The sequence below is a fragment of the Caretta caretta genome, chromosome 2 (assembly GCF_965140235.1).
Source record: "Caretta caretta isolate rCarCar2 chromosome 2, rCarCar1.hap1, whole genome shotgun sequence".
Classification (NCBI taxonomy): domain Eukaryota; kingdom Metazoa; phylum Chordata; order Testudines; family Cheloniidae; genus Caretta; species Caretta caretta.
Genome location: NC_134207.1, coordinates 141,063,750 through 141,185,645, shown reverse-complemented (window position 1 = coordinate 141,185,645; position 121,896 = coordinate 141,063,750). Strand labels below are relative to the sequence as shown.

Genomic DNA, 121,896 nt, shown 5'->3' with positions numbered 1-121,896 from the left:
GAAATTCACAATCTTATTTCATTTACAAAAGGATCGTATAGCCAGACTATACTTTTTGTTGGTCTGCAGATGTACGTGAATGCATACAGGGTGAAGTTCATTTCTCTGTGTAGAGGATCCTCACCAAGTGACGCACAGCCCTTGTGCAGGGTCTCTGCACAGGGGTAAATCTTACTCACAGTGAACTAAATTATCCCATTTAGAAAATACCACTGGTTTTTCTATTTCAGTTTACAATAATCAGCCACTCAGAGAATAATCATGACTTTATTTAGCATGGTTTTAAAGAGTATTTTTAAAGCTCTCCTCTCACTACTTTTTCATGCTATTTGATTTTAACCCTAAATGCACCACCAAAGCCCTGAGCGGTCCAGAGCTCCCAGGGTTTGCCAGATGAGTGACTTCACTGTTGGTCCAAGTGGCCACATTCCCTGAAGTGAAGTTCTATAATCCTGCAGGGTACTAAAGCCTGTAGTGTATTTATATTCCTTTAAAAATTCAAGTACATATTACAAAATACAGGCTACGTGTTTTTAAAATTTTTTCATGGGTGTATAGAGATTAGATGTGGGAGGCAATTGATAGGGGTACTGATTTTGATAGAGCTAGTGATTTTAAACTGTGCAAGCATAAAAAGATTTATACACATGGCCAGACCTAACCTTGACTAATCAGATTATGTTAGTTAAAATGGTATATCTCATCTGTATCATCATCTGCTTGCCTATGGTAAAAGACTAGCAAAAACATCAGACATGGTATATAACAGACCATGCATGATGATGTTATCCACATTTACAGTTACAGATAGTCCATATTTTAGAACAGTAACCATATACTGTATTTAAGTTAAAGGAATTTACCCTTCTATTCTGGGCCCAATTCTGTGAGATGCTGAGTTCCGTCAACTCTCTCAGTGGGAAGTAAGGGAGCTCACTTCTTCACAGTATTGGACTGCTTGCACCTCATTGATTTACTACACAGCGTTATGCCTTATTACTCACTTTATTTAGAAAGGCTTCACAGGGTCCTGAAGTCTCACAAATTCAACAGCTGAGCTGAGGAATGACATTGCATAGAACAGGCTTCCCCCTATTTTGACATCTTCCTCCCACCTAAAGCTACAGCACTTCATATGTGCAACGTCTACATGGAAGAGGTGGTGTAAGTGGAACATGTATCATGAAGGATCAACTAGATTCCTCCCCCCACACCTTATTTGAGCATGGGTTCTGGTCAATTCTTCTCTGCCATGGCTAAATTCAAAGGAGAGAATCTAAAGCATAAAAACTTTAGTAACATTCTTTTTTATATTCTAGATTACAAATATAGTCCAGATTGCAAGATTCTATAAAAATCAGACTCCCATGTATTACAAACCTCCCAAACAAATACAAAAAACATCCTCCCCACATCAAATAAACCAAACACAAAATCTTATATGATCCCCAACAGGTTTAACATTAAAGCTACCTCTGCTATTGGCTATGGCAATCCTGCATCTAAATCCATTCATCAGATTAATTATTTATGTTCAAGTTTGGTCTTGGCAATAACAGATATATTACAATGCTAAGCAAAAATGAACTGGAAAAACTGAGTAATGCTCTTGATCAGCAAACACACAACAGCGAAGCAGCATGTTTTCCATCTGGAGTAACAGAATCTAATGAAGTCTCCATTTTTATTAAACCATGGAGAATTAAGGCAAAAGCAACATATATCATTTTTAAAGGCCAGTTTTATTGATTTGGTAGCGTGAATCCTAAAAACTCTAATCTCTTCTTTCTACAATGTATTCACTGATGCAGTTTGGCTGGCTTTTTGACAGAGGGCTCACTTGCGAGGCTGGTGGATGTGCTGATTGACGTGTTGTGGATGAGGAAGCTTTTCCACAGAGGGATGAGGTTTTTGGTGAGCCACCTGAGCGGCAGCTGGAGGGAAGTCTTTATCACCCTGTTAAAGAACACACCAGTAAAAACACAAACATGGAAAAAACATGCCAACCAGTTCAAACTGATAGTATTTTTTTTTATTAAAGCATAAAGAGCATATGAAAAACATTGTGGGTCCCTCTAATTCCTTTCTTCCTTTGCACACACACTGCATGCACTCTATGTTGGCATATTTAACAGGGATTTTGTCAACTTAAAAAAAATCACACTTCTGTCTGAAAATTTTCACCTACTGTTGTTCCAAGGAGCACCTAAAATGACTGTATCTTACAGACTGGAGAGAGAACATTTTTCTGTTTTTGGTTTCTGCAGTGTCAGCACTTTGTGTAAAGTCAGGCTATTTCTACACTACAATCTATGTCGGGAAAATGTACGTCGCTCAGGGGTGTGAATAGAACGCCCCCTAAGCGACATAAGTTACACTGACATAAGTGCTTATCTGTTGGCGGGAGAGTTTCTTCCGCTGACATAGCTACTTCCACTCATTGAGATGATTTTACGTTGATGGGAGAGCTCTCTCACATCGGCACATGGCGTCTTCACCAGATGCGCTGCAGTGGCGCAGCTGTACGTGTAGACATGGCCTCAGTTTCACTGGTTCATTATGCTCAGTTTCCTTATTTGTGACAATTTTTTCACACAGCAGCAAGGGAGGGGAAAACATTTTAAAAACAGGAGAAAGGAGTTTGTTAAACCACACAAATAAACAGAATTCCACCAGGGGAGCTGCATACCCAAACTGCTTTTAACTCAAAAGTATAAACCTGGCTTAGATTTCAAGATCAGAATGTCCCTTTTAAAGAAGCATTGGTCCCACCTGTGCCATCATCACCTAACACCTACTCTGCAAAACCAGGTCAATTGCAGTAGTATGTATTTGCTGTAAAATCAGCAAGGAATCAGGCAGCTGCTTATTTCTGTCTGTGAAGTCATCCCTGTCAACCCTTCAAAAAGCAATGGAGGACAATCATTAGCATCCAAAGGGGCAGGGACTAGAGAGGGAGTATCACCATATCCCCGTCTAAACGCTGGGGAAGAATCTAATTTTCTTATGTTTAGGCCAGAAACACTTTAACTTCTGCTTACTGGCAGACTGACAATGTTGTAAGAAGTGATTTTATACAAAACAGAAATCCTATGTCTGCTTTACTTTCCCTCCATTTTACCCTAATGTCCCCTCTATATCTTGTCAAGTTTGCCTTTGCTGTTTCAGTGCCATATTGTTCATTAGAGAGATAAGGTGGGAGAGGTGATATATTTTATTGGACCTATTTCTATTGCTGAAAGACAAACTTTCGAGCTACAGAGAGCTTCTCTTCAGGTCTGGAAAAGGTACTCAGTGTCACAACTAAATACACGGTGAAACAGAATGCTTAACAGAAGTAAACACATTCTAAGAAGGAGAGCTCTGTGTGGCTTGAAAGCTAGTCTCTTTCACCAACAGAAGTTGGTCCAATAAAAGATATAACTCACCCACCTAGTCTATTCTATGACACCATTCAAGATGAAGTGGCCTATTCACACCTCTTCAGTCATAGGACAAAAAAGGGGAAGTTTGTGAGTTACATATTGTTATAACAAGCCATGAATCCAGTGTTTTTAGTTAGACTGTGATATTTAGTGTCTAGCAAAGTTATGAATTTGTCTTTTGAAAGTGTTGTGCAGATTTCCCTTAGGACAAAGACTGAGAGGTCAGATATGAAATAACATTTAGTGAAAGGGTTGGCCCATGAGTGATATGGTGTTTGTCTTTTATCACTTTTCTATGTGACTTCATTTGAGAGCATAGTAATTGTCTGGTTTCACCCACATAGTTGTTGGGATATTTAGTGCGCTGGATGAGGTACACCACAAGGTGCAATAGGCATATGTAGGAGCCATGGATCTTGAAAGGTGTGTTGTGGGAGGTACTGGTCAATGTAGCAGTGGAAATAGGTAGGTAGGTTTTGCATCTGTTGATCTGACAGGGTCCGGTGCTGCTTTGTGTTGGTGTGTCTTGGTTGTCGGGCTCTTGCTTCTGATGAGCTTACTGAGATCAGGGGATTGTTTGAAGGCCAGAAGAAGGGGTTTGGGAAATATTTCTTTCAGGTCCCCATTGAGTATCGGCTGTAATTGTTTATTGATACCTTATATGGGTTACAGTGTTGGGTGGCAGGTGACAACTACTGGTGTGGGGTTGATGGGTTTTTTTTTCCTGTATTGAAGTGGGTTCTCTTGTGGAATTTGGATGGCCTGTTCCATGACGTGATCTACTTCTCTGGTGGAGTGTCCTTGTTTGACAAAGTTAGTTTTTAGTGTGTTAAGGTGTGTATCTTGCAGTTTCTCCTCTGAGCATATTCTGTGGAATCCGAGGGCCTGACTGTACATAACAGATTTCTTGGTGTGTTTGGGTTGGTAACTGGATCTCTGAAAATGGGTGTGGTGATCCATGGGTTTCTTGTATATAGTTGTCTGAAGGGTTTCACTGTTGAAGCTGATCATCGTGTCCAGGAAGTTGAGGCTGGTGTGGGAGTGTTCTAAAGAGAATTTAATGGACAGGTGGTGGTTGCTGAAGTTGTGGTGGAAATCTATGAGGGAGTTTAGGTTATCTGTCCAGAGGATGAAAATATCATCAATGTATCTCAGGTATATCACTGGTTTTGTGGTGCATTTGTCCAGAAATTCTTCCTCATGGGGGTGCATGAACAGGTTGGCATATTGGGAGCCATTCTAGTACCCACAGCTGTTTCCATGGCTTGGACAAAGTGTTTGTTGTTGCACGTAAAATTGTTATGGGCGACGATGAAATGGATGAGTTTGGTGATGTGTTTTGGCTGGATATCTGAGTGTTGTCCTTTGTCTTGTAGATTCAAGGCAGGCAGCGATGCCATCATTGTGAGGGATGTTGGTGTAGAGGGAGTTGATATCCTTGGTGTCAAGGATAGTGTTCTGAGGGAGGCTGTAATGTTGCAGAGTTTGTGGAGGAAGTTGTTTGTGTCATGGAGGAAGCTGTCCCTTTGTGTGGTGAGTGGTTTGAGGATGGTTTCTATGAGTCCTGATATTTCTTCAATAAAAGTGCCATGCCCAGATATGATGGGTCTGCCTGGGTTCCTCTGTTTATGTATCTTGGGAAGCACGTAGAAGGTCTCTGGGGGGGCAGTTCATGGGGGATGAGGTTGTAGAGATTTTCTTGGAGTTGTTTGGGGAAGTTATCCTTAAATTCCTGGATGAACTGTGGTGTGTGTGGGGGGGTCTTTGAGTTCTTTATAGTAGGTGGTGTCAGAGAGTTGGCAGTTGGTCTCACTGATATAGTCATCACAGCTGAAGATTAGAATGGTGCACCTTTTATCTGCTGGTTTGATCACTATCTGATGGGTGGATTTCAGGGACAGTGTCTTCTCAGCAGTGGAGAGACTGTGGTGAATGGGATGTTTAAGGATTTCAGTCAATTTTTTTCCTGAAGCTATCCATGTAATCATCAAGCGTGTTGTTTTTGTCTACTGTTAGGTGTCCAGTCAGATGATTCTATGTGGGTGAAACCAGACAACAACTGAGCTCTCACATGAATTCTCACAGAAAAATGATAAAAGACAAAAACACTGTATCACCTGTGGGTGAACACTTTTCACAAAACAATCACACGATATCTGACCTCTCAGTCTTCATCCTCAAAGGAAACCTGCACAATACCTGCAGAAGATGAGTCTGGGAATTTAAATTCATAACTCTTCTAGACACTAAAACTCATGGTCTTAATAAAGACACTGGATTTATGGCTTATTACAACAATCTGTAACTCACTAACCTCCCCCTTTTTTGGCCAAAGACTAGGGAGGTGCTCTCAGGCCACTTCACCTTGAATGGTCTCTTAGAATATGTGTTAACTACTTATGCTAAACAATCTGCTCCAACTTGTATTTAGTTGTGACACTCTGAGTACCTTTCCTAGACCTGAAGTGCTCTGTGTAGTTCGAAATCTTGTCTCTTTCACCAACAGAAGTTGATCCAATGAAAGATATGACCTCACCCACCTTGTCTCTCTAAGATCCTGGGACCAACACAGCTACAACAACTTGCAAACATTAGGCTAACTATAACTTTCACCATTAAATTGCTTCATTTAATCCCTCTCCGCACTAAATCTTTCTCTTCTTTGAAGATATTTTCTTCTCTGAAGTGATATTTTCCCCTCTTTTTTCTCCTCCGCTGTCATTGATTTTTTTTTTTTTGTGTACCCTCTCCTACACCCCTCTCCCATATGCTTGAGATGGCAGGCTGAATGCAGGTATTGTTAACACACTAAATGTGACTGGTGAGTGTTTTAGAAGGCAACCAGTTGCCAAAGTGGGTCTATCACTGTTCTCCAGAAATGTTTCTCTGCCATGAAGAGAACCCTCTGTTTCCGACTGAAGGATGTGGTTGCCAAAGTGGCTCCTAGTTCAAACACTGGGTTTGTTTGCTGGTGGTGAACTGACAAAGTTTGAGGATAAATTTCAGAGTAGCAGCCATGTTAGTCTGTATTCGCAAAAAGAAAAGGAGTACTTGTGGCACCTTAGAGACTAACAAATTTATTTGCGCATACGCTTTCGTGAGCTACAGCTCACTTCATCAGATAAAGGCAGCCACAGTAGAGCCTGGAGGTGCAGTACTGCCTGCCCGAGCTATGGAGTGCAGACCACTGGCTGCAAGCATGCTGCAGGTCACCATAGTAACCTACCAAGGAGTGAAGTGTTTCCTATAGAGCAAGATACAAGCTAGAGGAAGGAAAAGTTCCAAGGTAACTAAGGAAAGGGCTTCCCTTCTATTTTCTCTAGGCCTGGACCTTGTAAAGTCCAGGTCCCTTTTTTTTTATGCTCAGCAACGTGAAGGATGTTTGTATGTCACCAAGGCAAAATGTCACCATTTTAGAGCTAACAAAGTGAGACTAAAGCTTCTAAATTGTACTGCAAATGTCTTTGGCTGTAAAAAACAAACGAACAAACAAACCCCCCAAAACATCTCAGGATGAAATCCTCAAAGGCACAGTAATGCTGAGCTTTATGCGGGGGAAGACCAGCACAACTATATTGGTGAAATACACACCCAGTCTCATTCTGAGGCCAGCAAGTCTCTGCTACTCCAGCTCAAGGGCTTGAGCAAATGGCAGCAGCCTCTTCTTGGCATGTCAGATCTTGTGGCTATATCACTTCCCCAGTGTGGATCTATGGCCTACCCCAATTACCACCATCAGGTTGGGTCGGCATGGAAACCTTTCACAGTTCACAGGGAGTGTGGGCTTCGCCTCTCCACTGGCACCCACTACAGTTCCAATACAGGACTTAAGTCTTGCAGAGGACATTGTAGTGGCCGGGCACATACAAGGGTGCAAATTTTTCCTAACTGATTCTGACAAGACTATTCACAGCAGCTTGACCACTGATTAAATGGTCCTCTGTCTCCAGCCCCACAAAATAAATTAAACTTACCAACTGAACACTGCAGTCTAGTAAGGGTGTGGGGTCTGGGTCAAACAAAACATAACTGTAACGAATTTATTTACACTCATTTAACTCACGCTTAGCTTAGTTTCACCTCACCAATTGGTGGTAATATGATTGACACAAGTTTGGGTAATTCATTTTGAGTATATAGGGAGGTTACGTTACATTCCATACACTGACAATTATAGTGAGCTTGGGCATGAATTATTATTAAACTCATGGCAAATTAATGTTAATCACATCATGTTGATATTCATGCCTTAGCTCTATTATAATTATAGGAAGCAACTAAAACACATATTTATCATTTTTGAGCACTGACAGTCGTTACCCCCCACAAGGAGCTTAGTCTACTACAAAATAGAAAAAAAGTTTGTCCACAAGAAACTAGACTATGAAACACTTACATCAGTATGCCCAAAAGTAATCCATTGACTTTAATGGACTATTTACATGAACAGGTGCTCACATTTGTGAGTAAGGGTTGCACATGTAGTCCAAATATGTGCACTGCGATGGAGCTAATAATGTTAATGTAGGCAATTGCACGGTTAAGCTCAGCTTTTCAGAATTCTCATTACTTGATTACATTTATGCATCTCCCCAGTATAATTTTAATGAGACACTTATGTCTGAGATGCAATAAGGATGTAAGTGCTTCTATCATATCACACACACACACAGAGTTAGATCATGCAGTTGGATCTGTGTGGCTGGACCCTTATGTTTGTGTGGTGCCCATTTGAGTTCAGCAGGTGTCTACCCACATGGATCAAGCTACTGGAGATGGCCCGTATTGTAACAAGTTTTGAAAAAAGTGGACGCAGTAGCATCAAGGATACAGGACAAAGCCCAATAGCTTCACATTTTTAAACTCACAAACTGATGAAGTGAGCTGTAGCTCACGAAAGCTTATGCCCAAATAAATTGGTTAGTCTCTAAGGTGCCACTAGTACTCCTTTTCTTTTTGCGAATACAGCCTAACATGGCTGCTACTCTGAAACTGAAACAGTAGAAACAATTTCAAAATAGCTATTCACCCAAAACATAATAAAATAAAAAATACTCAAGGAGGCTTAAATAAAATATAAATATAAACCCCAATCAAGTCAAATATGACAGGGAAGGGAAAAGATCAAAATTAAGAATCTTTCTCTAATCAGTGATGAAGTGAAAAGGCCTCTTAATCAAATGACTGAAAAGAAATTAACATGTAAACTCACTCTTGCAATGACACCGGAGATGAACACCGTTGGTTTAGGTGGGCTGAAAAATAAGAAAGATTATAGTTATTTAATTGATTTGTTCAACTTTACTCACCCTCGAGGAAAAAAGAACACAGGTACAGCAGAAGTAAGACTTTGTTAACCTAATGTAAGATGACTCTGGATATTCTTGGCAATTAATGGATGCTTAAAATAGAAAAGACAAATTCTCCCTTCAACCTTGTTTTGCTACACTAATTAGCCCAGGGGTCTCAAACTCAAATGATCACGAAGGCCACATGAGGACTAGTACATTGGCCTGAGGGCTGCATCACTGACACCCCCCCACCCGCTGCCCCCGCCCCCAGTCCACCCCTTCCATGAGGCCCCGCCCCTGCCCTGCCTCGCCTCTTCCTACCCCTTCCCTGCCCCCATTCCAACCCCTTCCTGCAGTGAAAGGGACAGCAACCTGTCAGTAAATGCACAATCATATCCTATTTCTTCTTTAGCAGAAAATAAGGAAACCTAGACATAGATATAAACTATTGGGTTACAGGATAATGTTCATGCTCAAATAAATTGGTTAGTCTCTAAGGTGCCACAAGTACTCCTTTTCTTTTTGCGAATACAGACTAACACGGCTGTTACTCTGAAACCTGTCATTAAATCCACTGATTCTCCGGTCCATTTCTGCTAGACCTCTTTGTCCCCCAAAGATCTTTGAAAATCAAGATCCTCAGCTTTCTCTTTGAAGATCTGATTAACTATGACATGTGCCAATGCAGATTTCGAAGGATAAGAAAAGGACATGGTACACTGAATCAGTAGTTCTCTCACTCTAATTCACAGGACAACTTTATGAGAGATCGTCTTACAGATGCACCTTCCATCCCGAACCCTACTGCCTCGTTCTCAGAATGTTTAATTCTGTGAACCATTAGACCAGTCCCAGACACTACAGTTTTAGAACCACTGCACTGAGACATTTACTGTGTTTGCAGTAGTTCAACATACACTACTGTTACTGAGTAACACCTGCTAAAAATAGGGGTTGAGGGATGTGAGCATGTCAGCAGACCCCAAGAAAAGAGCAGGCTATCATTGCTACAGTTGTAACACACTTTCAAGTGCTTTAAATTCTATTGGTGTTTTATGCTAAGTACAACCTACATTTCTAGTATTTTATAACCTGTGATGGTTGCTTTGAGGATATAGTTAATCTGATGAAAATCGGTTTGACAGATGTTGTTTTGAAGATGCAACATTACTTTCTCTAGGCTTTAGTAAACAAAAAAGTGAAAAAAACTACTATTATTACTAAAATAAAATTCTTATACATGCTTTTACTATTTTATATTTGATAGACACATTTATTTAAGTTTAAATAAAAGGTAAAGTAGGTCTTATTTAAGGAATACAAGGCTAAATTTGCAAGGATTGTTTAAAGTTCATGAAAATACTTTCATAAGGAATTCTAGTTTTATTATAACGTGGAGAAAAAGCCCACATTTAAGATTTGAATGTACAAAGCACTTATTCCAATTTTATATGTGCAGTACTGTCAAAAATTGCACCGTTTAAACATCACAAATGTTACTATGTTCATTTGCACTGAAAGTATCCAAGTAAGATAGAGAGTTCTATTATTTCACAGTACTGAAGCTTAAACAAAGTGTTTACTGACATTACAAGAAAATCATAGAGAAGATAGAATACTTGAAAATTAAACTAGATGAAATAAGGTATTATGAATACTAAAAGCTTATGTCTTCATTCTGCAGTGGTTTTAAATCTGTGAGTTCAAGTCTCACAGATATACTGTAAAGAATGACCATATGCTAGGGTTAAAAATTAATAATATGGAAGTCCCTAGAGAACGCATAATATTACATTATTTTAAAGGGAGAGACTGCATAGTTCAGTATCTGAACCCTGTTGTACACATTGACAATGCTCATTGTCTTTATGGAGTTAATTAGTTGGGAGACAGGAGCATGAAGAAAAAAATGCAATAAACAGAAAACAAATAAAGGAATAAATTGCTAACTTCCAATGTGGCAGAACTTCAACTTTCCATACTAGGATCAGTGTTGTTTCATATCTTTATCCGTGCTGTAGAAAAGGGGATAAACTGTGAGATGGTAAAATTCAGCAGCTAACACAATTACTTTGGGAAGTCAAGATTAGAAAAAAATTGTGAGAAATTCGCCACTGACCTCACAGAGCTAGATGATGGAGAAGCACAGTGATAGATGAAATTCAGCGCAGACTAACGCAAAGCCTTGCACACCAGAAGGAATCATTTGAACTACTCATATATTGTGCACTGGTAGTTGGAAAACCAAACAAAAATGTTAGGATGAATAAAGAAGGGAATAGAAACAACACTGAAAATGTTAATTATAACCCTTGTTTAGAATATTGCATTCAATCCTGGCCACTCCATAAGGAGACAGACAGATGAAATAGAAAGCGTACAGAGACGGGCAAGGGAAAGGATCAGAAGCATGGAGGGCTTTCCATGTTAGCGATTGAGGCAGCACATTTAAAACTGATGAAAGGAAATACTTTTTAAAGAGCGCATAATTAATCTACAGCTCTCACTGCAACAAGGTATTATTGAGGCAAGGAGTTTAGTATGATTCAGAAGCAGAATTAGACATTTATATGACTTGAATGCATCCATAATCACATCAGTTAGGATAAAAAAAATGTAAAAAGTCTATGAACCCTCATGCTCTAGGGCACAAATTAACCTCTTAACTAGGAGGCTAGAAAGAAACTTCCTCTGTGGTCAGGTAGGTTACACTTTCACATGTCATTGTCCTTCCTGGGTTCAACTGAAACACTATTTTCTAGTATACTTGAACCATCTAAAACCACGCAGTACTATGTGTCTGAGTAGAAGCAGAGTTCTCAAAAGATTTCCAGTCTGCCAACATTGAATCAAGTTGTCAGACCTCAAGGAGGACACTTGGAGAGAAATATAAGCACACACCTTTTTACTGGACTAAGAGAGTTTGAGACAAATGGGAAAATGATAAATATTTTACTAAACAAGAGAGTGCTCTCTCCTGAACAGGGATGATTGGCACACAGGTGTTCTTCCCTTAGAGAAGGGAGGTAGAGCCAAACCTACAAAGGGACTTAGGTACCTAAACCCCAGTTTTAGGTCTTGAAATCCAATTTCTAGGCTCCTTGGTGATCTGCTCAGCTGCGCCTAACCCAGTAGGTGCCAAAACTCGGTACCTAAGTTCCTGCTGTGAAAATTCCCTAGACACCTACATTTCTGAGTCTGGGCATGCACACTGCTGCCTCCCTCTGTGAGCAGTCCCAACTCCACACAAAAGAGCAGGAGACAGATGACCTCCCTCATAACCTATCATCCAATGGTTTGGGTGCTCAGCTGGGACAAGGCAGACCCAGGTTTTATTGCCACTTCTGTCTGATGAGGTGGGACTTGAAAAGGGAAAGATCAACTACATTTCTTGGGTGAATGCCCTAACCACTGGGCTATGAGATATTCTGATGTGGGTCTTTCTCAAACCATCCTGTTGAAGCTGGTCCACTTTAAATAATTGTATAAGTGTACAAAACTCGCTGTATAACCTCCAGTCTAGTGGTCAGAATGCATACCTGAGAGATGGCAGATTCCCTGTTCAAATCCCTTCTCTTCATCAAGCAGAAAAGGGACTTGAACTAGGCTCTCACTCACACTCTAGGTGAGTTTCCTAACCACTCTGGTGCAGGTTATGAGCGGGGGCACTGGGCCATCTTGTGTGGAGTTAGGCACCTGCATAACTCATTCTTACAAGAAACAGCTTAGTCACCTGACTCCAGGACAGGGTTCCTGGCTTGGATTGCAAGCAGACGTAGGCACCTCCCTGCATCCCAGACTTAAGGGCTGAACTACATGAGAGGGGCAGGGCGTCTCCCACGGGTAGGGCCCTACCAAATTAAGGGTCCATTTTGGTCAATTTCACAGTCATAGGATTTTGTAAATAGTAATTTCCATGATTTCAGCTATTTAAATCTGAAATTTCACAGTGTCGTAATTGTAGGAGTCCTACAATTGGGGTGGGGTCACAAGGTTCTAGGGGGCGGGGGTTGCAGTACTGCTACCCTTAATTCTGCGCTGCTGCTGCTGGCGGCGGCGGTGCTGCCTTTAGAGCTGGGCAGCTGGACAGCAGCGGCTGTGGATCAGGAGCCCAGCTCTGAAGGCAAAGCCGCCGCCAGCAGCAGTGCAGAAGGCTGGCATGGTGTTGTATTGCTACCCTTATTTCTGTGCTGCTGCCTGAAGGGCTGGGCCCTCAGTCAGTAGCTGCTGCCCTCCAGCCGCCCAGGTCTGAAGGTAGCAGCAGCGCAGAAGAATGGCATGGTATGGCATTGCCACCTTCCTTTTTGCGCTGCTGCTGGTGAGGCATCGCCTTCAGAGCTGGGCGCCCAGCCAACAGGTGCCGCTCTCCAGCCACCCAGGTCTGAAGGCAGTGGAGAAGTAAGGGTGGCAATACTGCGACCCCCCTTACAACTCCCTTTTGGCTCAGGACCCCCAATTTTAGACCAATTTCATTGGTCTCCTGAGTGAAATCTGTATAGTAAAGGGTAAAATCACACAAAAGACCAGCTTTCATGGTCCGTAATGCATTTTTCATGGCCTAGCTGACGTGGCTCCTGGCTTTTCGGGATCTCATTCTCAGGCCCCTCTCTCCCCATGCACTGTACAGGGAGCCAAGGCACCCAACTCAGGCTTTGTAGAAAAAAAGAAAAGGCAACCAAAAAAGCAAAAAAACCCCAAGAAACAAGACAACATGCAAAGCATCTGATTTGTGTTTCTATTCTGTTTAGGTCCAATAAAGAATAGAGACAACTGTACATTATTTTTTATTATTGAGTCTGCAAATAAACCACTACATAAATGAATTACAACACCATCCTGGCCACTATGGATGTAGAAGCCCTCTACACCAACATTCTACACAAAGATGGACTACAAGCCGTCAAGAACACTATCCCCGATAATGTCACGGCTAACCTGGTGGCTGAACTTTGTGACTTTGTCCTTACCCATAACTGTTTTATATTTGGGGACAATGTATACCTTCAGATCAGCGGCACTGCTATGGATACCCGCATGGCCCCACAGTAGGCCAACATTTTTATGGCTGATTTAGAACAATGCTTTCTCAGCTCTCGTCCCCTAATGCCCCTACTCTACTTGCGCTATATTGATGACATCTTCATCATCTGGACCCATGGAAAAGAAGCCCTTGAGGAATTCCACCATGATTTCAACAATTTCCATCCCACCATCAACCTCAGCCTGGTCCAGTCCACACAAGAGATCCACTTCCTGGACACTACAGTGCTAATAAATGATGGTCACATAAACACCACCCTATACCGGAAACCTACTGACCGCTATTCCTACCTACATGCCTCCAGCTTTCACCGTGACCATACCACACAATCCATCGTCTATAGCCAAGTTCTGCGATACAACCGCATTTGCTCCAACCCCTCAGACAGAGACAGACACCTACAAGATCTCTATCAAGCATTCTTACAACTACAATACCCACCTGCAGAAGTGAAGAAACAGATTGATAGAGCCAGAAGAGTTCCCAGAAGTCACCTACTACAGGACAGGCCTAACAAAGAAAATAACAGAATGCCACTAGCCGTCACCTTCAGCCCCCAACTAAAACCCCTCCAACGCATTATTAAGGATCTACAACCTATCCTGAAGGATGACCCAACACTCTCACAAATCTTGGGAGACAGGCCACTCCTTGCCTACAGAGAGCCCCCCAACCTGAAGCAAATACTCACCACCAACCACGTACCACACAACAGAACCACTAACCCAGGAACCTATCCTTGCAACAAAGCCCGTTGCCAACTGTGCCCACATATCTATTCAGGGGACACCATCACAGGGCCTAATAACATCAGCCACACTATCAGAGGCTCGTTCACCTGCACATCCACCAATGTGATATATGCCATCATGTGCCAGCAATGCCCCTCTGCCATGTACATTGGTCAAACTGGACAGTCTCTACGTAAAAGAGTAAATGGACACAAATCAGATGTCAAGAATTATAACATTCATAAACCAGTCGGAGAACACTTCAATCTCTCTGGTCACGCGATTACGGACATGAAAGTCGCTATTTTACAACAAAAAAACTTCAAATCCAGACTCCAGCGAGAAACTGCTGAATTGGAATTCATTTGCAAATTGGATACAATTAACTTAGGCTTGAATAGAGACTGGAAGTGGCTTAGTCATTATGCAAGGTAGCCTATTTCCCCTTGTTTTTTCCTCCCCTTCCCCCCCCCCCCCCCCCCCCGACGTTCTTGTTAAACCCTGGATTTGTGCTGGAAATGGCCCACCTTGATTATCATACACAATGTAAGGAGAGTGGTCACTTTGGATAAGCTATTACCAGCAGGAGAGTGAGTTTGTGTGTGTGTGTGTGGGGGGGTGGGTGAGAAAACCTGGATTTGTGTTGGAAATAGCCCACCTTGATTATCATACACATTGTAAGGAGAGTGGTCACTTTAGATAAGCTATTACCAGCAGGAGAGTGAGTTTGTGTGTGTGTGTGTGGGGGGAGGGTGAGAAAACCTGGATTTGTGCTGGAAATGGCCCAACTTGATTATCATACACATTGTAAGGAGAGTGATCACTTTAGATAAGCTATTACCAGCAGGAGAGTGGTGTGAGAGGAGGTATTTTTTCATGCTTTGTGTGTATATAATAAGATCTTCTAAACTTTCCACAGTATGCATCCAATGAAGTGAGCAGTAGCTCATGAAAGCTTATGCTCAAATAAATTGGTTAGTCTCTAACGTGCCACAAGTACTCCTTTTCTTTTTGCGAATACAGACTAACAGGGCTGTTACTCTGAAACCAATGATTTGGACATGTATATGTGCATATTTATATGTTTTTCCAAGGTTAATTAAGTATTTTAGGAAAAATTGTCAAAATGGCCACCAGGAAGAGTTGGTGGCTGCACCGAGGCCATCAACAAATTTGTTGTGAGAAACCCTAAGGTTCTCTAAACCTTCCAGCCCGGAGTTCAGCTGTGATCACTGATTTCAGTGGGCAAAACTTCAGACCTCAATCCTGCCCTTAGCCTTCTGGAATTAAAAAAAATAAATAAAACAAAACAACAACTGATGAGCTTAAGCCATCCAGCTTAGCCTTCAAAGTTATTTGGGAATTTGTATGTCATTGCTACAAAACAAGAGTTAACTGTTTTCAATTTTAGTTTAGTGCCATTTTGAAGGTCTCCTATATACAACTTCAAAGAGATGTTTGAGTGTACCTGGTTGCCTTTGATTCTGACATTGTCTATGAAAATAAATTGAGATGATTAAACACACACTGAGATGATTAAAAACACATTTCCCAGCAAACTAAGTAAGAATAACAACAAGCACACTGCTCATCAGTTGGCCTGAAAGACTTTCTGATTTGCTTATAATATATTTGGGTTATTAATTTTCAGGACACAAAAGTAATAATTAGCCTGGCTGGCTACCAGAGGGAAATATTCTGCTTGATTGCACACAGACATTCCGTATCTGAGATTCTACCACATGCTATGCTGTCGAGGTTGTTTGTATGCCAACCAAAACCATGTTTTGAAACCTGCAAGATGATCCACAAGATGGCACTGTTGAACCTCCCAGTCTTGTGTACTATAACAACAAGACAACCTGAGACAAATTCAGGAACTTTGGCAAATATTAAAAGCTAAGTTTAAAAAAAAGTTGCAGATAATGCTTCCACTAACAAAAAACAGGCAGCACAGAGTACATACGTATGTACGTACACACACGCACGCACGCACGTTATACTATCTGTGGGAAACAACTTCATTGTTCCATGTACCGGTCTGAATTTGAATAAATCCCATATGAAAGCTTCAACCCTTCCAAATTGTCTCCCTTTTCTGTACAGCAAATGAATGCAATTTCACAAGTCTTAAGAAGTAGTCAGATATCCTATATATACATATATTAACAATAACTAGTTTTGTTATTCATATACAAATAAATGGGGTGTTCTAATTTAATTAAATTAAATTTAATAGCAACTGACTGATATTCGTCTTGCTGATATGCAGTATCAGCCTATTGGGGTGCATAGCCTGGATACAAATTTTTAAAGACGTTCTCTCTTTCATGTACCTTTCTTAATGCTCTGTATCCATAGGAGAAAACCATTTTAGGGAATATTCCCCTCCACCCCCCACTTCCCACACATTGTTTAGCGAGCACTAACATTGGAGTATATGGAACTATAAACAGAGTTTGTTAAGCCTTTGTTTTGTGAACAGAAGGAATTAAGTATTTCGCCTTTTCTATAGATCCATGGTATTTGTATATAGTCCAGCTGCTGCTTCATCAATTAGGGCTCAGCCTGGTCATTCTAACATACAAGTGATTCCCCAGGGAATTCAGTGATGAAGTTTTCACAGGCAACAGCTGTAATATGTGTTTTGTTATGTACATTTAATGTCTGTAGCCACTTATGTGCAAAAACTGACAAATGTTTTAAACATGCTAAAAGTAAATTTTATTTAAAAGGTGACAACATTCAAAGGAAAATCTAATTTATGGAAGTAAAATGCTTATCAGCCAGAGAACTAGCCACAGATATTGGAACAGATAGGGCAGCTGGGTACCAGTGAGATTCTCGGTCAGTACCAACCGCGCCATTATCTACTCAGATTCCTACTTGAACCTCACCCTCTGACCAGTAGGCATTTGATAAGTTTACATCTTATACCCTCCTACTCCTCTGAGCAATGGAATGTGAAGTTCTTCCTTTTCACTCTATATCCTTGCCTCAAATATTGGAGATTCCTGACTGTTATGAAGAGAAGTCTGCACTAGTTTAACTTTCTAACATCCTCCATGTTTTGTATAGTTGCCTGTCTGTGCATAGCTCCAATGCATACCTCTGCTGTTGCTCAAAGCTTTCTACAGCAACTGTGGAGTGAAACCAACACAAATGTAAAATAACTATGTTCTTGTAAATTCCACTGTACTACTGTTAGCTCTGGGAAGCAGTAAAGGCATTGAGCTGTCTGCAGACTCAGGAAGACAGACTTACATTAGTTCACATTCAAAAGGTATCTCTGAAACCCATACATGCCCAGAATTTAATTTTTGTGGCTTATACTGCACCCTACTCTCCAGAGAAAGTTTCCGACTTGTCAGTGGATTTTCTGGAGGGGTAAAGGTTTAATGACTTTTTCTTCCTTTCTTCCTTAATATATTAAAGATTGTCTTACAGTTTTCCCTCCATAAAGCATGCATGTTCATGCTTGTTTTCCCATATGAAACATCAGGTTCTGGCTTCCCTCTCTTTCCTTACGGTCTTTGCCAAGATGTTAGCAGGATTTTCATAGTGCATACAGCTGCACTCTGGGCTGCAATGCCTGTTTCCATTAACAGAGGTGTCAAGGGCTGATAAGCCTTACTACCTGAAATTCCTTGTATGTCAAATGCAGAAAACACACAGAACATTCATTTTACACATAAGTCTGTATTTATAGATCATTAAGGAACCAAAAAGCCAAATTCAAAAATATTCTTTTACTTTATTATTCACCTTTAACAGAGTTGATCAGCCAAAAATATTTTAATGTAACAAAGGACGTGGCACAGAGTCTTTAAAAAGAGATTCTGATAACATCAGGACTTTGTTTAAGTGACTGTTTCTCAACACAAGCTAGTTTTCAATTTCTACTTGGAGTAGAAGAGCTCAGATCGACAATGGAAAGCAGAAACCTTCCTCTCTCCTTCCATCACCCAGGCTGCAGCTGCAAGAGGTAGATTCCTTTCCCAACCAGAAATATCTAATATTCCTAACAGCATAACACTGGGTCACTTTCATCTTTTCTACTACTCCCCTGGGTTTAATATATAGGGCCAAAATTTGGTATTAAAATCAACTGCAAAACTTCCACTGATTCCAGTGGGACAAGGATTTGGCATTTAGAAAGCATAACATTAAAAATATAAATGGAAATACCAGAAGAATAGACATCTGCAGTAATGAGATTTAAAATATGAACATTCGGAGGATTTTAATAGAAGTCTTCAGAGAATAAGCTTCTAACTGTGGTGAAAAAGTTTCTAGCCCCTTAAATGTTTATGAAAGCTGTGACAATAGATAAGGTATAGCTCTCCTGCCGAGTCTGAGGATAGTGAGGCAACACCACTTATTTACTTCAATAGGTATTAAAATCACTTCAATGTCAATAACGTTAGTCTTTTTACTGCTAATTGCTGCAACAAAAACTTGCTAAATTTTCTAGTGAAGTTTAGCTGCGTTATATGTCATATTCCAGCATTATGTTTATTTGAATGGATGTTACTTGTTCCAGAGGCGACACTTTAATATATACAATGGAACTTTGTACCCTTAGGGCATTTGGTTTTCTTGAGTTCACTCTCTTACCCATCTCTCTTAGGCCCCTTGCTGACATTGCTAGCAGATTACATGTTACTGACCCATTTACAGGCTCTTATGTTCACTCTTCTCTTCCTACTTGGAGCAAGCAGATGAGTTCCTTTCAGGAGTGCAAGTCAGTAATGTTTCCCAGTCCAAGCAGTCAAAATCTAATTTAACCTCAGATAAACAACAGGAGTATTTATTAGTAGTTTACAGAAGAGAGGGAACAGAAATAAAAAGGATCATGTATATGAAACGTCTGAAAGGGAGAAGTAATGGAACAGTCCTCACAGGATACTTATATTTAAATTCCAGATAAAATTATAGATTTTACCTCATCGCCCACATGGTAGTACAGTCTTTCTTGACTACGGAGCAACCTGAAGTGGTGTTTCTGAGGTGTCAGCTGTGATATGTCCCCAGCAAGAATATGTAGTCAGCCTAAACACTGGCTTAGTTCTAGTACATCTAGCCTTTGATGGGGAAATATAACAAATACATAGTAGCATTTGATTTAAGATGTCCTTCATATCCTAAGCTTTGAAATCAGGGACAATCTACAAATGCATTGTTCTCTTTTTCCTGTTTCCCAGCATCCAGTGAGTTTAGATTAGCAATAGTTCTTTTAAGAAGCTATCCTGGTTTCCTTGTTTAGCTCAAAAGGACTTCCCTTTCATCTGATGTGCAATTAGGCATATAAACTCTGTTCCATACATTTTAATAGTTCTATTTTCTAATGGTCTAAGCCATCACTTTTATAGAATGTCATTAATATGCAAATGCAGAGATCCCTCCTGGTACAGTAGATCATTTGTACTCAGCACAGTTTATTTGTGGAATGGAGTCCCAGTACATCAAAGAGTAATTGAGCTATAGAACATTAAGAATCATAAATATAGATAGTAAAGCGATTAAAAATGGAAATATTACTTGTCGCAATAAGTTAATATATAGCAATAAAGCACACAGGCTGTGTGAATTCACAAAGGTGCTGGTGTATGGCTCCACTAATCTGTGAGCAAGCCTACACAATCTGGCATTATTTACTGATGGCAGAATAGGGCTTGAGAATTTACATTTCACTTTTTGAAAAAACAATTATAAACATAATGAATCCTTCCACTATGATAATCCTTAAAATGTTAAATATGCTTTCCCTATTTTTTAGTATGTTTGATTAAACTATGTGTCTTTCCCTATTAGGGTAAGAAGAACTGTCAGGAATTCTAGCTCAGTGGTCCCCAAACTGTGGGGCATGCCCCCGTATGGGGACACAGAGGAAAGTTCAGGGGGCGTGCAGTAGGACTCGGGCTAGCCCCCACAGGGGGTAGGGAGGGAGCGCCATGCTTCCAGCCCTGCTCCTCCCTTAACCCTGTTCAGCCTCCAGTCCTGCTCTGCCTCTAGGTCCAACTCCACTCCCAATCCCGCTCTGCCCCCATCCCCACCTCCACTCCGCCCCCTGCCCAGCAATGCCCTCATTCTCTCTCCACTCCCAGACCAGCTCCGCCTCTAGCCCCAGATATTTCCCCCATCCCCAGTTCTGCCTCCAGTGTTAGGATATAGATATTCAGGCCTGCCTGTAAAGGCCTGTACTTTAAGAATTTAGGTGTATGGATATAGATATTCAGGCCTGCCTGTAAAGGCCTGTACTTTAAGAATTTAGGTGTATTCTTATCACTTGGCTAGTTAGAGGTATAAAAGAAAGAATCAAAATCACTGTCTGCCAATGTAAGGTCCTTCTCTTACTGTGACAGTCTGGGGCCCTGTTCTTAGGCTAAGGCCTTTGGCTAAGCAGCAGAGGCAGCCATAAGCTGGGAAGCGAACGGTCACATCCTCACATTCCAAACTAGTCACATTGAAATAAGGTGCTATTGGGCTGTTAGGCACTATCAGGACAGGATTGTATTCCTATCACCTCCAGAGAAAGGGAAGTGCCTAGAAAATGTAAAAGGAAACTTAGTTTGATAGCATCTTGTCTGGCAAGAACTCACTTATCAATACTGGGATGTGAAATCCTCACTTCTGTATTGTCTTGCCATTATAGTTCCCACTTTGCTATTGTTTGTCTGTATAATCTCTGTCTGGTTCTGTGATTGTTCCTGTCTGCTGTATAATTAATTTTGCTGGGTGTAAACCAATTAAGGTGGTGGGATATAATTGGTTACATAATCATGTTACAATATGTTAGGATTGGTTAGTTAAATTTTAGTAGAATGATTGGTTAAGGTATAGCTAAGAATATTACTATATAAATTAGGGGCAAACAGGAAGTAAGTTGGGATTCGGAAATAAGGAAAAGGAACTTGTATTTAAGCTTGCTGGAAGTTCACCCCAATAAACATCGAATTGTTTGCACCTTCGGACTTCGGGTATTGTTGCTCTCTGTTCATGTGAGAAGGACCAGGGAAGTGGGAGAGTGAAGGAATAAGCTCTCTAACATCCAGCTCTGCCTTCAGCCCAAGCTCGGCTGCTGAGGAAGTCTTGGCTGTGCAGTAATGGGGTGAGGGGTGCGCACCGACAGATTCCATTAATGGTAAGAGGAGTGGGGTGCAACCGGAAAAGTTTGCACACCACTGCCCTAGCTCAAAAGCCTCTTTAGAGGTGCTATTTATAGTAAGAACTCAGTATTAAACAGTTTCAGTTTAGTTTTAGCTTTTGAAAAACCAAGTGGCTGGAGGTCTTATACTACTTCTGAAAGGGGAGCTCAACACTTTGAAGGGGGTGACAAGGGAAACTGAAAAAAATACATTTTTAAAAACTCATCCTCCTCTCTGCCCTCCCCTGCTCCCCACTAGCTGCTTCTAATATCCTTCTCCTTTAACTGCCTTCCTACGTACACTCCTACCCATCCCATTTAACAATAGGCACAAGGTGTTTTGCTCTTCCAGTGACATTACACCAGCTCTGCCCACTTGAAGTTGGTGTATTATCATCAAAAGGTCCATTTGGCCAATGAGAATGAGGCTTTAGACAATCAGTGTTCCCAGTCAGACTACTTAGTATTCCTGAATAACCATCCTTGTAACTTGCAGAATCATCAACCGGTATTAAAATTTCAGATTATGCGTTTGGTATCAGGAGCAGCCTAAGTTTCACTGCAGGTTAGAAAATGCACAACTGAATGTGAGATGGCAGGCGCTTGCTGGTATAGCAGAGGTTTTTGCCTAGTGAAATCATATGGTCTTAGAAAACAACTACCAAAATCCTTTGCAAAAATCCTGTCTATGTGGGATCACACCTTTCTTCCTCCATCCATTTTTATTTTTTTGAGGGGAGACAAAATCTGAGTTGGGAGACTGGACAAATCTGTATAGACACTGCCAATATTCCCTGCACATTGGTATTGCCCTTGGATAAAAGCAATCCCAATATTATGGGATATTGAGAGAAGAGGCAAATGGCTAACACAAACGGATAAGGAAGAGAGTATCCTGAGAGAACGTGACAAATTCTAGGGTCACAGATGAGAGAAATTACACCTGTGGAAGGAAAAGGAAACCATCATCTCTGAGAAAAGGTTTGTGCTCCCTAAATGACCTATTTTACAATATATAAAATAAATCTTAAAAAGGAACGGATGAAATAAATTGCTTGTTCATTTAACCAAATCAGACATTATTACATGGATTAAGATGAAACAAATTTTAAAACAATTAGTAGCAAAGCTCAACATAAAGCCACCATAACATTTACAAAATGGTGAGAAAATCTAGCCCCCTTTTAAGACTGAACAAATCTTATGTTAGGACACTACAGGCATATAGGACAATACAAAAATGATATACAAGAGCTTTTATATTTTTTCCACTTGGATTCACCAGTAATTATAATCCTTCTTCCATATTCTTTTTGAGCTGTCATTTTTGGATCTGGTATTTAGGAATCATTCTACCAGCAGGCAAGTTGGCCAAATCAAATATACAGCTAATGAATGGATAGATAAGTTATCTTCACCAGCAAAGGGGAAAAAAGACCAGGTGTAAAGAGGACACTCCTAATTTAATAAAAGACTGAAACCATTTTCTGATTTTCACCCTCTATTTTCATGGCACAATTTTATATTAACCAATATGGCATTCCTATTATTCACAGTACATTCAAAGGAGAAGGCAGACCTCTTGTGTATACTGGCTCTGAATACTCGCTGTTATGACATTAGAATTGACAGAAGGGTATTGGCTTCCTGTCATATTTATTTAAAATCTTTATAGAAAAGAAGCCCATGGAGATGTACTCTAGGCACCCAGATGACAGCAACACTATCGCTGCAACACAACAGCCATCTGCAAACTAAGGTTTAATTTCATTTTTATCTATCGGGGGGCTCTCCTCAAGTCACACACAAATGCAGGGAATGAGGGGAATTTACACAAATTTTACAGGCAAATGTTTAGTTCTGTGTTTCCTTTGATTACTGTAACATTTCAAGTAAGTGTGCCATTTTTAGGATGCCCCAGCATTAGCTGAAAAAAGTAAAAATTCATATTTTAAATTACGAGTCACTGGGGATGAAAACTTTTTCTAAAGCACAGCTGGAAAGTGCAAGGGGCTTTGGTGACACAATGGTACACAGAGGAAAACTAGGGGTTTAGAAAATCCACAGGGAAATCTATAGTTTAATGGCTAATTCAGTCTTGAAGCTTTATCTCTGAGTGAAAATGGGAAGAGTTAGCTATGTCTCTTGTACCATCACTCCTCTTTTCCCAGGGCCACAACGGGCTCTCTGTGGGCTCAGTTTCTTTAGTTTCCCTGGTAAAGGCAATATAACCCCAGGTTGTACTGCTTTTCTGTAGCTCTGCCTCTGCAGTGGAACACATGCCTTTAAAGTAGGCCCTAGTAGCACAGCTTCAATGAAGTAATGCAACCAGGGAGTGGAAGGTGGGAGAAGGGTAAGAGACCCAGATCTGGTGGCCTCCTTCAGATTCCCTATGATCTGTGTGGTCTTGGAGCATATTTCACAGGATGACAAACTCTCATTACCCCCAACAAAACAAAGTGAGAAATTCCATGAGGGACTTTCTGTGTGGTTATCTTCCCCTTTAATCCTTTCCCACAGGAGGGGGAAAAGTGACCCCCAAATTACGTAATACAGCTATTCAGGGTGGGAGGCCTTGATCTATTGATTTTTTAAATTCACCTGACCATATTACCACCTCTGGAAGGTGAAACTATGTACAACACCAGAGGCATTAATTCCTACCAGCAACATTCAGTTTTTGCCTAATCAAGGACAAGTGTGTTTGCAAAGCACTTGTGAGGTAAGCATTTGACCTGGCTGCCTACCTACAATGAATGGCTTTTGGATGACTGAGCTAGTTATACATAATTACACCATTCAAATATCCACCATAAATTATGGAAGCCATTGGTATGTGTGTGTCTATCTGTCTGTCTCATTGTTGGATTTTTCTGTTTCTTCCACTCATTGTTATTGTTGGCACTTGTCCATTTATTTATATGCATTTCCTTCTCCATCCTTTTTGTGTCAGAATCCTCGGAGGGACCAATGAAGTTTCCAGTTTTCCATTTCCACTACTCTCAATAGTGTCATATCTCAATGACAAGCAAGTTCTCTTGATCCCACTGACACACACTTCTACTAGGTCTGAAAAGTGGGAGAAAACTAGTAGGGAACAATGCACGTGCTTTCTCCCTCCTGGGGCTGAGGGTGGTTTTACATCATGCTGTCAACTTATTCTGTGCTGGGGAGTGAAAGGCCAACGCTCATTTCGCTTTGCTGCTGCTGGCACCACTGGGGACGTAGTGTGTGCAGATGTACCATTCAAAACTTCTGCTACAGGATTCTCCCACATGGCTTCATTTAAAAATGTGAGGCGGCATTGAAAGACACAAAATTCCTCTAATCCCTAGCCAGATTTAACTCTTCGGCAGATACCAAGAGTGCCTACATCAGCTATACGGCACAGGACCACTCATTAAATATCCAACACCACAAGTATATATGCTTACAGCCAGAACAGCAGCAACATATATCCAACATTAGTTTTGCCACAAACTTGCAAATGAGGATTTCAGTGTGCCTTGGACCTCTAGAGTGTTGTCTAGCCAACTCATAAAGAGATGTGAAGAAACATTCGATTACTTTATTTAAAGGTTTGAGAAACTAAACACGTTGGCTCTTCATTTGCATTCATAACACACTGGGCTTTAAGCGTGTGTCTGAACCTGTAGAAGAATCATCTACCAGGTCTTAGATTACATTAAGATTGCTGTATCCTAAATGTGTAGCTTCAGCTTCTGCAGAGTCCACTATCAACATTTTTATAGCTTCAGGTAGTGACTGACAAGAGCAATAACCTGCAGAAATTGTACGATGAGCTGAATGACACCTTTGTTTGTGATTGTGCTGCTAAACCGTTATGGAATTTGTTCAGTTTCACACAGCAAATTCTGCGTATTACTTAACCCATCTGTACTTTGTGTCAAAGACATCACAAAGCATGGAAATTGTTTTACATGTAAAACACAATGTATTGGTTCATCCACAAACATATTGCAGGACGGTTAGAGCAGGATACCAGGAAAGGGTCACTCCTGGGTTCTATTCACAGCTGTGTCACTGACTTGCTCTGTGATCCTAGACATTTAATGTGTCTGTTTACCCATCGTAAAATGGGTGAGCTAGTACTTTACATCTTACAGTATCCCTATAAGGTATACATTAATGCTCGTAAAGAGCTTTGGGTTCCATAGATAGAAATTGCTATAGACATGCAAAGTCTTGTTAGTGCAATCTTGAGGTCCTCAGTTTGTTCTCATTCCTTACAGCAATTTGCCTGATCAAATAAGCGAGTAAGATCAAAGGCCCAATCATGACCTTGAAATCTGTGCAAAGGGAGAACTCTCCCGCATCTCTCCCACCCAGAAAGGAAGGTCAGCTATATATACAGCAGCCTTCTCCTCCCTCGTCAGGCCCCATGAAGAGTTTTGAGATCTGTGCAGGGGTAGAGGGCTAAGAGGGAGCAGGCAAGGTGAGATGAACCCTCTCTCCATGTTAGGGAATTCCCCTTTAAGGGTGGTATTGCTGGGGAAGTCCAGGCACTGCAACTCCACTAAAGGACACCAAAGTGCCAGCCTACAGAGGGCTTCCGCATGGACCCACAGAAACCCAAGAGCCACACAGATTGCTGGTGATCTACAAGGTTTATAGGCCAGACTCCCACTTTCTCACCTCTCACAGCAGAAGAACATACTTCAGGAGGAAACTCTGCAAGAGGAACGTCAGGGAGTTTCCTGCCCCCTACCTGGTATTAACACATAGGGGCAGAATACAGCCCTGAGTAAAGGCCTCAGGATTTGACACTATGTGATTGTGCAGATGTCCAACTGAACTGTACAGCAGTTGCCTCCTAAATTAGCTCCTGGGACTCTACAGAGAGTTCAGGGATTGGCAGGAGGTTTATTCTTTCCTTCTCATTAGCCAATGAAGATCCAGAATCCTCCACTCTGATTTTGTTGAATATCATCTCACTGCAATTCTCAGGACATGAGGCAGCTTCGCCGGCAGGTATTCCCTTATATTTAGGTATGATGCCCTTGGCTCCAGGACGGAGTGATTTGAATCACCTGATTTAGAAAAATATAGGTCAAGTCTTTGTAAAACTGATTTTTAAATTTGTGCTACTGCAACATTAGTATTAAATTTATTGTGAAGAAAATTACAAATGCTATTTTTTAAGTGCCATTATTGGTAAGTATATCAATTGACACTTTTACGAAACTGCAATAGGCAAAAAAACAATATTGAAAATGAAGGCCCTGACCCTGCAACTACTAAAGCAGAAATATAATTTTATTTATATGAGTAATCTATTGATTTTAACAGGATTTCTCATGTGCTTAAAGTTAAGCATGTGCATAAATGTTTGCAGCATCAGGGGGCTAAAATTGTATTGTTTATTAAAAACACCTAGCATTAAAACTGTTACTTCAAAAAACATACTGCTTCAGAGTTAAACAGTAATTTAGACTTTCACTACATTAATAAACTTTCTGTGAAACTTTTTTTATACACAGGCCATCATTTTCAAAAACAGGAGTGTATACCAACTACAGCTGGTCAAAAACAGTTCCGGGTCAATCAATTTTTGTGGAACTGCAGACCAGGTTCCCACAGAACCCTTCTTGCCAGGCAGGCTTCCATCAGAACTCTCTGCCTCCTCTGTCAGCTTTCCTGGCAGGCTGCTGTGGAGCTTGGGCTTCCAGCTCCAGGGCAGACCTACAATTTGGATGGAGAGTGAATTTGTGTGGGGGGGTGGAGGGTGAGAAAACCTGGATTTGTGCTGGAAATGGTCCAACTTGATGATCACTTTAGATAAGCTATTACCAGCAGGACAGTGGGGTGGGAGGAGGTATTGTTTCATATTCTCTGTGTGTATATAAAGTCTGCTGCAGTTTCCACGGTATGCATCCAATGAAGTGAGCTGTAGCTCACGAAAGCTCATGCTCAAAAAAATTGGTTAGTCTCTAAGGTGCCACAAGTACTCCTTTTCTTTTTGCGAAGACAGACTAACACGGCTGTTACTCTGAAACCTCGCTTAACATTGTAGTTATGCTCCTGAAAAATGCTACTTTAAGCAAAACGATGTTAAGCAAATCCAATCTCCCCCTAAGAATTAATGTAAATGGGAGGGCGGTGGGGGGTGTTAGATCCCAGGGAACTTTTTTTCGCCAGACACAAGACTATTAAATATATATATATATATATACACACACACACAGTATAAGTTTTAAACAAACAATTGAATACTGTACACAGCAATGATGATTGTGAAGCTTGGTTACGGTGTGGAGTACGGTGGTGGAGTCAGAGGCTGGGATATTTCCCAGGGAATGCCTTACAGCTAAATGATGAACTAGCACTTGGCTGAGCCCTCAAGGGTTACATTAAAGGTTAATGTAGCCTCACACTCTACAAGGCAACACAAATGGAGGGAGAAGACACCATGGCAGAAAGAGACAGAGACACACACCGTGTGTGTGTGAGAGAGAGAGAAACAGAGACACACATTGTGTGTGTGTGTGTGTGTATATATGTGTGTGTGAGAGAGAGAGAGAGACACACACACCGTGTGTGAAAGAGAGAGAGAGAGAGACGTGCATTTCCCCTTTAAGTACGCTAACCCCACTCTAAGTACACTGCCTTTTTAAGTAGATCAGCAAGTTGAGACAGCAGCTGCTGCCAGCAAGCTCCCTACTCCTGAGCCCTGTCTTGTACCCCCCTCGCTCTGTGGAGATGGGGTAAAGGAGCAGGGGGCAGGAGCGGGGGGAGGGGGACACCCTGACATTTGCACCGCTCTTCCCCCCCTTCTGCACAGCAAGAAGGAGGCTCCCGGGAGCAGCTCCAAGGCAGAGGGCAGGAGCAGCACAGGGCAGTGTGGGGAGGGACAGCTGAACTGCCCGACAATTAATAGTCTGCTGGGCAGCTGCTGCACAGGGAACTTAGTGGGGCTGCAGGTCCACCCTGGTTCCAAGCCCCCATCAGCTAGCTCCTACGGGCTGCTCTTTCTGCAAGCAGTGGACAAAGCAGGCGGCTGTCAAACAATGTTAAAAGGGAACGTTGCACAACTTTAAACAAGCATGTTTTCTAATTGATCAGCAATGTAACAATGAAAAAACGTTAACTGGGACAACGTTAAGCGAGGAGTTACTTTATAGGGTTGGGTGGCAGTAAAACTGACAAGAATCATGTCTATTTCACCCAGCAGCTGCCTGGATTCCAGAGAGCATATGTTGTTTCCAAAACACCATGTTTCAGTGTGTATGGTTTTGGTCCAAATAAAAACAAAACCAAATTTTGAAATGTAAAAATTTCCCATGAACTAGAAATTCCAATTTTTGCTTAGGTCTACTTGTCTCTTCTGAGGCACCTAAAGGTGGGAGTTTCCAAAGCATCTACATGATTTCAGAGTACAAGCCCCATTGCTTTCAAACTGCAAACACTTTTGGAGGAGTGAAGTTTGATTGAAACATACCTGCTTTCTTCACTTGTGATAGCTTTGTTTATTGGAAAGTAGTGTTGGTTGCAAATACTACATAGGAGTATTTAACATTTTTACATTTCAGTTTCTATTATTTGCACAGCGTGGAGGTTACTGAGCCCTGGTCTACAATGGGGGGGACCGATTTAAGATACGCAACTTCAGCTACGTGAATAACGTAGCTGAAGTTGACATACTTAGATCGACTTACTGTGGTGTCTTCACCGCAGTGAGTCGACTGCTGCCGCTCCCCCGTCGACTCTGCCTGCGTCTCTCGCGGCGCTAGAGTATAGGAGTCGACGGGAAAGCGCTTGGGGGTCAATTTATCGTGTCTAGTCTAGATGCGATAAATTGATCCCTGTTGGATCGATCACTGCACGCTGATCTGGCGGGTAGTAAAGACATATCCTGAGAAAGTGGGCTGGTCTTTCAGCATATCTGAAAATGTGAAGTACGAAACTTATTAGAAAAAACCTTTATGCAACACCTGAAATTCTACAAAAAATTAGGAAACTAAAAAGAAATGTCCAGAACATCCACTTTAACAATAAGACCATAAAATGGGAAGAAAGTAAAGAATGAGCAGCATGTAAATAAAAACTCCAATTTAAATTTAAAAAAAGACAAGCAATTTTAAGGTTTTTTTAATATTATGTTTATCCACCTTCCTTGTCTTAAAACTTGTTTATTTTAAGAATAGCAAAACTGCTATCAAAATTAACAGAGAAAAATTCATAAAAAAGACATATACACAGAAAGCAATTGCAATGCCAGATCAGACTCATGGCTCATCTAGTTTAGTGTCCTGTCATTGAGCTTGATCCTGTTAGATGCTGAGTGAGCACCCTAGCTCTGATCCAGTGAAGTACATAGGTGCTTAACTTTAAACCAGTGAGTAGTCTCATTGAAGTCATTGTGACTACTCATGTGCTGAAAGATAATCATGTGCTTAACTGTTTTACTGGATCAAGGCCAGAATGCAAGTCCCTTGCAGGACTGAGCTTTTTTGAAAGTAGTCTGTTCACATGGTTCAGAGAAAGATGTAAGGACCTCTACAATGGGCAATTATGGAATAGCCAACACACAGGAAAAGTTTCTTCCAAATCATGTCAGATAGTAGTTGCCTTATGCCACGAAGCATGAGGGTCTACACCTTTTCTTATAAAATATTATTCTATCTAATATAACTGGATTTTCTCATATAGATGTCTAGTCCTCTTATGAACTTGAGAACTATGCTCCTCTCCTCAATAGTATCTTCTGGCAGTGACTTACACGACCTAACCGTGTAAGTAAGACATCATTCCTTTTTATTAGTAACAAGTCTGTTGCCTTTCAATTTCATAGACTATCCTCTTGTTCTTGTATTCTGAGGAAGGGTAAACAGCAGTATTCAATCTGTTTTCTCGGCATCATTTATTGTTTAGTATAGCTTTATGATGACCCACTGGCTTACCTTCTCTCTCACCTCTTAGAGTGAAAAGACTGGGACTCTCAGACATCTCTCCATGTCTCTATTCATCTGCTTGCCCATCTCTAAACCATTTCTAGTTCTTTTTTATTTTAAAATGCAATCTATAACACCGGTAACACTTTTCATTCATGATATTGGTGCTCAGCTTCCCTTTGTGTTTCTCTCACCAACATATCCTATAAGCAATGAAAGGATTCTTCTGTACCCCAGAAGTACTCTTGACTGTATTTATTCATTTCTATAATAGACCCTTGAGGGTGAAGTACAAAGTGTGAATGAGAGGTCATCCATGTATAAACTGGCTATTTTTTGACAAGATATGTGTGGTTACTCCCCACATTTACTCCCGACTGAGTTTGCTGAGCAATGAAAAAAATCTCTGAAAATTGCAGAAGTGTTACTTAATAAAAATGAACAAGGCAAAGTTGGACCTAAAATGGCATCTCAATTTTAAAAGGGAAGAGGAAATAACAGTCCAAATTGCTGCAGCAGAATATCTGAATAGTTCAGAAGCAGAAATTCTCAGATATAGGGGAATCAGGTATTCCAGCGAGTTTTGGGATATAGCACCAGCCATCAAACAGACAATGTACTGTGTCTTTAAAAAGTGATGTCAAACTATCAAAGCCATCATTTCCCAATATGAGAGCTACAAGAGCTGATTCCAAAGCTGCTTCTGATGGGAAAAAATGGCAGTGTTTGCTGTCATTTAGTGATTCCAATTTTAACAGAGTAAAAGGGTCTCTCTCACACACACGTGGTCCCTCAGTGGAAAACACCAGAACAGATTAAAATGAAAACTGAGCACAGCTATAAGAAAATCAGTGGCATTACATCTACTGAAAACTGGGGGTTAACCATACAGTCTTGTCATTCATCAGTATTCCCTTAAGAGCTATCATCTTGATTAGGAGAATGTTTTTCTTGGCAAAATAAAAGTTATGCTCCATCTCAGGAGAAAAAAAAAAAGGAAAAATTTTCTTTATTCACTCAGACACATTCTAATTGGTGTCAAATGTTTGTGAGAAAAAAATTAAGGGCACATAGTGAGATTGCTCAAGCGAATTAATTCCAATGCTTGGGAGCTGTATAGGTTCAAAACAGGATCACAGAATTTGGTTTAAATCACTACAAGATTTTTTTGTTAATAAACATGTCCTCTACTCTATAAAGATGATCAAGAAGGAATAGAAGCAAGGGCTGGTTGTTTCTAGTCTATTGACAACAACAGTGATTGTGTAAATTGGACTATCTGATCACTGAATGTTTTTGAAGTGAATGTAGTATTGGCGTAAGTTGCAGGCATGACAACCCAAGGAACTAAAGTCCTCTATTTATCCATGGAATAGGCATCAGAAGTGTAGGCCACCTCAAACAGCATTGCTGTCGCTTATCAACCCTGACTTGGACTCAAGAACCTTCTCTGGAGTGACAGGGAAATTCCTTTGACTCCCAGGCTAAGACTTCAATTGCAGTTTGGACAAACAGTCATTAGACCACAGGTACCACCACCACAGTCATTATGCCTCTGGATGGATTTGAACTGGATATCTTGAGTCAAATGACTCTTTATCCCTCCTGCAAAGCTATTCAGACCTGAGGGCTGGAAATTTGGGGTTTTAGCCTTGTAACTGCATGTCCACCACTATTTACACAGTTCATAATCAAATCAGTCCTCAAGGAATCTACAATCTATTTTGCAGGGTGGGAAGAAAAAAGCTGTCAAAGTCACAAACTTTCAGAAAAGTTGTAAATAGTTTATTTGTATTTTCTTTAAAGCATTTGGCAGACTACTGAGGAAACAGCTCATTATGAAATGACTACATAATTATAAAGCCTAAAGTTACAAGATTCTTATTTTAAATGGACTGGATTTACACAGCAAGTCCTCATGGCACTCAAATTTAAGATGTTTCCTTCTTTCCTTTTTGTTTTGAAACAAAGAAAATTTTTACTCCATATGGGCTTTGTATCACGAGCATCAAGAAATTAAAATGCTGCTGTAAATGTGGTACTGAATTATCAAAACTATGTGTGGTTGTTTCTTCCTTCAAAAGACACTGTCTTTTTCATTTAAAATTTGACAAATTGGTTTACTATTTTTTTTAGTTTAGTAGAACTGCATCTTTACAGTGCAGAATAAAGGACTAAAGAAGTTAAAACTGTTAAAGTATAAATTATTTTATGCTGTATTCATGCTGCAGTAATAAAAATGGATAATTACTGCACTATGAACCCTTGACGTGATGACAGCACCCACATTCATCTGTGCTTTTGTGCTTTACAATACACAAATATGTATTAGCATTTATTTTTCTTCTCTGACAAAATGAAATAGCAATTCTCTACAGCAGTGGGTCTCAAAACTGTGGGTTGGGACCCCAAAGTGGGTCATAACCCTGTTTTAATGGAGTCACCAGAACTAGCTTAGACTTGCTGGGGCCCGGGGCCAAAGCCAAAGCCCGAGGGCTTCAGCCCTGGGCAGCAGGGCTCAGGTTACAGGGCCCCTGCCTGGCGTGGAAGCCCCTGGGCTTTGGGCCCCTGGCCTGCAGAGATGTGGCTTTGGCTTTCCGCCCCGCCACCTTGAAGTGGTAGGGCTTGGGCGGGCTCAGGCTTCAGTCCCAGCTCCTGGGGTCGTATAGTAATTTTTGTTGTCAGAAGGGGGTTGCGGTGCAATGAAGTTTGAGAACCCGTGCTCTATAGTACATAAGAACACAAGAGCTGCCACACGAGGTCAGATCCTTAGTCTCTTTTTTAAGCTGAAAAGCCCTAATCTTTTTTAATCTCTCCTTGTATGGAAGCCGTTCCATATCGTTGATCAACTTTGTTGCCCTTCTTCCAAACCTGTACCAGTTCCACTATATCCTTTTAGAGATGACACGACCAGAACTGGACATACTATTCAAGGTGTGGGTGCACTCTGGATTTTTACAGTGGCATTATGGTACTTTATATCTTATTTTCTATCCCGTTCCTAACATAATGTTAGCCTTTTTGACCCCTTTTACACATTAAAAATGGGGAACTGTGATATAAGAAGACTGAGCGCATATGGAAGTACTGAAAGTGTGACAGTCTTTCTGAATAATTACAACAAATCAAATGGACAAGACAGTAAAGAACTCCATCAAGGTAGATACTGAATATGGCTTTCAGATAGCACCTTTTCTTGTCCCCAAGAGCTGTATGTCATAGGCATGTGTGAAAAGAACTTAAAGAATAAGGGTCCAACTTTTCACCCACTGAAGTCAACAGAAGTTTTTCCATTGACTTGAGTAGGAACTGAATTATGCCCTTAAGCAATATAGAGTACTACGTGAAATTAGCTGGAAGACTGATGTCAAGTTGGAATAAGAATGATTACACTCAAAACAAGTACTTGATTTTAAGCCTTATTTTTCTTTTAGAGAAGAGCAAGAGGAAAAAAGAAAAGACAAGTAAAAGAAGGGAGCACAAGGAGGCAGTGGCAGACTTTGTTTACTGAGAAATTGCATGCTCTTATTCATACAAATAATAAAATGCCCAGTTTTATGGCTTGATACTCAAATCTTTTGCAATGTACTTCTGTTTACCACTACTCCATTTTAGAGTACATATGATAAGGGTCTCTGTGCCAGTTTAGGGACAGAAGAAAATGCTATAAACAAATGCTTCTCTGAGATTTACAGACTTACTATAATACACAAAAATCTCCAAATCCGAAGTATAACAAAATGGCATCCAAATGAATAAACCAAGCCAAAAATCTTCATTATCTAAACATTCTGCAACTCTGGAGGCTCTTCCAAAGTTGTGTGTATGAATATGTACTTGAAATGGATGCCAAAGAACCAGATGCTACTATTTTTATTTTTAATAAAAATTGCCATGAACTAAGAGGGAGTAGAAGGGACTTGCAACTGATACTTTGGGCTTCTAAAGGGATCTGTTAATTCATGTAGCTCTTTTTGCTTCCTTCTTGTTAGATTTACTCTGTCCTAATTTGACTGAGACTTGACCTATACTAGCATTTTATATCAGTATAACTGTTGCTCAGGCGTGTGGAAAATCCACACCTCTCAGTGATGCATTTACACTGACCTTACTCCTGGTGTAGACAGTGCTGCGTAGACAGAAGGGCTTCTGTTGTCGACGTAGCTACTGCTTCTTGGGCAGGTGGATTAACTACTCCAATGGAAGAAGCCCTCCCCTCGGCATAAGCAGCATCTTCACTGACACGCAATAGCAACTAAAGCAGCTGTACCACAGCAGCATTTTAAGTGCTAACAAGCCCTGAGTTGTAAACACTGAATTTGGACTTTGAAGTAGGGGACCACAGAGTGAAAATGCAGATTAAAAACCTTGTTTACTTCTGTATTGATTGATTGCTGACCAGAAAGGGGAGAACTCTCTGTGGCTGCTTCAGGCCACCAGTACTAGAAACAAGAATAAATAATATTGGAATTACTTAAGGATTTGAAAAAAATTAGTATTGTGGGGATAATACTGAACATAGTGGTTAAAAATGAAAAACTGGCATTTAGTATTGCGATTGATTGTCCTCTTCATTAGGTGGTTATTTAAGTTTTAAGTTATTTAAGTTATTTAAGTTTTAAGTTTTAAGCACTATGAGCCTGAATGTGATTACATTTACACCGGTGTAGATAAGATAGCTCCATTAAAGTTAGTCATGTTATTTTAGTGTATAACTAATGTGAGATCAGAATCAGGCCATCTGTGTTCTGTTCTCCAATGTACTTTGAATGTAAGTATTACCACATATAGTGATTCCTTCAGTTTTATTATATGGGGCCAGGGGTGAGGGGACTACTCCATACGTAAGGCCTGCACTAATCCTGCACTCCTCACTCAGGCAAAATTTCTGTTCTCTTCAACGCGGGTTCTGCCTGGGCGAGGAGCATAGGATTAGGCCTTAAACTAGACATCTTTGAGGATGTTTATGAAGGCGTGGGTCTCCAATTTTAAATGCTACTCACACAGGAACAGTAAAAATACACACAACTATACTAAGACCAGAGTGTTTTTCCTATATTCTATAAATTTGAACGTTTGTCACTCCTTCCCATCCCCAGCCTAAGGCTTTCTTTCTGAATAGAAATAAAATGTTCCAAATCTTGCAATGGAGGGCTTACTTTTTCATACTGTACAGCTCAGATTCATGGTATACATCTCAAGAGCTATGGTTGGCTGGAGCAGTTTTATGCTATATTTCCAATATTTTAAAGAAACCCATTGCTGAGTGCATGTGCCTCCTGGCATACTTTAAGTGCTGATAATGTACTCGATGCTGTACAAAACATACCCTCATCCATGCCAGTCAGCCTGGATTGAAAGCACCATTAAACAAGGTTACAAGTTTTTGTGTGGAGATGGGTTAGGGGCAACACCCTGATTATTTTGGTTACAGTAGACTTTGTATGCTCAAGTTCAGAAAGTACTCCTTAATTATACCCATTGAGAATTCAACACCCCCTTGAAAGCACTTCACACTACCACCTGGGAGCAGATTTTATACCCAGTGAGACTTAGAAGATAGAAGATTCTAGAAGATTCTATAGATATGGATGATGAGCAGGAGACAATCCAAGAAGTTTTTGGAAAGGGTAGGGGACAACTTCCTGGTGCAAGTGCTGAAGGAACCAACTAGGGGCAGAGCTCTTCTTGACCTACTGCTCACAAACCGGGAAGAATTAGTAGGGGAAGCTAAAGTGGATGGGAACCTGGGAGGCAGTGACCATGAGATGGTCAAGTTCAGGATCCTGACACAGGGAAGAAAGGAGAGCAGCAGAATACAGACCCTGGACTTCAGAAAAGCAGACTTTGACTCCCTCAGGAAACTGATGGTCAGGATCCCCTGGGAGAATAACATGAGGGGGAAAGGAGTATAGGAGAGCTGGCTGTATTTTAAAGAATCTTTATTGAGGTTACAGGGACAAACCATCCCGATGTGTAGAAAGAATAGTAAATATGGCAGGCGGCCAGTTTGGCTTAACAGTGAAATCCTTGCTGATCTTGAACACAAAAAAGAAGCTTACAAGAAGTAGAAGATTGGACATATGACCAGGGAAGAGTATAAAAATATTGCTCGGGGATGCAGGAGTGAAATCAGGAAGGCCAAATCTCACCTGGAGTTGCAGCTAGCAAGAGATGTTAAGAGTAACAAGAAGGGTTTCTTCAGGTATGCTAGCAACAAGAAGAACGTCAAGGAAAGTGTGGGCCCCTTACTGAATGAGGGAGGCAACCTAGTGACAGAGGATGTGGAAAAAGCTAAAGTCCTCAATGCTTTTTTTGCCTCTGTCTTCACGAACAAGACCAGCTCCCAGACTGCTGCACTGGGCAGCACAGCATGGGGAGGAGGTGACCAGCCCTCTGTGGAGAAAGAAGTGGTTCGGGACTATTTAGAAAAGCTGGACGAGCACAAGTCCATGCGGCCGGATGCGCTGCATCCTAGAGTGCTAAAGGAGTTGGCAGATGTGATTGCAGAGCCATTGGCCATTATCTTTGAAAACTCATGGCAATCCGGGGAAGTCCCAGACGACTGGAAAAAGGCTAATGTAGTGCCCATCTTTAAAAAAGGGAAGGAGGAGGATCCTGGGAACTACAGGCCAGTCAGCCTCACCTCAGTCCCTGGAAAAATCATGGAGCAGGTCCTCAAGGAATCAATTCTGAAGCACTTTGTTCAATATCTTCATTAATGATCTGGAGGATGGTGTGGATTGCACCCTCAGCAAGTTTGTAGATGACACTAAACTGGGAGGAGAGGTAGATACGCTGGAGGGTAGGGATAGGATACAGAGGGCCCTAGTCAAATTAGAGGATTGGGCCAAAATAAATCTGATGAGGTTCAACAAGGACAAGGGCAGAGTCCTGCACTTAGGACGGAAGAACCCCATGCACCGCTACAGACTAGGGACCGAATGGCTCGGCAGCAGTTCTGCAGAAAAGGACCTAGGGGTTACAGTGGACGAGAAGCTGGATATGAATTGTTGCCAAGAAGGCCAATGGCATTTTGGGATGTATACGTAGGGGCACTGCCAGCAGATTGAGGGATGTGATCATTCCCCTCTATTCAACATTGGTGAGGTCTCATCTGGGGTACTGTGTCCAGTTTTGGGCCCCACACTACAAGAAGGTTGTGGAAAAATTGTAAAACGTCCAGCGGAGGGCAACAAAAATGATTAGGGGACTGGAACACATGACTTACGAGGAGATGCTGAGGGAACTGGGATTGTTTAGTCTTCGGAAGAGAAGAATGAGGAGGGATTTGATAGCTGCTTTCAACTACCTGAAAGGGGGTTCCAAAGAGGATGGATCTAGACTGTTCTTAGTGGTAGCTGATGACAGAACAAGGAGTAATGGTCTCAAGTTGCAGTGGGGGAGGTTTAGGTTGGATATTAGGAAAAACTTTTTCACTAGGAGGGTGGTGAAACACTGGAATGCGTACCTAGGGAGGTGGTGGAATCCTCTTCCTTAGATATTTTTAAGGTCAGGCTTGACAAAGCCCTGGCTGGGATGATTTAGTTGGGGATTGGTCCTGCTTTGAGCAGGGGGTTGGACTAGATGACCTCCTGAGGTCCCTTCCAACCCTGATATTCTATGATTCTGTGATGCTCTTCAGAAGTTCTTGTTCTGACATTGCAGTTGTTATGGAAATGAGCCCGGATGAGCCTGCAGTGAACTACTTCTGCAGTAGTTTCAGATCCTTCTAAGATGGGCTGAAAAACATCTTTAGTCCATTAAAGGAGTTTATAGAGCTGGAAACACATATAAGAACCAGCCAGTGGTACACTAAACAATTTATCATCTGGATCTGCTGTAAGTGTGGTTTCCAGGCCAAATCCTCAGCTGGTGTGAGTGAGCACAGCTCTGCTGGTATCAGTTGTCTACTAGATGGAGATCTGGCCCTCTGTTGTTAGGCCTCTTCAACCTACCAGGGACATTAGGAGATCGTGACAAACTGAAGGGAAAATTCAGTAGTAGACATTAGTGTTTTCCACTCTCTAGAGTCACAAACTATTGTATATGTTATTAATAGCTTCCCTGAAGAAAAGGATAAATCTAATCCGTCTGACACACCCCTGACACACTGTGGTTTACAGTTCCTTAAAGAAGGCTCTCTAGGCTTGGTTTCTGAAAGGTAGACCTAAAAAGAAATTAAAGACATACTCTTGAATTAGAAAATTACCCCCCACCAATAATATCTGTCATAGGAAACAAACCAGTCCTAAGATGTTTTCTTTCTACAGGTTTAATACTACTTCAGGTGAGAGAAAAGTCATGCCTCATGCACCTTCAAATTAACAGTCAGTGGTAATTGGAACTGTAAAGTTCCACTTGATCCTGATTTTTTTGTAATGTGTGAGTGCTTAAGAAATCATTCCTAGAATCTGAGTGTGGCATGAACAGCAATACATGTGTAAACATTTTAACTATTGGCACTAGATTAAATTGTCCATTATCTCAATGCGTAGCATAAATTGGGTATGATTAAATCTTTTATGGCTTCTGTATATTTGGGGCACGAGTATGTATTTGGATTGAGCTTGAAAAATAAGACTGAGTAAAGTGTACAGAGGAAAAGAATAAAAAAATATGTCTAAAGCACGGGGAAGAGAATGAAATTGAGTTAAGTGGCCCAGATTAATAAAGTCTCTTAAAGATGGTTTGAAGAAAAGGAAATTCAACTGAAAAAGTTAAGATAAAAGGAAATGGGGAGTTGCACCGTTAATTGATGATTCATCACTTGCCAAATTCATTATGTATCTGAGAGAAAAAAAGACATTGTAACTTTTCAAATACAGAAAAGGAAGGAAATGCAGTGTGTGCTGAAAAACAATTGCTACAGTTGAAGTATATGAAAGGAGGATTTTGTGTATTTGCCTTTTTCTTTCAATGCAGGATTCAGAAAATGAAAATAAATTGAAATACCACGTTGGATTATTAACATAGCCTCTAGTTCTACTTTGAGGCTAGTCAATATTTGGATAGAGGGCAAGAAGCAAATGTTTGTTAATTTAAAAGTTTAATCTTGGTTCTTGACATCCTGAAATTATTCTTTCATTTTATGTCCCTATAATTCAAAGGAAGATGTGATGTTTCACTGGATAGAAGCCCCCGCCCCTCCGAAAACCCAATACAGGATGTGGTTTTGGTAATTCACTATTTGGCACTCCACCCTCTTGATTTTTTTTCACACTCACTAATGAGCCATTCTGTGACACTTAACGGGTATCCAGGATTGTGCAGCCCCTTTCACTACCCCTTTCCCTTAGCATGAGATAGCCTTGTCTGTCGCTGCAAGAGATCAGCTACAGGCAGCAGAAGTATCTGCCTCTTAGAATATGCAAGCTCCGCTGTCCCTCTTTTGGGTTAGTGATGGGCACACTCCAGCCTCTGAGTCCTCCAAACATCCTTCTAGAATACCCAGCCCCTGATCCATTGAATACTTCCAGAATTCACAGATCGGCTACTGCCAACAAAATAGTACAAACCAGCTTATCGCTTCCACTGCTCTGCTTAACACAAGCATTTAGATACACTTATAGTGAAAAGAGAATAAATTTATTTAGCAAAGAATAGGTATTTGAGAAGAAGCAAATACAGTAGCTCATCACTTAAAGTTGTCCTGGTTAACATTGTTTCTTTGTTAGGTTGCTGATCAATTAGAGAACATTCTCATTTAAAGTTGCACAATGCTCCCTTATAACGTCATTTGGCAGGCGCCTGCTTTGTCCACTGCTTGCAGAAAGAGCAGCCCGTTGGAGCTAGGTGGTGGGGACCAGTGTGGACCAGCAGCCCCTGTATCAGGTCCCCGCTCCTCTAAGTTCTTCGAGAGCTGTCCCTGTGGGTGCGCCACTCTAGGCGACTTCGCTCGGAGATTTTTACAGCAGTACTCGTACCGGTCACGCACGCGCAGAGCTTGCCCCCCTGCTCTAAGTGTACCTTAACAGTGCGCGACTGCTCTCCTCAGTTCCTTCTCTACCATCCCCGGCCTGAGACGGAGCTCAGCAGACTCGTTAGAAAACTTTTTCTCCCTTTTAGATAGCGTGTTACCAGTAGTGTGTGTTTTTTTCTCTTTAAAAAAAAAATTTTTTAAAAATTCTCGTAGTTCCCGCCAGTGCAGCCGCTTCCAACATGCCTGGCTCCCCAGGTTTTAAGCGCTGTACTAATTGTAGGGATGCCGTCCCTCTGTCAGATGGCCATTCAAAATGCATAAAATGTTTGGGGGAGTCCCACATCCCCCAAAAATGTGCCCACTGCAGCAAACTTAAGTCTAGGGCATGAAAGGACAGGGAGTTGAGGCTAAAGCTGCTCCTGCTGCAAAAATCCTTAGGATCAGCTTCAGACCTAGGTGCTGATTCTTGCTCTGCTCCACACCACAGCCACCCTGCCTCTAAGAAGATGAAGAAAACTTCAAAAAAAAAAATCACCTTCTGTCACCCGCAAAGCGAACTTCGCCGGAGAAGACTTCTCCCGGCACGTCTACCGCCTCCCTCCCAGCGCTCCCCTGGCTGAGCAGTTTTGACACGCGGGGTGAAACCCGCCTGCGGCTGCGGCAGTAACACAAGGCTCCAGTGCTGAGGCTTCAGGCTTCCAGGTGCCTGCCTCTCAGGTGGCATCTTTCAGCACTGTGGTGGAAGTGGTGCTGACACATGTGGATGGATGGGCCTGACCCCCCGCAGGCTATCACCGCTCTCCTGGCACCGGCAGCGACACCCACTGAGCTGGCTGGCAGCCAAACAACTTTAAAGACACCGGTACAAGGAACTTTTTGTCGCAGCAGAATCCTCTCGCACAGCCCTCGCCACACAGAGGAGCTTCAGCACTCCAATTTATGCAGTCAAGTGACCTGCTTGTGTTACCCATTCTGCAGTCGCCCGTACTGAATGCCTACTTCTCGCCAAATGCTCAGCCAGCGTCCGAACAGCCTTCCTCCAGTGAGGAGGACGCTGGTCTCCAGGAGGATTTTTCACCATATGAAGTCTCTCATCCTCAGACCCCAATTAATAGAGGTCATAGAAACATCACCTCATTCTACTCTCAGGATTGTGCCCCGTGGTGTGTAAACCCCTGGATGGCACCACCTATGCCCTTCCCACCACAGTGGCAATATTGGGCTCCGTAGGCATCCTATCCTCGAGACCACACTTGCTATGCCACCTCAACCAGGCCCGAAACCGGCCCAACACCACAAGCTCGCAAACCTGCCACTGATGCCAGTCACCAGACAGCACCATCACAAGTGCAGAATCAGGCACGATCTGTCTCTAACCCAGTAGACCCAGTTGTTATGCCTGATGAAGCCCTGCTTCCTCTTTCCTCATCATCTTCAGATGACTTTTCAAAATTTCAAGACCTTTTCAAAAGAATGGCCAGTGAATTAAGAATTAATCTGGAGGAGGTTCCTGAACAACAGCATGAGTTCCAAACCCCCACCAGCTAGCTCCAACGGGCTGCTCTTTCTGCAAGCAGTGGACAAAGAGGCAGCTGTCGAACAACATTATAAGGGAGCATTGCACAACTTTAAATGAGCATGTTCTCTAATTGATCAGCAACGAAACAACGTTAACCAGGACGACTTTAAGTGAGTTACTGTATACAGACTAACAAATGGTATGATGAAGGTAAGTGGGTTGGTCCTATTTATCCTTTTTCCCAATACAGGAATGAGACACTTAATTAAATTGAAAGACTACCCACTTAAAAAATGATAAAAAGGAAACACCGTGTGACTCATGACGGATGAAGGAAGCAAAGATGTCTCCAGAATTGGTGGCAGAAATCTCATACAAAGTCTGACTGACTGTGTACAACATTTTTAAGACCATATGTCATGGCAGTGTTGGAAGCAAAGGTTTCTTCATTTCCACCATGGTGTCTGCAGTCTGACACAACAGAACTGTTCTGAGTAGCTGACAGCCATGTTGAATCCTTACTGCCTCTTTTGTTGACTGAGTTGAATTTTTCTGTTGAAGTTTTTTTTTTCTTTTTTCTTTTTGTAGTAGTAGCACAGTCACCAGGTGAAAAGCACCTTTGGGTCTTCCTGGTTTCTTTAAGCACACTCACTAGTTCTCAGCTTACCCCAACAATCCCCTCTTTTCTAGGGTCTTTGAGATATTAGGTGTCCTTTGATTCCAGACTTAGATTTGGGAAGAGTAAAACAGCCTAGAGTGGATAGAGCCAGGTAGGTAACATTTGCCCACAATTGATGGCCCAGCCATTGTTATCTTAATTCCTTTGAAGTTGTGAACCTGAGAGGGTGTCTTACCTGTGTCATTGTTTTACCTCTCCTGGGTTTTTTAACAACCCATTTTTCAGCCTCCTTTTATTTAGCCCAATGTATTCAGGCATGCAATACAAAATTGAACAGGGAAACTGAGTGGCACAAACATTTATGAAAAGTAATATTTTCCCAGTTTGTCAGTCTCCAGGTCTGACCCAGCCAGAACAGTGAAACAAATAACTTAGTGACTAGACTAGGTTTTGAATGACAGTTAGCTGGCTGTGACTCAGTCCAGATGAGAATGTTGGTGGGCTGAGGAAAAAGCAGCCAGAAGAGTTGCCGGGACTTGTACCTGCGTGCCTCATTCAGGGAGTGTGACCATTTATAAAACAGGTCTGTGTATTGGTGGTATTAGATTCTGAGCTTCTCCTGGTTGCGGCTGAAGCCAAGAGTGTTTTTATTCCCCCTGCGTCTGGCAAGACAAGTGTTTCCTTTCTCCCCAATGAAAGGGCATTGCCACAAATATCCATGCCTTTATCACCACAAGATTAGATTGCTGTACCATGTTCCCCACGGGGTTACACCCATAGGCATGCATACAGGGTGTGCCGGGTGTGCCCAGGCACACCCTAAAGCAGGGGGTCAGCAACCTATGGCACACGTGCCAAAGACGGCACGCTGCTGCCTGCCGGGGTCCTGGCTGCCGGCCCTGCTCAGCCCGCTGCCAAACCCAGGCCGGCAGTGGGCTGAGCGGGGCCGACATCTGGGACCCCTGGCAGGCAGCAGCGTGCCATTAAAAATCCTGCCCACCCCAGCCCGCTCTTCTCCCCGCCGCACCCTTCCCCCTTCCCTGCAGGGGCAGGGTGAAGAAGTTTGGTCCTGCCAGCTTCTGCAGGGCAGGCAAGCTCCCCCCCCACATCCCCTGCCTCTTCCCCCAGCATGCTGGGTTCCTGCCCCTCCTCTCCTCTCCCTCCCTGCCGCCGATCCGCTGATGGCCTTTGTAAGGGAGGGGGAGAAGCAGAGCCAGGAGGCGGAGAAGAGGTGGGGACGGGGCATATCCCCACCAGCCCCCTGCCGTGAGGTGCTCTGGGCAGGGGGCTGGGAGCACCCCCACGACCCTAGCCCACACTCCCAGCCCTCTGCCCTGCACCCCCCCCACACACACTCAGCCCTCTGCCCTGACTCCTGAACCCCCCTCACCCAGCCTCCCCACACCCCAAGCCCTGATTCTTGCACCCCCCACATTCCCACCCCCACCCCTCGCACCAAACGGGAGCTCCTGTACCCCCCCCATTCCCACCTGCACCCCTCGCACCAAATGGGAGCTCCCCAGGCAAGCACTCCACACCCAAACTCCAACTCTGAGCCCCCTCCCTCATTTTAGCTCCTGGCCAGACCCTACACCCCAACCCTCAGCCTGCTCCTTCACCCCCAGCCCTGTGCTCAGTGCACTCCCACTCTCAGCTCAGTGCAGAGAGAGAGAGGAAGAGAATGAGCTAGAACCAGGGAGAAGGTAGGTACTCTATGTGGGCAGGGCTGGGAGCCCAGACTGGCAGCGGCCTGAGCTGGGCCGGCAACCGGGACCCTGGCCGGCGGCATAAAATGAGCATTTTAATTTAATTTTAAATGAAGCTTCTTAAACATTTTGAAAACCTTGTTTACTTTACATACAACAATAGTTTAGTTATATAATCTATAGACTTACAGAGAGAGAGCTTCTAAAAAACATTAAAATGTATTACTGGCACGCAAAACCTTAAATTAAAGTGAATAAATGAAGACTCAGCACACCACTTCTGAAAGGTTGCCGACCCCTGCCCTAATGTCTCAAAAAAAAAAAAAAAAAAAAGAGTGGCTTTGCGTTTTAATTTAATCGTATGATTCCCTCTTTTAGTTTTAAAGTATGGATTGTTGTATTATGCAATAAGTGCCGAACTGCGTAGTATAGATGTTGTAGAAATGTATAGAAAGCCCACGTTCACTCGCAGCATGAGTCCCCACTACTGCGGTACCGCATTACCATTGGTCCTCCCCTCCCCCTCTGACTACTATTCTAGAAAATTCTTTGACCTATATAAGCAGATGCATCAGGCGTGCCCAGCGCAGTGTCTACAGTGTTTGTAATCTTTGTCGCGTGTGCTCTACTGAAATAGCATAACAAGCCCATGGCTTTATGTTTTAATTCAATCGTATGATACCCCCTTTTAATTTTAAAATACGGATCCGTTCGTTGTTTAGAAAAGGAGTAGACAAACTGAATTATAATGAATGTGCTGATAGTAGTGCAAATACCTCGGACTCCTCAGTTAAGAACTTATATGAAGATAATGCCACCACCAGTTCCAGCGCGTGCAATAAACTGAGTAATGACCAACAGAAACAGACTTTGTTTCTTAGTTCAGGTCAGTGTAGTTCCTATTCAAAGCCATCAAACATTCCATCTGATGACCAGTCTGTGATATTCCAAAAAATGGATTAGAACACCAGTCTCAGTGATCTAGAGGTCCTTATCAGCCTAGATTGAGCATGTTTCCTAGAAGTAAAATAGGGAACAAACAAAGAAGTTTTCAGTCCGATTGGTATGAACAGTATAGGTGGTTAGAATATAGCCCATCAAAGGTCGCAGCATTTTGCTTTTACTGCCATTTCTTCTCCTCTAATGATGCAGCAAACAAAGGTCACACTGATCCAGCATTTATTGATAAGGGATTCAGAAACTGGCATAGGGCTAACGAATGTTTTAAAAACCACCAATTGTCAAAATCTTATGTGTTGAGCTGTTCTTCATGGTCCAGTTTTAATGAAGGGAAATCTATTCATGTATTGTTGGATGAGGGCAAGCAGGCTAATCTCTCTAAACAAGAAGAACAGTGCCATAACCGAAATGTAATGGAGCGACTGATTGAGATTGTTCTCTATTTGGCGAAAGGTGGGAGACCATTCAGGGGTCACAAAGAAAAAGCTGACAGTTTTGAGAAATGTTTATTTCTAAATCTTGTCAATATGCTCCAAAAATATGATCCCATAATGGCAAAGCATGTGTGACAATCTCTTCGAAATGCTACCTGAGTAATCGCATCCAAAATGATTTAATTGTAGCCTTGCAAAACGTTGTATAACAAAAGATTGTGTCTTCACTAAATGGAAAAATGGTCTTAATAATTGCTGATGACATCCATTGTGGTGCGGTATTTTGACAATGAAAAACAGTCCAGTTGAACATTTTGTGTCTGTTCAGAGACTATTAACAGTTGATGCTCAGTCTATTTTTGACCAGCTAAATGATGTCCTTGGCATTCTTAAAATTGACTGGTCATCAGTGACGTCTGTCTGTTTTGATGGCGCATCTACTATGTCTGGATGTACTACAGGAGTTCAAATGGAATGTAAAGAAAGAATCAGTGAAATTCTCTATGTACGCTGCTATGCGCATTGCTTGAATCTCGTCCTAGTAGACGCATGCTCTTCAAGTAAACAAAACAGAACTGTCTTTGATTTTTTTAGGGTTATTCAGACTCTTTATGCCTTCATGGAGGGCAGTCCTGTGCGACATGCAGTAATGGGGAAGATTTCACAAGAAGTAGGAAAACCTTGAAGTCCCTGTCAAACACAAGATGGGCATCCAGAGCAGAAGCAGTGGCTATTGTAAAACAAAACTACTCCATCATTTTACAAGCTTTACAAGAGATTATCGAAACAACTCACCTTACTGATGTTAAAATAAAAGCCAGGGGCCTTATCCATGAACTAAATTCACTCAAGTTCATCTTTGCCCTTCCCGTGATGCACCCTATTCTCCAGATGGTGGTAAAAGTGAGTAAGGCTCTTCAAACTCCAGATCTTAATTTACTTACTGCAATGACAGGGGTGAAAAGTTTGTGTAACTCTTTGACTGCGATGAGAAGTGGCCCAGAATATTTTCAATCTATTTTCAATGACAGTGTGAAAATGTGTGTAAAGAATGATATATCGATTCCTTCAGTTAAGAAGAGAAAAACGTCCACTTGTATTGATAGGTTTCAGAGGAACAGCTGTGTTAGTCTGTATTCGCAAAAAGAAAACGCATTTGAGTCCCAGCATCACTTTCATACAGAAGAGGAGCAGGGGAGCATAATTTCATTTTACCCACTCCTAGACTCAATGATTACTGGCATTGACCAGCGATTTGAACAGGAGACTTGTAAAATTGTGACTGCAATGGGAAAACTGCTGAGCTTAGACATTGGCAGGTACGTTATGAGAATTATGGCCAACAAATTTAAAGAGTCCTTGGATGAGTTGGAAGCTGAAGTCAGGTTGCTTCGTGTCGTCATAAAAATAAAGGGAAGGGTAACCACCTTTCTGTATACAGTGCTATAAAATCCCTCCTGGCCAGAGGCAAAATCCTTTCACCTGTAAAGGGTTAAGAAGCTAAGGGAACCTCGCTGGCACCTGACCCAAAATAACCAAAGAGGGGACAAGATACTTTCAAATCTGGAGGTGGGGGGAAAAAGGCTTTTGTCTGTCTGTGTGATACCTTTGCTGGGAGCAGATCAAGGATGCAAGCCCTCCAACTCCTGTAAAGTTAGTAAGTAATCTAGCTAGAAAATGCTTTAGGTTTTCTTTGTTTTGGCTTGTGAAATTTGCTGTGCTGGAGGAAATGTGTATTCCTGTTTTTGTGTCTTTTTGTAACTTAAGGTTTTGCCTAGAGGGATTCTCTGTGTTTTGAATCTGACTGCCTGTGAGATTATCTTCCATTCTTATTTTACAGAGTGTTTCTTTTATCTTTGTTTTGTTCTTCTAATAAATTTCTGTTTTTTAAGAATCTGATTGGGTTCTGGGGGTCTTAAAAATCCAAGGCTGGTTTGTGCTCATCTTGTTTGTTCTCAAGCCTCCCCAGGAAATGGGGTGTAATGGCGTGGGGGGATATTTTGGGGGAAGACGTCTCCAAGTGGTCTCTTCCCGAATTCTTCCTTAAAGCGCTTGGTGGTGGCAGTGTACCAGGTTTTAACTTAAGCTGGTTCCCAAGGCAAGAAAGAAATCTGTGCCTTGGGGAAGTTTTAACCTAAGGTGGTAAGAATAAGCTTAGGGGGTCTTTCATGTGGGTGCCCACACCTGAACACTAGAGTTCAGAGTGGGGAAGGAAACTTGACAAGGGTTATGACGGATCTGTTCCTAAAGGTAGCACTATGAACACCACCAGAGAGTGGCTTGATTGGCTAAAGGAATCGGATCGGTCTTCCATGTTCCAGGCCTTTTACAAATCTATTCAATGCTTTCCAGTCTTACCTGTTACAAGCTGTTCATGTGAAAGAGCCTTTTCAAAACTAGCACATGTAAAAAACAAACTAAGTAGTACAATGTCCCAACAGCGTCTTGACTCACTCATGGGGGGGGGAGGGGTAGCTCAGTGGTTTGAGCATTGGCCTGCTAAATCCAGGGTTGTGAGTTCAATCCTTGAGGGGGCTATTTAGGGATCTGGGGAAAAAATTGGGGATTGGTCCTGCTTTGAGCAGGGAGTTGGACTAGATGACCTCCTGAGGTCCCTTCCAACCCTGATAGTCTATGATTTTGTACATTGAACAAAATTGGCTTTGTCAGTTAATTACAATGATGTGATTGAGGAATTTAAGTCCATAACACCTGGTGAGCGACATCTCATTCTCTAGGACAGGAAGATGAAGAAACCTTAATCTGTTTTGGTCAATTTGGATTAGCTCATTATCTGGTTAAAGATAAAGATCATGAAAATTGACTGCATCTTTGTATATGCCTGGTTATCACGACAGCAAAAATTTGGTATTTTGTGTCTCATTTTTTAAGTAAAGTTTTAGTTGTTAATTAAAAAAATTGTTTAGTTAAGTTTTAGTTTCTTTACTTTGTTTGATGAATAAAAATAATGTCCTTTATGGCTGAATATTCAATAAATGTTCACCTTTTAAAAAAAAAATAATTGCCTGGGTGCACACCCTAATGAAAAGTGCTGCGCACGCCTATGGTTACACCTTGAGACCATTCGGAGGCTGAACCTAGTGCAGGGTGCTAAGTGGAGTTGTGTATTGGGAGCCCGATTACACCAGTGCTCTGTGATCTGCGTTAGCTTCTAATAAGGTTCCACGTGGAATTCCATGTTTTGTTTCTAGCCTGTAAAGCCCTAACTGGTTTTGGACATTTGATTATCTGATATACTGCCAAACTTGACAGCAGCAGAGGCATCTGAGGTGGAGATCCCTCAATATAAATGAGGGAGCTGCCAGAAGGGCACTCTGAGCAGCTTTGGTTTTGGAATTTGCTCCCTCTCCCTTGATCAGCCAGAGCCCAGATTTGTTAATCTTTGAAACATGCAGGAAGGCCCATCATTTCCCTTTCTTCTCTAAAGCAAAGGAAGAGAGAGAGAGTTTATGGGCAGCCCTTTGTTTATATGGTTGTTTTTTAAATGTACTGGATAAGCATCAAAACCACTGGATGATTGTATTTTCAGCAAATCAAAGAAAAACAAAATACATAAACAAAACGTAGGTGACCTGAGAACTAATCACTGCATGATATCATTGAGTCGAAGATCTTAGAATGATTACAAGGTTATAATAATATCCATAATTTCACTTTTCTAACGCACACCCATACATCCCACCCCTCTTCCTCTTCAGGGTATAAGCCAATCACCAACAGACAGATCAGGAAAAATTTCCGCTCTTGTCAGATTATTCCACAACTGATTACTACTAAGCTCCCTGTATCTTTCTTTGAGGCATCTTGTACTGGCCACTATCAGAGACATGGGACAAGATGGACCACTGGCCTGATGTAGTATGGCAATTCCTATGAAAGTGAGAAGTTAGATGTGCAAGCCACATCTGTCTGCATTTCTTTGACAACGACATTTCATTCAAGGAGATGGATTGCTGAAAGACAGCTATCCTTCTCTTGGCAAGAAATTTCCTGCAGCAATGGTTAGAAGCATGAAGACATGTAAGAGAATTTTTTGGTACATTGAACATTGGCTGCCCTAGCCGTGCAGCATCTGTGATTGATATTTGGTACTATGGGCACTCTGCAATCTACAGACCTAAAGGGGTTGCAAATATTGATAATTCTGCATGGAGCGAGTGTGGAATCTGTGTCTCAGGATGGTGGTGGAGGTAGCAAATATCATATTTGTTAGATACCAGATGTTCCTCAAAGGATGTTGTTCTCATCTGCATGACAGCAATTGTCAACTCCTTCTCTTCTTCCATTCTGTATTGCAATACAGGATTAACAGCTACTTGGGGCGGGGGTAGGGAGGCATCTTTTATTTCTTCTCATGTCTCATCATCATCCATAGTGGTTGTGTTCATAGTAAAGATTCTTATACAGACAGGAAGAGATGAACAGCTGGCAAGGGTAGGAGGCTAGAAACATGTGTGTACTTAGTGAGAGGGGTTTTTTGAAGAAAAAGGAGTCTGTAAAACATGTTCTTTTATCAAGGGACTGCCTGTCAGGTCTAATTTGAAATCATGAAACTAATTGTTACATCTGACAGGCTGGGAACTGGGAAGCTGATAAATACATTGGTGAAGTCGTCATTCTTGCTCTAAATATCTTACTGTTGTTTGATTTAACGGTGGATGGGTGCTGAGATGTGTATGCTAATAGTCTTTTTTTAAGAACCACCAGCCCTGAATTATTTTTAAGTAGAAATGACGAGCTTTTTATGCTCTTTTTGTCAAATGCATTTTTAAAAAAGGGCTGAAGTCGAGTGCCTACTTTTGCACTCTATAATCCTTGTTAATTCTGCAAATATACAAATATTGTTACTTACACTGATGTGATAGAATGCTTACCACTAAAATTCTGTTCATGCTTATGTATTCTTCCATCCTTGTTAAACACTCTAGCTTCTGTGATGTATCTGCAGCAGAGAACTGTACTAACTCCCTAACTGATCAAGATTTAGAACTGAAGGATTAATTTATATGTTTTGTCAAATGAGATTGCATCAGAATCACTTGAACTTTAAAGTATTAATTGCAAGCTTATTTTGCACTAGGTATTAAAAGGACAGTAGGGTCACCTCTTTTGATCAAAGCAAAGGCTGAAGGGAACTGATTGGAAGCTGACACCGATAACAAGGACTAGTTCTGTGAATCATCTAAATTTTATTGATATCACTTCAAACTAGTGATCTTAGACGTTACTACTGTACTTCAGCAGTAACAGAATGCTCTGCGTTCAGAGCAAGATAAAATGAAGACTGCCAGAACACCAGAGTGATGTGGGCTTTGAATGTCAATGTTTCTAATGAAGTTAAGACTTCAGACATCACCCTGGATTAAGTGCTGGCTGTGTAGACAACTGTCTCAAACCTGTGTTGGTTATCTTTGAGTTTTGTTCTGCCTATGGTTAAGCTTTTCTGAGTAAATGAACATATGATCACAAACGACCATGGTTCCTTTTCTGTGTTCTAGCTTATGACATGGCCAAAAAGTTTCAAAGATACCAGAAGGATAACTTCATATGTTTTTAACAAGTGAAACAAAACTTGCATGTTTTAAATGTCTCGAGCTTAGGTTTGTTTAAACAAAATATCCACGTTGAAGCATTTTCTAAGCTTTTGTTACATTCTTACAAAAATCTTTATAAAGAATTATTTCTTCCTCATGCTGAAGGTCCCCAGATCCATTACAATGGGTACTTCAGCCTGCTTGGAGCTTGCAGAAGGACCAGACCTGTCATTCAGTGGCAGCAGGGAAATGCCCTGCCTCCAGAAATTTCCTCCATTTTGATTTGCTACCACAGCTGCTTGCAGTTCAGCCAGAACTCTGTGCTGCAAATTTTTCTGAGGGAAATGTCAACTTTTTATTTCAAATTTCAGACTAACAGTTTGGCTCAGTTATTCGTCTACCTTTGTTTCCTAGGGCTAGTTTTGTCTTTCCCTTTGGAGGCATTGCAGCAGCTAGTGCCAGTTCTTAAAGTGGGGGCTCTCATCACCCCCACGTGCCCATCCCCCTGCCGAGAAATTCTCTTCCAGCCTTTAAATCACTCCTGTTCACCGACACTCCTCTCTGTATGCACAGAGATGCTTCAATGAACCAGTGTTCATATAAAACCCATTTCTGTTACCCCTCCTCAAATCACCCTATCATATCCACTGGCAGAAGTCAGTGTCCCATTCTTTGTTCTCCATTCCCTCAACTGATAAATTCAAAGAACCAGAGTTTCTAACAGATTCCCAAATCCCCACTTTACTGAACCAGTGACACCAATTCTTACGACAGACAGCAGCTGGGGATAATGGCGGTGGTTCATTCAGGTGCCATTGTAATCCAGGGAATCGGTGCTAAAAAAGCCCCGCATCCACTAGTTGGTACTCAGTGATTCATCATGGTAACAGATCACTGTGACAATCCTGCACAAAATAGGCACACAACTTTCTATTCCCATTACTACTATATCCTGCAGACCATGCACTCTAATCTCTTGCAAGCAGCAGGGTTCCCTTTTCCGAGCCTGAGAGAAGCAGGAATGGCAGCAAAGGACCCTCAGTACTTACACCCTGGTTGCTGGGTATCTGCTTGGTTGGGTGTGCTAACCCTGCTCTACCCTTCTGCCCCACACACAATCCTGTGAAGGGTGCCCTAGAGCAGTTGGGTCTGAGGGTACATCTACACTTCAATTAAAAACAAAAAACAAAAAACCTGCACCAAAGTCTTAGAGCCCAGGTCAGTTGACTTGGGCTCTCTTGACTTGGGCTGCAGGGCTAAAAATTGCAGTGTAGACTCTTCGGCTTACACTGAAGCCCTCCCCACTTCAGTGGTGGAAGAAAGGAAGTATGTACTACTCAGTGATTGGTAACTGCTTGGAAGATAGGAAACAGTTTTCACACTAGAGCGAGGTGGTGTCCCTCAAGGCTCTGTGCTGGGACATGTACTGTTCAATTAAGTCGCAAAATTTGCAGACAATACAAAATTATTCAAGATAGTTAAATCCAAAGTAGACTGCGAGGAGTTAGAGGGATCTCACAAAATTGGGTAATTGGGTAACAAAATGGCAGATGAAATTCAGCACTGATTAAGTGCAAAGTGATGCAAATTGAAAAAAATAATTCTGATTATACATGCATATTGCTGAGTTTTAAATTAGTTGTTACCTCCTAAAAAAGAGATCTTAGAGTCATAGTGGGTAGTTCTCTGAAGAGCTTCCTCTAGCAAACATCTTCTCTCTGTCTCACATCCATTCCTGAACATTCTCTCTTTTAAACTCACCTGTTCATAACTTCTTCACTCTCGGTTTACAGAAGCTCTGTATTTAAGTCAATATTTCAGTCTACTTTCCTTTTCTTATGGATAGATCAAGAGCAAGGTTAGTATTTGTTATGACTGAACTGTAAGTCACAGTAATTACTTAAAGTTACTCTCTATGTAGAGCTATACTTTATGGGGAAGTCAGGGTATTCATAGAATATCAGGGTTGGAAGGGACCTCAGGAGGTCATCTAGTCCAACCTCCTGCTCAAAGCAGGACCAAGCCCCAATTTTTGCCCCAGATCCCTAAATGGCCCCCTCAAGGATTGAACTCACAACCCTAGGTCAATGCTCAAACCACTGAGCTATCCCTCCCCCCAAAGGTTGCACTCTTAACATTCTGATTACATTTTTTCTGATCAGTGGGATAAAATTAATTTATAGACCCACTTATCTAAAAAGTTGAGCTCAATAGTCATTACTCAAAGATATCATTATAACAAAGTTAATCTTTATGTTTATTAATGTAATAGCTATATATGAATGATTCTGAAGAGGCGATGAATAGTGAGATGGGAAAACCTGTGAGGAGGCAATGTTTTATGTTGTTATGTTAGGGAGGACTATGAAAAATGTCGGATGGGAAATTGTACAGATTAACATAAGTGCAAAGTAATGCAGATAGGTATAAACAGTTACAGCTAATTGTACACACAGAAAAGCTCAGTGTGCAGTTGTGGTAAAAAAACAACATAAGGCATCTGGCTGTATTAAGACTACAGAATGCAGAATAACATGAGACAAAATCCTGCAGTCCTTAGGCTAGCAGAACTGTCTTTGAAATCAATGGGAATTGTGCTTAAGTAAGAAGTGCATGATTTGGTATAGGGGAGATGCTATGCCATTACAGACCTTCATAATCCCAATTATTCAGAGGTCTCAGAGAATTCCAAAAATGTTGGGATAACTGAGGGAGACAGTCCAGTAGCCTTTAAAGTCTGCAGTCCTACCAGGGAAACCCAAGCATAGGCTTCAAAGCCTTCTAGGCTACCTCCCCACAATGAGAGAGAACTCCATCTTCCCCAAGGCCAGTTAGCTCCCAAGGACTTTGGGCTCTGCAGGAGCAGAGCGCTGGAGTCAGCCCTCCGGTGATATATTCATCATACCCATTCAGTGAAGAATTTCAGTTTTAATAGAGTCAAACATATAATGGGAATATGCCCCCCACTGTGAACTCTGCATTCACTTTGGGTTAACTCAGCTCAAAAGAGACATAACAGAAATTGGAACGGTCCCAAGAGGAGGAACAAAAAGTGATGGGAAACGGTGAGTCAATTATGGCTTCTACAGGAGTAATTATTTACATGCTTAGTATTTACATATCCAGTTTACACTTTCAAATCACTACACAAATATTCAATATGATCAAAGGCAATTTGGTTTAGAAAAGAAGTTATAGGAGAGAGTAAATATAAAGAATGCTGATCAAGTTCTCCTTCTTAATCTACTCTTCTTAGCCTTAGATCAGGGGTCTATTTTTTGTTAAGGTCCAAATTTCCTGGTCAAGGTGAAAAATGTTTCTCTGGAATCTATACATGGCAACAACAAGTAAATAAAATTTTTTGCAGTCCATTCAAAAGCTTCTGGTGGTCAGTCTATTGACTACTCCTGTCTTAGGACATCTATCTGGGGTCAGCTTTGAGTTTCTCTCTTCCATTCTATTCTGTCTTAAAGCAGTTCCTTGTAAACCCCAGTTACTGAAATCTTTTGTTGAACATCCATCCAGTTTTGGGTCTTCCAACCTTCTGTTACCCTCTCTTTCTGACTATTTAAACCTAGGGTTGGAAGACCCTATTTAATCTACATGTCCCATAATGAGGCACATTAGGAAAAATGACACTATATAAAAAGAGTAGCGCCTGCTGTTCTGTAGCTAGCAGGAAGCTATTTAAAGGCCATTCATTAAGGCTTATGTTTCACGGTATAACCAGATCACAAGTTGGGAAACAAAGGAAATACCCAATATTACAAAATTTATATACTCCCATAGAGTAAGTGTACATGGTGCTTTATATGCATAAAGCAAGACATGGTCCTCACCCAAAGAAACTTAAATCAAATTATATAAAAAGAATGGCACAGCTAAATATGGAATGCGACTGTTTCCACCCTTTTAAGAATATGACATTAGCTACTGTCGGAAACAGGACATTTGACTGGATGAACAACAGATCAACGTTCCTAGCATGGCAATCCTTATGCTTTGATTAACAATTCTTTTCTAAAAGGTAAATAATAATGAGAGATTGATCCAAAAATATTCCAAGTGTAAAAATAAATCTAGGGAGAAAGCAGAGCTCAGATATACAAAAGTAAATCTCAAACACATGAATAATTAAATGACCATTTTTGCAAGTTAAACTAGACAATTACAGCTAACTACATAAATCCACCAATGGGACAGCTGGATTCTGAATTGGGGAAAGTGGGAACCAAGTTATCTCTAGCTGTATTTTACTTAGCTTGAACATTTAAGGGTCTAATCCAAAGTCCAGTAACTTTTCCAACATTGCTCTTTTTATAGTTCTATCTATACAGAAGACTGGGTGAGCTAAGAGGGAGATGGAGAGGGGAAAGAGACAGTAATGTCAGCAGAGGGGGTGCAGAGGGAGAGTGCCAATGTCCACATATTTGTATGTGCATTTTGCCTTGGGAAATCTCACACTTTGGGATGGGTAGCTTCTCTCTAAAGGAAAACAAAACAAAAGAAAAAAACCCAAATGCAAAACTAAACAAAACTTTAAAAGAGCTATAAATAAATATTTAACATCTTGTGATTAAGGCTGAGAGTTTGTCACGGATTCCGTGACTTTCTGGGACCTCTGTGATTTCTGCAGCGGTCGGTGTGGCTGGCTGCTGCTGGGGAGGTCTCAGGACACCCAGCAGCAGCAGTTTGGGTGTGGGAGGAGTGATGGGTACCCCCCCGCCAGGGTGCCACCTGGAACTGGGATACCACTGAGCCTGCCAACCCACCAGCCTGGGCTCCCACTCACCCTGTAATGCTGTGACAAGCTGCAGACATGCTCCCGGTCCCTCACTTTCACCACCACACAGGTAGGGACTCACCCAGCTGTAACATGCAGACAGGCTTTCTGACCATAGGAAGGCTATACAGCTAGGGCACTAACCAGTTTCAGAGGTGCACACCCCTTCTGAAGGGTAAGCCCTAAATCAGGGATCTCAAACACACGGCCCGTGAAGTTATTTCCTGTGGCCTGCCATAGGCGCCAACTCCGTGGGTGCTCCGGGGCTGGAGCACCCACAGGGAAAAATTTGTGGGTGCTCTGCACCCACAGGCAGCCAAGCTCCCCTCACCCCCTCCTCCTTTGCCCCCCCCCCCCGGGGCGCACTGCATCCCCGCTTCTCTGCCTACCTCCCAGTCTTCCGGCTGCCAAACAGCTGTTTGGCAGTGCTTAGGACTTTCCAGAAGGGAGGGGGGAGGAGCGGGGACGCAACGCACTTAGGGGAGGAGGTGAGGAAGCAGCGGGGCCGGGGTGAGGATGTAGGGAAGGGGTGGGAAAAGGCGGGGAAGTGGTGGGGCCTCATGAAAGGGGTGGAGTGAGGGAAGGCTAGGGGAATAGTGGGGGGGCTTTAACTGAAGTAATTCTAAAAGTAAATGCATGTTTTGTCATTTTAGTGGAGGTGCATTACTGACTATTTATATTTTATTAAAAGCCCTCAGAAAGGACTTCGGCGTCAAAAAAAGAAACACCACTCATGGAAGAGAAAAAAAAGTTTTTTCAAGACAAAAAGGGAGAATTTATATTTTTTTCACAGAGGTAAAAGTTAAAATTTAATGCCTTATTGTCAGCAAATGATTGCTGTTTCCAAGGAGCATAACGTGCCTCGGCACTACAACACGATGCACCGTGAAAAATGAGACGCATTCACCAGAAAAATCCGAGAGGAAAAAGTTCGGCAACTTAAAGCAGCATTTGCCAAGCAAAGAAATTTATTTTCAGAGATTAACAAGCCTAGCGAAGATTCAGTAAGAACAAGTTTTGTGATAAGCAAAATGATAGCTAAATCATTGTGACCTTTTACAGGCGGCCTATTAGTAAAAGAATGTCTTGTGAAGGCCAGCGAAATTTTATGTCCTGATAAGAAGAAAGTTTTTGAAGGCACAAGCTTCTCTGCCAATACACTTGCCTGCAGGATAACGAATTTAGCAGATAATGGGCAAAAACAATTGATTCAAATGGCAAAAAACTTTGTAGAATTTTCAGTTGCTCTTGATGAGAGTACAGATGTATCAGATACCGCACCATGTGCAGTGTTCGTTAGAGGTGTGGATTGTAATTTGAATATAACTGAAGAATTGCTAGATTTAATGCCACTGAAAGGTAACACAATGGGACGTGACATATTTCAAGGGCTGGAAGAGTGCATTGAAAAAGTTGTGCTGCCATGGAACAAACTTGTATCTTTGGCTACAGATGGTGTGCCATCAATGTGCTCTGAAAACGTTGGTATGGTTGGGTTACTGAAGACCAAACTGAACAGCCTCAATATACCGGGAATTAGCTTCACCAGTACACACTGCATTTTGCACCAAGAAGCCCTGTGTAGTATAAGTCTACAAATGAAGGAAGTTATGGATGTAGTTGTTAAAACCATTTTATATGTGCACAAGGGCTGAATAACAGAGAGTTCACTTCTTTTTAGCAAGTATGTACAGCGAATACGGAGAAATTCTGTATCACACTGAAGTTAGATGGCTGAGTTGTGGAAATGTTTTGAAGCATATTTTTGCACTTAGAGAGGAAAATTTTTTTTTTTTCCCATTTTCATGAAGGAATCAGATAGTTACCTTTTCTGTAACTGGTGTTCTTCGAGATGTGTTGCTCATGTCTATTTCACAATAGGTGTGTGTGCTCATCACGTGCACTGGTGCCGGAAGCTTTTCCCCTAGCAGTACCTGTAGGAACGGCGCCTGCCTGGCGCGGTATAAGGGGAGCTACGCGCTCCTCCCACCCTCAGGTCCTTCTTGCCAGACAACTCCGACAGAGGGGAAGGAGGGCGGGATGTGGAATAGCCATGAGCAACACATCTCGAAGAACACTAGTTACGGAAAAGTTAACTGTCTCTTTTTCTTCAAGTAATTGCTCATGTGTATTCCACAATAGGCGATTCCAGGCTATATCTGTTGGAGGTGGGTAGGAGTTCACAAGTTCCCAGGATGAAGGACAGCCCTGCCGAACCTGGTGTCATCCCTGGTTTGGGAGACGATCACATAGTGCGAGGTGAACGTGTGAACCGAAGACCATGTGGCGGCCCTACAGATGTCCTGAATGGGGATGTGAGCCACAAAGGCAGCCAATGAGGCATGCGCCCAAGTCGAGTGTGCCCTCACAATGAGTGGCGGGGGGACACCCGCCAGCTCATAACAGGTATGGATGCATGAAGTGATCTGATTGGAAAGCCGCTGAATGGAAATTGGCTGGCCCCTCGCGTGCTCAGCAGAGGCGACAAATAGTTGCGAGGACTTTCTGAATGGCTTGGTCCGCTTGAGGTAGAAAGCCAGAGCCTGTCGCACATCGAGCATGTGGAGACATCGCTCCTCTCTGGACGCGTGGGACTTGGGGCAGAGGACGGGTAGAAAGATGTCCTGACCCATGTGGTAACCAGAGACCACCTTCAGGAGGAATGCAGGTTGTGGACAGAGCTGGACCTTATCTTTATGAAAAACCATGTACGGCAGCTCGGAGGTCAGGGCCCTGAGGTCCAAGACTCACCTGGCCGACGTGATTGCAACCAGAAAGGCCACCTTCCACGGGAGGTGAAACTAGGAGCACGTGGCCAGTGATTCAAACAGGGGCCCCATGAGACGAGCCAATACCAGGTTTAGGTGCCACTGTGGGACTGGGGGTCTAGAAGACAAAAAAAGACGGTCCAACCCCTTGAGGAACCGGCCAGTCATAGCATGGGAAAATACTGTGTGCCCCTGCACCAGGATGGAAGGCTGATATGGCTGCCAGGTGCACCATGACTGACAAAGGCACCAGGCCCTGGGCTCTCAGGTGGAAAAGGTAGTCAAGTATAACCTGGATCAGGGTGGTCAAGGGAGAGACACCGTGGTCCGCCGCCCATCTAGAAAAATGGGACTTCGCCAAATAAGCACGGTGAGTGGAGGGCCGTCTACTTTCAAGGAGGATGCGCTGAACCTGTTCTGAGCACGTCCTCTCCTCTCCGCCTAACCACGGAGCAGCAACGCCATGAGATGAAGAGCCTCTAGATTGGGATGGAGGAGGCACCCCTGGTCCTGAGAGAGCAGGTCCAGGCGGAGCGGCAACGGCCACGGCGGAGCTACCACCAGGCCCGTGAGGGTCCCATACCAATGTTGCCTGGGCCACGCTGGGGCAATCAGGATGACCCAGTCCTTGTCTGTCTTCATCTTCTCCAGGACCCTGCTGATTAGAGAGAACAGGGGAAAAGGCATAGAGATGCCAGCCTGACCAGGACAGGATAAAGGCATCGAAGATAGCGCCCCTTCCCCAGGCCCCCCCTGGAGCAGAACCAGGGACATCACCGGATCTGCTGAGTCGCGAATAGAATAGGTCCACCTGGGGAGTTCCCCACCTTCGGAAGAGCCGGTGGGCCACTTTCAGGTGGAGGGACCACTCGTGTTGCGAGGAAAAGTCCCGCTCAAGCAATCTGCTCTCTCATTCTGGGCGCTTGGTAGGTGGAAGGCCTTCAGGTGGATGTCGTAGGCGATACAGAAGTCCCACAGCCTGAGGGATTCATGGCAGAGGATCGGGCCCCGCCTTGCCTTTTGATATAGAACATAGAGGCCATGTTGTCCGTGAGGACCCTGACTACCCTGCCCTCCAGGTGCGAGCGGAAGGCCATTCACGCCAGACGCAGTGCCCTGAGTTTCTTGACCTTTATATGTAGGGTCAGGTCTTGGGAGGACCACAGGTCTTGGGTCTGAAAGTTCCCCACATGGGTCCCCCAACCCAGGTCCGACGCATCTGACACCAGCTCCAACAATGGGGCCCTGTCCCTGAATGGGACTCCTTGGAGCATGTCATTTGGGGCGGACCACCACCGTAGGGAGGTGATCACAGAGTCCCGCACGGTGAGGACCTTGTCCATCCTGTCTGTGGCCTGGGAGAACTTACAGGCCAACCAGAGTTGGAGGGGCCTCGTCCTGAGTCTGGCGTGACGGACCTCCTACGTGCACGCCGACGTGACCCAAGAGCTGCAGGAAAACCCTGGCTGTTGTCACCGGGAACTTTGAGACCGAGTCGATGAGACCTCTCAGTGTCTCGAATCTGTCTGGCAGGAGAGAAGCTGTGGCCGAAGCTGCGTCCAGGAGCGCCCCGATAAACTCTTATGCGCCACGTGATCCCTCAGCTGCAACTGGGAGGTGCCCTTGACCAGCCAATTGTCCAGATAAGGAAAAATCTGGACCACCTGCTGTCTGAGGTGGGCCGCTACCACTGTCATGCATTTCGTAAACACCCTGGGGGCAGCAGGCAAACCAAACGGGAGGACCGTGAATTGGTAGTGAGTCTGTCCCACCACGAAACGGAGGAAGCACATGTACCCCGCAAATATGTGGAAGTACGTGTCCTGCAGATCGAGGGCAGCATACCAGTCCCCGGGATCCAGGGAGGGGATGATGGAGGCCAGGGAAACCATGCGGAACTTGAGTTTCACCATGTACTGGTTCAGACCTCACAGGTCCAGGAGGGGTCTGAGCCCCTCTTTGGCCTTCGGGATAAGGAAGTATCAGGAGTAATACCCCTTGCCCATGAACTCCTCGGGCACCGCCTATACCGCTCCTAGTCATAGGAGCCGCCCCACCTCCTGCTCAAGCAGAGCCTCGTGCGAGAGGTCCCCAAATAGGGACAAAGATGGGGGGTGGTTGGGCAGGGAGGAAGTAAACTGGAGGATGTAACCCCAGGAGATGGTGTTGAGGACCCACTGGTCCGAGGTTAGCCACGACCATTCCGGGAGGAAAGCACACAACCAGTTGCAGAAGGGGAGCTTCATTGAGGGCGGCTCCCTGATGAGGACTGGCAGGGTGCCCCCAAGCATCCCGTCACAAGTGCCTTTTCGCCGCCTGCTTGCCCTTAGAGGAGCCAGGCTGGGGGGCCGGTGGAGACTGCCTCTGACGGCATCTCTTATAGTCCTGCTGTTTCTTGTGGGTGGCCTCATACCTCTAGGGCAGCCTGGGTGGGAATCTGCTGCAGCTTGAACTTAGGTCTTGCAGGAACCGGTACATATAGGCCCAGAGCCTGGAGAGTTGTGGGGGAGAGTTTTTCATGCCGTGCAGCCTTGTATCTGTCTCCTCCGCAAACAGGGCTTTCCCGTCAAACGGGAGATCCTGCATGGAGGACTGCGCCTCACTGGAAAGCCCAGAGAGCAGGAGCCATGACGCCCGTCTCATGGACACCGTGGAGGCCATGGATCATGCAGCCATATCCACAGCATCCGAGGCTGCCTGCAGGGATGTTCTGGCGGCCGCTGCCCCCTCCTCCACTAGCACCTTGAACTCCTTTCTATCGCGCTCCTTGAGGGAGTCCTCAAACTTGGGCAGGGAGCGCCACAGACTGAATTCGTACCGGCCCAGGAAAGCCTGATGATTTGCCACTCGCAACTGGAAGCTCGAAGACTAATACATTTTCCTTCCGAAAAAGAGTCCAGTCTCCAAGAGTCTTTGTTCTTTGGGGTCGGGGCTGGTTGACCCTGCCGTTCCCTGTGGTTGACCGACTTGACCACCAGGGAGTTGAGCAAAGGGTGGGTATACAAGTACTCATGCCCCTTGGTGGGTACAAAGTACTTGCGTTCCGCCTTCTTAGAGATAAGGGCCAACAAGGCCACTGTCTGCCTTAGGGCATTTGAAATTTTAGCCACCCCTTCATGGAGAGGCAAGGCCACCCTACCCGATACTGACGAGGACAGCATGTTAAACAGGGAGTCTGAGGGTTCCTCCATCTCCTCTGCCTGGAGATGGAGGCTTGCTGCCACTGCTTTAAGAGTTCTTGATGGGCCCTGAAGTCCTCCTGCGGAGCAGGGCCGCAATCGCCTCCTCTGGGCGGGGCAAGGAGGCCAGTGTGGTGCTCTGGGCATGAGCTGGCACCAGAGGGTCCACCACTTGGTCGGACTCCCGGAACAGTGCCGAGGATGTATGTCCCACAGACTCCTTCCTTGGGGGTTTGGAGAGCGAGGCTGATGGTGCTTCTAAAGCTCCGGCCACCAAGCGAGCCCCCACTGGGGGCTGCACGGGAGACCTCGGTGCCCACTGGTACCATTGGGCTGGCCACGACCCTCGGTGCCACTGCACCTGCTGCGGCACTGGCAGGGCCAGATGTTCGGCTTGGCTGGCCTGGCCCATTGAAAGATGGCTACGAATGGAGGCCGGGCTGGCGTACGATCTGCTGCTGCCTCTGGCCTGGGAGGAGCGGCGGTGCCGAGATCGCCGTTGGCCACGGGACCGCGACCTCGACATGGAGGACTGGTACCAAGCGGCCTCGACAGGCGGACCCACAACGGTGAGATGCTGGCGATCGATGCCCGGGGCTGCGATGAATTGGCAGAGACTTGGAGCAGGAGTCCGAGTGGGAATGGTGTTGACGACCATGTTGTGACTGGCTGCGGTACCCCCTCCGAGACGAGGACCATTGGCAGCGCCTGCTGCAGTCCCGTCGATAATCGCTCCTTGAGGACGAGCGGTGCCGAGAGTCCCGGACCGACGAACGGAAGGACTGCCCGACATGGGTCTAGCCTCTGTCCCAGATTTCCCTCGGTGCTGCTGCGAAGAGGGAGCCTTCCCGGCCCTCTTGGTGTGCCCCGTGAACGGGTAGCAGTGCCAACTGGTCAGTGGCACCAGACGGTCGCCATGTACCAACACCATGGTGCCGGGTACTGGTTCGGAGCAACATGCCGGAGTCAGTGTCACTGCCACTACATCAGGATGGCCCGGAGCCTGTCACTTTCTCTTTTGGTCCGAGGCTTAAACGACTTGCAAATCTTGCACCTTTCGCTGATATGGGTTTCTCCCAAACAGTGCAAAGACTGCGTGCGGGTCACTTCTTGGCATAGAACACCTACAAGAGCCGCACAACTTAAACCCCAGGGCGCGGGGCATGCCCCGGCCTGGGCTCACTAACTAAACTAACTAAACAGCTAACTCACTCCAGGTACCAACACTGAACGAACGAACAGTACTGGAGATTGAGCTACAGCAAAGCTGGAGCAGAGTCATTCCGACGCACCTTCACTGACGGCAAGAAGTAACTGAGGGTGGGGGGAGCACACAGCTCACCTTATACCGTCCCAGGCAGGCGCCAATCCAGGAGTCACAGGGGGCATTCCTCCCCACGGGTACTGCTAGGGGAAAAACTTCCAGCACCGGTGCATGTGGAGAGCACACACACCTATTGTGGAATACATATGAGCAATCACTCGAAGAACAAAGAGGTTCCACAGCTTGCTGATTCCACTTTTATCTGCAATCTTGCTTTTCTAACAGATGTAACTAATCACCTGAACGCACTGAACTTGAAGCTTCAGGGTAGATAACACAGATGTATGACAGTGTTAAGTCATTCAAAGTCAAGCTTACTTTGTGGGGGAAAACAGCTGACTGCTGGCAATTTGGTCCATTTCTCCACTCTGAATTCCTTAGGAAAAGTTGAACCCAAATCCTTGAAAGAATATGCAACTATCATTTCTAACTTACACAAATAGTTTGATGTGCGGTTTAAAAATTTCAAGGTATTTGAACCACATTTTCAACTTCTTTCCACACCATTTGCTGTGGAAATTGACAATGTTGCAGAGGAAATGCAGATGGAAGTAGTGGAGCTTCAGTGTGATACCACTTTGAATCAGAAGTATACAGATGTTGGAATTCCAGAATTCTACCAGTTTCTGTCACAAGAAAGATTTCCCATGTTATTCTCTGCTTCTGCAAGGGTAAATGGTAATGTTTGGAAGTACATATATATGTGAACAGTTTTTCTCTTCCTTGAAGATTAACAAATATGTGTTAAGGTCAAGGCTCACTGATGAACATTTGCAAGCAACACAGAGATTGATATCCTGAGACGAAACCAAACCAAACACTGATGCTCTGGTTGATGCAAAACGCTGCCAGCTAATGTACTCATCAATGTACTCTGGCCAATGTACTAGTCCTCATTTGGCCCTTGTCGTGATTTGAGTTTGAGATCCCTGTCCTAAATTATACCATCCTGCACTGCACAGAGAAGTGTACAGCGTAAGCTCATGAAATTCACTCCCTCCCTCAAAGTGGAAAAAAATACGCAACAGCTTTCTGCCCCGTTATGATTTCCACACACTGATTTTAGACAAAACAAAAACAAGTTTATTAACTACAAAAGATAGATGTTAAGTGGTTATAAGGTATAGCACACAGACCAAAGCAGATTACCTAGCAAATAAAACAAAAATGCAATTGAAGCTTAACATACTAAAGAAATTGGATATGAGTAGCAAATTCTCACCCTAATTGTTGTTTTAGGCAGTTTGCAGAGATTCTTAAGGGCAAGCTGCACTTGCTTGCAGCTCAAAACTCCAGGTATTCCTTTCACAAGCTAGAAATCTCTCTAGCCTGGGTTCAGCCCTTCTCCCCTAGTCCAGCGTTTCTCAGGTGTTTCCAAGCATCTCCTTTGGACAGGGATTCAATGAAGAACCACGATGATGTCACTCCCCTGCCTTAAATAGCTTTTGCATATGGCGGGAACTCTTTGTCTCCAACTTTAGTTCTCATGCCTTTCAGTGGAAAAACACTGGTATTCTATGATGGAGTCCAGTACCAGGTGACTTGCTAACAGACCCCAGTAGGGACTCAGCAGCCATGACTCAGAGGCTGTTTGTACCATCCTCAGGAAGGCTCTCTGGTGGGAGATTAGCATCTTCTAAAACCTATTGTTCTCCCTACTGGCCCTCCCAAGCCAGCCATGTAGACTGATTGCATTCTACCCAGTGGGCGTTCCCCAGGTGTAAACACTTTTGTAATAAACAATATTCCGAATTTCAGATACCAAAAAGATACATGCATATAAATAGGATAATCATATTCAGTAAATTATAACCATTTCAATACTTCAATGGTGTATTTTGTGCAAGATGAGGCATTTGTTATGCCATAATCATATCATAGTAATATTACTATGAAGAATATGGGGCTATAATGCCACAGGAGGGGAGCTCTCAGGACTGGGAGCAGGAGAGGGTGAGGGCTCAGGGCAGCACTTACCTCGGGGGAGGGGGGCTCCCTGGAAGCGGCAACATCCCTCAGCTCCTAGGCAGAAGCATGGCCAGGCAGCTCCACATACTGCCTCCACCTGCAGGCACCGCCCCCGCAGCTCCCATTCACCATGGTTCCAGGCCAATGGGAACTGCGGAGCCTTGGGGCAGAGGAAGTGCGCGGAGCTGCCTGGCCATACCTCCACCTAGGAGCTGAGGGAGGGGGATGCCATCGCTTCCAGGGAGGTGTGGAGCCAGAGAGGGAGCTTGCCAGCCCCGCCAACTGCCCCCACCCCCACAGCACCCCTGCCCCCAAGATTTAGTCAGAGGTATATAGTACAAGTCATGGACAGGTCACAGGCCAGAATTTTTGTTTACTGCCTGTGACCTGTCCAAGAGTTTTACTAAAAATACCTGTGACTAAAACATATTCTTACTCATGATTAGACAGTTTCACAACTTTCAACATTTGTGGTGGCAATACTGAAAGTGTTTATCCACATACATACATACAGTTTCAAATGATTTAACCACTAAATTAATACTATATACATTTGATACAAGTAGTTCAGAAATAAACTGACATGCATACACTTATTCTAATACCTCATTAGCACAACTGCTTGAGCAGAGATAAAAAACAAGAAGGTATTTTAGAATGCAGAAACTGAATACATTGCAATGGTATCTGGCAATCACTAGTAGCAAAAGAAAAGATGCTGGCTTTACTTCCATTTACTCCCTACCAGTTCTAATGAACTGAAGTGGAAGGAAGGGGGAAAAGGAAAAGAAATTGACTTCTGAACGTGCATAAATATTCGCATTTTGAAAGGGGGTGGGGGAGAAGGGAAATCACACCTGCTTTCTGCACTGCTTCTGAACCGCGACAGCAGATGTACTATAATTATAGTATTGAGATTTAGCAAGTTTTGTTGACAGACAACTGAAGGATGCCAGGGTGCCTTAAGCAATTCCTCTCACCCCAGAATTGAACAAGCACAGTGCCAGGCACTTCTGACATATGTACAGGCATATGCTTCATTGTGTGCCTATGCTTTTAATTCACTACCTGACAGATTTTAAGCCATCCTTTGAAGTAGTTTCATTTTGCAAGATCAATAGAATCATGGCCAATTTCCAGGTCTTAAACTGAATTAAAATCAATGCTGCACAATTCATACTTTCTAATGCACAAGTAGAAATTAAAGAAAACACTAGAGTCACAATTCCAAGGCAGGTTTGCCCTTAAATCAATGGAGATTGTGTATCTCAAAAATATTTTATGTAAAATGGACTGATCTGACATACTACTGGGGGGAACTTTTCCATCAAATCTGTTTATACACACACACACCCCTCTACCTAAAAACTACCCATATTAATGCTTGGTAATTCTGCAATAGCCCCCTTCCTACTGCAGATATAACTAAGGAGAAAGAAACAAATCAGAGTATTTAGTCCCAGAAGTCTTCACTGTTTACTCTGTTTGGTTCAAGGACAAAACGTAGCAGTTACTGCTAAGAACCAAGTACCAAAATCTGATTGTCGTTTCCACTTATTGGTGTCCTACAACAATAGCTAATGAAACGCTTAGGCAAAACTGAACAAGTTGCTATCATTTCAAATGGTCTGTCCTTCAGAAGCATTTACTGCATTAAAATTTAAGATGTTGGCATGTAAGTTAGCGTGAAATCCCATGCCTCAGCCAAGCATGCATTTGTATGGGGTTCAGTGCCATGGTTATGAACCTTTTCTCCTAAGCAGTTTAAAATATACCACCCAGACCATGTAGTTTCTGTGATAACAAAAACAGTTTACGATATACCATCTTGCACTCTCTGGAATTCCTAATCCAAGTTATAATTAAAGCTCTTGGTCTTCCTAAATATGCCACAAAAAACAGGCAGCAGCAATGGATATGATTTCCAATCAAAACCTCAACCATACAGCAAGATGAAACAAATGAAATCTGTAGAATTATGGAAAGCATCACTTATCTAAATATTATTGCAATTATTTTCATGCGCAAAGACAACTAATACAGAATCCAAATAATTAGAGACGGAAAAGACCAATTTGGGAGAGTCCAACTCCCGGCAACTCCAAGCTACAGCTGCAAACTACAGGATGTACCAGCTATTACAATAATATGCTACACTTGATGTTAGATATACTACATCTTATGCGTGAAATAAGTGTTGGTACTGCAGATCTGATTAAGTAAGATCAGATAACTATTTCTCAAAGGATTTAAAATATTTTCATTGATTTGTGCCTTACTAGGAACCTCTGCACAAAGAGGTTATTCAGGCTCTGGTTTTGCGAGTCATACATACACCTTTGTGCATTCAAATTAACTGAACCACACAAATCCTTCCTTCCTCTTACACTGATCTCATTCCCCTCAATAACCCATTCCAACCACTGAATTCTAAGTCTTATTGTCTAATGTTATGTCCCTACCATTCCTATACCTAGGACTGAGTGGTTTGGAGGAAAAACACTGGAATTCTAAACTGAACAGAAATTACTTTTACTGCACGTCAGCCAAAGGGAGGGGACCCTCTGTCACTTGATATTTTGTATTTTAAGAGTAATGTTGCACAATGAACTTTCCAGAGAAAACCAACGAGATTGGATCACAAGTTACTGAAGAAAAGGAGTACTTGTGGCACCTCAGAGACGAACCAATTTATTTGAGCATAAGCTTTCGTGAGCTACAGCTCACTTCATCGGATGCATACTGTGGAAAGCGTAGAAGATCTTTTTATACACACAAAGCATGAAAAAATACCTCCCCCCACCCCACTCTCCTTTCCAACATACCTCTGAACAACATACTAATCCACAGAGATCTCCCTACCAACACTACAAAAAGAAGCATTCTAGGTGGACTCTTCCTGAAGGTTGAGACAGCAGACTGGACTTCTACACAGAATGCTTCCGCCGACGTGCACGGGCTGAAATTGTGGAAAAGCAGCATCACGTGCCCTATAACCTCAGCTGGGCGGAACAGAATGCCATCCACAGCCTCAGAAACAACTCTGACATCATAATCAAAAAGGCTGACAAAGGAGGTGCTGTTGTCATCATGAATAGGTCGGAATATGAACAAGAGGCTGCTCGGCAGCTCTCCAACACCACTTTCTACAAGCCATTACCCTCTGATCCCACTGAGAGTTACCAAAAGAAACTACAGCATTTGCTCAAGAAACTCCCTGAAAAAGCATAAGATCAAATCCGCACAGACACACCCCTGGAACATTCTATCTACTACCCAAGATCCATAAACCTGGAAATTCTGGGCGCCCTATCATCTCAGGCATTGGCACCCTGACAGCAGGATTGTCTGGCTATGTAGACTCCCTCCTCAGGCCCTACGCTACCAGCACTCCCAGCTACCTTCGAGACACCACGGACTTCCTGAGGAAACTACAATCCATCGGTGATCTTCCTGATAACACCATCCTGGCCACTATGGATGTAGAAGCCCTCTACACCAACATTCCACACAAAGATGGACTACAAGCCGTCAAGAACACTATCCCCGATAATGTCACAGCTAACCTGGTGGCTGAACTTTGTGACTTTGTCCTTACCCATAACTATTTTACATTTGGGGACAATGTATACCTTCAGATCAGCGGCACTGCTATGGGTACCCGCATGGCCCCACAGTAGGCCAACATTTTTATGGCTGACTTAGAACGCCGCTTCCTCAGCTCTCGTCCCCTAACGCCCCTACTCTACTTGCGCTATATTGATGACATCTTCATCATCTGGACCCATGGAAAAGAAGCCCTTGAGAAATTCCACCATGATTTCAACAATTTCCATCCCACCATCAACCTCAGCCTGGTCCAGTCCACACAAGAGATCCACTTCCTGGACACTACAGTGCTAATAAATGATGGTCACATAAACACCACCCTATACCGGAAACCTACTGACCGCTATTCCTACCTACATGCCTCCAGCTTTCACCCTGACCACATCACACGATCCATTGTCTACAGCCAAGCTCTGCGATACAACCGCATTTGTTCCAACCCCTCAGGCAGAGATAAACACCTACAAGATCTCTATCAAGCATTCTTACAACTACAATACCCACCTGCGGAAATGAAGAAACAGATTGATAGAGCCAGAAGAGTTCCCAGAAGTCACCTACTACAGGACAGGCCTAACAAAGAAAATAACAGAATGCCACTAGCCGTCACCTTCAGCCCCCAACTAAAACCCCTCCAACGCATTATTAAGGATCTACAACCTATCCTGAAGGATGACCCAACACTCTCACAAATCTAGGGAGACAGGCCAGTCCTTGCCTACAGACAGCCTCCCAACCTGAAGCAAATACTCACCAGCAACCACATACCACACAACAGAACCACTAACCCAGGAACCTATCCTTGCAGCAAAGCCTGTTGCCAACTGTGCCCACATATCTATTCAGGGGACACCATCACAGGGCCTAATAACAACAGCTACACTATCAGAGGCTCGTTTACCTGCACATCAACCAATGTGATATGTGCCAGCAATGCCCCTCTGCCATGTACATTGGTCAAACTGGACAGTCTCTACGTAAAAGAATAAATGGACACAGATCAGATGTCAAGAATTATAACATTCATAAACCAGTCGGAGAACACTTCAATCTCTCTGGTCACGCGATTACAGACATGGAAGTTGCGATATTACAACAAAAAAACTTCAAATCCAGACTCCAGCGAGAGACTGCTGAATTGGAATTCATTTGCAAATTGGATACAATTAACTTAGGCTTGAATAGAGACTGGGAGTGGCTAAGTCATTATGCAAGGTAACCTATTTCCCCTTGTTTTTTCCTACCCCCCTCCCAGACATTCTTGTTAAACCCTGGATGTGTGCTGGAAATGGCCCACCTTGATTATCATACACATTGTAAGGAGAGTGGTCACTTTAGATACGCTATTATCAACAAGAGAGTGGGTTTGTGTATGTGTGTCGGGGGGGGGGGGGGGAGGACCTGGATTTGTGCTGGAAATGGCCCAACTTGTCATACACATTGTAAGGAGAGTGATCACTTTAGATAAGCTATTATCAGCAGACTGGGGTGGGGGAAGGTATTTTTTCATGCTTTGTGTGTATAAAAAGATCTTCTACGCTTTCCACAGTATGCATCCGATGAAGTGAGTTGTAGCTCACGAAAGCTTATGCTCAAATAAATTGGTTAGTCTCTAAGGTGCCACAAGTACTCCTTTTCTTTTTGCGAATACAGACTAACACGGCTGTTACTCTGAATCAAGTTACTGAAGAGCTACCTTGAGGGAAAGGGAAAGAAATAGTAGGGAAATTTTGCACCAAAAAATTAAAAATTCTGCACACGTTTTAAAATTCTGCAAAGTTTATTTGTCAAATAAATGTGGAGGCTCCAGCATGGCACTGGGGAGCATAGGCCGCTGGCTGCACAGAGGTGGGAGATCACTATGCAGCTCCCCCCAGAACACAGATTCAACAGTGAGGCTGCACCCAACCCTGACACAGCGCAAGGACCGGGCCTGCCCCAGGAACACTCCAGGGCCCTGCTCCTCTGTGTGGGCAGGCAGGCTCAGCAAAGCAGGATCCAAGTGTGAAGGGGCTTAGTGTGGGGGTGGGAAAATCCGGGTGTGGGATGAAAGGGTTCTGTGTGGGGCAATCTGGGTGCGGGTGGCTCAGTGAGCGCCCAGGGGGATGGGAAGAGATCGGATCTGGATGCACAGGAGCTTGTTGGGGGGTTCTGGGTGCAGTGGTAATGGGACTCTGCAGGGGGTCCAGATGAAGGTGGTTGGGGCCGGTGGGGAGGATAGAGCTTGGCAGAGGAGTCTAGGTGTGGGGGACTCAGCAGGGGGGTTCAGATGCTGGGGGAATGGGATTCATTGGGGTGGGATCCAGGTGCAGGTGGCTTGTTGGGGAAGTCCAGGTGCAGGGGGAGAGGGGCTCATGGGGGGACGGGGTGATTCTGAGTACGGGGGGTGAGGCTCAGGCGGAGGGTCTGGATGCACAGGGGGTGGGTAGATGAGGAAGCAGCTCCTTATACAGTGATCCCTCCCAGCGAAGCGAAGAACCAATGGGTGCAGGAAGTGGGGTGGAGGGGGGAGAAAGAGTGTTCAGAGCTTCCTACAGCTGGGGGAGAAATCTGAGGGTGGGTCTAACACGGCCCTGGATGCTGTGCAGGGGAAGAGGAACGCCCGTCCTCCCCAGTCCAGCCGGGACTAGCAGCTGAGCCTGCTGCAGGGTAGGAGGCATGACCTGGGTCTTCTCCAGTCCCAGCTCCTGCCCGACAGCGATTTACGTTCCTCTGCCGGCTGCCCTGGGCATCCGAAACATACTACTGGGGAGGGCTGCATGACCGCTCTTATGGCTTTCCCGTCAGAAAGTCATTTTTCTGCAGGGAAGCAATGAAATCTGCGGGGTACATAAATTCTACACATGTGCAGTGATGCAGAATTCCCCCAGAAGTAATGGACAAAGCTGGCTACTCCAAGGGCCCCTGTCTGCAGCAGCATTGTTGTGATAACACTCAGCTCCTGGTTTTGGGTCTGGCCCTCCACAGGTGCTGCTGGAACAACCCCACTGCCTCGTTGCAGCTACTTCAGATGCCTCAACTTCTTTGCAAGAACTCTAGAAGAAAGCTTTCTTGAGGAGCATTAAAAGCCAGCCATTCATCTTGCCTTATTGTCATTTTGAGGAGAGGTCTAAGAAATGGAACATGTTCTGGAATTTCTAATATAATTATGGGAGTTTGACCACTTCTGCAACAATCTTAGTGGGCTCCAAGCACCCTTTTGAAATCTCCCAGAAATCACTGCTTCAAAGAGCTATACCAGAAACTGTGGAATAAACATCTAAAATGGCAGTGCAACAGTAATGGTGTAGTACAATGCAAGTGGTATAGACAAAGGCTAAAACTGCACCTGAAATACCATGTGGACACACTGTACCCTTGCTACTTGCAGTGGTGCAATCCCACCACCTCAACCACCACCAGCCTAGGAGAGTTCTGAAAACAGAAGGAAATACACACTGCATGTGGGTTTGTTCTGTGTCCATCACCAGCTCCAGCATTATCCCTCACTATTCTTGTGTGAAACTGGACCTAAAATGAGATGATAAAGTCACCAGCACACCAGATCTTTCAGGCCGCCCTTTTAAATACACAGAAGTTAATATTTTCTGTATCATTTTTCCCTTATTTCATTATCAGCTGCCATTGTCAGCTGACAAAGTTCCCTGAAATGTTTAACTATGAATGCAAAAAAGCAGAGATATTATATAAAGAACGTCAGGACTGTTTATGGTGGCAATGTGGCCAAAACAAAAAACATAAAAAGAAAAGCTTAAACAAAGTCTCCCTGCTTTGCAAAAAAAACCTAAAAGTTACCTATAAATTAAAATTGCATTTTAAAAAATGCTTAATAGCTCTTATTCTGTTCATGATCAGTTACAGATATTAAGGTCTATTTTGAAATGCAAATCTGATTTTAAAATTAAAGTCTTCACTATATACATAATTCATGTTTGCACAAAATACACTAGTTTTCCATATTCTTCCTCATATATTTGCTCATCAGTGCCTACCTGACTCTAGCGCTCATGGAAACATTATTAATTTCAGCATCATTAACAACATGGTTCTAGGACAGTGAACCATGAATAAAAGTAAATCAAGTCACTCATCTGATGACTGAAGAATAACTTAAGTTGAACGGAAGAAAAGTGATGGGGCTTATTCAGGGCAAAAACATCCCCCTCAGTTTCTAGATATGGAGAGCAAAAATGGCAACCAGCAGGGATTGGTAAGCACATTGATGACTGGGGAAGAAAGAAGAGCAGCTTCAGTGGCATCATTTCCTCTCCCCCCTGAACACATGGAAGCCCCTCTACATGGACATCAGCAGCCCACAAGTTTTAGCAGGAGAGCATGGATTGGCTGGAATGGAGGGACGAGTCACTCAAAGGAGCAGCATCCTCTAGCAAATTAACGGATATACAACTGGTAATTTAATTCTGACTGAGGCAGCAACAATTTTACATCTAGTGTCATGTCTGCTTTTGCTACCCAGCTGCAGGGTGGATAAAAATAAATAAATACAATTAAATTAAAAAAAAAAGTCAGATTTATTTTTATTTAAATTGGATAGTTTTGATAAAATGCTTTCTGAGGGAAAAACCTACCTAAAGATAGTTTTAATTAAGTCCTTCTAGACTATTCTTGAATTCTCATGTTTGAGCAAAAAAATATAGTTGTTACTCTATGGTACTACCATTTTAAATGCAGTTCAGATAAAAAGTAAATAGCTGAAGTAGGCAGATCTTCCTTTTACAATTTCGCCTTTAAAATAGTACTGAGTGTCACTGAATGCAATGAGTAATACTAAATGAGCAGTATGGTAATTAACAATTAAATAACTGCATTGACTTATTTTGTTTAGGAGAATCCATCTTCAACATACAGGATTCTGAAGACTCTCCACCTTCAAGGTCCCCAACATTTTCTGTAGTTTCAGAGTTATCTGCTAATGATAGTGTTTCAGTCAAATCATGTGGGTCACATATACTGTGGCTATCACGTGTAGCAAAAAGAAAAAAATCTCCATCATCCAGAAACAACCATAGATAAATCTGTGATAAGAACCAGCAGATTACAAAAAGAGGTAATTGATGAAAAAATTGCCTGGTTTGTTTATGCAGCAAACTCTCCTTTCCATATGATTGAGAACCCACACTTCATTAACATGGTTCAGTCATTAAGACCAGGATATAGTCCATCCAACATAGCAAATGTCGAAGGCAAATTGCTGGATAAACTGTATGAAAGAGAAATTGGGCAGTGCGAAAAAGGTCTAGAGCAGGGGTCGGCAACCTTTCAGAAGTGGTGTGCCGAGTCTTCATTTATTCACTTTAATTTACGGTTTTGCGTGTCAATAATACATTTTAAAGTTTTTTAGGTCTCTCTCTATAAAGTCTATATACTATATAACTAAACTATTGTCATTTGTAAAGTAAACAAGGTTTTCAAAATGTTTAAGAAGCCTCATTTAAAATTTAATTAAAATGCTAATCTTACGCCGCCGGCCCGCTCAGCCCGCTGCCAGCCTGGGGTTCCGTTCACCTAGGCCGGCAGCAGGCTGAGTGAGGCCTGCGGCCAGGACCCCGGCTGGCAAGGGGCCAGCAGTCAGAACCCCAGACAGGCAGCGGGTTGAACGTGGGCCAGCGGCTGGGACCCCAGACCGGCAGCGGGCTGAGCGGCTCAGCCCGTTGCCACTCAGCCCTCTGCCGGTCTGTGGTCCCGGCCACTGGCTCCTGCCAGCCAGGGTCCCGGCTACCGGCCCCACTCAGCCCGCTGCCAGTCTGGGATCCCAGCCCTGCCCATACAGAGTGGGTACCTACCTTCTCCCTGGTTCTAGCCCATTCTCTTCCTCTCTCTCTGCACTGAGCACAGGGCTGGGGGTGAAGGAGCAGGCTGGGGGTTGGGGGGGGTAAAGTCTGGCCAGGAGCTAGAATGAGGGAGGGGACTTAGGGTTGGGGGAGGAGGTTTGGGTGTGGAGTGCTTACCTGGGCAGCTCCCATTTAGAGCGAGGGTGCAGGTGGGAATGGGTGTGCAGGAGCTCCCGTTTGGTGCTGAGGGTGGGAATGTGGGAAGTGCAAGAGTCAGGGCACAAGGTGGGGGGGGGGCTGGTTATGTGCGGGGGTGCAGGAGTCAGGGAAGGGGGCTAGGGGTGTGTGAAGAGGGTGCAGGAGTCAGGGCTGGGGTTGTGGGGGGATAGAGAGAGGTCAGGGCAAGAGGCTGGGGTGTGTGAGGAGGGTGCAGGAATCAGGGCATGGGGGGCTTGGTATGTGTGGGGGTGCAGGGGTCAGGGCAGAGGGCTGGGGTCGTGAGGGGGCTGCAGGGGTCAGGGCAGAGGGCTTGGGGTGTGGGCTGGGGTTGTGGGGGTGTACCCAGCCCCTTGCCCTGAGCGGTTCACGGCAGGGGGCTGGAGGGGATATGCCCTGATTCCACCCCCCCTTCCCCAAGGCCCTGGCAGGCAGCAGCATGCCATTAAAAATCGGCTCGTGTGCCATCTTTGGCACGTATGCCATAGGTTGCCGACCCCAGGGTAAAATTGTTAACCTGAGTCTTGATGGGTGGAGCAATGTCCACAATGATCCTGTTGTATGTGCTTGTGTGACAACAGAAGAAGGGAACGTCTTCCTTACAGAAACAATTGATACATCAGGAAATGCACACATAGCAGAATACTTACAAGTAGCAGCAGTAAAAGCTATAACAAACTGTGAAAAAAAATTCAAATGTCTAGTACGCAGCCTGGTCACAGACAATGCTGCAAATGTATCCAACGTGAGAAAAAATTTACAAGAGCGTCCCAAGCAAATAACATATGGCTGCAGTGCTCATTTGATGCACCTCCTAGCCAAAGACTTCAGTGTTCCAGAAATAAAGACTAATGTTGTTGAAATTGCAAAATACTTCTAGAACAACCACTTTGCAGCAGCTGCTCTGAAAAAAGTGGGAGGAACCAAGTTAACTCTCCCACAAGACGTGCGATGGAACTCAGTAGTGGACTGTTTTGATCACTATGTCAAGAACTGGCCTAATCTGATGGCAGTTTGTGAACACAATTGTGAAAAAATAGATGGCACTGTCACAGCCAAAGTTCTCAACACTGAGCTTAAGAGAAACACTGAACACATGTGGAGTACCCTGACGCCTATTTCTATAGCCTTGAGCAAAATGCAGGGAAATAGGTGTTTTATTGCTGACGCTGTTGAAATTTGCAAGGAACTGAGTGAGATCTTAAAGAGAGAAATATGCAATGACAGAGTTAAATTACAAGCATTAAAAAAACGAATGGGACAAGCACTATCTCCAGCTTATTTTCTTGCAAATATTCTCAATACTCGGTACCAGGGTCAAACCTTAACTGCTGAAGAAGAGGAGCTGGCTATGACATGGACATCCAACAATCATCCCTCCATAATGCCAACTATAATAAACTTCAGAGCTAAGGGTGAAGCATTCAAGAAATATGTTTGCTGATGATGTTTTAAAGAAAGTCACACCAGTCACTTAAGCACTTGGATTCAGAGACTGTTGAAGTGATAATCTCACTTAACAGCAGTAGCTTCTTCTGCCGGTGTAGAAAGAATATTTTCTTCCTTTGAACTAACTGATTCCAAAGTGAGAAATCATTTGGGAGCCAAAAAAGCAGGAAAGCTTGTTTTTCTTTTCCAGATTATGAACAAACGGGAAAATGAAGGTGAAGACGACTGAGTTAGCTGCAGAAGCCAATATTTTAAGTTTCTCATGTTGACTTGGCTGACAGTCTTTTTTTTTTTTTAAATTTCATTTAACTATTTTAGTTAAACAATTTTAACAAAAACAAACCTGATTTTAGAAAACTTAAATATTTAACTAAAAATTCATATGCTTGTTTTGTTTTGTTAAAATATGTTTGTTGTTGAATACATAACGTTGTTGTTTTAGTTAAATAAAACAATTTAAATGTCTGTCTGGTGATGTTCTCCTCCTTATACAGCATGGCAAGAAAATCCTTCAAATATTAATGATTAACCTGTTGAATTGGAGATAGTTCACCTCCCAATGACTTCATAAATATCTGCTTCAGTTACCTTTGGTAAATGAAATAACCAATCATTCATTTTCTGATATAGCGGTAAAACTAATCTGAAAAGTTTTTAGAACAAATCACTTAAAAAAGTATAGTGTGAACCTTCTAAAAATGAAACCTACATGTATCTCTGAGTTGTGAAGAATACGTATTAAGGCTATAACAACCAACAAGAATGCACTTTTATGTCGAAATCCATGGTTAAATCAAGTCTTCCTGACTAGTGATTTAAATCAACTCCACCCTGCCCAGCTGCAGCTAAATGACCTGCTGCTTGAGTCCATATGCCCTGCCTTGTTACACCAGGGGCTACAGCACTACTAGCCTACGATTGGGGGAGCGGGCGGCTCTCTCTCCCTTCCTCTCCAGACAAGCAAACCAGGAACAGCACCTACCCCCTCAGGTTAATGCCATACAATTCCAGACACTAACTCACACTGCTTCCTGTTTAACTATACCCTTCCTGCTAGCGTTACCACAGTAGGGCTCAATCTGATTAAAAGGAAATTCAAACGGATATTTATTGAATTCCAAAACAATTTTGAAACTAACTTTACCTCAACACCTCTGTGAGGTCAAAAGCACAAGATCAATATAGTTTACAGAAAGACAAGAGTGAAGAGTCTGCACCAAGTGGGTACTTCCAGAGATAAAGTGGTCAGCAAGCTGAAACAATTGATCTTGTGAGACGTTAAGTGCTTTTCTCCCCTTACTTAAGATGGAAGTTCTATAGGTTGTTATACTTTTATCCTCTAAGTACAAAAAAAATTCCTGTGTGCCCTGCTTTACAACAGTAAGATAATTCTAGTTATATTTATTGCTTTTCACAGTACTGTTTTGCTATGAAAGGGAAACACTGGAGGCAACCCTGTTTCAACAAATCAGAGAGACAGCTACATCAAACCAGAGGCTCAGAGGTCACCATTATCAAAATGGCACAGCAAAACTTCTCATTTGGATCTGGAACAGACAAGACCATCCTACAATGGTTTCAGGGTGACACAGTACAGAGAATAAAGTAAAATGAACAGCACGTTACATACCTCAAAGGAATTATATGCCTTCCAAAGCCAATAAACATTTGGCAAAGAGGATGAAAGAATTCCCCCCCATCCCCCTAAAAAAAAATTCTCTGCTCCAACTTGCTTTTCTCCAGACAGATTTTAGAGATGACTAATCTGGTAGAAGGTGGGCTGTTCAATTCTTCCAGCTTTTCATCCAGACATACTAATTAAAACTCTTTCTCCACACACAAATTCTTTATTTCAAGTGGCAGTGACCCGTGGAAAGAAAAAAGTTCATGGCTTGTTTTTACTCCTGAAGACAATGCAGCTTGTTGTAGCTAAAACAGTGTTAAGAAAAGCACAGAAGAAAGTAGTTCACCACCTTTTTTTTTTTTTTTTTTGGCGCCTTTACTAAATACTGGGAGCAGTGAGGTCAATCAGCATAAATAGGATTTTGGTAAAATTGGGCTTAGTTATAAAGGAGAAACAGCTGGCACCATACATGTTTATTTTACATATTTCAAGCATAAGAAGCCACTACAGCTTTCAAACTTGAATGCCAAATAAAAATAAATCAATCTTAAATACTGTTAGTGTTAAAGTTACTTTTAATATTTTTGACATACAAAAATGAAACCTTTTTTACTGATTTTTCAGCAGAATGAGGCAAGGAGTCCAGTAAATATGGAAAAATACACTACTGTTTTGCAGAGTCTCCCAGCAGGTGAGTCCAGCTTCAAAACAAGAAGTCAAGGAGCCAGAAGCTCACACATCCTCAAACATTTGCTGTCTCTCCCCCCTCAGCCCAGGACAGTAATAAACAGGTGGTATTGTCAGCCATATCATCCCAGGGAGGAATGAAAAAACACAAAACGAGTGGGCTTGGCGTACACTGAATTAAAAAGCAGGGAATTTGAACCAGTACAGCATCACTCACGTCACAAAAGCCCAGAGGTTTGGTTTTTCTCACATTTGGGGCTCTGTGTTTTTGGCAACTGGGTGAATGGGGAAAGGAACCAGAAAACAGCTGCAGTGTATGGCATAATCCCCCTCCAAATCCATGCTGTTTCCCCCTTCTAAAATAACCAGGCAAACATTGTCTGTATTATTTTAAATTGACCCCTTGCTCCTCACTCAAATCCCTGCAAGGGAGAGTGGAATAGGCCAGACATGGAAGGAAATCACAAGAGCATAACTTGGAACTCTGGGGGCAGAGGGCATGTTTACACTGCAATTAAAGCCCATGGCTGGCCCATGCTAACTGATTCAGGCTAAGGGGCTGTTTAATTATGATGTAGACAGAGTTTGGGCTGGAGCCCAGGCTCTAGGACCCTGTGAGGTAGGAAGGTCCCAGAGCTCAGTTGGAGCCCAAACATCTACACCCCAAGTAAACAGCCCCTTTAGCCCGAGCCCCATAAGCCCGAATCAGCTGCGGGGGTTTAACTGCCTACCTACTGTAGACATACCCTTAATGACCTGGGGAACAATTCAGAAGCAGTGGGCCCGAGTCCAGACTTCCCTGGCCTCTACAGATACCTCACAGCTGGCAGGATTTTCCAACAGATTTTAGGAAAACTGTGGATTAGAAGGGCCTTGTCTCAGGTTTACTTGGAAGGGGAGAGGGGAATCAGAGCAGAAAGGGGCCGCATTCACCTGGCAAGATGATTTACAGACAGCTCAGCAAGGTGTAAATTGCTATTTTCCCAACCCTCTTACAAGGGCATATATAATCTGATTCTGTGTTTCTATTTTGAACTGGAATACAAAAACAAAGGCAGATTACAAGCAACTGCAGACAGCATAAAGGCCTTACCCAAATAAACATGTTTCACCTAAATTTATCACCAAGGTAAACAAACTCATGCTAATGTTCAAAGAGATGGAATTAGCTGTACTATATGCATAAAATCACGTATAGACTTCAGACTGCTCACCTGCTGCTTTCCCACTCTTGGTCATCCTTATCTTTCTCCTCTTTGGCATCTGGAGTGTGCGGGTGTTTCTGCACAATCCTCATCCCACCAGCTTTCACTGGAATGAAAATAAGAAAAATCAAATCAATATAACCAAAGGAGAGAAAACTAGTAAAAATAAGGATCCATTTCCAAAAAACAAATTTAATAATCAGGTTGTACAACTCAGTGAGAGCATGAGAATATTTGCAGGTGGAAGATCTGAGCAGCAGCTGTTGCGTCTCACTCCTAGGCATGTTATACTGCCTTATATAGCCTTCCAAGTTGGCCACTCAATGTACATCTTATTATTTTCGTATCTCCTTAGAATGTTAGACTCTTACTTCAACATCTGTCTCCATTAATTTCTGGCAATGAGAGGAGACCAAGGAAGTCTGGGATTATCCAACTGAGTAACATAGAAGCAGTCTCTTTTGCAAAACAGCACACACAGAAGTTTATTTTCATATAACAACAACAGTAAATAAATACTGAAACTACAGTACTAGTACTACTCATACTATAGTACTAGTAAAACACAAAAATCAACTTAAAAAAAGGGTTTTTTTAAAAAAATAGCATTACCCAAAAAAGTTTAAAGACACTATCCATTCACCTTTGGTGCAAACGTTTGTGTCTGTAAAATACAAGCATTACCCAGACATACCAACTCTTACAAATTTATCATGAGAGATGAGATATCTAAGTAAAATTAAGCCTCACTTATGATCTCGCAAAAGAACTCTCAACAGCACTGTCAATACATGTGGGAGAGTAGGCAACACTAACAGTCACATGCACACACCCTGGGGATGGGCAGGAGGAGTTAAAAAACAAAAACACAAAACAAAAAAACAAACAAACAAGAGACTGACCTAAAAAATAATTAAAAAAAAACAACTTACAATTTTTGATCTCTTGAAGTTGGCAATGCTGATTACCAAACCTCAAACCCAACAGAAGTTCTCTCATGATTTATTTTTAGTCCAAATAGAAACAAAGGCCTTGTCTACACTGGCAAGTTTTTGCGCAGTAAAGCAGCTTTCTGCATTGTAGCTCCTGAGATGTACACACTGCGAAGCCATTTAGTGCACAGAAACTATTTACTTACAGCGCTGTAACACAAAAAACAAAAACACCACACACATACATCCACCCCACACACCCCAATGAGAGGCGTACAGCTTTCTGCGCTGGGGGTACAGCATCACGGTGCCAGCGTAGATACCCTGGGCAATTACAGCGCTGCGACTGGCCTCCAGGAGGTGTCCCACAATGCCTGTTCTCGCCTCTATAATCATCATTTTGAACTCTACTGCCCTGCCCTCAGGTGAGCAGCTACCATCCTCACCCCGTAAATTCCTTTGGAATTTTGAAAGTCCCCTTCCTGTTTGCTCGGTGATGCATGCAGTGGTCTCAGCAAAACCTTCCAGGTGGCCCGGCCTGCTCCATGCACCAAGTGATTCCCCACTTGGAGCAATGCTGAGCTCCTGGACCTCATCAGCATTTGGGGAGAGGAGGCTGTCCAGTCCCAGCTGCGCTCCAGCTGTAGGAATTATGATACTTACACACAGATTTCATGATGCATGACAGAAAGGGGCCATGACCGGGACACACTGCAGTGCAGAGTCAAAGTGAAGGAGCTGTGTAAGGCCTACAAGATACGGGAGGCAAACTGCTGCTCTGGTGCTGTGCCCACAAGCTGCCAGTTCTACGAAGAGCTGGACGCGATACTCGGCGGCGACCACACCTCCTCTGTGAAGACCACTGTGGATACTTCAGTGGCTCGCGTGCCAGTCGAGAGAGGACCAAGCCAGGAGGAGGAAATCTTGGATGAGGATGTGGAGGGTGACCCAGAGGCAGAGGACAATTCAGAGGTCAGAGATGCATGCAGCCAGCAGTTCATTCCTACCCCGGAGAAGGCTAGCCAGTCACAGCTGCCAGATCTTGGCGAACCGCAAACAGGAGAGGAAGCCCCTGGTAAGTGGATTGATTTTGGGAATCACTGAAGCAAGTTGTTGGGGGCAGGACAGTTGCAGAAAGCATGCTTGTGTCTGTATGATGCACATACCACCACATGCCTAGTCTAACCGGCGGATCAGGCTGTTGATTGACTCCCTCACTTCACGGGAATCTGCCTCAGAGATCTCCAGGAAACTCTCATAGATTCACGGGACAATCCGCTGCTACAGGTTCTTTGGCAGACCTGCTTTGTTTCTTGGCCCATTAACGGTAACTTTAGAATCACAGAATATTAGGGTTGGAAGGCGTCAGGAGGTCATTTAGTACAATCCCCTGCTCAAAGCAGGACCAACACCAACTAAATCATCCCAGCCAAGGCTTTGTCAACCCGGGCCTTAAAAACCTCTGTGGATGGAGATTCCACCACCTCCCTAGGTAACCCATTCCAGTGCTTCACGACTCTCCTAGTGAAACAGAGTTTCCTAATATCCAACCTAGACCTCCCCCACTTCAACTTGAGACCATTTCTTCTTGTTCTGTCATAGGCCACCACTGAGAACAGCCTAGCTCCATCCTCTTTGGAACTCCCCTTCAGGTAATTGAAAGATGCTATCAAATCCCCTCTCACTCTTCTCTTCTGCTGACTAAATAACCCCAGTTCCCTCAGCCCCTCCTCATAAGTCATGTGCCCGAGCCCCCTAATCATTTTTGTTGCCCTCCGCTGGACTCTCTCCAATTTGTCCACAACCCTTCTGTAGTGGGAGGAGCAAAACTGGATACAATACTCCAGGTGTGGCCTCACCAGTGCCGAATAGAGGGGAATAATCACTTCCCTCAATCTGCTGGCAATGCTCCTACTAATACAGCCTAATATGCCATTGGTTTCTTGGCAACAAGGGCACACTGCTGACTCATATCCAGCTTCTCATCCACTGTAATCCCCAGGTCCTTTTCCGCAGAACTGATGCTTAGCCCAGAGGCATATAGTGGTGCATGGGATTCTTCCTTCCTAAGTGCAGAACTCTACACTTGTCCTTGTTGAACCGCATCATATTTCTTTTGGTCCAATTCTCCAATTTTTCTAGGTCACTCTGGACCCTATCCCTACCCTCCATCATATCTACCTCTCCCCCCAGCTTAGTGTCATCTGCAAACTTGTTGAGGGTTCAGGCCACACTATCCTCCAGTTCATTAATGAAGATATTGAACAAAACCGGCCCAAGGACCAACCCTTAGGGCACTCTGCTTGATACCGGCTGCCAACTAGACATGGAGCCATTGATCACCACCCATTGAGCCCAACAATCTAGCCAGCTTTCTATCCACCTTATAGTCCATTCATCAATCCATACCTCTTTAACTTGCTGGCAATAATACTGTGGGAGACTGTATCAAAAGCTTTGCTAAAGTCAAGATATAACACATCCACCATTTTCCCCATATCCACAGAGCCACTTATCTCATCAGAGAAGGCAATAACGTTGGCCAAGCATGACTTGCCTTTGGTGAAGCATCATGGGGCACTGGGACAGGACCTAGGATGCCCTGCGACCCCCTCCGCCTTCCCGCAACTCTTAGCAGCAGAAGAGGAAGAGATGCTCTGTGGGATAGCTCTCCAGAGTGCACTGCTCCAAATACCGCAGCAAGTGCCGCAAGTGTGAACACACTATTGGGCAGGCAGCTGACAGTGTGAACACACAACAGCAGTTTCTTTTCAGCGCTCTCTGAGCAGCGCTGTAACTGCCAGCTCTGAAACTCTGGTCAGTGCAGACCAACCCAAACATTCTCTTTGAAAGTGAAACTCAGTTCACTGTTCATCTTGAGAACTGTAAGACAGAAACTAAACTCTGGTTCTGTAATCAGGACAACTCAAGTGGTTCCCTGACTTTGGGCCTAAAAGAACGAAGTCGTAAAATTGATTTTTATTTTTTTTTTAAATTTTCAGTTTTAACATTGTGTGGTGACATTAGTAACTGGTAAAAATCTACTTGGTCACCACCTTAAAATTCTTGTACCTTATTGCAACCATGTCCCTGAAGGAAACAGGTTTCAAATTGTGTCACAATCAGTAGTTTTATTAGAAAGTCATTGAAGGGACAGAGAATGCAAAACTCTATGCAAGCATAAAGAGTCACATCAAACTTTTTCGTTTGTGTTTCAAGTTGATATTGCTACTATGAAAGAGCTCACTGGATGTTTCAGAGAAGCCACAACCTGAACAAACATAATGAATGAACAATCACATCAATCTGAGAGATTGTCCACATTCTGAAGACAAGTACACACTGCTAATATTTATGTTGTATTTATTCTGGGGGACAGAGACATTAAGGAGAAGTTTGTATCATAGCAAGGAATGGTGATCTCTGAATTCTGGAAATAAACCAAAGGGCCTGTGGATGAACAGAGCTTTTCACAAGTTAGAATTGTGGGGAAAAAAAAAAATTTCGGTGTTGTCCCTATAGAGCAGCGGTGGGCAAACTTTTTGGCCCAAGGGCCACATCAAGGTTGCAAAACCGTATGGAGGGCCGGGTAGGGAAAGCTGTACCTCTCCAAACAGCCTGACCCCCCCACCCCCGACTGCCCCCCTCAGAACCTTCCCCATCCAACCCCCCCCCGCTCCTTGTTCCGACCCCCCCACTCCCAAGAACCCCCACCCCTAACTGTCCCCCCAGGACCACACACCCTATCCAACCCCCCCCCCCGTTCCCCATCTCCTGACTGTCCCACCTCCCACAACCTTCGCTCCATCCCCTGACTGCCCCCCAGGACGCCACTGCTCCATGCCGGAGCCAGCCATGCCGCCAGAGCGGTGGGCCAGAGTGCAGGCATCGCAGCAAGCTGAGGCTGCAGGGAAGGGGGGACAGCGGGGGAGAGGCTGGGGACTAGGCTCCCCGGCCTGGAGCTCAGGGGCCGGGCAGAATGGTCCCGCAGGCTGGATATGGCCCACAGGCCATAGTTTGCCCACCTCTGCTATAGACCATGTGTCTGGGAGAGCAATGCAAAATTGTTAGTTTTTAAAAATTTATCCTGACAAGGCAACAGCAGTTTGATTACAGGATTTATTTGGTTGATTTTTAACTAGATTTTTTTTCCTTAAAATATTAAAACAATCAAAACCTTTAAAATGTACCCTAATTTAACAATGGAGAACAATTTAAGCGACAGTTACAAGGCAAAACTAAAGCAATCATGCTTGGCAACATATTTTTAAAAAAAATCTAGCAGTTTACTATTTCTCAAAATTTATATTAAGAATTCTTGGATTATCTTTAAAACATAAAATCCTACAATAGTGAACACTGTTTATATCAGATATAAAGAGGATTTTACTAGTGAGTACAAAGAAATGTCATGACAAACTCCTGCTAATCTTTCATGATGCAAACTATTAAAGACACTGCTTGCATTAGCAAATAACGTCATGGCCTATAAAACACCATCCAGCATTAATATCTCCATTTACCTTTGCTTATAAAGACAATTAGCCCCATTAATACCTCCCACAATGGGCTTGGAGGTAGGAATCAATACAGATAGAAAAAAGGTGCAATAAATACAAAATCTAGGTTATGGAAGATAAGTTGTTTGAGGAACCACAGAACAGGAAGCATGACTTTTTTATTTAAGATTAAAACAAATATTATCAAAGCTTATTGCTTTGTATGTTTTTTTCTGTCTATAACAGTGTAGAAGCACAAAAGTAAACATATCTACCAGCAAGAACTGGGACAAACTAAAAGATGGTTTTTTTTTAATCCCCACCTGAAAGAAAATAGCACAAAGATATAAGGTCAGTCCCACAATTCTTACTCACATGAGTAGTCTTTACTCAGATGAATAGCTCTATTGAACTTAATTTTTTTATCTACCTTAATTCACAAGTGTAAAGAAAATGTAGTAGGATCAATTTCAAGTTACTATACTTTTAGGGAAGGCTCACTTCCCCACTTGTCAGGTTACAAGCATTCACTATGATGTCTATTTCCACACCATTCTTTTCACCAAATAGGACACAAAAGATCAAGTTACCCCTAAATTTGGTTGGGTCAGGGTCTTGCTCCACTTTTATTACACAGTCAAGCTATTGGTCACTGTTCTCTGCTGGTTTATTACTGGGAATATTCAGACAACAAAAACAAACAAAAAAAACCCCCATCATTTTGTGTTCTCGCTAGTGTAGTAAGTTTTGTCAGTGTGGAAGAAACTACTATGGCATTTAATTCTCTATGTACTTCCAAGATTTTAAGTTTAAAAACAGTCATTTTTTTGTGTCCCAAAATCTTACGTAACTTTTGGACCTAAACTCAGTTTCCTTGTATTTCCACTTTTTTTGGAATCTGCCTCAAGCTGCAAAGAGAGGATCAGCAAGGGAGGCCACCTAGTTCTAGTGTGACGTAAGCAAGGAAAGTCCAATAGCCCCTTATGAAGCTTTCAGAAAAAAAAAGCAGGGTTTCATTTGTTCAGGTTCTGGAGTAAGAGCCTGATTTGATTTTAACTGCTATGCCTTGTGTTCTCCCCAAAAGGCAGGAAAGATGTTTTTTTTAATACAGGGCAAGGACTGTTGTATGTTCCTTGACAAGCAAGATTGTTCCAAATATCCTGTTGGATTGTTTAGGCACTGCTCTAAAGTAGGGATGCTAGTTGGAGATCTGGAACCAGTACAGATTCTAGTTTTGTTCACCAATGGATGGGCTTGTTTTGTAGCTGTAGGCCGTTTGTTGAAGTCTGAGAGATATCATGCTAACATATTTGATTCTTCTTCTTGATGTCTACCAGAGGCTCCCCAGTCATCTCAGCTCCATTACTATTCACAGCTTAGTACATTTAGATTGTTGATATGTCAAGTCTGGGGCTAATCTTGTATTCACCGAGCACCCACAAGTCTGAATGAAGTCACTACGTGCCCAGGAACTCTAAAGTAGGCCCCAAAGTCTTACCCTTTGACAGTTTTCCTTCCAAGTAACCTTGAATATTTATGCTATGTATTTAAAATTAATTTTACACAAACTATATGGTAATGATTCCAGCCCAATGTTAAATTGTACCAACATGAGGAAAATAAATGTATCCTATTAAAAGTTCATTAAATATACTCTTACTTTGTATGTTTTTGGGTCAGCATTTATTAAGTTAATATTGAGAGAAAAATAAAAGGTTTGGAAACTTATGAAAATGTTACTAGATACTCCTTCATTGTTGACTAAATATACCTTTTCCTGTCAGTATTCTACCAGGCAGTTGGAATTAAAAAAATGTCTTAGTGCAGTTTCAAAAATACACTGTCCACACCCACAATTCTTCACTTACCCTGCCGATGTTAAAAGAACTGAGTAAACATAATTACGTTCTTTACAGCGAGTGTTAGATGTACTAACCAACACAGCTTCAAATATAATATAGATACGCTAAACTTACCAACAGATATCCAGATATATAGAGACCTCAACTTGAAATCTAAACAGGTTTTTTTGTTTTTGTTTTAAATGAAAGACTTCAGAGTAATGTCAGCACTAGACATGACCACCCATGTCCTGGTCTCTGACAGTCTCTTGTTAAAACCACAAATCTCCATTTTATTAGTGTTAGTTTGTAAATTACCACTTCAATATTTTTTTTAATCATGAAACTAGATAGCTCAGCATTTAGAGAATTAGGTCCTGATATCAGGTACACCACTGACAATCTAATGGATGTCCACTAGAGTCAATGGAATTACTGTGGATTTTCTCCAGTGTTAGAAGAGATGGAAATACAGCTCGCAGCCTCTCACCTCTGTCAATGGTTCAAAACCATCCTCTGTCTGAGTCACTTCTAAGTCTATAAGCAGACAACTGTTCACGGGCTCAGACAGAATGAACCAGTGGTCTAATTCCAAGGCCCAGTAGACAGATGTCCATACAGCAATTACATTTTGGCATCTCTATTGAGATTTGCAACAATCTGAATAGGCACAATGATTAAACAGCCTCTTCACCTCTAGAGTAGGTGCCTCAAAAAACAAACCAGAAGAAGTTAAAGCACCATGTCAGCAAGATCAGGGGAAGCTTACACTCCCAATGTCTGTTTTGTAGCTGTTCTAGGGATAGAGAGAGGTTAAAAGACAAGTCAAGTCTCTGTGCTGTCACTCACACCTTCCACAGGTATTACAGTAAAAACATTTAATGCCAGCCAGTCAGCTGAAACATGCATTGTACTTAATTTGTCATTGTATCATATACGTTGCTTGTTTCCAATGGGAGTAGCTGGGTGCTCAATTAACACTTCTGAAAAACAGGTCCCTTATTTACATGCCTAAATATAGATTTTTAAAACTAATTTTGGAAAAACCTATCCTTCACCCCACTTTTTTTTTTTTTTTTTTTGTTATTAATACCTTGGACACAGTGTTAGCAAAACCAAACCGTCAAACAGTCTGACCAAAAATTTCTTCCACGGTTCAACTTTTTACTCTCTTGGCTCCTTGATGTTTTCATTTTACTAATTCTCTAGTCAGCATCTTCCATACAATGTATAATTTGAATTTCTGATGTTTTGTTTGTATTTTACAAAAAAATGACACATGAACATTCACTTTTCAGACTCTGTGTACATCATAAAGCTGCAAAATAGAACCCAAATTTGCTTAAATTCATTGCCATTTACCTGCGAGACATAATGTCTTTATTCAATAATTAAGGATTCAATTTTGTCATTGAGATCATGGACTCCGTGACTTTAATGGACCTTTGTGACTTCTTCGGCTTCAGCTCCCCGCAGCAGCAGGGCTTGGACGGTCAGTCCTGCCCCCCCCGGCGATGTCTCTATGGCCAGGTCATGGGATTCCATGAACGTTTATTGCCCATAACCAGTCCATGACTCTGATGAAAAAATTCCTGTGACAAAATCTTAAACCATAGCAATAATGGTGCTGAAAGACTCTAAAATTATAATTTTATTCCTACTGGCTAGAAGACAGAATTATTAAACTAACCCAGTGAATAAAAGGAACAGAGCTGAAACTTTAGTACCATCTTAAAAAAGAAAACAAAAAAACAAAAACACAAAACCCTCTCCCTCTGAAAAAAGACAGAGAAAGAAGTCGTTTTAAAGGTTGCTGCTCACCTAGGATCCAAAGCACCCCTTTGGGAGATAGCTGGGTGAGGAGAGCAGGAAGAATTGCTTGTTGTGGGTGACAATAAAAGCCCACTATGCAGAGTGGGGCTCTGCAGGGGATGCAATGGTGCTCAGATGTAGCCACATTGCATGATTGTGTAGGAACCCCATAGACATGTAGCGTAGGAGTTAATGCTGCTCCTAAAAATTATTTTAATTTCTGCCCCGTTTATCCCCAAACATGCATTGTTGTGCCAACACCAATAGAAGAGTCTTGTGACCTAGCAATAAAGCAGCCCTTTTTTATGTGTATTATCACAGCCCTTTTCCCCCCCTCTAATCTCCACAATTTATTATGGCTAGAAACACTGGGTCTGATTCTCTGCTGCCTTAAAATCTGGATTGTCATGTACACCTGTGTAAAAATGTGTAAAAGCACTACTAAATCACAACAGTGTTTTACATTCAAGTCGCACTGGTGCGAATGGCAAAAGCATTAGGCCCTGTGTTTCCAGCTTCTTATTTTGTCCCTTCCCCATGAAGGGGGCACATGATGAGGGCAACACTCGAAGACTGTTTCTTGGGTCCTCAACAGGAGAAAACAGAGATAAAGCTGATCCATGCTCAGCAACTAAACTGGAAAGCCAAACAACATGCACCAAGCCAGGCATTACTTGCCCATACAAAACTTATCTGGGAAAAGGGAAGAAAGTGAGACACGTTGGACTCAGAAATGTAGGGTTTTTTTTGTAGGGCAGACTGCTCAGGGAAAAGGGAGAGAGAGAGAGAGAGATGGGAAAAAAAAGAAGTGTAATGAGAGCACAAGCTAGAACTGAAGATTTGAACGGGGGTGGGGCACGTCTGCTCGGTAATGGCATTGAGCAAGAGGAGTCGATTCAGACTTTGTTTTGAACAGCAAGTGTTTAAGTCCGATAAGAATTTTTTAAAAAGCAGGCGGCGGCGGCTACACCTGGCCATATCGCGGCTCGGGACCAGGGCAGCCAGCCAGCCCCGAGGCCGCTGCTCAGCACTCGCACGGGGCTCTACTTTTCCAAAGCTCTGTGCGGACAGTACCCAACACGCTGACACGGTTGCACGTTTGTCCCCGCGGAAAGACCAAAAAGAGCCTCCAGCGGCCTGGCGCCTGAACAAACGCCGCCTCCAGATTTGCAGCGAGTGGCAAGCGGCGCCGACGTGGCCGCGGGCGTTACCAAGTCCCACCTCGGCCACAGCAGCCGCCGCCGCCGGGCGCGGGGCTCGGTCGCAAGGCAGCGAGTGGCTGCACGCTCCGCTCGGCCCGGGCTGCTGGCGGGGCTGGGCCAACACCACCTAATGCCCGGGCCGGGGCGAGCGGGAGGGATCGGCCCTGGCCCCGGCAGCAGGAGCCTGGCCCCGAGGCTGGCGTGCGCCGGCCCCGCGCAAGCCCCCGACCCCCCGGCCAAGCGCCGCGAGCCTGGCGAGCCTCCCTCTGCTCCCCGCAGCCGGGGTGGGGGTGGGGCAGTACCGGCAGGGGGGTGTCCGGCCCGGGTCTCGGCTCGCTCCTGGTCAGGCGAAGACATGGTGCTCGGCGCCCCGCGTCCGGCTGCGCAGGGCCGGGGACTGGCTGCCGCGGGCCCCGCCCCCTCCACCGCCCGCGCTGCCAACGTGGCCGGGCGCTGATGTCAGGACGCCCGGGGCGAGGCGCGCGCCCCAGCTCCGTGGGGGCCCACGCGCCCGGCCCCTCCCCCCGGCCGCGGCCGGGCAGCGGGGGCCGAGCGGGGGCCAGGGAGCCGGGCAACGTGGCGGGGTTAGACCGGACAGGAGCGGGGGTGGGGGAGGGGATCCAAAGCAGAATTACACCTAACGCCTCGGCTCCTGTGCCTGAGCTGCCGCTGCTGCCCCCGGCTTGGTTACACGCCATTAAGTGGTAGGCGTGGAGTAGGGGGCCGGGTGTTTTCCCTGTGGAGATTACATAGCAGGAGGTACGGTTTTGATCCAAGGGTGTTGTCTACACTGGGTAGAGGGATCAATTCAGATCGACATTTTTCTTTAATTGGATGCGCTCCGCCGGCCCCCCGAGTATCATCAGGGTTTAAATGCTTAGAGATTTGCCAGCGCCCCTCATACCTCCCACATTCAGGAGTCAATCCAAGCTTCAGTCCTACAGGGCGGGCCGCCAGGGCTCCTGCAGGTTTGACAGTATTTACTGAAGCTCCTCTCAGGCCCGTTCCAGCTGAATTTGTGTCCTGAGTATGGTGCCTGAGCGCCTCCCACTCTAATGTGATTTCTCCTCAAGGCCCCTACAGAAGACAGACCGAGGCCAAGGCCAAGGCTACACTAATCAGTAAAAAGAAAAAGGAGGACGTGTGGCACCTTAGAGACTAACAAATTTATTTGAGCATTTATTTGTTAGTCTCTAAGGTGCCACAAGTCCTCCTTTTCTTTTTGCGAATACAGACTAACACCGCTGCTACTCTGAAACTAATCAGTAGCAGCACTCAGGCATGTGAAGCAATGTAGGTAAGTGAACCTAACCCTTACATGCTAATGTAACCCACCACACCTCCTGGGTGTGGTGCTCTGCCCCTCTGGTAGCACCGAGGCCACTTAGAGATTGAGTCTGCTGCAGCCTTAGCTAAGGGCCGTATGGCATTTAGCTCATGCAGTAGAGGCTCACAAACTAATCAATTCCTCCCCCCCCCCATCTGAAGTCTGTCAGTGTTACACTGGCTCACAAAGAATTTTTCTGTCAGCCTAGCTAAGGGGTTCTCAAACTGGGGGTCAGGACCCCTCAGAGGGTCACAAGGTTATTATGTGGGGGGGGGGGGTCACAAGCTGTCAGCCTCCACCCCAAACCCCGCTTTGCATTCAGCATTTATAATGGTGTTAAATATGTAAAAAAAGTGTTTAAAATTTGTAAGAGGGGGGTCAGACAGAGGCTTGCTATGTGAAAGGGGTCACCAGTACAAAAGTGAGAATCACTGGCCTAGTTACTGCCTCTTAGGAAGATGGATTAACTACAGGGATGGGAGAGACCCCCGTCCTGCAGCTGCAGTGAATGGCTACACTGAGGTGCTTCAGTTAAGTAATAGACATAGCCTAAGGGTATGTCTACACTACAAGCACTCTTGCAGCACTCCAGCTGTGCTGCTGTAGCATAGACAGTACAGGGACAGAAGTAATTTTTCCCATTATGGTAGTAAATCTAACCCCCTTGAGAGGCATCACCTATCTGCAACTACAGTAGGGGTTAGATTGACCTGTAATTGCACAGGATGAGACATTTTTCACAGCCCTCAGCAATGTAGTTCGGTCAATCTAGATTGGACCCAGTCTAAGTGATTTGCCCAGGGCAACACAGGAAGCCTGTGGCAGAGCAGGGATTGAACTCAGGAACTAAACCTGAGGCAGGGCAGTATCCCAGTACTTAAGTCACCTTTCTGTACACCAGACTTCCTTTGAAAGGCAGGAAGTAGACACATTTTGCTCTGAAGCCCTCCCTTGCTTGATCCAAAGGCCATGAAGCTGCCAAGGTCTGTCTGTGACTTTCAGATTAGATTGGAATTTTTCATAATTTTGATTCCCCCCCCCCTTCTCTAACAGTAATCTTTTTGCCAGTGTCAAATGTTAGCCATATATCAGTGTTAATTGCTTTGCTAAACAACTGTTCTGGCCACTACAGTTTCTCCCTTCTGACAACATGTAATATGAATAAGCTTGAAAGGATTACATTTATCAATCAATTTCATTGTACTCACCAACCTAATATATTTCCATTGATAACTGAAATTTGCAGAGATAGGCAAAGTAAGAAAAAGTTGTTGACATAGTACATATCCTTGAAACAAACTAAGTTCTCAAGCAGATTTTTCTTAACAGTTATAAAGCTTTCATAGAATCATAGAATATCAGGGTTGTAAGGGACCTCAGGAGGTCGTTTAGTCCAACCCCCTGCTTAACCAATCCCCAAATCCCTGAAAGGCCCCCTCAAGGGTTGAACTCACAACCCTGGGTTTAGCAGGCCAATGCTCAAACCACTGAGCTATCCCTCCCCTTTAACTAGGTGAGTCTCACCATTTAATGACAGTAAATAATTGTGGGGAGCTGACAATAATTGAACATTTAAAATAAATAGAAATAATGCTTAGAAATAAACATCTCATATTTTAAGGCCAGAAGGGACCATAATGATCATTAGTCTGACCTCCTGCATAATGCAGACCACAGAACCCACCCACACCTGTAATAGGCCCATAACCTCTGGCTGAGCTATTGAAATCCACAAATCGTGATTTCATGACAATCCATCATTTTCTCTAGTTTCAAGCCAGCAAGTGACCAGTGCCCCACACTGCTGAGGAAGGCAAAAAAAAAAAAAAAAGAATCAGATTGGCAGAGACCTTGGGAATATTCCTTCCCAACCCCAAATATGGCAGTCATTTAGACCTTGAGCATGTGGGCAAATAGGTGGGCCATATGCCAGTATAGGGCATCTCATCATACTATCCCCTCCATAAACTTATCAAGTTCAGTCTTAAAACAAGTTACGTTTTTTGCACCCTCTACTCCCCTTGGAAGGCTGTTTCAGAACTTGAGTGCTCTGACGGTTAGAAAAATTTGCCTAATTTCAAGTCTAAATGTATTGATGGCCAGTTTATTATCCCTTTGTTTTTGTGCCAACATTAAATAACTCTTCTCCTTCCATGGTGTTTATCCCTCTGTTGTATTTAGAGATCAATCATATCTTCCCTCATCCTTCATTTTGATATGTTAGGCAAGCCAAGCTCCTTAAGTCTCCTCTTGTAAGGTAATTTCTCCATTCCTCTTACCCTTGTAGCCCTTCTCTGCACCTGTTCCTGTCTGAATCAATCAATCTTAAACAAGGGAAACCAGAATTGCACACACTATTCCAAATGAGATCTCACCAGTGCCTTGTATAATGGTAATAACACTTTCCTAGTAGAGATAGTGAATAGCTCACCCAATGCACCCATGGATTGCAATAGCCTTTTTCACAGCTACATCATACTGGCAGCTCAGAGTCATCCTGCTATTGACCAATACAGCCAGGTCTTTCTCCTCCTATCACTTCCAACTGATACCTCCCCAGCTTATAGCAAAAATTTTTGTTTGTCCCTTTGTGCATTACCTGCACTGTTAAATTTCATCCCCATCCAGTTTTCAAGGCTGTCCAATCTTCTTGTATGGTATTCTGGTCCTGTTCTGTATTGGCAATATCTCCCAACATAAAAAGAAAAGGAGTACTTGTGGCACCTTAGAGACTAACCAATTTATTTGAGCATAAGCTTTCGTGAGCTACAGCTCACTTCATCAGATGCATACTGTGGAAAGTGTAGATCTCTTTATACACACAAAGCATGAAAAAATACCTCCCCCCGCCCCACTCTCCTGCTGTTAATAGCTTATCTAAAGCGATCACTCTCCTTACAATGTGTATGATAATCAAGTTGGGCCATTTCCAGCACAAATCCAGGTTTTCTCCCCCACCCCACTCTCCTGTTGGTAATAGCTTATCTAAAGTGATCATAGAATCATGGAATATCAGGGTTGTAAGGGACCTCAGGAGGTCATCTAGTCCAACCCCCTGCTCAAAGCAGGACCAATCCCCAATTAAATCATCCCAGCCAGGGCTTTGTCAAGCCTGACCTTAAAAACTTCTAAGGAAGGAGATTCTACCACCTCCCTAGGTAACGCATTCCAGTGTTTCACCACCCTCCTAGTGAAAAAGTTTTTCCTAATATCCAACCTAAACCTCCCCCACTGCAACTTGAGACCATTACTCCTTGTTCTGTCCTCTTCTACCACTGAGAATAGTCTAGAACCATCCTCTTTGGAACCACCTCTCAGGTAGTTGAAAGCAGCTATCAAATCCCCCCTCATTCTTCTCTTCTGCAGACTAAACAATCCCAGTTCCCTCAGCCTCTCCTGATAAGTCATGTGTTCCAGACTCCAATCATTTTTGTTGCCCTTCGCTGGACTCTCTCCAATTTATCCACATCCTTCTTGTAGTGCGGGGCCCAACACTGGACACAGTACTCCAGATGAAGCCTCACCAATGTCGAATAGAGGGGAATGATCAGGTCCCTCGATCTGCTGGCTATACCCCTACTTATACCTCCCAAAATGCCATTGGCCTTCTTGGCAACAAGGGCACACTGTTGATTCATATCCAGCTTCTCGTCCACTGTCACCCCTAGGTCCTTTTCCGCAGAACTGCTGCCTAGCCATTCGGTCCCTAGTCTGTAGTGGTGCATTGGGTTCTTCCGTCCTAAGTGCAGAACCCTGCACTTATCCTTGTTGAACCTCATCAGATTTCTTTTGGCCCAATCCTCCAATTTGTCTAGGTCCCTCTGTATCCTATCCCTGCCCTCCAGCATATCTACCACTCCTCCTAGTTTAGTATCATCCGCAAATCACTCTCCTTACAATGTGTATGATAATCAAGGTGGGCCATTTCCAGCACAAATCCAGGGTTTAACAAGAACGTCTCAAAATCTTGGGAGACAGGCCAGTCCTTGCCTACAGACAGCCCCCCAACCTGAAGCAAATACCAGCAACCACATACCACACAACAGAACCACTAACCCAGGAACCTATCCTTGCAACAAAGCCCGTTGCCAACTGTGCCCACATATCTATTCAGGGGACACCATCACAGGGCCTAACAACATCAGCCACACTATCAGAGGCTCGTTCACCTGCACATCAACCAATGTGATATATGCCATCATGTGCCAGCAATGCCCCTCTGCCATGTACATTGGTCAAACTGGACAGTCTCTACGTAAAAGAATAAATGGACACAAATCAGATGTCAAGAATTATAACTTTCATAAACCAGTCAGAGAACACTTCAATCTCTCTGGTCACGCGATTACAGACATGAAAGTTGTGATATTACAACAAAAAAACTTCAAAACCAGACTCCAGCGAGAGACTGTTGAATTGGAATTCATTTGCAAAGTGGATACAATTAACTTAGGCTTGAATAGAGACTGGGAGTGGCTAAGTCATTATGCAAGGTAACCTATTTCCCCTTGTTTTTCCTACACATCACCCCCCCCCCCAGACATTCTTGTTAAACCCTGGATTTGTGCTGGAAATGGCTCACCTTGATTATCATACACATTGTAAGGAGAGTGATCACTTTAGATAAGCTATTACCAGCGGGAGAGTTGGGGGGGGGGGTATTTTTTCATGCTTTGTGTGTATATAAAAAGATCTTCTACACTTTCCACAGTATGCATCCGATGAAGTGAGCTGTAGCTCACGAAAGCTTATGCTCAAATAAATTGGTTAGTCTCTAAGGTGCCACAAGTACTCCTTTTTGCGAATACAGACTAACACGGCTGTTACTCTGAAATCTCCCAACATAGTCATTTGCACATTTTATTAGCACACTTCCACTTTTTGTGGGAAGGCCATTAAAGACACTGATCAGATTGGTCCCAAGATTGATCCTCGAGGAACTCTACTAGTAACCTCCTCCCAGCCTGACAGTTCACCTTTCAGCATGACCCATTGTAGCCCCCAACCAGTTCTTTACCCAACTTTCAATTCTCATATTAATCATCATTTTCTCCAATTCAATAATTTCCCCATCCAGAACTGTATCAAATGCTTTACTGAAATCCAGGTTGTCAAGGTTCCTCCCCCACTCTGAACTCTAGGGTAGAGATGTGGGGACCTGCATGAAAAACCTCCTAAGCTTATCTTTACCAGCTTAGGTCAAAACTTCCCCAAGGTACAAAATATTCCCCCCGTTGTCCTTGGACTGGCCGCTACCACCACCAAACTAATACTGGTTACTGGGGAAGAGCTGTTTGGACGCGTCCTTCCCCCCAAAATACTTCCCAAAACCTTGCACCCCACTTCCTGGACAAGGTTTGGTAAAAAGCCTCACCAATTTGCCTAGGTGACTACAGACCCAGACCCTTGGATCTTAAGAACAATGAACAATCCTCCCAACACTTGCACCCCCCCTTTCCTGGGAAATGTTGGATAAAAAGCGTCACCAATTTGCATAGGTGACCACAGACCCAAACCCTTGGATCTGAGAACAATGAAAAAGCATTCAGTTTCTTACAAGAAGACTTTTAATAAAAATAGAAGTAAATAGAAATAAAGAAATCCCCCCTATAAAATCAGGATGGTAGATATCTTACAGGGTAATTAGATTCAAAAACATAGAGAACCCCTCTAGGCAAAACCTTAAGTTACAACAAAGATACACAGACAGAAATAGTTATTCTATTCAGCACAATTCTTTTCTCAGCCATTTAAAGAAATCATAATCTAACACATACCTAGCTAGATTTCTTACTAAAAGTTCTAAGACTCCATTCCTGGTCTATCCCCGACAAAGAAAACTACAGACTATAGACAGACCCACAGACCCTTTGTTTCTCTCCCTCCTCCCAGCTTTTGAAAGTATCTTGTCTCCTCATTGGTCATTTTGGTCAGGTGCCAGCGAGGTTACCTTTAGCTTCTTAACCCTTTACAGGTGAGAGGAGCTTTCCCCTGGCCAGGAGGGATTTCAAAGGGGTTTACCCTTCCCTTTATATTTATGACACAGGTAGATTAGATCTACTGGTATTTCCTTTGTCTAGGAAGTCAGTTATCTTCTCAAAAGATAGATATTCTCCATCAAGAAAAAATAAAAATTGAATTCTGCCAAGCCAAAATTATAAAATACTGTTTTTTTTCATTTGGTATATCATCATGTTTGGATAGCATGAAGCCTAAGCCTTTACGGAACTGTTACAGTAAAATTGTGTACACCGTTAGGTGATTCTGAATCATGTGCCTGTATAATTCAGATATTACCTTTCATTAACATCTAATTGCGCAGACCCACAGCACACGTGAAATGGGGCAAGCCCCGGATTAAAACGTCTGAAGGGCTGGATGCGGTCCCTGTGCCGTAGTTTGCCCACCCCTCTTCTAGGAAGATATATATACAATGCTCACCTTGCTTACTTTTCCCGTGAAGACAGAGTGCTGACATAATCAGTTTTAAGAGTGATTTTTCAAATTTGTGTTTTTGAAAAATACAGGAACAAAATATGCATTGTATTAATTTTAACATTTTGCTCAATGATATTACCAGTATCAGGACAAAAGTTTACAAAATACTGTTTTCTTTTCACATTTTGACACAGAGAAAGGCCAGCACTTGACCAAAAGGTAAAGGTATACTAGTTACAAATGCAATTCAAAAACACATGTATCATTAAAGTTACATCACAAGCGATTTCATGCATCCAAGTGATACCACATTTCTAACAATAAACATGGTCACAATTTGTGAAAGACCAAAAGGTTAATAACTATAATAAAGTTGTCTATAACATTTTACTTGGGAAAGAAAATACAAATACACTATACTAAAGTTTAGCCTTTGGCCACAATGCAGATCCAAATTCATATATACAGGGGTTTTTTTTTGTTTTGATTTTAAAAAAGGGTGACATGGTTTAACAAGCTAAGCTACTGGAGACCTGGGGTTCTATTCCCATCTTTGCCACTTACCTTGTGTATGACCTTGAGCAAGTAGTCACTTTATTTCTCTAGGCCTCTGCTTCCCCTCCCACCGTATGTCTTGTTTATTTAGATCAGGGGTTCTCAAACTTCTTTGCACTGTGACCCCCTTCTGACAACAAAAATTGCTACATGACCCCAGGAGCGGGGACCGAAGCCTGAGCCCATTTGAGCCCTGCCACCCCAGGCAGGGACACCAGGGCCAAAGCCAGAGGCCCGCCGCTCTTGGCGAGGATGAGGGGCAGGAAAAGGGGGGGGAAAAGTTGAATTCCAAGGGCTTCAGCCCCAAGCAGGAGGCCTGTAATCTGAGCCCCCACACACACTCAGGGCTGAAGCCTTTGGCCCCAGGCAATGGGGCTTGGGCTTCGGCCCTGGGCCCAGCAAGGCTAATGCCAGCCCTTGGCAACCCCGTTAAAATGGGGTCAGGACCCACTTTGGGGTCCTGACCCAGTTTGAGAACCACTGATTTAGATTATAAGAGCTCTTCAAGACTAGGACTGTCTCTTAGTATAGGCAGAGCTGATAGCACTGCCGATTAAGACTGCCTGACAGTTCACATGGTAAGAACGTGTTTTCAGTCACTTATAACTTTACCAAATTAACCGTTTGGGTTGAAGTTTTCCATTCTGGATGTCTGCCTCAGGCTGAATTTCTTTGAAAGTTTCAGACAAAACCATTCAGCTATGTCCAATAATGATTTAACAGTTTACCATATTAAAAAGATTGTGAGCTTTTCTTTGAGAAACTGTAGCCACTTCCACCCCTCTCTAATGCCTTGGTGCAAAAACACTTAAAATTTGGCAAGGGCAGCATATGTGTCAGGACGTGCCTTTTACCATCCTCTGGAGGAACTACCCATATTTGGCCAATTTAAGTCTTTGAACAAACAAAATTAATACATGCTGTGAAGAGACTTGTTGGAGCTTCACAACTTGGGTTGGTTATTTCTCCCCCCAGCAAATAGTTTATTTTCCACCAAAAAGCAGTATCAGTTGACCTAAAACAGTTCATGGATTTTCAGATTTGCCAAATTGCTTTAATCAAACAAACAAAATCAAAACAGGTGAATTCAGAAGAAAAGTTTCATTGCCGGTACTGACTCAATTTTTTGTTTTAATTTTGGGCATTTTGACAAGAGCAAAGGAAGACTAGATTCATAAAATGCTGGGTGGAGAGGAGGGGAGAAGGAGAACCTCCCTTATCAGATTTAGGCCAATGATTAGTCTATGATCCATTTTGTTTCAACTCAACTTATAAAAAGTATTAGTTTGGGTCAAACCAAAAATTAATTTCAACTGCCAGTGGACCAAAAAAAAACAAACAAAAACCCATTATTCACCCAACTGTGTCATTGACTAAACTTTCTGAAGATTACGATCTGCAATGAACATGCTTCATCCCAGGGACACAGGTTCCAAAAAGGTCAAATGGCATGGAGCACCGGAGCCAAAAGCAGGAAAACTGTCTCCCCCTGTACTCTAAGTCTTCCCACTGGTTGGCCACAGCAGCATGGAATAGAAAGCCTTCTGAATTTAATGCAGAGGGACCAAACCGGGGAGGACAGAAGAAGAGGAGTGGCGGTGAACAAGCTGCAGGGAGGGGAGAAAGATGAGGACCCAGGATGACAATTAGAACTAGCTGTGCAAAAACTGGGACAAGGAACAGAGGTGTAAAGAGATGGGAAGAGGAGCCAGTGGAGGGTGACTGACTGTGAGGATGGAGAGAAAGATCAGACAAGGAGCTAGGAAGGGAAGACTGAGACTCTGATGGGAAGCCCAAGGGTGGAGATTAGGACCAGACTACAACAAGAACAGGTTGAAGGGGATGGGGCAGAAGGATCTGTGACCACAAGAGAACACTCCCCTCCAGAGCTTAGAATGGAACCTAAGATTCTAGAGCAAGGGATGGACAAACTGCAGCTCTTTAATTGTGTGTTTAAAAATAAAATAATAATAATAAAGTACAGCTTGCAGAGCCCCCCCACCCTCCAGTCTCTGCCCACCAAAGCTTCACCCCCATCAAAATTTAAAGCTTTGCCCCCCTCAACAGCTTAAGTAGTGCCCCCCAGGCACACACTCCTACCCTCAGTGACCCCTCCCTGCAGCTCCCAGCTGTTTGCTGCTGCCTCTCCCCATGGCCACAGCTCCCAGCTTGCCAGCTCCAGCAGCTGCCACGCGGGGGAGGCAGCAGGACTGGAGTAGGGCCAGCAAATCCTGCAAAAATCGGAGGGGAAGGGGGGAGAGAAAGACATGACCCCATATGTCAAAGCTGGCTTCTGCCCAGCGGGGTGGGGGGAGAGGGGTCTCAGGGCTTCAGCCCCTCAGGTCATGCCTGCTGGGGCTTGGCACTTCAGCAGGAGCAGGGCTGAAGCCCTAAACCCAGGCAGGCACCTCCTGCAGGGCTGAAACCCTGAGACCTTCTCCCTCCCTGCAGGGATGAAGCCCAGGGCTCCAGCAGGCATGCCTCAGCTCTTGTCATCTGCAGCTCTGAGGGTCAGTAAGTTTTGGCCACCCCTGTTCTACAGTCTCACTGTGCCTCTATCATCAACAAATACCTGTGAAACTCACTAATAGTGTTTCATCCTGCTTTAGTGCTGGTCCACAGAGGATAACAACTACTACTGCTATCAGTTTCTCCATTACCTCAAGTATCAAAGGTCTACGCAGTGGACCCTGCTAATTAACCATGTGGGTGTCAAGAGGACGCCTTATAAATGGGATGTCTTGTATTTCAGTTGGCTTTTTTTTTTTTTTTTAATTGAGAAATTTACACACAACACTTCATTAAAAAAACATTAAAGGTTGCAAAGTTGAGCTCTCAAAAATTAGGAAGTAGCAGAATTAAAGACGCAAGTGCAACCTTAATTTGGTCCCCTTGTGCATATGCATCATAATGCAGGCTTTAATTACATGATCACATGTTATTTTTTCCCCACAGGACCCCTGCTCCATTCAGTGCACGGAATGGACCATGCTCACTGAATGAAGCAACTATTCAATAACAGAGTTTTATCCTTGTAACAGGGTCTGCTAATCGCTGCTTGGCAGCGCCTCCTTTTAGTGCATCTGGGGGATTAACTTGCTGCTATCTGCACTCTGACCTGCGGTTGTGCAGACTATTACCTGAGTCAACCACTCTGCAGTCCCTCCCCTCTTTTGCTAATCCGAAGATGCAGCACCTCACCTTTGGGGCTTAGCCCCTTTGGCCAAGTCATAATCATCCTCCATTTCTAGGGTCCCATCAGATTTTCTCTCCAGAAAAGTCTCAGGCAATCTCTGTATCTATTACACTGGCTACTCCACTCCTCTAGTGGGCTGGAGGGGAACCCAGGTCTGCCCTCTATTCTGGGTTCCAGTTCAGGGACCCTCAAACCAGCTGTTCAGGTCTATATGCTCTCAGACTTTACTACTCTTTCCCTGGGCTACTTCCTATACTCCTGTTACAGGTATCTATTCTCCCAGAATGTGACTGCAGACTTCCTCACTACAATGCTTTTCCTAGCCTCAACTCCTAGGCTTTATAGAAGCCCTGCCTGTTCCTCCCCTGGTGTACTTCATTCTCAGTTATCATCATTGCTCCTTAGATCCCCAGCAGGTGCAGCCTATGGCTAATTGGCCTCTTTTGCCACCTTAATCCCTTCAGTACTGGTGTGGGGTGAACACCCCACCACAATCCTCATAGTTCAATGCATGACCCTATCCTTTATTTACTGCACATTATTCAAACCCTGCTATGAAGACAGAATTATTCATTTCCTCACAGGCTTTTCTCATCACTATAGTGTCTGAGTGATTCACAAATAATTTGTTTTCACAATACCCCAGTGAAATACCTTATTATTCCCATTTTATAGATGGAGAACTGAGGCAAAGAGAGATTAAAGTCAAAGTTATCCACTAATTTTGGTTGCCCAGTTTGAGATGTCTAGATTTCTCAGAATACTGTAATAGTCGCTCATAAAAATCAAAGGATTTATTGGGACACTGTAAGTAACAACTCCAGTACACATAGCCAGGATTCAAAATTTCCTCCCAACCCTCCCACTTCCCCCATCAGATACAACAACATAATATAAAACAAAAAGAGCAATTTAGCACTAAGGTAAAGATATAGCACTATGTATTGGTGAAGGTGCTGTCTATGTTGGTCATTGCAGTCCTTCACATTATATAGTGCTGTATATATTTAAATCACAGCTCCTATTAGTCTCACTTTGCAGTGGTGAGTGGTCAGCATTTCTGCAAATTAGACTGATCCAAATTAGACTGATCTGAAGTCAAGTACCCAAAAAGTTAAGAACACAATTAATGACCCATATGTGAAAAGTTTGATTTAAATGACTTGCCTGATATCACAAAGGAACTCTGGGACAGAGGAAGGGGTTGATTCAAGTTCAAGGTAGCATTCAACTGCCTTAACCAGGATTGTCCTTCTTCTGCCTGCAGTCCTTTGTCTGATTCACTGCACACCTTCCAACTCCTGCAACAAATAGAGGCTTTGTTTGTAGAATCCTTGCCTCATCACTACACAGCCCTGGTTCATTTCCAGAATAGGGCCATCCTGAATGAGGCAGGGTTCCCGTGAGAAAAAAATAGTATGTGATCATGTAATTAAAGTCTGAACATATAGGCACCAAGGGGCCAAATTCAGGTTGCACAGGCAAAGCCTGAGGGTACTAGGGTGTCTCAAAGAAACTTCAGCAGTTTTTTTAACATGGTAAAACAATGTTTTTTTCCCTAATCTCATTTCAGAAAAGGCTGAAACTTTCCAAAATACACAGTCCGAGGCCGACACCCGGCATGGAAAAGTTCTGCCAACCTTAAACTGTTCTAGGTAAGTTATAAGGAACTGAAAATTGAAAAAATAATGGGAAGTGTTGGGCAACCATAATAGGCAGCACTGTCGGCTCCATATATGACAACAGCATGCTGCTGTATTGCTAAACTGAAGAGATCAAAAATCCTCCCCTAAAACCTTGAGATTTAAAAAACAAATGCATACACTTTTTCTAAAGACTGTCTTGACTTTTAAACTCCCTTCGCTCCTCTGCTAATAATTTCAGGTTGAAGAGCAGGGCCATAACTAGGGTGGGATAAGAGGGGCAGCTGCCCCGGGCACAGAGCCGGCAGGGGTACAAAAATGGAGCTGCACAGGATCAGGCCCAGCAGCATTAGCCCCCCCCTGCAGGATCAGGCCCAGAAGCGTCAGCCAAAGCCCAAAGTGCTTAGAACCACCCCCCACACACACACCTCACTGGATCATGGGTCCAGTGACTCTGGCTGGAGCAGGCTCTCCCCGGTGCAAGGACGGCAGGGGAAGGTGGGCAGGACTCTGAGTGCTGGCTGATAGGAAGGGCAGAAGGCGGAAGGGCTGCACAGCTGCTTCCCAGGTGCAGCCACTGGAGATAGGAGATGGGCTGGAGGGCAGGGGGTACCATGAGGGGAGAGTGTGCAGGGGGCTAGGGACATGAGGCACAGCCTGGGTTATGGGAGAAGAGGATACATGAGTGCAACACAAATGATTAGGGGCATGGAGCATCTGCCATATGAGGACAGATTAATAAAACTGGGACTTTTCAGCTTTGAAAAGAGACGACTAAGAGGGGGATATGATAGAGGTCTACACAGTCATGATTGGTGTGGAGAAAGTAAATAAGGAAGTGTTATTTAATCCTTCTCATAACACAAGAAGTCACCCAATGAAATTAATAGGCAGCAGGTTTAAAACAAACAAATGGAAGTATTTTTTAACACAATGCATAGTTAACCTGTGGAACTCCTGTCAGAGGATGTTGTGAAGGCCAAGACTATAAACAGGGTTCAAAAAAGAACTAGATAAATTCATGGAGGATAGGTCCATCAATGGCTATTAGCTAGGATGGGCAGGGATGGTGCCTCTGTTTGCCAGAAGCTGGGAATGGGCAAGAAGGAATGGATCACTTGACGATTACCTGTTCTGTTCATTGCCTCTGGGGCAATTGGCATCAGCCATTGTCGGAAGACAGGATATTGGGCTAGATGGATCGTTGGTCTGACCCAGTATGGCCCTTCTTATGTGTGTCAGCATACGCACTAGGAGAATAAGGGGTGCACAAGTGGGGCTATGTGATGGAGCAAATTACAGTGGCCAGTTTTTATTTGACCCTGTTCTATTCTGTAACAACCTTTTTACTGCACTGAATGGGTCACACTGGGATGGCGAAGGAGTAACTCAGGGAGGTACTGCTGTGTTGTGACAGTTCCAGAGTCCATTGGAACCACCATATGTCATTGTGCTGCACACAATAGCCTTGGAGAGCTTCACAGCTGCAGCTAGAGCAGAAGCCCAAGGGGAGGAAGGGGCGGTTCAGCTCTGCATGCATAGAGTGTGGGGAGAGTGACCCGGCTGCAATGGCAGGTCCCTGAGCAATGAGCAGGGTGTGAGTAGGCTTCTGTGAGGCAGGTACTCCAGGGAGCATCTCAGGGAGCATCTGATGGCAGCCAGGTTCCATGGGCAGAGGGAAGCTCCAGAGGATGTCACTGGCCGATGTGGGGCTTCTTTGGGGCAGAGGCAAGAGTCTGTCAGGGGCACAGCTCAGAGCTGTGCTGCCTGCCATACCTGGGAAGCAGCCAGCTGTGCAGAGGCAGCCCGGTTCAGGGGAGGAAGGGCTTCCGGGCAGTCAGCCAGTGCCCTGGCTCCCACAGTGCAGAGAGTCAGGGGCCTGAGCGGGCCATGCAGCTCCCACCAGCTTCTGATCTGCCAGCTCCTGGCAGGAGATGACAGTTTTCAAAGTGGGGGTTGAGTCCCTCTACAGAGGCGTGCCCCACAGTTTGAAACCTCTGTGCTAAAGTGAAGGCAGAAATCTGGGGGGCACGAGACCCCCATGTGTTTCCCCCCATATCACCTCTAGGGGGTGCTTGCTCACCCTGTTTGCTAAAATGTTTAGTTATGGCTCTGCTGAAGAGTCAAACTTTAACACACACAAAAATGCACGCCTCTCCCTGGCTACTCAGATAGAGATTCCACTTACCCTCTCCTCATTCCTAGGAGAATTGCCATCCATTTCCTACATTACCACCTTGAGTTCTCCCCTCCTAGTTTATTTCCTTTGATACAGTAGAATCTCAGAGTTATGAACAACTTCCATTCCCAAGGTGTTCATAACTCTTAGGTTCTACTGTAAAAGAAGGCTGGATGGGAAGTAGTTTGAGAACCATTGACCTAATTAATGTACCATGGTTCACACTCGCACATAGAACCTACATTACTTTTTAGGGTAGATGAGTTACAGATATACATATTAAAGAACTTTCAACTTATATCATTCATAAAAACAATAATGTCACAGTAAAAACAATATGGGATTGGTTTAGCTGTTTGTAAGAACCAATATTTCCCTCACTCCTCCCTACCCCTGCCTAAAACTTCTCCGCCCCAGACTGGGCAGCACTCCCCTTGCCATAACTCCTCCCCTTGCTCCCCTCTACTGTTCACACTGCTGTCCTGTCCCTGGCTCCAGGCCTCCCTCTCCACTCCCCCCACCAGTCTCTGCCTGCTTTTTAACTCAGGTGGATCTTCTGTTGTCATTAGTCCATTCAGACATGGCTCTGAAGTGCTGGTATTGCTTCAAATTACATCTTGAAGAATTTGGTTAGAACCAGACAAGTCCATGTTCAAGATAGCAGGGTTTCAGACTACACCTCCCATCAACTCCCACCAAGAATCTACCTCAAGCTGTTCAGTGGTGTTCTGTGTTCATTGAGCTCTGTTAAAAAGTCCAAATAGAAAAATCTTGAGCCTTTTGTGTCTCAGTTCACTCATTATTAGGAGTTAAGGTTTGACTTGCAACAGTTTAAATATTAAAGCCCTGGACTTGTCATTTTCCCTCCTTTTCCCCCCACTGATATTGGTTCTCTCTATATCAAGATATCTCTCTATATCAGGAAGCATTTTCAGTATTTTTACCCTCTGAGCCCTCTGTAATGCCCAGAGCAAAAGTTCTCTTTTTGACCTGTTTTCCAGATGCAATTTCTCCTCAAACCTGCTAATTCTCAGATTGAGAAAAAATTCCCTCTTTATCTCCTTTGTTTCAACAGTTTCTGTCTTTAGCTCATTTTTTAAAGATAGGTGACATTTGGGATGACACCTGAAACATCATTCTAATGATGTCCACTTTTGCTGTCAGGAAGGCCCTATGTCCTGTGTTAGGGTTACTACTGTGCTGCCCTGTCACACAGAGGTCTGTCTGAGCCAGTAAAGCTTCCACCTCTCATTTCCCTTTTGTCTGTCATTTGAATCCATCCTTGGCATCCAAAAATATGTTTGTTTTTTATACATATGTAATTACTGTCTATTTGTATGTGATGCCCAGCACCACTCAGGATTTCCCCTTACACCTTCTCCTCCGCACCCCAGGGGAGCTGCAATAGAGTTCTGCACAGTGCAGGTTGGATGTTCTCCTTTACACAGACTCCTGAAATCCTGCCTCCTTAGCGTGCAGGGGAACTGCATCATTTGTTTTCCCATGGGACATGTCTGGATGCACAAAGGTGGCTAAAATGTGGACTGTATTGTTAAAAAACTTCTATGTGGACAACTCAAGTGTGTTATATCTGAACAGTGGAGAGCGTCACAGTGGTTACAAGAGCCACACTTATACTTGTAAAAAGAAAAGGAGTACTTGTGGCACCTTAGAGACTAACCAATTTATTTGAGCATGAGCTTTCGTGAGCTACTTTATATAAAGTCTGCTGCAGTTTCCACGGTATGCATCTGATGAAGTGAGCTGTAGCTCACGAAAGCTCATGCTCAAATAAATTGGTTAGTCTCTAAGGTGCCACAAGTACTCCTTTTCTTTTTGCGAATACAGACTAACACGGCTGTTCCTCTGAAACTTATACTTGTAGTACAGGCATATCCATAACATCAGCAACTGCCTCCTGCCATCATGCCACAGAGCACAAGAAATGCAGATTAGTTGACAGTGGTTAAATTACCAGCAGCTCCCAAGCACTTTTGTCAATTCTAGTGCTCCCATTATTAGTACCACCAGGAGCTGGAAAAGGCAGCTAATTAAGACTCAGGCTTGCAGCTGAATCATTTTCATTGCCAGTTCAGCAGCACCTGTTGAATGGGTAATCAGCAGTTTGTTACCCATTTCTCAGGTAATTTTCCTAGCATAGACAAGATTTTGATGACTGGAAGTCAAGAAAAAGAAAGAGCAACTGAGAAAGGAAGGAATTTTTAATCTGTTTAAAACTTCACTTTTGTTTGTTTTTAAATTCATTTTGTTGATTAGAGAGCATTTTAGAACATTAATATCTTTGTTAAAAGTTTCTACCCTGCCACACGCTTTCAATTAAGAGGGGAAAACTCACAATACACATCTCAGATATTTAGGAGATCCTCCAGCAAAACCAGGAAAGACCAGACTCAACATTACTGGTATTTCTAAAGTAAAAAAGAAAACAACCCAGCTTTCAGGCCTTCTTTATGCATCATGAAGAAACAAAAAAAGGGCAAATGCCCAATTTACAAAAAATAAAAAACAAACAAACAAAAATCCTATTGTTGGTGACCCAAGGGCTAAGTTTTTAAAACTGTGCATGGTATGAAGAAACCAGGAATTTTGGTGTGCAAAACTCCATGGATGAAAACATTTTTGTTTTCAGTTGCTCACAGCAACTTCTGAAAATAATCTTTTTTTTTTTTTGCCTGTTTAAGTTCTTAAGTATGTGCTTTACAGCCTAGCGTGTATTCAGTAAAGTGATCATTTTTTAAGTCTGTTGACTATAGTTAGGAGTACAATTTCTGTTCTATTTTGAAAATACTCCAACCTACTTAAACAGATGGCTATGATCCCAGATCAGTCTATTTATTTTGGTGCTCTCATCTGGGTATGCAGTAGCTTTTGTACTCCTGCTGAATATATAATGTGTAATTCCTCACTTGATGCATACAACTGCCCATTTTGTGCATGTAAGTCAGGAGCATATTTTTAAGAATGCAATCTGAGTACAAACCCTCTCTCATCCCTCCCACATACATGCACAACTGGGTGTAAATTCTGTTAGGCATAATATACCCACCCCACAGTGCCCACCCACTTATTTTTATCCTTAGTCCCTAAGTGACATATTGATAGGAGTATTACACAGAAAACACTCAGTTTGCACCATTACAACACAGCACTGCAGTTTCTGAGGAGGTATAAGATACCCCTAAAGTCTTTATCCTAAATCTGATCCTGCACACTCTGCTTTTTCTGGTTTTACTAGCAGTTTTTGGAGTGAAAAAAAATCAGTTATAAGCTAGCTAAGGCTGAGTCCTAGGAAGTGTGAACTTCTCTTCATCATCAGGGGCATCTGTGTACTTTTATCTCCACAGTCAGCATCTCACTTTTTCTACAGACATGGACTAGTTATGTGAAACTGTTCACCAGTTGGAGTAAGGGACTCTCAGTTTGAGACACTCTGATATTATGGGGATGTTCATTGCATAAAAACCTAGAAACAAAAGTGGAATACTTTTTAAAAAAAAAAATCAGTATTTTCCAGCTGCTAATCAGGATTAAAAAAAAAATGTAGTCCTACTTCTGAGGCCATCAAGACCTATACATCTTTGGAGTCTGTGGGCCAGCAGCCACAAAGGCTGTTTTTATGCTGGATGTAGATCTAGGGAAACAGTTTATGACAGAGAAAGTCACAGCAAAGAGTGAAAGGGACTGTACTCTCCATGCTCCACTTTCAAGTAACTGCAGTGCATTCACAGGTCTTCCCTTGCTTATCTTTATTGTGCTAAGGTAATGACTAGAAGATGTAATTTGGATCACTGCTGTTTGTTCATTTCTAGGGGTCCTGACAATGTGATTGGTTAAGCTCTTGCAGAGCTGTTTCTAGGGTCAGGAATATAATTTCATTTGATTGCTGGATTTGCTACAGGTGGCCACATTTAGTCCTAATTCAACTCTACAGGGAGCCCAGATATGTTTGATTTTGTCTTCAGAGTTAGAATGAGAGCCCATTGGGGCATAGAGTATAAAACTGGGAGTGTTAGCAGTTACTAGATTGAATCATAATTTAATTATAGAAGCAAGTTAGATTTTACCTTACCGTTATATTAGGTTTCCTTTGATTTTTTTCTCTGAAAGTCAGAAAACAACAGGCCTGTGACACTACGTTATAACAGCACAAGAATTTCTTGATGTAGAAACACTATGGCCTTATATTATTACTGTTATATCTTCACAATGGTTAAGACTTCTTGACTTTTATCAAACATAAGAAGCAATTTCTCAGTGATAGATCATCTCCAAGTAGTGAATCAAGTTCAGTAGAAGGCTGGCAAGTGAACAGACATTCTGTATAGCTTTTTTTTTGCACTATGAAAAAATGGAAATACAAGAACACTAAAAATTGTAATGAGAATGTAATTACTACTATTTTAATTTTCTCCTCACTGATTGTTATACAAGATCATACTTCTGACAGGACACATGCCATGCATGATACATTGCTTTACTCAAAGGGAACCTGGTGCAAAATTATGGGCTGTATCCCATGAGGCTCAAGTAGAATTTCCCATTGATTGCAGTGGGGAGTTCTGCTTGAAAATCAATGGCATGATATAGCTTCAGATTGAGTCTAAATACAGTGGTCACCATTAAAGTCTTTACAAATGCTTTGGCCACTGCATCTGAGGTAAAAAATACTGTGTTTAGATAAGAAGCTAATAATAACAGACCATATGCTTCCAGAGGTTGGTCGCTAAGAAGTGTAACTATGCATTTACATAATCTGCATCCAATTCAATGCAAAAGCTGAAACCTTCAATTTGGTATGCTACTGAACTAATTTACAATACAAAAAACACTCCCACATGAAAGAACAACATAGTAGTAGGAGGAGCCCTTCCTTATGAAGTAGGGGCTCAGCAACCTCTTCAGCACTGTCCCCTTTTCTCCTGGATCCCATAGAAGTATCAGTGCTGCTACAGGTTTTTACAGGAATGGGGACTGATGGGCAGCATGGCCTAGTGGTGGAACACTAGACTGGGATGCAAGAGACCCAAGTTATATTTTCAGCTTACTCACTGATCTGCTGTGTGACCTTGAGTCATCTCACCTCTCTGTTGCTCTGTTTCCCCTTGTTGCCGGCACCCAGTGCCGAGAGGCTGAACAACAGCTTGAGTTGGTTCGTTACCCGGTGTGCTGCACCCAATAATCACAATGGGGTGGAGAAGCAGAAAAGTTTATTTGCAGCTGCAAAAAGGTACAGGGAGAATAAAATCTCAAATCCTGCACACAGAGCAGGAAGTTACACAGGCTTTTATACATCCTTCTCCCCAGTATACTTATCCAATAGCAAGCTGCCCCAAGTATTCATATAGCCAGCCAATCCAGTTCCCAGCTAGTTCCCTGATTCTCTGTATCATTTGTTAAACTATACATAAAGCTGCTTTATTCAGCATTGTTCTTCCATATCTCCCCTGTTTGGCCTTGCTTAGTTTCAGGCAGTCTGACTCTGCAACATACTGTTGCAGATTCTCAGCATAACTGCTGTGTGTGCCTCCAGGCGGGGGGGGGGGGGGGGGGGGGCAAGGACACTTGGGCCTAGTACGCAGAGCTGCTGCGAGTGCCTCCAGGCAGGAGGGGGGGCCAAGGACACCGGGCCTAGTGCGAGGGGGCTTCATCGACACTCGTGGTCTTCCATCCCCTTGAGTTACCTAGTGGCCATGCCCCAGTGTTCCCAACACCCTCTTACTCTGAGTCTTACTAGACAGGAAAGTTCTCCAGGGCAGGGACTGCATCTTAAGCAGTGCCTCACACAAAGGTATTGATTTTGGTTGGTGCCTCTAGGCTGTACTGTAACAAATAAAAAACAGGATGGAGTTGTCAGGGATGGAGCCATGGGGATGCACATCATACATTGCCCCCAAGCCCACTCACCCAGAAGAGCTTATTAAGGGAAAATAACAGTCTAGGCTGCATTGTATTTTCTGAAGATACTGCCTCTGTGGCAGGGGATTCCCCTTTAAGCACAGAGCTGCAACAGAGTAATAGGAACTCTACACTGATGAATCCCACAATGGCCATGAGGCTTGAGGTGGGTTCTGCAGCCTATTCTGCTGGAGGACAAGCCCACTCCACCCAATGGAATGATGTGATGGAATCTTCATGAGGCACTCACAAACACTTCCTGCGCTTAAGTCCCCTTCTGCAGGCTTTTCCTAGGGGAGCAGTCTGGCCTACAAATACTAACTTGGCATCACAAACTCACACAGAATTGTGCATATTCCTATGGTCTAAGCACACATGAACATCTGCAAATGGTGGTAGAGGTGGAGTGAGTTTCAGATCAAACTGCAAGAGGCTTAGAGAAGTTTTCTGCAAACTTTAAGGTGCACTTGTCTCTCACTACAGTTTCTGTAAATGTATGGTATTGCAATGCTTTTTGTCTTTCCCAGGAAAGTATCCACCCCTCAGTAGGTGCTTTTAGACAAATGTATTGCTTATTATAGTGAAAACAGTGCCAAGACATCAATCTTGAAACTTGCCATCTCGTAACAAACCAGAGGTGCTGAACTGGTGCCCTCAAAGATTTGTACCTTGACAGAAAACTAGATGTGGTGATAGTAACTGACATCAGTTCAGAAAGCTATAGTTGCTGAGTCAGTAATTCTCAGAGGCTTGTGCCTTCCCATCAACCCAGCCTGCTGAAGTATGAATGAGTGACTTGACATTATCTCAGCAAGCCAGACATGCTGAGACAATGATATCAGACCAGCAAACTAGAGGTCCTGAATCAGAAATTCCACAAAGGCTCAGCCGTAGCATCCAAAGGCTGCTAAGTTAATGACCTCACAGTGGCCTGTCCCTTTTAACATCAGACCTGCAAGCTAGAGGTGCTGAGCATGTGATGTCACAAAGCTCTTTGCCTTGACATTATCTCAGCAAGCTAGTGATCCTGAGCCAAAGACTTCATAAGGGTCTAAGACAAAAGGTCGAGTTGGGGAGGAGGAGAAATCTAAGAATATGGGCAAGTGAGTAAATTTGTGAGGAGCCAGAGACTATGTGAAACAGATTTTGGGTGTGGAAGTTTGAGGAGAGAGAGGGAGGGAGATAATGTATGATTTTCAGTGAAAGGCAAGAGAGAACATTGATATGAAAAGAGTGCAGCTATCAGCAATAAGGAAGGGTAATTATATTTTCTTTAAATTCCATTTTAAGTGACAGCTTACTACATCCAAGCTCACTAGATTTTGCATAACGGTATAATTTATGTATTTAATGCCTTCCATTTTAGAAGGATCATCCATTTGAACTAGCATTCACTTGTACTTTTTTGTGGTTGTGATGGAGTTGAGACCACTCTGCACCTTGCAGGTTCAAATAATGAGTTCAGATCTGTTGTATTAAGTTACATGGAATAAATGTGCTAAAGGTGTTAACATAACCCAGTCACTGTCCAACATTAAACAGTGTTTCAGGTTGGTATACAGAGTCCTCAGCCTGTTTATTACTTTAGCAAACTCATCATTAAAAATTCAGTTGAGCTTTTATTAAAGATACAGCAAAGGAAAAAACAGTTAAAACTTTTGCAATATAAACCATTAAATAATTGCTTTTGTTTTTATCAATATCCTTTGTTCCTTTTCCCTCTAACTGAAGAGGGTTTTAGAAGGAACTATCTACCCCTTATTTGACAGACTCTTAGTATTAAAGATGGTAATAACTGTCCTTTTGGGAAAAGGAGTTAGCTGAGATGGGCTGATGTTGTTAAAGTCAGTTTTAGAAGGAAAAGCCCCCTTGTTTGAGAGATGGTATCAGAGATAACCGTCATCCCAGGTGCTATTTGGGGTTCAGCTGGAACCAGTAGAGGTGGTGATGTCATCTGGGCCCCTCTTGCTTGCCCGGTTGTTACCTGGGGTTTTGCTCAACCCAAAGCTCTTGGTAACTTTACTCTTTGCAAGGCAGTGTCAGGAAATAAATAAATCAAGACACAGCCCATCCAGCTGATAGATAGTTAACCCTTCTGCCATGTGGAGCTGGCAGAAATCAGGGCCAGGTTAAATATCTAGGGTTTCCTTTTCAACAATACAACATAGAACCTGCTCAAGTCCCCACCCAGTAACCTGGGAAAATTACACACAACCCCATGGGTGCCTCTGAGAGGCAATACTTCCCCTCTCTCTAGCACAGCATACAAGTGTAGAAAAGAAACTTTTAATGAAAGGACGGAAGTCACTCGATATTAAGTAGGGAAAATGCCACAAGCAGGAGTCAAATATAAAACTGTGAACATGACACCCACTCCACTTCTGCCTCATGTTCTTGAGTTCTACAACCCAAAGTTCCTTTACTGTGCCCCCCTCTGCTTCCTCACCATACCCCACCCACAGTGGTTGTCCTTGGTCAGTGAGGACCCAGGTTTCAGAAATGCATCTATGTGAGTTCACCACCAACCTGGGGAAGAAGACACCTGGCTTGCTCTGCCATCTGAGCACTTGCTCTGGCAGGCTGCCTCACCAGCCGCTGTTCTTCTCTGCTGGCTGCCCTGCCAGCCGCTGCTCCTCACTGCCTGGCCTCCCTGCCAGCCGCTGCTCCTCACTGCCTCCCGACTGCTCACCTCTTTCACCGGGTGACTGCTTGCCGCTTTCACCAGTTGCTCCTGCCATCTGCCTGTCAGTCACCTCCTGCTGCCATCTGCCTCTCTGCTGTGACTTCTGTAGGTCAGCCTCTTAGTGAATTTTAGCTCTGAGCAGACTGGGCAGAAACACTGCCCCACCACAAATGAGTTCAGCTCTCATTGAGTATTTAACATAACAAAAAGGCCCCTAATGAAGCCTGTTTAGCTCTATCTTTGAACAGTGGGGAGGAACAGGCTAAACCAGACCAGGAACTCTTAGAGAGAGTCCACACCTCCTAGCTTGGACATCTGTCCCCACCCCTCTTACTTTCACAAGGGTCTGGAATTTGAGCCCCTGGCTTAACAAGGTCCTTTCAGCTGAGGGTGACCCCGTCATTTGGGACAGGTTAAGCACAATTCTGCTCCCCTTTATTCCTACAATAAAGACAACAGCATTTCACTACCCCGGCATTCAGTACTAAAGACTAACAGATTTATCTGGGCATAAGCTTTCGTAGGTAAAAAACCTACTTCAGATGCATCTGAAGAAGCTTATGCCCAAATAAATCTGTTAGTTTTTAAGGTGCCACTGGACTCATTGTTTTTGTGGATACAAACTAACACGGCTACCTCTCTGATACACAGTACTAAAGTGATTTTAACCCAACACCAGTCAAAGTTGATCACTTTAAGCAACACCGCTCTATCTGCTGGACATCTAAGCAGAGCAGATATGTAAATACAGTTTGCTCCTCCTGACATCTCCCCCTCCCCCCCAGCTAGCGATCAGGGACGAGTTCATTCAGACCCTGCTTACAGATAATTGATGCAAACAGGCAAACAAAAGTGCTTTCACTAAAAGCTTCTACTTGATTTAGTCTCTAGGACTTGCACATCTCCACAACAGGTTAGTAGAGCACCCTAAATTAACCCCAGATTAATATTTACCCAAGGTCTTGAGGGAGTCTCAAGTGGATATCTATAGACTTCCAATAACCAGCCTTCCATCTGTAAGGGAACTTGAGAGGTGTCCAGAAATGTCTGAAGTGTCCCAAGTGTTCAAATGTCCATCAAGCTCAGACTTCTTCTCCTTTTTATACCCAATCTGTTAGCATTACATGGCTTGTTCATAAAAACAAAAAACAAAGAAACCCCAAAACCAGCTGAGCAGAAGCTAAGCATGGATTTTTCCAGCCTGTTAGGGAATTTTCCATCAGTTAGCCAAATGTATGTCACATAGCAACAGTTAAAGTATTGCCAGAATTGCCATTTTGCAAAACTCTTGTTGAAGTCAACAGTAGTCTAGTCAACCTCAGCAGGTTTAGGGGCCTTCTGTTCTTTCAGAGAGAACTCTTCTTTGCTTCAAAGGGAGTTTTGCCTGTTAAAAAAAAAAAACCTGGTCTGCTGGTGTAGCTCATTGAAAATATCTGTTTAAAACCAATGGGTCTGACTTTCAGAAATGCTAAGCACCTGCAGCTCCCATTGATTTTAACTGATGTTGAGATTCATATGCCATAGAGTTGGGTGCAGTAATTTGTCTGAAAAATTATGCACAAGTAGTCTTTTCTAAAAATATATGGATGAAGCTGGTGTTGAACTTTTCCCAAGTCCAACACCTTTCCCTGTTTTATCCACCTTAGATGTAGTCCGCAGTGTACTAAAAAGTACTTTCTGCTGGGTAAGCCTAAGCACTTCACGGCTCTGGTAAATGATTTAAGATGTTTGTTAACTTTATTCCATACTTTATCAATCACAAAGTTCAGATCTTTGCTCTATGCATTATTTATTTATTTGTCCAAATAACATTATGTAGTAGACAGCAATAAATTATATATTTTGGAAGCCTTACATTTAATCCCAGCAGAAGCTTTGTCTAGCATAATCTCATATTTTTTGAAGTTCAGAACTTGTTTCAGCATGTAGCTCAGTGGCAAATATTGCTGGTATTTTTCCTCTTTTACAATGCTGTTTTACTTTAGAAAGAGAAATAACTGCTGTAAAGAGAAAATTCCTTTTTAATCCACTTCTGAACGCCAGATTTCCTAGTATAATTGTTTTTCTATTAGTAAGTAGTGAAGTCCAGTTTCTTCTAGTGTTATCCTTGTTTTTCCCCTGAATGCTTTGTTAGAAGCTGAAGATACTTAGAAGAGGATAGTGGATTGAGGAGCTGGGATCCATTTTTAAAAAAAAAAAAATTTCACCAAAAAATGCAGTTTTGGACAACCTGAAACTATTCATGAATTTGCCAATATTTTTTCCAGGCTAAAACTAAGGGGACTTTGGGATGCCATTCATAAAAGGCAGAGGAGGAGACAACCCCTGTCTCACAACTTGTAGCCCAGGTATCCCACATAATCTGGGGGAATTGAACCTAGCTCTCCCTTCTGCTGATACGGAACAGGGGTTTGAATTTGGGTTTCCCACTTTTCAGAAGAAAACCCTAACCTATGGGGTATTTTGGTGTAGGTTCTCAGTCTCTCCTGCTGAATCTGTTCCACTGTGTCTAAATAATTAATGTTCATGAGATCAGGGATATGAACTTGGATCTCATGTGAGTGCCCTAACCTCCAAGCTATAGACACATTCTCATTCTTTCCTTTGGACCCAATGACTATTCAAATATTTTATAAACAATGTAACTAATTCAACAGGAAAGCCTGAGAGAACCCTACCCTCGCACTATTCTATAGATCAGTGGTTAGGGCATGCTCCTGCAACATGGGATAGCCAAGTGCAAATCCTTGCTCCACATCAAGAAGAGCAATTGAACTTGTCACCCCATCGGCCAGGTAAGTGCCCTACCCACTGGCCTAAAGGTTATGAGGGAGCACCACCACCACTTCTTTCCTCTTTCCCCATGCCATTTGTGAACCTAGCCCTTCATTTCCTTTGATTTTATTTTAAAAAGTGCCCAGAAAGAAAATGACACATTCCATTTGATCCAAAACAAAATCCTTTTTTTAGAACATAAAACCAGCCATACTGGGTCAGACCAAAGGTCCACCTAGCCCAGTATCCTGTCTTCTGACAGTGGCCAATTCCAGGTGCCCCAGAGGGAATGAACAGAACAGGTAAACATCAAGTGATCCATCCCCTATCACCCATTCCCAGCTTCTGGCAAACAGAGGCTAGGGACACCATCCCTCCACATCTTGGCTAATAGCCATTGCTGGACCTATGAACTTATCTAGTTCATGAACCTCCATGAACTTATCTAGTTCTTTTTGAACCCTGTTATGGTCTTGGCCTTCACAACATCCTCTGGCATCCTTTTGATTTGGAAGTTTTAGTTTGGGTCAAATCTTTTAATTAATTGTTGATATTTATTCATTTGGAACTGCCAGCAAAACAAAATCAGTTATTCACGCAGCTGTAATACAGTTGTTTAGAATTTCATGAAAGCTGAATACGGGATAGGGCTAACACATTCTTCTCTGTGAATTCACACCTCTCTCTATTCATATTTCTCCTCTAATGGTGGTTGTAACATGAAGGAATCTTGATCCTTTTTAAGGTCTGGAAATCAATAAGCTCTCTGTAGGAAAATACAGCTTCCCGAAAGGGGTGGAAGGGTTTGGTCTATTTACAGTTATTCATTTGCTTTGCAGTATCATGTCAGTTTTGAAACTATGGTTTCTGAAGGAGCTAAAATATATATATATTGTAATGCTGAAAGAGTGTTCATCTTTCTTATATTTATTTTCCTCTAGAGAAAGATTGGATTCTGTTCCTGTGCACCAAAATCCAGTTTGTTTATTTTGACTGAACCAGGTTCATTTGAAAATCTTTTAGATTAGTTTTTATTTTAATTCTAGTAATACAATTCTTATATCCTCTTTACTGAAGCTTATTTGTATAATCCTGATCAAGTTTTCTATTCTTTAACATTTACCGCAATGTACTGAGGGTTCTTGTTAGGGGGCTTATTCCTTCACCCACTTACTTCCCTGGTCCTTCTCGCATGACCAGAGAGCAACAATACCCGAAGTCCAAAGGTGCAAACAATTCGATGTTTATTGGGGTGAACTTCCAGCAAGCATGATTCCAGTTTCCTTCCTTAGCGTCCTCCTTCCCAGCTCCGACACCACAGAGCCTTACACCTGTGTCCCTGTTCCCATTCCTGCCCTTAGCAAAACATGATTCCAATTTCCCCACTCCCATTCCCTGTTCCCATTTCCCCCTTTAGCAAAACACGATTCCAATTTTCTTACCCCCATTCCCATTTCCCCTCCCCACACACCCCCCACTTCCTGATTGACTGCAGACTATATAATAAAACTTGAGTTCCGCTTAGCTATACCTTAACCAATCATTTTCCTGAAATTTAATTAACCAATCCTAACATATTTTAACATGACTATGTAACCAATTATATCCCACCACCTTAATTAGTTTACCCCCTGGAAAATTAATTTTACAGCAGACAGAAACAATCACAGAACCAGACAGAGATTATACAGACAAACAATAGCAAAGTGACAGGTTTCAGAGTAGCAGCTGTGTTAGTCTGTATTCGCAAAAAGAAAAGTGGGAACTATAATGACAAAACAGTACAGAAGTGAGGATTTCACATCCCAGCTATTGATAAGTGAGTTCTTGCCAGACAGGATGCTATCAAACTAAGTTTCCTTTTACATTTTCTAGGCACTTCCCTTTCTCTGGAGGCGATAGGAATACAGGACAGGATTGTATTCCTAACAGCCCAATAGCACCTTATTTCAAGGTGACTAGTTTGGAATGTGAGGATGTGACCATTCACTTCCCAGTTTATGGCTGCCTCTGTTGCTTAGCTAAAGGCCTTAGCCAAAGAACAGGGCCTCAGACTGCCACAGTAAGAGAACGCCCTTACACTGGCAGACAGTGGTTTTGATTCTTTTACATCTCTATAACTAGCCAAGTGATAAGAATACACCTAAATTCTTGAACTACAGGCCTTTGCAGACAGGCCTGAATATCTATATCCTAACAGGTTTCAGAGTAACAGCCGTGTTAGTCTGTATTCGCAAAAAGAAAAGGAGTACTTGTGGCACCTTAGAGACTAACCAATTTATTTGAGCATGAGCTTTCGTGAGCTACAGCTCACTTCATCAGATGAATGATGAATTGAATTGAATACATCTGATGAAGTGATCTGTAGCTCACGAAAGCTCATGCTCAAATAAATTGGTTAGTCTCTAAGGTGCCACAAGTACTCCTTTTCTTATATCCTAACAGTTCTCTTTACCTCTAGCTTTTTTACTTGTAATTTTTTTAAAAAAATTCTTTATTCTTATCCTCTCATTTTAGTGCCCTGTAACAGAGCTTCTAATCAGGCTGTCCTCTTTATATTGTTTGCCTTAATATCTCTTCAACTACTCAGTCTTACTGATTTCCTTCCAACTCTCTATGTTCAGAATATTTTAATATTGTGAGACCAAAGAGATGTTGGTTGTTAATACTATTTTTAAAATAGGGTGTTTTTTGTGGAAGGAGGGTACCCTGAGCCAAATAAGGCAACATTTTGCTTTCAGTTAAACCTGAATAAGCCTTTTAGAATGGGATTACATGGTTACTTTTGGCGCACTTGCCTAAGGTACCTCAAAGAGATGATAGAGGCATAAGTTAAAGTAGCCTCTGTTCACATTACTCCTTTGACACAGGAAGTGGCAGCTATCTTTAGTGACAAAGGTTGTGGATATTTGATCTTATGCTAAGAAAAAAAACCCAGAATGCCTTAGAATCATAGACTATCAGGGTTGGAAGGGACCTCAGGAGGTCATTAGTCCAACCCCCTGCTCAAAGCAGGACCAATCCCCAATTTTTGCCCCAGATCCCTAAATGGCCCCCTCAAGGGTTGAACTCACAACCCTGGGTTTAGTAGGCCAATGCTCAAACCACTGAGCTATCCCTACCCCCTTCAAAAAGAAAATATTCAATAGTCTTATTTAAGCCAATTTAAAAACTGATGTAAATTTCTATGTAGCACCAGCACAGTGAATATAGCTTGGAATCTAGAAAAGCTATATACATATTTATAGCATTCATAACAAGAGCAAAAATGGCCAACATTTTCATTTCATACCTGGAACCATTATTCAGTTTCTGTATTATTCAGTTTCTCATTTCACACTTTTTTCCCATTCAGAACCCTCCATAATGTAGACCACTGTCACTGACTAGTGGGGAACACCACATAATTACATTGGTTCCTCATTTAACGAGTAAAATAAAAGGAAATGTTATTTTTTGTCTATGGCTGCAATGGTGTGTTCCACAATATATTCTGACTATAGTGGACCAGATTCTGCCAACAGGGTATTTGTGGACTACTAGTAATAATGCCTAGCTTTCATATAGCTGTTTTAATCCATTGATTTTAAAGCACTTCGCATTATTCTCATTTTACAGGTGGGAATATTGTGGCACAGAGAGATGGAGTGATTTTCCCAATGTCATCCAGCGGCACAGCTGAGAATATAGTCTAGGTGTTCTAAGAGTCCAGTGGTCCACCTGCTGGGCCATACTGTCTCTCAACTTGAGATAGAGTAGTAGAATTTGGCCCAATTTTATACATATTCCTCTTCATGGAAGAACCTTTATGTATTGGTCTCTATCCTTCATACAAGCTCAACTGTATTTTTAATGTGAATTTTATATGTATCCACCCTTAATTTGGTAGGTCTTTAATGAATGTTAGCTATAAGATACCCTGGTACATTTATTTTAAATACACTATTGTTCAAAATTGCACAAAAACAGAATTTAAAAGATATCACAATGATTAAAAAAGGCATGCAACATTGAGAGAGACTGGACCTGTATCAGTGTGTCTTAGGCTGTCTGAAGTACCATCTTATTTGACCTCATGCAAGGGAATGTATTTTCAGTTGTCCTCACTGGGATAGTTTGGATTGAAGTCTCTATTGAATGTATAAAACCAGGGCAATCAGCTATTGAACATAGTGACAATGAGCACTCCCAGTGCAAAGGAATGCCTAATTAGATTAGCTTTACTAATCAGATTTCAAAGGTAAAGAGATACAATAAGTGAATATTCATATATTAAAGGAAAAGAGCCAAAGAATAGCAGTACACCCGAGATGATGTATGTTGAAATATCAAGTGGGAACAGGCATGGCTAGGCCAAGGTATCAACTAACACACCAAGGTATAAGCCTCTGAAAATTGGTGTTTACACATGTTTAATACAGGCTTGTTAGAATTCAGTACAGAGGTGAAAGTAAGGCATTACTGGTACGCCCTACGGCCCGGTACAAATTGGCTGCCTCTACCAGCCCCTACTGCTGACGCGGCAGTGCTTTAAGGTCACTGCTCCTTTTGCGCCCCCCCCGTTGGCGGCCCTGTGAGTCCCTACTGGCAGGGCCGCCAACAGGGGTGTGTGCAAAAAGGGGCAGCGACGTTAAAGCGCTGCCGTGGCAGAAAGACCCTGCTTAAAGTGCTGCCATGGCAGCGCTTTAACGTCCCTGCCCTTTTTGCACCCCCCACCCCAGCTGCCAAGAGGGTGGGGGGGGGCAAAAGGAGCAGCTACCAGCCGGAACCCCGGGCCCTTTAAATTGCTGCTGGAGCCCTGGGTGGTGCGGGCGGGCTGGCTGAGGGATGCTACCCCCAACCCCGCCTCTTCTGCCTGAGGCCCCACTCCTTCTGGGGGGGAAGCTGCCCCCCCATACTGGTAAGAGACATTTTACTTTCACCCCTGATTCAGTAGCAAACTTCTTTGAAGATTCCTTCTTCACTGAGCTTGTTGCTGCCCAGAGTATAAAGGCTGAGCAAGACTTTCTGTGCTGTTCCTCCTTTAACCTGC

General features: G+C 43.4%; 1 protein-coding gene across 3 annotated transcripts; it reads right to left on the bottom strand.

The window, feature by feature from the left end:
- Positions 1 to 251: 251 nt before the first annotated feature.
- DAP (death associated protein) lies at positions 252 to 110,784 on the bottom strand. Of its 3 annotated transcripts, none has more exons than XM_075125453.1 (5): positions 110,561 to 110,771; positions 102,836 to 102,969; positions 79,876 to 79,972; positions 8,638 to 8,680; positions 252 to 1,956 (listed from the first exon to the last, which is right to left on the bottom strand). In XM_075125453.1, the coding sequence occupies exons 1-5, from the start codon at positions 110,584 to 110,586 to the stop codon at positions 1,837 to 1,839; spliced, it is 420 nt and encodes a 139-aa protein (XP_074981554.1). In that variant the 5' UTR covers positions 110,587 to 110,771; the 3' UTR covers positions 252 to 1,836. The 3 variants fall into 3 exon arrangements, with proteins under 3 accessions (XP_074981554.1, XP_048695564.1, XP_074981555.1); XM_075125454.1 differs by lacking the exon at positions 252 to 1,956 and adding an exon at positions 2,018 to 2,571 and having other exon boundaries at positions 110,561 to 110,784; XM_048839607.2 differs by lacking the exons at positions 102,836 to 102,969; positions 110,561 to 110,771 and adding an exon at positions 90,455 to 90,606.
- Positions 110,785 to 121,896: the final 11,112 nt, after the last annotated feature.

Coding starts and splice junctions, on each gene's coding strand:
- DAP (XM_075125454.1), bottom strand. CDS start 110,586: ATGACTCAAGGTCACACAGCAGATCA. Junction 102,970..110,560: donor CAAGGTCACACAGCAGATCA/GTGAGTAAGCTG, acceptor TATTTGTTGCAG/GAGTTGGAAGGTGTGCAGTG. Junction 2,572..8,637: donor TCTCCGGTGTCATTGCAAGA/GTGAGTTTACAT, acceptor GTCACAAATAAG/GAAACTGAGCATAATGAACC.